General features: G+C 49.2%; 5 protein-coding genes across 18 annotated transcripts in view; 3 read left to right on the forward strand and 2 right to left on the reverse strand.

The window, feature by feature from the left end:
* The first annotated feature begins 235 nt into the window (after positions 1-235).
* MARK2 (microtubule affinity regulating kinase 2) lies at positions 236-79412 on the forward strand. 12 transcript variants are annotated; one of them, XM_039363368.1, is made up of 21 exons: positions 20481-20499; positions 20796-20878; positions 51092-51271; positions 52768-52821; positions 54634-54682; positions 55537-55602; positions 56762-56832; positions 57486-57542; positions 59809-60045; positions 60369-60488; positions 64944-65043; positions 65458-65570; positions 66365-66497; positions 67453-67631; positions 68008-68105; positions 70213-70371; positions 71328-71579; positions 71811-71885; positions 73590-73616; positions 76534-76578; positions 77344-79412. In XM_039363368.1, the coding sequence occupies exons 2-21, from the start codon at positions 20843-20845 to the stop codon at positions 77699-77701; spliced, it is 2409 nt and encodes an 802-aa protein (XP_039219302.1). In that variant the 5' UTR covers positions 20481-20499; positions 20796-20842; the 3' UTR covers positions 77702-79412. The 12 variants fall into 12 exon arrangements, with proteins under 12 accessions (XP_039219304.1, XP_039219309.1, XP_039219313.1 ...); XM_039363370.1 differs by lacking the exons at positions 20481-20499; positions 20796-20878 and adding an exon at positions 236-828; XM_039363375.1 differs by lacking the exons at positions 20481-20499; positions 20796-20878 and adding an exon at positions 2353-2780.
* Positions 79413-80577: 1165 nt separating this feature from the next.
* On the reverse strand, positions 80578-91894 carry RCOR2 (REST corepressor 2). The gene is made up of 12 exons (XM_039363282.1): positions 91736-91894; positions 88670-88726; positions 87857-87937; positions 86603-86655; positions 86235-86396; positions 84578-84702; positions 84047-84116; positions 83625-83840; positions 82474-82551; positions 81490-81547; positions 81003-81223; positions 80578-80922 (listed from the first exon to the last, which is right to left on the reverse strand). The coding sequence occupies exons 1-12, from the start codon at positions 91848-91850 to the stop codon at positions 80578-80580; spliced, it is 1581 nt and encodes a 526-aa protein (XP_039219216.1). The 5' UTR covers positions 91851-91894.
* Positions 91895-103346: 11452 nt separating this feature from the next.
* Positions 103347-112702, forward strand: NAA40 (N-alpha-acetyltransferase 40, NatD catalytic subunit). Of its 2 annotated transcripts, none has more exons than XM_039363469.1 (8): positions 103347-103504; positions 104998-105116; positions 106267-106319; positions 107264-107359; positions 108617-108775; positions 109636-109719; positions 110712-110789; positions 111174-112702. In XM_039363469.1, the coding sequence occupies exons 2-8, from the start codon at positions 105078-105080 to the stop codon at positions 111313-111315; spliced, it is 651 nt and encodes a 216-aa protein (XP_039219403.1). In that variant the 5' UTR covers positions 103347-103504; positions 104998-105077; the 3' UTR covers positions 111316-112702. The 2 variants fall into 2 exon arrangements, with proteins under 2 accessions (XP_039219403.1, XP_039219402.1); XM_039363468.1 differs by having other exon boundaries at positions 103391-103504; positions 105021-105116.
* A 2381-nt stretch (positions 112703-115083) lies between these two features.
* Positions 115084-125557, forward strand: OTUB1 (OTU deubiquitinase, ubiquitin aldehyde binding 1). The gene is made up of 7 exons (XM_039363494.1): positions 115084-115230; positions 121260-121321; positions 121974-122072; positions 122794-122912; positions 123468-123552; positions 124107-124301; positions 125052-125557. The coding sequence occupies exons 1-7, from the start codon at positions 115089-115091 to the stop codon at positions 125247-125249; spliced, it is 900 nt and encodes a 299-aa protein (XP_039219428.1). The 5' UTR covers positions 115084-115088; the 3' UTR covers positions 125250-125557.
* Positions 125558-126312: 755 nt separating this feature from the next.
* Positions 126313-138552, reverse strand: part of MACROD1 (mono-ADP ribosylhydrolase 1) — a 167993-nt gene continuing 155753 nt past the window's right edge. The window contains exons 5-11 of one of the 2 annotated variants that reach the window (XM_039363515.1): positions 138546-138552; positions 131427-131548; positions 130152-130182; positions 129999-130072; positions 127984-128065; positions 127779-127817; positions 126313-126546 (exon numbers count right to left, since the gene is read on the reverse strand). The exon at positions 138546-138552 is cut by the window's right edge and continues 110 nt beyond it. In XM_039363515.1, coding sequence (XP_039219449.1) covers positions 127813-127817; positions 127984-128065; positions 129999-130072; positions 130152-130182; positions 131427-131548; positions 138546-138552 — 321 coding nt within the window. In that variant the 3' untranslated portion in view covers positions 126313-126546; positions 127779-127812. The remainder of the gene's footprint in view (positions 126547-127778; positions 127818-127983; positions 128066-129998; positions 130073-130151; positions 130183-131426; positions 131549-138545) is intronic. The other variant, XM_039363514.1, reaches the window with a different exon arrangement.

Raw genomic sequence — 138552 nt, forward strand, 5'->3', positions numbered from 1 at the left:
TTTTCCCCTTGACTTTCTGTCCAGTCGCAAAGCAATCCAGAGCTTCGCCCCGCCCCTTTCTCCTCCCCCCTCCCTTCTATTTTTTTTCCCCACCTGCCGTCCTCGTCTTTTTTTTCTTCTTCTTCTTCTTTTCCCTCAGCCAATCAGCGCGCCGCCAGCCTCTTCGGCTTTTTCCGCCAAGCGTGGGAAGCGTCCCCGGCAGCGTCGCCGCCGCTGCGGCCGTGGTCGCCGCTCGGCTGTTTCCGAACGCTTGGCGGAAGTTGCCGAAGCCCGGCTGAGGCGGCCATATTGGGAGCCGCCGCTGTGTGAATCCGAGGGGCGGCAAGTGGCGTCCTGGCACCGGCGGCGGAGGGAAGACGGTGGCCCGAGCCCAGCGGAGGAGGCGCGGCGGGGCTTGGCCGCGTCCAGCCGGCCCGAGAGGCGCCTCAGACGGCGGGGGGTGCCCAGCGGGGTTTTTTCTTCCGGCGCGGCCTGGTCTCTAGCGCCTCATCCCCGGCCTCGCGTGATTCTGCAAGCCGGGCACCCTGCACCCTAGCCCGGCTTAGGAGGGGAGCCTTATGCCTCGTCGGTGGTCGTGCCTTCCGACCGCCCAGTGAGCCCCCGTCCCCCATGCTGGTGGCCTGGCCGCCCCCCTCGCCCTGAGGAGGAAGAGGAGAAGCGGAGGAGGAAGAGAAGGAGGACCCCGACCTCTTCCAGCTGGGTCAAGGAGCAGGAAGAGGGGGAGGCGCTGAGCAGCCGGGGGGACCCCCCCTCAGGCCTTTGCCAAGGGGAGCCATGTCGAACAGCGGCCGCAGCCCCCTGCCCACCGTGACGGAGAACCTGGAGCAGGTAAAGACGGGGGAAGGGTCGACATTTAGACGGGGGGAGGGCTGGAAGCAATTCCTGGGTGGGGGTCTTTGGGGGCCCCCCAGGGCGAATTGGAGACCTGTGGAAGAGCTGAGCCTGGGTTGCCCCTGTGTGGCTTGAAACCTCTGCCCCACCTAAGCTGGGGGGGGGGAATAAATGCCTCCCTCCCTTTAATCTTCCTGCCATGCTGGTGGGGAGGGGAGAAAGGGGGCTGGGACCCCCCACCCCACCCAATCTCCTGTTGCTGGAGCTGGAAGGAGCAGGCCCATCACAGGTGTCAGCCCTGGTGGGGGAAGAAGGATTTGGGGAAAGGGGGGGGGTCTGTTTCTTCTAAGGTTGTGCAAAAGAGGGGATGAAGCTGGGATTCTGGGGTCGCCCTCTTTGCTGTGAGCAGCCCCCCCCCCCAGCTTCCTCCTCTTTGCAAAGAGCATGGATAGGAAGGCCTGTCTGGCTGCTGGCATTGAGGTGGAGTGCTGTCCGGTGACTCTGGACCCTGGCCAGACAGGAGCTCTGCTATGTTTGGGGTGATTCAGAGGGGAAAATGGGCAAGGGGCAACTTCGCCCACCCCTGCACCACCGGGTTTTCTGAATCTGTGTGTTTGACTCGTTGGGCGAGAGGGGCGTCCCTCGGTGCCACATGAAAAGGATCCCCTTGGTGAACAGATGCCAAGGGAAGGAAGATGGTTGCTTTCTTTTCCTTTTCAACTGGTTCTGCTGCTTTTTCTGATTTTTTTTGGGTGGGTGGAAGAGTCTCTTTCCCCCTCCAAAATGTCTGCCTGTTTGAATCCGTTCAGAAGAGGCGCAGAGCAAGGCTGGCAAAACATCTGGAGGACTGGGACACCCCGAGGATGGGATTCTGCCAAGGTCTTGGGTGCCAGGATCCAGGCTGAAGGTTCTCTTCCCAAAGGTGATTTGGTGGGCTTTTAAAGGAGCCTTCTTGGAAAGGGAACAGTTCGTATTAGCAGGGCGATTTCCCTGGGGATAAATCCTTGGCGTGAATTTCTTGGCGTGAATGAGCCTTGGCGTGAATTTCTTTGCCCTCGCACCTGCTTAGGATGTGGCATGTGGAAAACGTGGCTTTGCAGGGTGCCTTGGTGAGCAACTAAGATGCAGAAGGTATGAGATACAGGTTCTTGAATCCAAGGAAGATGCAGTGGAAGGTAATTGGTAGATATCTTCTTCTCTTATTTATTTTGTCTCTAGAGGAGTAAGCAGGCTGGGAAGCAAACCAAAGCAGTCTAGCATGGCTGGTTGCAACGGATTGTGGGAGATGTGAGCTAAAGCATTAGAAAGCTGCTTAGTTGTCGTTTCTTGGGTCTGTCACAGAAAAGAGTTGTGTTAGAACAGCCCTGCCCAACCTTGGCAACTTCTAGACTTGTGGACTTCAACTCCCAGAATTCCCCAGCCAGCATGATGGTAAAGCATGGCTGGCTGGGGAATTCTGGGAAGGGAAGTCCACAAATCTTAAAAGTTGCCAAGTTGGACACCCCTGCGTTAGAAGATTCCTTCACCTTTTCAAGGTATACATTGGGTGGATTATTTGCTCATTCAAGGGAGAAGGCAGTTGAGGAACTGGACTAAAAAGGATCCAAAACCCGGAACTTTCTCTTCACGCATGGGTGTAATCTTGCATCTGGTGTACGGGTTACATTGAGCAATCTCTTCATTTTACTTTCATGTGGTATGGGGTGGATGGCTGTGGCAGGCTATGTTGAATCTACTTCCATATAAAGAGAGTGCAGGAAGTTAAAAGAAGGTGAGGTGGCGAAACCGTTGTGAGAGCTAGGCGGATTTCTCACAGGGCTTCAAAATTCAGCCGAAGTCTGCCTGAAATGAAGCAAATGGGCCCTCGAACCCAAGGCTGCGACCCCTAAACACTATGGACTAGGACAGAAGAGGCTCTCATCCCAGTGGAAGGAGCACCACCTGGGCAGGTACGTTTTTAATAGACAGAAGTTGTAAATTTTCACCAAGGGCAGGTTTGACCTATCTTGACCCCCGTCCCAGTGCACGATGGAAACTGGAACCGCCGACTTGCTGCTGGGGTCTACTCTAACGGCAATAACACTTGTTTTGTGAATAGCATGGTTCAGCAATCGAAAACACTCCGTGCGGAATCCGTACCTCGTACAGTGTCAGACAAAAATTGTATCCTTCTCCTCCTTCCAGCCGTAGGACAGGGATTGTAAGAGTAGCCAGGATTCCAAATTAAGCGAATAAATAGTTTGTTTTGCCAGGGTTTGTCAAGGTGAACCCCTGTGTCTGAGATTGTGCCTTGCTTGAGCCAAAAACAATGGTTTACAAACCACAGTGGCCAGGTTTGTATAACGTTCCAAAGCGAGACCAGAATAAGCCACTGTCGCTTTCGTGCGTCAGGTCAATCCCAGGAAGATTTTGCTTGCGTTAGCACTTGTTGCTTCTCAGCTGTTTCACAAAACATTGGATTAAAAAGTCAGCCTATAAATCACATACCTGTACGAATTGCTCCTCGCTGACTTTCCTTACCGTAGTTTTTTTAAATGAAGCATTTTAAAGACGGAATGCAAGACAGGAAGAAGACATGCCAACAGAATAGAAGGGTAAAAATACAAATAAGAATGATGCGTTTTTAATCCAGTGGCATTTACCACCGTTTTTAGCTTTCTTATATGTGTATGTGGATAGAACCGAGATCTTAATTAAGATTTGGGATTAGGGGAGGCAGAATGGTGCAGTACTGTGTTTCTCAAGCTTGGGAACTTTGGCCTGGGGAATTCTGGGAGTTGAAGTCCACATCTCTTAAAGTTCCCGAGAAACGCCGATATAGTACAGAGTATGCTGGGACTTGGGGTGAGAAGGAACCAAAGGTTCATTTCTCGCCTCCTTCACTGTGGCCTTTGCAAGACAGATTTGAGAATAGAATGATGGACGGAAATCTGGATTCTATGGAGGACAATTGAGAAATGCATGCAGACCCGCTCTCCCCCAATGAGAGACTCCTTAGTTTTATTAGTGGACAACTTCCATCTTGAACAAGCTTGGTAAAAAGTGGAGATTTATAAAAACGAGATCAGGAGAGTCAGTTGGCGGGTCCTAGTAGATATGATGGATCATCAGTTGGTTCTAAAAGGTAATTTGCTCCCATCACAAATTTCTTCTCCCAAGGGAGCTGAGTAAATTGTTGCAGGTGCTCAGATCCTCGGAACAGGCCCACCATTGCTTCCTCTTGGTGCTGCCTGCAAGCAGAAACCTTCTGGATCCATTGCGCCCTTTCCTCCTCCTCTACATCTTTCTTGGCTGCCCGCAGACCCAGCGTTAGCTGAAATCCGAGCAGAAAGGCTGCCTTCCCACCCTTTTCTTTCCTCGTTCATTCCCTGCACACAAGTCTCTCTCTTTCTCTCTCTCCATTGGCTTCCTGTTTTTGTGGGTTGCTCTACGCAGCTTCCGCAATCTGAGTTTTGCGTTAGAGGGGCAGTTGATTTGCGGATTGTCTCAGGTGGGTCCGTAGGAAAAAAAAAACAAAAAAGCAACTGCTCTGGAGACAGCAGGTTGTGGCTGTAAGCTCAAAGTTGCCTCCCCCCCTTTTAGAAAACCAAGTTGTCTTAATCCTGCCAGTGACCCCACTGGCTGTTGTTGGGTTTTGTGTTGTCTTTCAGCGGGTAGCACTCCATGACATGGTATATGCTGTTTGAGTTAGTAGAAGATACGAAATGTTAGGGGCCACTCACAAATTGGTACCAAATGGAAATAGTTCCCAAATTTCAAAGCTTGTTGTGCTCTAATTCAAAGGAATTCTCCATCACACTCCACTGCCCAGGATTCAAGAAATTCAGGTTGGTCCTGAATTTGATATCACCAATGGTCAGATCGAAAAAAGGAGGTCCCATTGTCTCATGAAAAAGCGCCTGTGGGACCACCCATGACCTGGATGGCTGAGACGATCTCCCTAGACGCGAACCATCGGAAAGGTTTAATTTTTGGTCCATTGCACAGCCAGATGTTCAGACTGGGCTTGGCATTTTTATCTGCCTGTTGAGTCCTTGCCAAGGACCTGGGAGAGGCAGATGTGGATGTTTGATGGTGTTGCAGGATGTAAGCTGTTCCCTGGCAAGCTGCCTCTTGCAATTGACCAGTGGTGAATTTGTCAATGCCTGTGGTGTCAAAGTGGTGCTCCAGTTGCTTATCCTTATTGAAGCTTGCCTTTCCTGCTTTAGATGTGGTTTTCTTTAATAAAATCATAGTTTGTGTTCTCTTACAGCACACTAAGTCATAAACCCACTCTTACAATGATACTAGGTTTGTGGAGCATGCTTTTTTAAACTAACACTACGGCTTTGTGCAAGGGTATATCTTGTCTGTATGACGTAGCTGTCAAAACCTGACAATTAGGTGAGGATGCTTTTCCTGGTGGTGATTCATCCAGATGTTGGAAGAGGGGACTAAAACGCCTCAAATGACCAGCCAGCATGGAGATTCTGGGCGTTGTGTTCATTCACCAGGCATTTAAGTTGAGAACAGCTGAGCTGCCATGATGTGGGATCCAAGTTCCCCAAATTCATCTACCTTACAGGGCTGTTGCACATAATAAGTGGGAAAAAAAAACACGTTTATCTGGAAGATCAGGTTATAAATGAATTGCCTCCCACTCGAAATGTTCTAACGCATTTGATCCATTTTGCTCTGGTTCTCCTGCTGTTTCAAATTTACTTTGTGTGATTTTTTTTTTTTTTTTGAGACAGAAATTTAAGCCACAAGGCAATTTTTATTGGCGTTCTCTCGGTCTGCTCTGCTAATGTAATTTTATTTCGTGGCCGTTAAGAGGTTAGCAAGATTCGGACTTATGCACTGGCTTTTGGGGATACCACTTGGAAGAAAGACAGCACATGCGTAATCATCAATATTTGATTGGGGGAATTAAACAGTACACAGGCACCAAGCATTGGTCATTACCCGCAAGAGAGTAATAAGGTTTGTCCTGAAGGACTCGGACGGGGCAGCCAAGAATATGTCTTTGCTCTATTAAGCCCTGTGGGATTCTCAGTTGTTGGTGATTTTAAAGGAGAGGAAAAAAAAGATAGATGATAATGGAGGACAAGACAGGGAGGTGCTTTTCCTAGTTCTTACCTTTTTAATGCACTCAGCAGATTACAGGGGCAAGGTGGCCAGACATAAGTACTGTGTTGGGGTGGTAGTGATTGGAAAACACCAACTGCAGGATGGTGCCTAGGAAGCCTTGTGTAGATAGTCCTCAGCTTACATCGCAGTTGGGACTAGATGTTCCGTTGCTAAGCAAAACACCCAATTTTATGACCTTTTCTCCCACCAATTAACCAAATCACTACAGTTGCTACACTTAGACTTATATACTGCTCCACAGTACTTTACAGCCCTCTCTAAGCAGTTTATAGGGTCAGCATTTTTGCCCCCCCCCCAAACAATCTGGGTCTTCATTTTACCGACCTCGGAAGGATGGAAGGCTGAGTCAACGTTGAGTCGGTCGGGATCGAACTGCTGGCAGTCGGCAGAGTCAGCCTGCAATATTGCACGCTAACCACTGGGAAGGAAAAGAGGGAAGGGCAATAGCAGCTGGACTTATACACCGCTTCACGCAGCTTTACAGCCCTCTCTAACCGGGTTTACAGAGTCAGCCTGTTGGCCCCCAACAATCTGGGTCCTCCCAACCTCGGAAGGATGGAAGGCCGATTCAGCCTTGAGCCGGTCAGGATCGAACTGGCTGAGGAATTCTGGGAGTTGAAGTCCACAAGTCATAAAAGGGCCAAGCTTGAAGACCCCGGCCTTATGCCATTCCAGACAGGTCCAATTTCGTCCTAAAAGCCCCCAGTGATGGAGCAGCCACAACGTCTGGTGGCAAGCCGTTCCACTGATCAATTCTCACTGTCAGGAAATTTCTCCTTAGTTTTTGGCCAGTTTTCTCCTTGATTAGTTTCCACCCGTTGCTTCTTGTCCTGCCTTTGGAGAATAGATTGACAACTCCCCCCCCCTTTCTTTGTGGCAGCCCCTCAGATATTGGGACACTGCTATCCTGTCAGCCTCAGTCCTTCTTTTCACCAGAGTAGACGTACCCATTTCCTGCAACCGTTCTTCATAAGGTTTTAGCTTCCAGCTTCGGCAGCCCCCACCTTGTTTTTCTCAGCCTGAATGCGCAGTTAACTTAGGGCCTATAGCATGTGTCTTAGCAACCAGGCCCCAAAAAGAATGGCTAACGTGGAAGTGTGACATGTACAACAGCATCCTAAATATATCTCTAGCATCCCTTATGTTAGGGGAGTCACAAAAAAAAAAAAGGAACGGGGAGAAAAAGCAAAACAAAACAAAAAAAACACCCCCCCAAAAAAAATCTCAAGTTCGGTTTTTGTTCTCGTTAATTCTGGGGCTGGGGGTGTCCCGGACTTTCTGGGTCTTCCTGGTTTTCAGGCAAAATTGCAGATTTGAAGCATCCCATCTATTTAAAAGGAAATACTTCGCCCTCGTCTCGTTTGCCATTCTCACTGGCTTCTTCAGAATAACTAAATTTGGCTGACATTTAGTCATGACTGCTTCAAAATGGGTGTTCCCCCCCTCACACACACACACCACCCTCCCCAACCTTTCCTTTGCTTGCTTCAAGTTATATTTGTCGAGGCCTGGAACAGAAACACACAATCCGGTGCAGCTGTCACAGGTAAAAACAGTCCCAAGTTTAACAGCTGGAATTTTAATGTGTCCTACACAGATAGTCCTCGACTTACAACCGCAATTGAGCCCAATGTTTCCGTTGCTAAGTAAGACAGTCGTTAAGCGGGTGTTGCTGTATGTTACGAACTGAGCAGACACCATTGGTATCACAGTTCAGATCCTGCCCCCCCCCCTCTGAAAAAGCTGAGATTTAAGATTTTGTAGTGCATTTTCCATCCGTTTGGAGAGAAATTGGATCTTTCTTCTTAGCTCTGATTCACCTGGGATTCACCATCCTGAGCTGAGCGATTGAGGCAGCCAACCACGGTTGTAAAATTCACAAGGAAAAATAGCCTTCAAATCCATGCCTAGCAGCGCCACCTCCTTTATTTACCCACCAGGTACGGCCTGTCACGTATAAAGTGCCCCATGTTTTGTGTGTTTGTGTGCTTGCTGCCATGTCTCTCTTCATTCACCCCTTTTTTTTCTGACTGTTGTAGAAAAAGAGGAGCCAGGAAACATGAGTGATTGATGGATGGCAACTAATTTTTCCAATATCTTGCCTTTCCTGGGCGAGCAGTTAGGTGGGTGGACTGTATTGATCAGTTATTCTTCTCTGGCAGGCCTTTTATTCATAAAGCGAGGAAGTGGAGGGTGGAGAAGAGAGGCAGTGCTTCTTCCATGCCAAACTGGTCTGGCCAGTTCCCTTAATGGTTGGCATGCTTTATTTTTCTTTTACTGGGGCCATATAGTACTGTGGAAGGGGGAGAGCAGCAAAACAGTCTGCAAAGTTCAGTTTATTTTGCTGGTGCAAGATGCACCTCTTTGCTTCCAAAATCGGGCCGTTTTAGTGTTTTTTAAGTGTTTTTAAATGGCTGACCTACTCCACTAGTGATCGGCACAAGGGGATTGTTGTGGAACCAGAATTCCCATCACTAAGCGAGATGAAAGCTAAGTGAGTCACACCTGATTTTCCAATCTTTTTCGCCGTGGTTGCTAAGCAAATCACTGGTTGTTAACTGAATCATAGATTGTTCAGTGGATCCAGCTTTATCCATTGACCTTCCTCCAAAGCATACAACTCAACTGAGCATCCTCCGTTTTATTCTGATAGAATAGATAGGGATAGAATCAAGATCACGTGAAGTATTAATACCACTTTACAAGGCCTTGGTAAGGTCACACTTGGAATACTGCATCCAGTTTTGGTCACCACGATGTAAAAAAGATGTTGAGACTCTGGAAAGAGTGCAGAGAAGAGCAACAAAGAGGATCAGGGGACTGGAGGCTAAAACATATAAGGAATGGTTGCTGGAATTGGGTATGTCTAGTTTGATGAAGAGAAGGATGAGGGGGGACATGATAGCAGCCTTCTAGTATCTCAGGGGCTTCCCCAAAGAAGAGGGAGTCAAGCTATTTTCCAAGGCCCCTGAAGGCAGGACAAGAAGCAACGGATGGAAACTCATCAAGGAGAGAAGCAACCTAGAACTAAGGAGAAACTTCCTGACAGTAAGAACAATTAACCAGGGGAACAACCTGCTCCAGAAGCGGTAAATGCTCCAACACTGGAAGTTTTTAAGAAGAGACTGGACAGCCATTTGTCCGAAATGGTATAGGGTTTCCTGCCTGAGCAGGGGGTTGGACTAGATGGCCTCCAAGATCCCTTCCAACTTTATTATTATTATTAAATGCCTGTTTGTAGAGCCAGCAACTCCCTATTCTATTTTATTTATATATTTGTTTGTTCAATTTCTCATCTCCCCCCATGACCCCGGGCAGTTTACGATTCAGGAAATAGATTACGATTAAAAGTGTCGCTATGGGCGGATGGATGAACCGCAATTTAAAATCATTTTTAAAAAAAACCCAATAAAAGCAGCAAACCCGTAAAAACATTTGAAACATCCAATTCAATATACGGGTCGTGCTCGCCGCGAATTGAGTCTAACGTTTCTGTTGTTAAGTGGGTCTTGCCCCCATTTTACGAACTTTCATGCCTCAGTCGTTAAGCGAGTCGCTGCTTTTGTTACGTTCGTAACACAGTTGTTAAATAAGTCTGGCCTCGCCATTGACTTTGCTTGTGGCAAAAAGGGGATTACCTGACCCCCGGGACACCCTGCGACCGTCGTAAATGTGAGTCAGTGGCCGAGCGTCTGAATTTCAGTCCCGTGACCAAGGGTCCTAAGTGTAATAAACTGTAGTCAGTCGCTTTTTTCAGCGCCGTCGTAACTTTGAACAGTCACTAAACAAAGGCTTGTCGAAGGACTAGATTTTTATTTTCAAAAGAAAAAAAAAATCAGGAACAGAAAAGGCAGATGGAGCCACCCAGGATTTAGTTCACAGTGGAAAACAACTTCTGGGTATAAATCTACTTTTAATTAAAGCTACCCGAATGTCCAGCCGTGGCTTTCTCGGAGTACTTTATTTTTTTTTGTTTCGTCTTGTTTCTCTCAGTCTCTCTTGGACATAATCCGCCTTAAAGTTCCGCCGGAGCACACAATGTTCTCTTAGCAATTTCTGCTCAGCAAATCCATATTCCCCCCCCCTTCCAAATCTACCTGGCGCCACGCTTCTGGCATCACACGGTCAGACAATCGGACTTCTTGCAGGCCCCATCGGCGCTTTATGCTTAATATTGAGAAATTGAAATAAAAGCTGCTGGCTTGGCTTTGGCTTCCCTGCACCTTGCCGGTTCTACGTTGCCCTCTGGGCCATGCCTGAGCAGCTAAATTGCTGGATTTGCTGGGCTGGGATTGTAAAGTTGATGCATAAATAAATTATCCTATGATTGCAGTGGTTTGACGTAATCTGGCCTGCAGCTCCACAATAGAATTGGAGTAAGGATTGCAGGTCATTTGTGGTGATAATAGTAGTAGTAGTAGTAGTAGTAGTAGTAGTAGTAGTAGTAGTAAAGTTGGAAGGGATCTTGGAGGTTATCTAGTCCAACCCCCTGCTCAGGCAGGAAACCCTATACCATTTCAGACCAATGGCTGTCCAGTCTCTTCTTAAAAACTTCCAGCGTTGGAGCATTCACCGCTTCTGGAGGCAAAGAGTTCCACTGGTTAATTGTTCTCACTGTCAGGAAGTTTCTCCTTAGTTCCGGGTTGCTTCTCTCCTTGATTGGTTTCCACCCGTTGCTTCTTGTCCTGCCTTCAGGAGCTTTGGAGAACAGCTTGACGACTCCCTCTTCTTTGGGGCGGCCCCTGAGATACTGGAAGGCTGCTATCCTGTCCCCCCTCGTCCTTCTCTTCGTTAAACTAGACATGCTAATTCCAGCAACCGTCCCTTGTATGTTTTAACCTCCAGTCCCTGAGTCCTTCCACGTGACTCACACAGGCAAATCCAGTTTCCCGCGTTGACTTTGCTTGTCAGAAGCTCACAAAGAGCGATCACGTGACCCCAGGACGCTGCAGCTGTCGTAAATACGAGTCAGTGGCCAAGCTTCTGAGTTTTGATCACGTGACCGCTGATGCTGCAAATGGCGGTAAGTGACAAAAATGAGGATATGTTATTTTTTTTCCACTGCTTTTGTAACTTCAAACAGTTCACCTGTTGTGTGGAATGTCCTTGTGGAAATGTTTCCCTTCAATAACTGCCTGTTTGCTAGATCAGATCATTTATTCCTCTGATCTTTTGAAATCTTGGCTAAAGAACATGTCCCGTCCCCCACCCCAATATTCTGCCTGTGTATATTCTCCCCCCCCCCTTTTTTTTTTTTAAAGTTAAGGGTCTTGGGGATGGAACCCGGGACCACTTGTGAACAAAGCCAGATAGCCGGAATTTCCTTACTTTTCCCCCCTCCCCAAATGAAATTGCTGGTGTTGAAGCTCTCTGCATGAGTCAGAGGAGATAGGGGAAAGGCTGTACAAACACTCTGTAATTAAGGCAGGAAAAACCCTTGACGAGTCTATAAATTTGGGGAGTGTGTGTTTGATGGGGTGGAAAAAGTCCTTACTTTGCACAGTAACTTTGCTTGACCTGGCTCTAAGCGGTTGGAAGGCGATTCTCGGCAGAAAAGACTTCCCAAAGACGGTTGCATACAAAGCAACAGATAAAATAGATAGATAGATAGATAGATAGATAGATAGATAGATAGATAGATAGATAGATAGATAGATAGATAGATAGAGATACAAAGATAGATAGATAGATGATAAAAGATAGATAGATAGATAGATAGATAGATAGATAGATAGATAGATAGATAGATAGATAGATAGATATGATAGAAGATAGATAGAGAGACAGACAGACAGACAGACAACCTTTATTGTCATTTTTTTTACTAGGGGCACAAGGCACACATCAAAAATGAAATTTAGTTGGCCACTCTCAAAGTGAAACATATACACGACACACACCTAAAACATACTACATACAACATATGTATAGACCCACACCCCTACATATACTGTTGTGTAGGGTCGGGGTGGGTCTCTAGCCCAGATCTGCGGATAGAAGCGAGGGAAGAATCCGCCTTGCTAGCTGACGTTGGGGAAAAACAAGATGCTAAGGCCGGTCTGATTCACCTAGATCGGAGTAGGGCAACCTTGGCTCTTTTATGACTCCTGGACTTCAACTCCCAGAATTCCTGAGAAAGGTTGGGCTCAATCGTCGTAAGTCGAGGACTACCTGTAGGCTCCTAATCCAGCTCTGTCCTTAGTCCAAAGTAACTAGAGGCTGGCAGATAATGAGAGGCAGTTTTTTAATACTAATAATTCTCTCCCCAAATAAATCAGCCTCCTTTTTCTTCCGCAAGAGCTCCTTGTCAATGGAAGGTTAGGGGTGTCATTACCCTTTCCTGAAAGAACAGTGGCATACATAAAAAAAGCATGAAAAGGGCCACAGCCCTAAATAAAGCTGACAATGTAAAGATTTAATACACTTCTCCAAGCAAACAGAGCGATGTTTCATTGCGTTGAACAGAGCCCCCAGGGCGCAAAAGCATTTGTCACACTAAAAAAAAACATGTTCGTTTCTAAGGAGCCATTAGATTTTTTTTTAAATAAAATAAAATAGTGGATCTGTAAGGTAGATTATCCTTTTCGTTGATAGATACCAGAATGGCAAATTCAAGCTGTGAAACTGATGGTTTTATTGTCTAGTTGTGAGTCCTGCTGCATTGAATGTGAGGCTTTGAGGTTATGAACATTTGTTTAGTGCCGGGGTCTTCAAGCTTGGTCCTTTTAGGACTTGTGGACTTCAACTCCCAGAATTCCTCAGCCAGGCACGTGTGCCTGGCTGAGGAATTCTGGGAGTTGAAGTCCACAAGTCCTAAAAGGGCCAAGTTTGAAGACCCCTGATTTACTTACAATTTGCTTCTCCTTTGTGTTAGATCTGAGCTTTTGTGGGTTTTTTTTTAAAGCTAATTATCTTTACAGGGATTTGATTTCATCAGGGACGGTTTAATATTTATTTTAAGTTCTGTAAAAGGGGCCTGCATAAATGTCGAAGCACACCAGCCGGTTTCTTATAAGAAGTGGTTTCCAAGTTCAAAAGATCCTAGAGCCATGAAGAAATTCGAATTCAGCGTTGACACCGGAGAAATACAGAAAGCAAAGCCACATCCTCTTTCGACATTCTGCTTCCTGCCTTGTTGCAAAATTGCTTCAAAGCAGGCTTAGGATAATAATGCAAGTTTCTTTTCCTACATCTCTGCTCCACCCGTTGGCCAGACCATGGGGAGATCATTTGCTTGGCCTTTTAAGCTCTTTAATTAATTGATTCATTAAGCTTGCTGATCTCCTTTTTTCAAAGCTCTCTGAAGCTTGGAGCAACGGTAAAAATGGAACCGAAGCGAGGCAGACTTTGGCAGATTTTTCAGCCTTATGGTGTCTGTTTCAGAGAGGGAGATAATTTTACGAGAACCTCCCGCGTCCACCAGTGGTGCAAAAAAACCGTAAGAACGAAAAAACTCTGACTCTCAAACTTTGCAGATTCCCCCGCTTGTGAATGGCTTTATTGGTGCAAGAAATAAATCCCTTCCTGACTTGGAATAATCTTAATTATCTTCATTATTGTGCAACCGATGAATTGCCCGTCATGTGCTTGCAAAGGCCAAATTGCAAAGTCCTGTGCCCGCTACTCCAAAGCTTGCTTCTTTCCAGCGCCATAAATTTTAAATGGGGTGTACTTACAGGTAGTCCTCGGCTTACAACAGTTCATTTAGTGACCGTTTGAAATTACAACGGCACTGAAAAAAAAGGGACTTGCATCCGTTTTTCACATTGCAACCGTTGCAGCATCGCCAGGGTGACGTGATCAAAATTCATGACGGTCGGAGAGTCCCGGGGGGGGGGTCATGTGATCGCATTTTGTGACTTTCCGACAAGCAAAATCATTGGAGGGATCGTGTTATTAACTTAACAACTGCAGTGATTCACTTAACAATTGTTGCAAGAAAGGTCCTAAAACAGGGCGAAATCCACTTAACAGTTGTCTCACTTCGCAACAGAAATTGTGGTTGTATGTTGAGGATTATCTGTATTTAATCATACTTGCCTGTCAGCTGCAGGCAAGAACCTGTGGCTTGAGCTGTTTTTATTTTTTCTGCTAAGGCTTCTTATAATAGTAATAACAATAACAACAACCAACAATAATAATATAGTGATGATGATGATGATGATGATAGTTGGAAGGGATCTTGGAAGTCATCTAGTCCAACCCCCTGCTCAGGCAGGAAACCCTATACCATTTCAGACAAATGGCTGTCCAGTCTCTTCTTAAAAACTTCCAGTGTTGGAGCATTCACCGCTTCTGGAGGCAGGTTGTTCCGCTGGTTAATTGTCCTCACTGTCAGGAAGTTTCTCCTTAGTTCTAGGTTGCTTCTCTCCTTGATGAGTTTCCATCCGTTGCTTCTTATCCTGCCTTCAGGGGCTTTGGAGAATAGCTTGACTCCTGCTTCTTTGGGGCAGCCCCTGAGATACTGGAAGACTGCTATCCTGTCCCCCCTGGTCCTTCTCTTCATTAAAATAGACACCCCAATTCTTCATATCTTTTATTCTCCAGTCCCCTGATCATCTTTGTTGCTCTTCCTTGCACTCTTTCCAGAGTCTCCACATCTTTTTTAAATGGCTCTGCCTTTTAACAAGCTCTAGCACAGCATGAATCCTACTGCCCCCCCCCCAGGGAGAGGTGGGGGGGGGGGAGAAAGTCTTTAGCTTAATTACTCTGATTGCTCCCTGATGCAGCCAGAATGCTAATTGATTCGAGGCCAGATCAGTCCTGGTTTTGCAAATAGATTAAAGAAACCTCTGGAGGTCCTTTTGCCGGGATGCGCGGCTGATGTCACGTTATCCTCTTGCTTTCCTCAAAGCTGACTCTGGAGTAGCGTTAAGCCCCGGGAGGAACAGCGCACGTAGTCCTCAACTTACGACTTTTCGCTTAGGGACCGTTTGGAGTTAAAACGACACTGGGGAAAAAAATGACTTAGCACCGTTTTTCACACTTACGACCGTTGCCACATCTGCCCCCTCCCGGTCATGTGATCCAAATTTGGACGCTTGGCAACTGGTTCACATTTATGACGTTGGCCATGTCCCAGAGTCACGTGATCCCCTTTTGCGGGCCTTCTGACCAGCAAAGTCAAACGGGGGAAGCCGGGTTTGCTTAACAACGGCGTGACTAACTTGAACGGCTGCAAGGATTCGCTTAACCGCCGCGGTGAAGGAAAGTCGTAAAATGTGACAAAAGCTCACTTAAATGTTTCGCTTAGTGACAAACTTTGGGCTCAGTTGTGGTGGCGGTCCTCGACTTACGACCACCACCGGAGTCAGAATTTCCACTGCTAACCAAGACGTTAAGTGAGTCGCGCCCAATTTTACGACTGGTTTTTTTGCCTCGGTTGTTAAACGAATCACTGCCGTCGTTAAGCGAAACACGACGTTAAGCGAATCCGGCTTCCCAGATTGACTTCTTGTCACGACTGTGACAAGGGAGATGACGTGACCCCGGGACATGGCCACTGTCATAAATTTTGATCCCATGATGTTGCGGGATGCTGCGACTGTGATAAACATGAGGACCCGTTGTGAGTCAGTTTTTCCAGCGTCACTGTAACTTCAAACAGGCACTAAATGAAGGGTTGTTGGTGGAACGCAACCTGCCCTTCTGCCTCTTTGCTAAGAGTCTTTTTTTTTTAATTGTTTTTAATCAGCAACTGTGCCTGACAAACACAAATAAAAACTTATTTTTGTATTCCAAAAGCAGGAAAGGACTTCAACGCAGCCTGGATTCGCGTGCTTGCTTGCCTTCTCTCCCCCCCCCCCTCATTTTTTTGGAGGGGGGGGTCCTGCTGGCTAAAATATAGATTCTAATGAGGGAAACCCCCTGTCCTGGAGCTCTTTCTCGTCCATCTGCTCAAGTAGATCCTTCTTTACTGAGTCAGCTTTGGACCCACCTAATATATTGCTGTAAAATCACAGAAGCAGCATCTCTGATGCAAAAACTCCTGGGAAGCTGACTCAGGCCTCGGATCTGTCAGGCCCAGCTTTGTTGACAATGCCTTGGTTTGCTTAATATCAGGTTATTAAACCAATTAACCGTTTTTGAGCTGGTTCGTGGTACAGATAGTCTTCGGTTTAACCACCGTTCGTTTAGTGACTGTTCGAAGTTAGGACGGCGCCAAAAGAAGGGACTTAACGACCGTTTTTCCACACTTACGACTGTTACACAAGCGTGTGCTCTCAGCTCCAGCTTATGGTCACTCACTCACATCCTCAAATGGCCACCCTCAGTCCCAAGTCAACTGAACACTGAGGCACAAATGGTTCTTTAGACTATACAGAGACCCGGTGAATTTAAAATAACAACAAACTTTTACTAATGAATGTTTGCGCTCTCTCTCTCTCTCTCTCTCTCTCTCTCTCTCTCTCTCTCTCTCTCTCTCTTTCTCTCTCTCTCTCTCTCTCTCTCTCTCAATCTCTCTCCCTCCATCTCTTCTCTCTTTTTCTCTCCTCTCTTTCTTCTTTTAATTTATTTTTTATTCATTTTTTCCATATACACAACAGTAATTTTTCAACCAACGTGCTGACTGAGTTTGCATGCTAATACATATTTTAATTCCTAATCCTTCTTTCCTCCAGCCAATGGTAAAATCAATTCCAGATTTGATAATAGCCCGTTTTTTCTTTTTCTTTCAGTTTCATAGTCAATCTGTCTCTTTCTCTCCTCTCTCTTTCTCTCTCCTCTCTTTCTTTTTCTCCTCTCTCTTTCTCTCTCTGCTCTGTCTTCTTCCTCTCTTTCTTTCTCTCCTCTCTTCTCTCTTTCTCTCTCTATCTTCCTCCCTCCTCTCCCCCTCTCTCTCTCTCATCCACACTTACCCAGCATCTACTACTACTATGCTGCCAGGCCCTAGCTGTAAGGACGGAAGCCATCATTGCGGTGGTTAAGTCAGTAACGCGGTTCTTAAGCAAAATACCGCAACGGACGTAAGTCACATTTTTCACCGCTGCTGGTCACTAAACGAACGGTTGTAACACGAGGACTCCCTGTCGTTGGATTCCTCATGGTGTGCCCCAGAAGAACTAATTGGAAAGCAGTGGTTTTTAGCATCCTCTCCAGGTGAAAGGCTGGGTAAAGGTGGGAAAGGATTTTTCTGATCTGGAGAATTTTGCTGATCCGGAGGTAGACGGGGCTCCGGGATCACCATTCCTGGCAAAGGGACTGGAAATTGTCCTTTTACGCTGTATTTGTCTAGGATTAGTCTCTGGCCTTCCTCAATCATTCTGGAAAGGTGAGCTATAAATATGTTAGATAAACGGAGCTCAGAAACAATGGATTTTGTAGTTTATCTTTGCTCCGCTTGCGGGCAACCCGGATGCAGGTGTGTCTCGGAAGGAGATAGCAAGGCCTCATGGAGGATCGGGCCCTACACAGGTATTCCTCAAGTTACGATCACAACTAGCCCAAAATTGAGGTTATGTTGCTAAGTGAAACGTTTTGCTAAGAGAGTTTTGCCCCATTTTACAACTTTTCTTGGCCCCGGTTGTTATCGCTGCGGTTGTTAAGTTAGCCACACGGTCGTTAAGCGAAACGGGCTGCCCCATTGGTTTTGTTTGTCAAAAAGTCGCAGAAGGGGGATCACATAGTCCCCGGAAACGTTTAACCAGCATAAATATGAGCCAGTCGCCAAACATCTGAATTTGGATCACGGGGACGCTGCAACCGTCGTATGAAAACGGTCCTAAGTCACTTTTTTCTTAACAACTTTGAAAACGGTCACTAAACAAGCTGTTGTAAGTTGGGGACTACCTGCCTTTTGAATGGTAAGCAGTTCCTATATAATAGGGGTCTTCAAACCTGGCCCTTTTATGACTCGTGGACTTCAACTCCCAGAATTCCTCAGCCAGGCACGCTGGCTGAGGAATTCTGGGAGTTGAAGTCCACGAGTCACAGAAGGGCCAAGTTTGAAGAGCCCTGCTATATAACCACAAGAGTTAGAACAATTAACCAGTTTGAATGGCTTGGCTCCAGAAGTTGTGGATGCCCCAACATTGGAGGCTTTTAAGAAGAAACTGGACGGCCATTTGTCTGAAATAGTGTAAGGTCTTCTGCTTGAGCAGGGGGCTGGACTAGAAGACCTCCAAGGCCCCTTCCATTATTCTGTTACCTCCTCACACCTAACCATTCTCGACTTTCAACTATTGTGGAGGGAAAAAAATGAGTTAGATGGGCTGGACATGATGCCCCCTTGCCTCTGAGTACTGGGTCTCCTCCTTTTTTTCTCTTATTCTTCTGTTTTTGTGGCTCAACAACTTCTATTCCTCCCCCCCCCCCCCCGGTTCCACAGCACACAGAAAGCAGAGCCCACGTCAAGCGAAGCGGCTTGGGACGACTCCATTGTGCACCAGGACAGAGGGACATTGTAGTGGAACTCATTAAGCAGCAACAACAAAAACAGGGCTGGATACTCATGGTTGAAAGAGATTTGGGTTCAGTGTGAGTTGAGCGGTTATTTACAAGGCCGTCCTTTGGGGAATTGGAGTCTGATTCTTTGGCTGATCTCAAAGGGGAATCGAGCTGCTTAAAATTCGCTCAAGTGCATAAGCAATTAAATTGTTAATTATGCAGTAAGGTGATGTATAGATATTTTCATATACATGTTTGCGGGTAGACAGACAGAGATATATCTATCTAGTTATCTAATCTATCTATCTATCTATCTATCTATTTATCTAGTTATCCATCCATCTCTATCTATCTATCTATCTATCTATCTATCTATCTATCTATCTATCTATCTAGTTATCCATCCATATCTATCTATCCATCTATCCATCCATCCAGTTATCCATTCATCCATATCTATCTATCTATCTATCTATCTATCTATCTATCTATCTATCCATCTATCCATCCATCCATCCATCCAGTTATCCAGTTATCCATTCATCCATGTCTGTCTGTCTGTTTGTCTATCTATCTATCTATCTATCTATCTATCTATCTATCTATCTATCTATCTATCTATCTGTCTGATCCCTATCCATCTATCTATCTAATCCCTATCTGTGCAGGTGTGGAAGGAATTGGCTTCCTGTAGAGGTAGCGATTAGAGCCTACTGATTTGAGTAGTGGGATCTGTTGCAACGTCTGGCGTTTGGAAGCAACGAGTGAAAGGGTTGGTGAAAGGCCACCACCGGACACGCAGAAGGTTGAGTCTCAACAAGGCCCAGCACTTTTTCTGAAATGTCCTCTTGGTGGGTCAGAACCAGCTTAACTTCATCCTCTCGCTTTGAGCACAGGTGTTCCTCCAGTTACGCTCAGCCCCAAATTTAGGTTAGGTTGCTAAGGGGAACGTTTGTTAAGAGGGTTTTGCCCCGTTTTACGACTTTTCGTTACGCGAATGGTTGCGTTTGTTAAAGCGAGGAACGCGGTTGTGGTGCGAATCTGGCTTGCTCCGTTGGCTTGGCTTGTCAAGAAGGGCGCAAAAGCGGATCAGGTGACCCCGGGAGACGCTGCAACCGTCATAAATATGAACCAGTTGCCGAAAGTCCGGATTTTGATCGTAGGATCCCGGGGATGCGGTCACGGTCGTACGGGTGAAAAAGTCACCTTTTTTTCAGCGTCGTTGTAACTTGAATGGTCACTAAATGAACCATTGTAAGTGGAGGATGATTTGATTCAGGGTCTTGAACACAGGGTTGATCCTCCTGTCTTCACGGGTTGACTTCCTGACCCCAAAAGGGCTTAAGTAGCCTTTGATTCAGTTCCCAGCATATTTCAGAGGTCATGTTTGCAGGTTACTCCTTAAAATCTGGGCTGCAGTGTAAACACACTCGGGATTTTTGCTGACCTGGTATCAGCCAGAGGGACAACACAAGTCACACAGGTGCTTTCTAGAGCTTGCGGACCACAATGCATATAGTTCTCGACTTACAACCGTTTGTTTAGTGACAAGTCACAACGGCAGTGAAAAAAGTGACTTATGAGGATTTTTCACGCTTAATGGCCGTCATAGCATCCTCAGGGTCTCCTCCTCTTCTTCTTCTTCCTTCTTCCTTTCCTCCTCCTCCTCCTCTTCTTCTTCTTTTCTTTTCTTTTTCTTCTTCTTCCTTCTTCCTACCCTCCTTCTCCTCTTCTTCTTCCTTCCTTCTTCCTTCCCTCCTCCTCTTCTTCTTCTTCTTCTTCTTTTTCTTCTTCTTCTTTTTCTTCTTCTTCTTTCCATCCTCCTTCTCCTTCCTCCTTCTTCCTCTTCTTCTTTCTCCTCCTCCTCCTCCTCCCCTATTCCTCTTCCTGTTTGAAAACCTTCTCCTCTCTTTAGAAAGAATAATAAAAAAGAAAAATTGCACAATCTCCTTTCTGTGGCACCCTCAAGCCCGCTCAAGGTCTCTCTCTCTCTCTCTCTCTCTCTCTCTCTCTCTCTCTCTCTCTCTCTCTCTCTCTCTCTCTCTCTCTCTCTCTCTCTCGTTTCCTGCCTGGCTGCAGAGATGCCAGCTCGTTCTTCGCTTGTTTCTTTCCCAGCTGCGGCTGTGTCTAACTGCATTATTTTGCCACAAGGTATGTTAAGTTTCTGGAGCCGGGCCAGCCTCCTGTAATGATCTGGGGCGATGGGAAGAGACGGCAGGACGCAAGCCCCCTGATCGTCTCCCTTGTAGCAACGGAGTAGAGATCCTGGCTGCCAAAACAGGGGGACGTCTTCTCTCTCTCTCTCTCTCTCTCTCTCTCTCTCTCTCTCTCTCTCACACACACACACACACACACACACACACACACACACGAGGGGGGGGAGGCTGGCAGGAAGAGGCGGTACTAGAGCCGTAGACAGGGAAGTAACCTTTTGCTTCCTTCGCAAGGAAACAGCACCCTGGTTAGAAGCCGCGGCAGCTTAACGGCTCCCCCCATGACAGCAGCAATATGGAGACGACTTAATGGGTTGGTGAGTCCTCGGGAGACAACGGGCGGGCGGGCGGGGGGCAGTGCTTTCATCCCTGCACAGGACTCCCGAGAAAACACACACACACAGTTGTGACTTTTCCTGTTGCTCGGTGGAGAGGATGGGGGCAGGCTAGGTCTCTGCTTCTTCCTCCTCCTCCTTCTCCCCCCCCCCTTGATGTTGTTTTTCTCCAGTCATCTGTCTAATCCTGTTCTGGAGGACAGCTTTTGTCCCGCGCTCGGGTAAACAAGGGAGGCCTCGGACCACAGTTCCCAGCATCCCCAGTCGGTATGGCAATTCTGACAAGAAGGAATAGAGTTGGAATTGTAATCCATCCCGTTGGGAGGAGTCAAACACCCATGGTGGTATTAGAAGTTTGTACTTAGCAATCCAGTAAATCCTCTTTTCTCTCCTTCTCTTCTCTTCTCTTCTCTTCTCTTCTCTTCCTCTCTCTTTTCTCTTCCCTCTCTCTTCTTCTCTCTCCTTCTCTTCTCTTCTCTCCCTCTCCTTCTCTTCTCTCCCTCTCCCTTTCCTCTCTTCTCTACTTCTCTCCTCTCCCTCTTCTCTCCTCTCCCTCTTCTCTTCTCCTCTCCTCTCCTCTCTTCTCTCCTCTCCCTTTCCTCTCTTCTCTCCTCTCCCTCTACTCCTCTCTTCTCCTTCTCTCCTCTCCTCTCCTTCTCTTCTCTCCCTCTCCCTTTCCTCTCTTCTCTCCCTCTTCTCTCCTCTCCCTCTTCTCTTCTCCTTCTCTCCTCTCCTCTCCTTCTCTTCTCTCCCTCTCCCTTTCCTCTCTTCTCTCCCTCTTCTCTCCTCTCCCTCTTCTCTTCTCCTTCTCTCCTCTCCTCTCCTCTCTCTCCTCTCCTCTCCCTTTCCTCTCTTCTCTCCTCTCCCTCTTCTCTTCTCCTTCTCTCCTCTCCTCTCCTCTCTCTCCTCTCCTCTCCCTTTCCTCTCTTCTCTCCTCTCCCTCTTCTCTTCTCCTCTCCTCTCCTCTCTTCTCTCCTCTCCCTTTCCTCTCTTCTCTCCTCTCCCTCTACTCCTCTCTTCTCCTTCTCTCCTCTCCTCTCCTTCTCTTCTCTCCCTCTCCCTTTCCTCTCTTCTCTCCCTCTTCTCTCCTCTCCCTCTTCTCTTCTCCTTCTCTCCTCTCCTCTCCTTCTCTTCTCTCCCTCTCCCTTTCCTCTCTTCTCTCCCTCTTCTCTCCTCTCCCTCTTCTCTTCTCCTTCTCTCCTCTCCTCTCCTCTCTCTCCTCTCCTCTCCCTTTCCTCTCTTCTCTCCTCTCCCTCTTCTCTTCTCCTTCTCTCCTCTCCTCTCCTCTCTCTCCTCTCCTCTCCCTTTCCTCTCTTCTCTCCTCTCCCTCTACTCCTCTCCTCTCTTCTCTCCCTCTTCTCTCCTTTCCTCTCCCTCTTCTCTTCTCCTCTCCTCTCCTCTCTATCCCTACCGCACCCTCCCCTCCCTTCCCCTCTTTTCTCTCTTCCCTCAGAATGCCATCCTGCCATTAGGCACCAAGAGATGGCAGGCTGATTATTCCTGTAAAATTATCCCTTCCTGTTCTCAAGGAGCAGCCATGAATAATTATATCTGGCTTGGCTTTCATTTCACCTTTGGCCCCGAGCGTGCTGGCTTTCAATAGCTCCTATGTGGAGGGGTCTCTTATGCGCCTGCGGCATGCGCTCAGGAAGTAAAACCAGGTGTTGGGATCCCGTAGACATTTTTCAGCAGGGGAAACGCACCGTGTCACCGACCTAGCAGTACATCACAGACAATCCTCAGTTTGCAGCCACGGTTTTGGGGGGGGGGTCAGAATTTCCGTCGTTGAGCGAGGCGGTTAAGCGAGCGGCGCCCTATTTTACGACCTTTTACCACTATCCCTACTCTCCCCACCTCCCCCATCCGTGGGGATGCTGCAAAGGTCATAAGCGCGAAGAGTGGTCGCAAGTCCCCTTTTCCCGTGCCGTTGTAACTTTGAACGGTCGCGAAGCAACCGGCTGTAAGTCGAGGACTGCCTGTATAGCGGCTAAGACAGCCATGTTGAAGTGAGGCCTTGTTGCCAGGAATCTCACAAGCCGCCTAGCTCCGAGGGCTGCTTGAATAAACGTGAACCAAGTCTGGCTTGAGAAGTTCCTGTTTTGTTCCCAGGATCTGTGGCTGCAGCCTGGGAAAAGTTTGAATGAACTCTTGAGATTCTGTTTGTCGGTCTTGGATGAAGAAACCGCAGTTGTGTTGTGTGTGCCTGGCCAGTCCTGCTATTAATGGTTCCTTTTATACCTCAGCTATTTTTACAGAGGGCACGCACACGTCAGCCAGCCAGAAAAAACAGAGATGCCTTAGGTTTATTTTGGTATCCGATAATGTGCAAGCATGTTGTCGCTTTTATCCTCCTCCTCCTCCTCTTCCTCAGCACGATGAACCGCAAGAAGGCAAATAACAAACATTTTCTATTTTACATGTTTTAAGCAACTTCCCTTAATTCTAGATACACACTTAGCAGGGGCTAAGTTGCTTCCCAAACTGACGGTCTCCCTCTTTATCTCACGAGGTAGATGCACCTTGACTGAAGGGAGATGCACCCAGCTGGTGTGCGGTACACTCAAAGCATCGCGATTGGTAGGAAAACACGGACAACGGCGTCAGAATGCCCAAAGTTTTGAGACTGAAGGACATCCTCTCTGCCTCCTCCCCCCCCACTTAGGATATCCGAATCTGGTAGAATTTAAGCCCCACTTTCATCACACCACCCTATTCTCTGGTGTTTTCCTTCCGTTCTGGTGCCCGTCATTCCAGATTCCACGTTTTAAGCCTTGCAGAAGACACCAGATTCCGTATCGCGACATGTCTGAAATAAAACACCCCTTAGACCAGCGTTTCTCAACCTTGACCGTTTTAAGGCATGTGGACTTCAACTCCCAGAATTCCACAGCCAGCATTGCTGGCTGTGGCATTCTGGGAGTTGAAGTCCACATGCCTTAAAATGGTCAAGGTTGAGAAACACTGCCGTGGACACCACTGGGTAAGTTTTTATATCCCATTATTTTCTGGCTGTTGCTTTCTTTGGAGGAAAAATGCCTCCCAGCTTGGTTACATCGGGAAGACGAATAAGAGTGAAGAAAGCATCCAGCATCCCAGTTGTCTGTTGCTTGCTCAGATGGCTTTGCAAATATCTTTTTGCGGTTTGTTTATGTTGTTGAATCGTTGCTTATAGGCAGTAAGAGACCCCCCCTGGGGGTCTCTTACGCAAGGCTAGGAGAGTATGCAGGGCTCTCCCCAGCGTTGTAAAATCCTCATTTTTCTACGCAGTTCATCCCAGGTGGAACGTCCAAAGACTTCTCCCGGGTGGATTTTGTTTAAGGCAGCTGTTTGTCCTCTTTGCAATTTTGCTTCTACAGCTGCCGTTTTGCCCTTTTGAGGACTGTGGTGATTTTTTTTGGCTGGGTTGCTGAGCTGTCTTCTAGAGGGATGGGGCGGGGGGAATACCATAGAGAAGAACTTTATAGAAGGAGGCCTGTGGCCTGTTTGTGTTGACTTGAGAATTGAAGGCACCACATAAAGGTCATCAAGAGACAGGAACAGAAATTCTGGGCGAACGTCAGCGGTATCCTTAACCAGGGTAATTTGACAAGAGAACTGATTTCCTGGGCATAGCCATTACAGGTAGCCCTCAATTTACGAGCACAATTGAGCCCAGAATTTCTGTTGCTAAGTAAGACGTTTGTTAAGTGAATGTTGTCCCATTTTACGACTCTTTAATTGAATCCCTGCCGTTCTTAAGCTAGTAACACGGTTGTTAAGTGAATTTGGCTTCCCCCATTGACTTTGCTGGTCAAAAGGTCGTAAAAATGGGATTACGTGACTGTGGGACGCTGCAACTGTCATAAGCACGAGTCAGTGGCCAAGAGTGTGAATTTTGATCACATGATTACAGCAATGCTGCATCAGTCATAGGAGAGGATTTATCCCATACAGTATTAACCTTGTGAACTTTAAAGCTTCCTCCTTCCATGATGTATTCAAGATGGACAGTGATTAATATTTATGTGTTACTTATATGTCAGGGTGTAGGTCTATACCTATGTTTTATATAGGATGTTTTAAATGTGTGTTATGTATGCGTAGGCTATGAGAGCAAGCAGCGGAATTTTATTTTTAATGTGTGCCGTTGTGCCCACAGGGAAAAAAAAAATGACCGTAAAGGTTATCTAATCTAAATCTTGGCTACGCCTGGACTTCATTTCCCAGAAAACCCCAGGGGGTGCTTGGAGGTGGGGGCAGGATTCTGGCATTTGAAGTCCCCACTTCGTAACGTTGCTGAGATTTGAGAAACGGCGGCTTCCATCTCTATGATTCCACGAAATCCGATTCTGCATAGCAAGGTGGACAGGTCACTCGCGACAGGCCCTGGCAACGAGGTCATTTTGAAGGCCCTTGGATGTGGACTGCGAAGTTTTGGGATTGTGAGGATTTGACGTGGATTTTGGGGACAGAATCCAGATCAGGTGAAGTGTTGATACCACTTTATAGTGCCTCGGTAAGGCCACCCTTGGATTATTGCATCTAGTTTTGGCCATCAAGATGCAAAAGATGTTGAGCCTCTATGAGTAACAGAGAAGAGCAATAGAGAAGATTAGGGGAACGAAGGCTAAAACATATGAAAAACGGTTGCAGGAATTGGTACGTCTAATGAAAAGAAGGACTAGGGATGACATGATAGCAGTTTTCCAATATCTCAGGGGTTGCCCCAAAGAAGAAGGGGTCAACCTATTCTCCAAAGCACCTGAAGGCAGGACAAGAAACAACGGATGGAAACTAATCAAGGAGAGAATCAGCCCAAAACTAAGGAGAAATATCCTGACAATAAGAACAATTAATCAGTGGAACAGTCTGCCAGCGGGTGCACCATCACTGGAAGTTTTTAAGAAGAGAATGGACAGCCGTTTGTCTGAAATGATATAGGGTTTCCTGCCTGAGCAGGGGGTTGGACTAGAAGACCTCCAAGGTCCCTTATTCTTATTCTGTCCTTGATGCTGCTCTCTGAAGCTTGGTAGTTTTCTGGCAGACCTCTCATTACCAAACTAGGTAACGACATCAGATGTTATGGCTCTGGATTCTCAGCTTGTACAAGATGAAGTAGCCAAACCGTTTCCTGTTCTCAGCGTGGTTTGCACTTTCTCACACCCAAACACTGTTGTGGTTTCCTCTCGTATTTGGCCCTGAGGCAAATATACCCTGCTCGAAGGCATACTGTATGTTTGGACCATTTGCAGGCAAATTAAGTTGAACATTCACCTGATCCTCCTCGTCCCAGATCTAATCTTGGAAGATGTTTGATGTTTTTAATTTCTGGAAAACATCAGCTTGAAGGACAACAGCGCCGAAACTAGAAGCTTGGAGATGCTGTAAATCAGAGTTTCACACCCGTGCCAGCTTTTAAGACGTCAGGACTTCAACACCCAGAATTCCCCAGCATGCGGGCTGGGGAATTCTGGGAGAAGTCCAGATCTTATTGGGAGTTGAAGTCCAGATGTCTTATTGTTGCTAAGGTTGAGAAACTCTGGCACAATTAGAGAAAGACGCAGGTGCAAAATTAAAATCCTTCCAGAAACCCCGTTGCACCAATTGCACCCAAGAAACATGAAAGATTTCTGCCATACTAGGATTAATTTCTGAGGCTTCCTAAATCTCTGCCAACAGACTTTTAGGTATTTCCTTGATGACAGAGAGCACTGCAGATTTTCTACTAAAAATCCCTCACTTTCACCCCCCCCCCCCAAGAATCAGGATTACAAGTGTGCCAACGGTAAATCCTCTCCATTTTTTTCTCTCTTCCTAGACTCATCTTCCTTTCTGCTGACTAAATTCTCTCGTGGATATATGTTTTGTTTCTCAGCAGCTTTTTCTCTCTTTCTTTTTTTCTTTTTTGCTGTTGCAGTTATCACCAAGTGCCCTTCAGCTTCGGCCTAGATGCGAAAGCTTGCGCTGCTTTGTGGGAGCTTTGTGGGAGACGGAGACGATTTGCAAAGGGGACAGAATTGGACATTTCCCAAATCTGGTCAGCTGTTGGGGCTACATTGCTTTTCCTCCCTCACTGCAAGACTTTTTTCTTCTTCTTCTCCCAGTTGTCCTGCCTTGTAAACAAGCTTCCCCATATATTCTGGCTCATAAGTGGCTCTTATCTGGACGTGAAGGGCTAGAGATAAAAGGAAACCCGTTGGCCAACTCAAAGAGGTACTGGCACAAAACTGAAGATTGCCATTGCAATGTGATTAACTAACTCTCTGGGCAGATGGCTTTGCGCCTTTGCGGAAGGTGTAGCTGGAAAACATTTCCCCACTGTGGTTCTCAGGTTCATCACATAATCGAGCTTCTGATCATTCATATATATATGTAGGTCTTTGGTTATTCGGGTTTTCTCCCGCGTAAAATTGGAAGTGTCTTGGCGACGTTTCGACAAAGTCCCATTCGTCATCTTCAGGCTGGTGTTTTCAGCTTCGTGCTTCGAGGAGCAATGCTTGTTCCACTGATTAATTGTTCTCACTGTCAGGAAGTTTCTCCTTAGTTCTAGGTTGCTTCTCTCCTTGATCAGTTTCCATCCGTTGCTTCTTGTCCTGCCTTCGGGCGCTTTGGAGAATAGCTTGACTCCCTCTTCTTTGGGGCAGCCCCTGAGATATTGAAACACTATATTCTATATTCTATACTATTCTCTTCTCTTCTCTTTTCTATTCTATTCTATTCTATTCTATTCTATTCTATTCTATTCTATTCTATTCTATTCTATTCTACTCTACTGTTACGAGTGATTGTGATCCACTGACTGCTGCTGGATCCCTTCCCTGGATCCTCCTGCTGCCCATGTCTCCACCTACCCACACACACAAAGCTTTAGCTGCTCTCTTTTTTTGAGAGGACTTGTTTTCCTGGCTGCTCTTAGCACCATCAAGAGCTCCCCAGCCTGCAGCATACACACACAAACACACACATACACACACCCCTCCACCTTGGCTCTATTTCACAGGAAGAAGGATGAGCGGGCGAGAGATGCTTTCAAAACTGCCCCGAGGTGGCTGCTCTCTGCAGTGCACCAAGATGCTTCTGTCTGCAGGATCCGGAGAGGAAGGAATAACAAGGCGTGGAAACTCAGATGGACGTTTGCTTTGCCTCCTCCGTGCCCAGTTCCAGCTTCTGTCTGGATATAAGAAGCAGCCCCTCTCCCCAAATCAAGCTGGCTGCTCCTGTAGCCCTGGGGAAACACTCGGGAAAGCACCAAGCTCAGAGAACACAAAGGACCCCACGGTGGTCCTCCTCAACCTCAATCCCCCCTCCCTTCTAGCACTGATGATGTTACCTAGTTGGGTCATGTAAGAAAACCAGCGAGCTCAGAGAGCACCAAGGAGCACTCCTCCTCCCTTCTAGCACTGATGATGTTACCTAGTTGGGTCATGAAACGTCTGCAAGAAAACCACCAAGCTCCGAGAGCACCAGGGACCCCACAGTCGTCATCGTCGTCGTCGTCCTCCTCCTCCTCCTCCTCCTCCTTCTGCTCCCTTCTAGCATTGATGATGTTACCTAGTTGGGTCATGAAACATCTGCAAGAAAACAGCCAAGCTCAGAGAGCACCCAGGACCACACAGTCCTCCTTCCTCCTCCTCCTCCCTTCTAGCATTGATGATGTTACCTGGTTGGGTCATGAAACGTCTGTAATAAAACCACCAAGCTGAGAGAGCGTCAAGCACGGTTGAGCTACAAATATTCTCCATTATTGAAAACACCGAATTGAATATGGGCAGCTTTGGACTTGGAAGTTCTTTTTCTTTTCTTTTTCTAATTGTTTGCTAATTGATTTTTGTCATTGCTGTTTTCTTTTTCTCCCAAGCGGCCGAATCTCTGACTTTTTCCATGCCAAAAAAAAAAAAAAAAAGTCTGGAGAACCCCAGCATTTATTTAAGGGGGTTTCTCACTTCTCAAAAGTCAGTAAGGAAGCTGTGGAAAAGGGATGAACTCGGGCATAACGTTTCTCCCAGCCCTGTAAACCACACTTTGTTTAAGTGCAACTGGTTTAACCAGCCCTAATTGGCTGGCCTTTCAGCACAGTGCAGAAAAACGAAACCCTTCTGTGGCTTAACTGTGTGATATGTGGCTTGGTGTGGTGTGTCCTATTATTTGGAAGGCCGTTGCAGCCCCCTTTCTTTGCAAGCCTCAGATCACCCGCCCCTAACCCTTTGCCCCGTTTCCTCTTTACAGAATCATAGAATTGGAAGGGTTGCTAAAGACCATCCAGTCTAACCCTTCGCCCAAAAGTTGCTATTAGTGGAAGCTCCCCTTACAGACCCGTTAACCTTGGTAAGGCCACACTTGGAATACGGCATCCAGTTTTGGTCACCGCGATGTAAAAAAAGATGTTGAGCCTCTAGAAAGAGTACAGAGAAGAGCAACAAAGATGATCAGGGGACTGGAGGCTAAAGCATATAAGGAACGGCTGCTGGAATGGGGCATGTCTAGTTTAATAAAGAGAAGGACGAGGGGGGACATGATAGCAGGGTTCCAGTATCTCAGGGGCTGCCCCAAAGAAGAGGGAGTCAAGCTATTCTCCAAAGCGCTGGAAGGCAGGACAAGAAGCAACGGATGGAAACTAATCAAGGAGAGAAGCAACCTAGAACTAAGGAGAAACTTCCTGACTGTGAGAACAATTAACCAGTGGAACAACCTGCCTCCAGAAGCAGTAAATGCTCCAACACTGGACGTTTTTAAGAAGAGTCTGGACAGCCATTTGTCCGAAATGGTGTAGGGTTTCCTGCCTGAGCAGGGGGTTGGACTAGATAACCTCCAAGGTCCCTTCCAACTTTACTACTATTACTATTACCTCCAAGGTCCCTTCCAACTTGATGATGATGATGATGATGATTACCACCTTTTCTCCAACAAAGCTTTTCAATCTGCGTGGGTGGGCATGCGTGTAACTTGGAACAAGTGAATTTATAGCCCCCTTCACCATCCTAGCTGAACTCTGACCCCAAAGCCTTTGGGGAAAGCAAAGATTAAAAAAATAATCTGGTTGCATTTTATAAATAGCCCCTTCCTGGTTCCCCTTCAGAAGAACCCTTTGCAGACAAGCCCTACATGTTCTAGCAGAAACCCTTTTGGGGAGGGGGTGCAAAACGACAAAAAGGGGGGGCTCTTTGCAGCCGTGGGCACAGAAGATTAAGCCCCTCCTTTTTTAAAACACAAGCGGACTTTTTTTTTTTCCTTTTTTTAAAGACCGTTTGAGCTTCCGATCTGGATGCAGATCGCCACTCCAGACAGACCTAGCCAGCTTCGGGTTGCTGTTCCTCCTTCTGTGCCGGCGTCTCTCCCAGGGAGATCCGCAGAGTTGGCACGCTTCCTGGTGTGCAGTTGATCTTGTGGCGCATACAAAGCTTTCCCCCCCCTCCTCTCCTCCTTTTTTCCCTCCTTCTCCCATGGCAGTTTCTACATTACCGAGGTCCTGCCCAGGGTAGAGGCAGAATTGCTGGACAACGCCAGGATGGTGGGCTGTAAACAAGGATCAGCACTGGGGTGGTTTCAAGCCGTGCCGGGTCCGACGAAAAAGCCTCCAATGCTTGCTTCCAGCTTGGGTGCAAACACCAGAGGCCTCTGGCCGGCTTCCCACACGGGTTGGGCCCTCTTTGGCCGCCCGCCAGCGGGTTGGCAGGAGCAGAGAGAGTCACAAGGGCAGCGGCTTTTGAATGGCAAAGGACAGGGAGGGAAGTCCTGGTGGGAAGAGCGGAGAGCAGAGCACAGCAAGGACTACAGGTGAGCACAGCCACCACATCCTGGCACGAGGTTTCCCTGTTGCCCATAACAATGCTCCCTCCTGGTTCCTGGACATTTTCCCCAGCAAACTTTTTAGCAGTGCATTTAGTCCAGTGCTTTTCAACCTTTTTAATGCCGCGACCCCCAACCGGTCGTAAGTCGAGGACGACTCAACCGGTCGTAAGTCGAGGACTACTCAACTGGTGCAGCACCGTTTGCAGACTGGGACTTTTGGCGGGCTCAGCAGGGCAGAGACAGCCTGGACAATTCCTATTGGCTTTTGAAAGCCAATAGAATTAGACTCTATTCAAGAGAGTCTATTCTATTGGCTTTCAAAAGCCAATAGAATAAAAGGGAGTAGCACAGCTAAGGAAAAGGGGGAAAAAATGGCGGACTGCGTTGTTTGGCGACCCCCGTGAAATGGTCGTTCGACCCCAAATGGGGTCCCGACCCACAGGTTGAGAACCACTGGTTTAGTCGGCATTCAAGACATCTGACTGATGTCCGTGTTTTCTAAAGCAGGGAACTCTCCTCTTCAGTCCTTCACCATTTAAACAAAAGTCTTGAATTTTCCGTTGCTGTGTGGAAAAGGCCCTTGCCTGGCTGAACTCTTCCAAGCATGTGTGTGTACACGCCTGTGTGTAACGTGTCCCGTGCCGGAGACGCTTATTCACCGAACGCAGGAGAAGGGGAGAGAATTTTGTACAAACGGGAGCTTTTCTATCTCCTGTCCTGGCAAGGCTTTGGGCGAAGACGTGCTGATTAGACAGGATGAGTCAAGAACGATTGCAGACAGTTGTCTCTGCTTAAATTCCTCTCCTGAAAGTAACTGATGAATTTTTCTGTGTCTTGCAGCCATCTTTCACCACCGGTGGCCCAAAGTTGCTTTCTGCCCGTCTTTCTTCTTAAATTTTGCTCACCTGGCTTCTCACCCCCAGCAGGATATGCATCTTAAATGCACGCATGGATAGGCCGTGGAATAGATCACGGGCGGGGAACGACGGCCCTTTTGTGACTTTGTGGACTTCAACTCCCAGAATTCCTCAGCCGGCCACGCTGAGGGGAAAGGAAGAGGTTTCCAAGGTGAGGCATGCTGGCTAAGGAATTCTGGGAGTTGAAGTCCGCAAGTCATGAAGAGGCCATAATTCCCCCATGCTGGCTCAGGAATTATGGGAGATGAAGTCCACAAGTCATGAAGGAGCCATAATTCCCCTCATGCTGGCTCAGGAATTCTGGGAGTTGAAGTCCGCAAGTCATGAAGGGGCCATAGTTCCCCCATGCTGGCTCAGGAATTCTGGGAGTTGAAGTCCGCAAGTCATGAAGGGGCCATAATTCCCCTCATGCTGGCTCAGGAATTCTGGGAGTTGAAGTCCGCAAGTCATGAAGGGGCCATAGTTCCCCCATGCTGGCTCAGGAATTCTGGGAGTTGAAGTCCGCAAGTCATGAAGGGGCCATAATTCCCCTCATGCTGGCTCAGGAATTCTGGGAGTTGAAGTCCGCAAGTCATGGTTCCCCACCTCTGCCCTGGATGCTCAGATCTGAGTATATACAGGTAGTCCTCAACTTACAACAATTTATTTAGTGACCGAATTTCCAATGGCATTGAAAAAAGTGACTTTTTCATACTTGGTTGTTAAGTGAAATGCAGTGCTTAAGCAAATCCAGCGGATTGCCATGTTTTCACTCTTACGACCGTTTGCTGCATCCCCGTGGTCAGGTGATCAAAATTTGGACACTCGGTTACTGTTTCATATTTATGACGGTCACAGCATCCTGGGGTCTCGTGATCCCCTTTTGCAACCTTCCGACAAGCAAAATCAATGCGGGATCCAGATTCACTTAACGACGGTGTCACTAACCGAACAACTGCAGGGATTCGCTTAACCAAAGGGCGCAAAAACCGGGGCAAAATTCACTTAACAAATGACTCCCTTAGCGACAGAAATGTTGGGCCCAGTGGCTTAGGGGCTGTCCCGTTTAGCAACAGAAACATTGGGCTCAATTTGCGGTCGTAAGCCGGGGACTCCCTGTGGCGTTTAGACCTGTTTGAAACTGTAACCCATTTCTTATCCTGTCCTTAAAATTGTAAAAAGGTAGAGGGTAAAGGTTTTCCATATTCCATATTCATACCTTGCTGGCTGGGGGATTCTGGGAGTTGAAGTCTGCCAATCTGGAGGGGGTTTGGGCAAGGCAGCCGTAGCAGGAAGCAAGGCCTTCGTCCCTGCTGCGATTGCAAGTACAGCGAGGTGCTTAAAGAGCGTTAAACTAATAAATAACTAATCCATAGAAAAGCCGGTCTTGAACAGACACGCACACGGCAGCATGGAGCTAGGGCATAATTAGATTACATCCCTCCCCCCCAGCTCTCAAAATTCTCTGAGTATTTTAAATGCCTTTTCGGGCTTGAATACCTGAGTGTGTGGTGCAAACTTTGTTCCTAAACGTTTGCCTGAACTTTTTACTGCGCACGCACACAGCCTGGTTTTTTTAAAAAAAAAAAAAAAATCAGTCCAGCCATGTAACCGAACTAAAAGACATGTTCTTGCTTGTTCCTTAAAGAGATTATCTCTTTTTACTCCATCCATCCACCCACACGCCATCCATTTTTATTGAACGTTTTAGACTATAAGCTCCTGGGGACAGATCACTCTTTCCCCCCCCCCGGATTAGAGAAGCGTGAAGCATGAATGTGCCAAAATTATGCCCCTTTTGGGCAGGAAGAGCAGAAAATGGAAAGCCTATCTATCCCATCTACTTTTTATATATATATATATAAGGCACCTCTGGGTGGCTTTAAGAAGTGAAACTGGTGATAAAGTATCTTGCCTTGTTGGGCCTGCAGGGTTTTTGCTCTTAGCCACTTAACCAATGCAGGGTTTTAATTCCCCGGGAACCAATATTTATTACAGGTGGTCCTCAACTTACAACATTTCATTTAGTGACCGTTCCAAGTTACAACGGCACTGAAAAAAAGTGACCGAGGACCGTTTTTCACATGACAGTTGCAGCCTCCCCACGGTCCCGCGATCAAAATTCAGGCACTCGGCAACCGACTTGCATTTATGGCGCTTGCCGTGTCTCCCAGGATCAGCTGATCCCCTTTTAGTGACCGTCCTACAAGTCAAGTCCGTGGGGAGGCCAAATTCACTTCACAACCATGTTATTTACTTCATAATTGCCACTCAACAACTGCGGCAAGAAAAGTCGTAAAACGGGGCGAAGCTCACTCGAGAAATGTTTCACGTAGCAACAGAGGTTGTGGTCGTAAGATGAGGACCGCCTATATCATGTCTGGTGAAGTTTTTAACAGTGAATACAAAGGGCCTTTTCCATCTGCGGGGATTCTCAATGCAACAGCCCCTCAAAATATTGGAAGACCGCTATCATGTCACCCCTAGTAAGTGAGAACAATTAACCTTGCCTTCAGGCGTTGTAGGTGCTCCATCATTGGAAGTGTTGAAGAAGAGATTGGATAGTATAGGTATAGGCCAGGGCTAGGCAACCGTGGCTCATTTATGACTCGTGGACTTCAACTCCCAGAATTCCTGAGCCAGCATGGCTCAGCTTGGAAACCTCTCCCTTTTCCTTCAGCATGGCTGGCTCAGGAATTCTGAGAGTTGAAGTCCACAAGTCATAAAAGGGCCAAGGTTGCCCATCCCTGGTATAGGCTGTTCTGCTTGAGCACGGGGTTAGACTAGAAGACCTCCAAGGTCCCTTCCAAGTCTGTTATTCCTCTATCTGCTGTTTCGAAAGCAAGACCAACTCAAAACAAAGGAGGAACATGGTGTCCAGCCTGGACAACGTCCACGTGTCCGAAGCCTCAGCGGTGGGATTCCTGAGAGTTCCTACCTCTAGCAAGTCTGCCACAGAGATTCCCACGAAGATGTTCTTATATTATGGAGGATCCTTCTCTTGTCTTCTGCTTATCGGAGGATAAGCATCTCCTGACACCTTCCGTGAAATTCGGTGGTGGAAAGTCGACAAAAGCTGTGCCTTCCGTGGTTCTGAAAAGGGGAGAGATGGTTTGTTGGAACACGTTCAGCCAGAAGTACAGCTCCCAACGAGGGTTAGAGACGGAGGTGTGAGAGAAAGCTGCAGTTCTGAACAGGCTTGTAGTTTGTGTGTGTGTGCGCGCGCGCGCGCGCGCCCCTGCAAACAGAAACCAGGCAACTGATTTGCCTCACCCATGGGCTGTCTGCAACGAAACCTGAATTGCCTTTGTCTGGGAGGGGAAAAAAACATGCTGAGCATTTGGAAAAAAAGCCATTTTTTTTGTTTTTGTACTTTAGGCCTTTTGAACTGCTCTGTATATCACAATTCCAGAAACCTCTTTTCTTTTGGTCTAGCGGTGACGCTGCCAAGCCAGTCACCAGGAGGCTGTGAATTCTAGTCCTGCCTGAGGCATGAAATCTGGCTGGGCGACTTTGGGCCGGGTGGTGAATTCTAGTCCTGCCTTCTGCATGAAACCATTTGGGTGACTCTGGGCCAGTCCTTCTCTCCCAGCCCAACCCATCTCACAATTGTTGTGGGGAGAATAAGAGGAGGAGGAGGGAGAGAAGGAAGGAAGGAAGGAAGGAAGGAAGGAAGGAAGGAAGGAAGGAAGGAAGGAAGGAAGGAAGGAAGGAAGGAGCATTAGGTATGTTCGCCACCTTGACTTATTTATAAAAAATATTGAGATTTTTCTTTGAAAACAAAAAAACTAAAAAAGATGGAGCAGCAAGGAACCAAGGCTCCTTTTTTCATTCATTAAACAATCAAACCTGGATTGGTGCAATATCCGTGGCTGCTTTCTAAGAGACCAAAATACTAGAGAAAAGTGAGAGTCGGAGGTGTATTCTCCGGAAGACTGAGTCATCCTCGTGTTGCTCATTCAGATAGATTTACAGTATCATCATCATCATCATCATCGTTAACAGCACGAGTTCCCAATCCGTCCTCCGTTAAAGCGGCGGCTTTCTCAATATCCTTTCTCTGGGGGAGTCGTCTTGCAAGCTTGAAATGGATTTGTCCTCTTGGCTGGATTATTATCGCTATTAATTGATCTCACTAATTGCTTCGCCAGATTTCTCATTTGGGCTGGACGGTGGGAGGCTTTCTGGGTTAAATTGTCGGATGCTTTCTTATAATTAGCAACGCGTCTAAAACGTTGCTGGGCTGGGACAGTCGCATGCTCGGTGATTTAATGGCTGTCCTAATAGAGCATCGCTCCCATGTACAGGATTGATTTTAATAGGCCAGGGGTTTTTAATGGGAAAACCCCAGGATCTCCTTATTAATATTACCGAAACTGGATTTATTTTTATTTTATTTTTTCCCATCGCATTTTTGGCTCAAGATGTGTGTGCGACATTGGGAAAAGGAATGGGAGATTTCAGGATAGTCAAGTGTTTTCATCCCGCAATTCCCGCCTTCGAAAAATGGCTCAGATTCGGTAAAGAGGCAGGCTTGCCAATTAAAAAAAAAAGACAAAGGACATCCAAAACCCAGGAAAAGAAAGAGAGTTTTGCCTGAGATGGTGGTAATAATAATAATAATAACAACAATAATAATAATAATAAAGTTGGAAGGGACCTTGGAGGTCATCGAGTCCAACCCCCTGTTCAGACAGGAAACCCTACACCATTTTGGACAGATGGCTGTCCAGTCTCTTCTTTAAAACTTCCAGTGTTGGAGCATTCACCACTTTTTGAGGCAGGTTGTTCCACTGGTTAATTGTTCTCACTGTCAGAAAGTTTCTCCTTAGTTCTAGGTTGCTTCTCTCCTTGGTTAGTTTCCACCCGTTGCTTCTTATCCTGCCTTCAGGGGCTTTAGAGAATAGCTTGACTCCCTCTTCTTTGGGGCAGCCCCTGAGATATTGGAAGACTGCTATCATGTCCCCCCTCGTCCTTCTCTTCGTTAAACTAGACAGACCCAATTCCAGCAACCGTTCCTTATATGCTTTTAGCCTCCAGTCCCCTAATCATCTCTGTTGCTCTTCTCTGCACTCTTTCTAGAGTCTCAGCATCTTTTTTACATCGTGGTGAGGTGGATCCCCTTAAGTTGTGTTGTGGCTTGCATTGCAAAGCTTTGATTTTGTGGCGGATGGACAGTGGATAGAAGCTGGCTGGGTCTTTCTTCAACTCCCAGAATTGCCTCTTGAAAAAGCACCCTTGGGACAACTGAGGACACAGGCAAAGCTCCAAGTGGCCTCAATGACTCTCTCGAAGGATGCAAAAGACCAGCGGTCTGCAAGGAGTATAAATCCTTCCCTTCCTCACCATCCAGTCAGAGCCGAAGAAGCTTCTGGGGATGAGAAGCGAAACGCCTTCAAAGACAAACAAACCCACAAACAAGGAAGTCCAGTTGCCTCGTGTAAACAACACAGCTTTGGAACAACCAGGATCTGGATGACGGGGAACCTTCACAGACATTTTAGCTTCCGTGTGTTCAGCACTGCAAGGAAATAACCGCGTCCCTGAATTACGGCAATCCGGTCAGCTCTGTCACAGGAGATTCCCTGCTTTGGCAGTCTGGGATTTCCAGGGCTGGAGATTCACACGACCTGGTCCCGTTTGCCAGCTTCTCCAAATAACTAGCCTCACCGGCAAAGAGGCAGAACGTGCCCGCTGGAATTTATCTGCAGAAAAAGAGGCTTTGGGGGCCGGTTTGACGGCAGACCCCGAGTAGGCGGTGTATCAAAGAGAATGGCCCCCGTCTATCCTATGAGTAACCTTCCTCAGATTTCACCAGCGTAGGTAGTCCTGGACTTACGACCGTTCATTTAGCGACCGTTCAGAGCTGGAAAAAAGTGACTTAGGACTGTTTTTTCACCCCTGCGAACGTGGCAGCATCATGTGATTAAAATCCAAACAATTGGCAACTGACTCTGCTTTACGACCCAGGAGTCACGTGATCCCCTTTTTGAGACCTCCCGACAAGCCAACTCAACACAGAAGCCAGATTCACTTAAAGCCGTGTTGCTAACTTAACAAGACAAGTCGTAAAATGGGGCAAAACTCGCTTTAACCAAGATCTGAGTGGAGCAACATACATTTGTAGCCGCAACTGGGGGACTGCCTGTGTTTTGGCTCCTGTTCAGGTGCACGGGGGGGGGGGTTGTTGTGGATAATAGCAGGGTTAGGAAAGAGCCCCAGCGGGGGCTGTACCAGTTTTTTTTTTTCACTCTGCTCTGCAAATGATATATTGAAGAAAAGGGGGGGGGACCGTGGAAACCTCCCAATTTTGGACAGTCGTGAACGTTGCGACGTTTGCAAAAATTTCCTCCCCCCCACCACCACTCCCAATTCTCTCTCACACAGCTTCCCCCCCTCCCTAAATTTCCTGTTTATCATTTTGCTGAGGTTGGCAAAGGGATTGGAAATGGCGCGTAACCCTTAACATCCGAATCAAGAGGGGCTTCTGGTTCCGCCCTGGACGGAAAGCCCGGTTCATAGTTCTCGGTTCAGGTTGTCGGGGCCGACTCGGGTCAGGCACAAAAGAGAGAGAAGCACGCGGGAAAAGAGGAAGGCGGGTGGAGGGGTATATACAGGCAGCCCTCAACTTACGACGGCAGCCGAGCCCCCTAGTTAAAGCGAGACATTGGTTACTTGGGTTTTGCCCCGTTTTACGACCTGGCTTGCCACAGCTGCCCTGTAGTTGTTCAGTTAGGAACACGGTTACAAAGTGAATCCGGCTTCTCCATTGACTTTGGAAAGCCAATAGAATTAGACTCTATTCAAGAGAGTCTATTCTATTGGCTTTCAAAAGCCAATAGAATGAAAGGGAGGAGCACAGCTAAGTAAAAGGGGGGAAAAAATGGCGGACTGCGTGGTTTGGCGACCCCCTTGAAATGGTCGTTCGACCCCAAATGGGGTCCCGACCCACAGGTGGAGAACCACTGAATTAAGGTTTGGGTATTAGCGAGAAGGCTGCAGTAGTGAGCCAGTTCATCAGGGTTTCTCCCCCCCCCCCCGGCCCTTCTTTTCTCTCCATTTTTTTTCCCCCTTCCAGAGGAGGAACTGTTTTGTGAAAGATTTCAACAGACTTGCCAACAACAACCAAAGAAACCCACCCAAAGCCACAATGTGTGTGGAAGAGCAGTGTGGTGAAACATACTTTCCCGTTTCATTGCTTTAGAGCAGGTTTGTCCATCTGTGCCATCTGTGGACTGCAACTCCCAGGATTCCCCAGAGAGCCTTGCTGGCTGGGGAATTCTGGGAGTGGAAGTCCATGCATCTGAAAAGCGGTCTAGATTGAAAAAAAAAACTCTGGAGTACCAATAGAACGGAATATTTGTAACTCAGGGGGTTGAACGGTGAGGTCCTTGGTGTTCTTTGAGCCTGGCGGCTTTCTCGTTTTGTTACCCAACTAGGTAACATCAGCAGTGTTAAAAGGGAGTGGAAATGAGCAAAACCCCACCACCTTCTAGCATTGATGATGTTAGCTAGTTGGGTCGTGAAACGTCTACAAGAAAACAACCCAGCTCAGAAAACACTAAAGACCCCGCAGTGTAGATTTGTTTCTGGGGAAAAACACCTTTGTGCATGAAAATCAAGGTCTTTCAGTGCTCCATCACTGGAGATTATTAAGACATTGATGTTGTAGGTTCTCCTGCTTGAGCAGGGGGCTGGACTAGAAGACCTCCAAGGTCCCTTCCAACTCTTGTTATTCTATTATTTCTGTGCCTTCCCCAACCTCTTTACAAGATTGACCTGGAGGAAATCAGAATTTCCTGCTCCTGTGGCCTCCTTTGGTGAAAATTAAATAGCCTTATCTCCTTTGGTTAGTTCTTCAGCGGGTGTTTATTCAGATCACAACAACCTTAACTGCTGAGAAAGAGAGAGGCAAACAAACATAACTGGAATCAGGGTTTGGAGTAACCGGACTAACAAGTTGTGGCAAGAGACCAGAAGATTTCCACTAAAGGAGTGTGTGGGGAGGTGGAACTTTCTCCAGAGCTCAATTTGTTTTGAGCTTTAGTCCCAAAAACAGGGGGGTCTTCAAACGTGGCCCTTTGATGACTTGGGGACTTCAACTCCCAGAATGCCTCGTGCCCGGCTGAGGCATTCTGGGAGTTGAAGTCCCCAAGTCATCAAAGGGCCACGTTTGAAGACCCCCTGCTGTAGTGTAACTAACACAACCCAGAAACCTAGTAACTGCAGGCCCTCCTAGGCAATGAAAATAATATCACGTCAGCCTTTTTTTTGTTTTGCTTTGTTTTGTTTTGTTGGCGCTGGGAGCAAATACACACAAATGCAGATTATTGACTTAGAACAATAAGTGCAACTGTGTGCTGGGGGCCGGAACGATGTCCAGCGGTTTACAGCTGCAGCTTGGTGGTGGAGCTACAAGCATGTTGGGTCACTGCCACAAGGTTTTATGCCTTCCCAGCCAGTTCGAAAGGCTGATCTCCAAAAATGGTGCCGCTGGAATAATGTCAGTAATACGGATTGGTTTGTTCCTCTTTCCTTTTGCTTCTGTGCCCTGTGGCACTCCGGAAAGCGAACGAGCGAACAAGAAAGGGGCAAGTCCTTGTGTGCTGTAGCGGAGTACCAGAAGGGACCTTAGAGGTCTTCTAGACCAACCCCCACCCTTTTGCGACCTTAGAATAGAATAGAGCTGGAAGGGACCTTGGAGGTCTTCTAGTCCAGCCCCCCCCCCCGCCCGCTTAAGCAGGAGAACCTACACCATCTCAGACAGGTCTCTTCTTAAAGATCTCCCGTGATGGAGCGCCCATGATTTCTGGTGGCATGTTGTTCCACTGGCTAATTGTCCTCACTGTCAGGAAGTTTCTCCTTAATTCCAGGTTGCTTCTGTCTTTGGTCAGTTTCCAACCATTGTTTCTCGTCCAGCCCTCTGGTGCTCTGGTGAACAACCTGACCCCTTCTGCCCTGGGGCAGCCCCTCAAGCAAAATCAGTGGGGAAGGTAGATTCGCTTCATGGCCGTCTGACAATACTAATGATGATGATGGAAGGGACCTTGGAGGTCATCTAGTCCAACCCCCTGCTCAGGCAGGAAACCCTGTACCATTTCAGACAAATGGCTGTCCAATCTCTTCTTTAAAACTTCCAGTGTTGGAGCATTCACCGCTTCTGGAGGCAGGTGGTTCCACTGGTTAATTGTTCTCATTGTCAGGAAGTTTCTCCTTAGTTCCAGGTTGCTTCTCTCCTTGGTTAGTTTCCATCCGTTGCTTCTTCTCCCGCCTTCAGGCGCTTTCCAACTCTGTTATTCTGCTATTTTTCCTTCCTTCCTTCCTTCCTTCCTTCCTTCCTTCCTTCCTTCCTTCCTTCCTTCCTTCCTTCCTTCCTTCCTTCCTTCCCCTCCTCCCTCACTGAACGGCTGTAAATCAAGAACTGCCTCTTATTATTTTTTTTAATATTAAGAACTGATGCTAAAAGGCAGACGTGTATCCACAGCTGAGTATTTTCATTGTTGGCTTTACAACAGAGATGCCCTATCTGTGCTCCTGAGGGCAAATAAAGTGATTTGAAATTAGACGGCCTCCAAACTTGGAATTTTCCAGAAATTGTTTGCTAAAGCTTTTAGTGGGGTTTTTTTTTCCCCTTGCTTTTTGTTTTAATATTGTGGGTACCGTTGCAATCTTGATTTCTTTTTTTTTTTAACCTTCTATCGATCCCGGTTAAATACGAAACGCCTTAATTATTCATTGTCTCTGTTTCGGATCAATTTTTGTCTTTTTAAGTAGCTTGAGATATTAATTTCAAACGGAGGGCGGGGGAAAACAAACCTTAAAACGTTTCTGCCTGGAAATAGCCGCATTACCGTCATTAATCCCCCCTGTCAATGTAGGAATTTTGGGACATTCAATCGGTGCCTGAGTTTGTTGATTTTTCGTGCAAGGTCTCTCTGGATTTTAAGTCAGAGATCAGGGTCTGTCCTTTTTTATTATTAATCAGTACATTGCTCTGGGAATCTTCGTGCTTGAAAAGCAAGGTATAAATATTTCAAACCCGGGGTGGTTGGGAGGAGGGGGAAGAGTACCTACGTTTGAAAAGAACATTTTTTTAGATGGACGTTTTAGAAATGGAATTTGCAGAAAGATGATCTTGGTATTTTCCTTCGGGGAACTTCTTCAGGGGAAAGGGAAAAAAAAAAGTGAAAATAGGTTTCTAAAAATGGAGCCTTTTCAACAAAAGAACACAGGAAGTTCTAAGGAACTCAGCTACCTCTTAAGAAGCCTCCATGGGACCTCAAGGCATCTACCTCTATCATTTAATCCACCAGTTTGCAAGTCAAACAGAACAAGGAAGTAGCAATGGAGCGTTTCAGTCTGAGAAGGGATGGCCCTTGTCAGTCCTTCTGCAGCCTTGCAAGCAAGCTGGAGGGCCGCACAGCTGGCAGGGTGGTGGTGTTGCTAAACAACCCAAATGGGATAAGGAGGGGGGGTAGAAACAACAGCAAAAAGAGAGAGAGAGAGAGATTTGAACTCAGGGTAATGCCTCTCTCTGTAATAAAATATTTTAAAAATATCCGGTGTTGAGTGGGCGAATCGCATGCAAACCCTCAGAGCCTACTTGTCAGGAGTTTACACTCTGAGTGTTGAGAACAGAGGAAGGAAGGACGGAAGGACGGAAGGAGGGAGGGAGGGGAGGGAGGGAGGAAGGAAGGAAGGAAGGAAGGAGGAAGGAAGGAGAAGGAGAGGGAGGGAGGGAGGGGGAGGGAGGGAGGGAGGGGGAAGGAGGAAGGAGAAAGAGGGAAGGATAATAATTCTCAATCTTCCCAAGTCCCTGACTGAGCAAAGCTCGTCTGTCATAGCCTTGCTCTAAACCAGGGGTCTTCAAACTCGGCCCTTTGATGACTTGTGGATTTCAACTCCCAGAATCCCTTGCCTGGCTGAGGAATTCTGGGAGTTGAAGTCCGCAAGTCATCAAAGGGCCGAGTTTGAAGACCCCTCATATAGATTTTAAGAGGAGTGAACTTCAACTCCCAGAATTCCTCAGTCAGTGTGCCTGGCTGAGGAATTCTGGGAGTTGAAGTCTGCAAGTCATCAAAGGGCCGAGTTTGAAGACCCCTGCTCTAAACTCACATGCCCTAGGCTTCTTTACGTACCTAAAGGCTGCTTCTGCTCACCAGATCTGCGAGATTTGCTCTTAAGCAAAAAAAGGAAGGGGGAAAAAAAAGTGTTTCAGAATACTGGATATTTATTATTCAGCACGTTTGGGTCTCCGGGATCCTATTAACCGTGGGAAGAGATGACCCACAGCACGCTAGTTCATCTGCGAGAATATTTGAAAGAGCGCCAGCCGGATGAGATACTCGCTGCAAGCTTTGGCTGAACGACTAGGAAGCAGTATGTGTGTGTGTGTCTGTGTCTGTGTGTGTGTGTGTTGCCTTTTGGTGTATCTTGTCCGTGAGGAGGTGGTGGCAATGCCTAAGAAAGTCTCTGAAACCAGAATGGAAAAAAAAAGAAATATCAGGAGTACAGACAGCCCTCGATTTACGATCAAACTCGGAAAGCACCAAGAACCCCACAGTCCTCCTCCTCTTCCTCTTTCTCCACCACCACCACATACCCCGGTCCCTACTAGCACTGATGATGTTACCTAGCTGGATAGTGAAATGTCTGCAAAAAACAAACCAGCTCAAGAGCACAAAGGATCCCCACACTTCAACCCTGAGCTGCAAATATTCTCCTTTATGGGCAAAAGTCTGTCCCTCCCTCCCTCCCTCCCTCTCTCTCTCTGCCTCCCTCTCTCCCTCTCCCTTCCTGTTTCCCTCCCTCTCTCTTTCTCTCTCTCCCCTCCCTCCCCCTCCCTCCCTCTCTCTTTCTCCCTCTATCTCTTTCCGTCTCTCTCTCCCTCTCTCTCTTTGTCTCTCCCTCTCTCTCCCTCCCTCTTTCACTCTCCCTCTCTCTTTCTCCTTCCCTCTCTTTCTCTCCCTCCCTCTCTCTCTCTCCCATTCTCTCTCTTCCCCCCCCCGTGTATGCCCACCGAGCCTTTGAAGTAGCTTACTCCACTCCATCCTTCCCAAAAGGGAGCGAGCCTCCTTCCCCCCCCTCCCTCCTTGGCGTTCCCTTATCTCAAAAAAACAAACTCAAATCTCACATTCAGCAGGTTGCTGCCCGGGCTCAGCAGCGCAACTGGCTTGTCAGCGCTGCGGATCACCTGATGGCAGGTCAAAGGGGTAACGTCACTCTTCCTCTCTCTCTCTCTCTCTCTCTCTCTCTCTCTCTCTCCCTCCCCTTCGCAAAGGCCTGCCTGCTGTTTGCCTGGGTGGGGCAGGCTCCTTCCGGTGTGGGAGAACCTGACACCCTCCCCAGCTCCATCTTTCTCCTCCCGCCCCCCCCCCCCGAAAAGCAGGTTTTGCCTCCATTTCCCTTTCTCCTCCAGGGCGGGGGAGGAGGAGGAAGAGGAGGAGGAACCCATGTCGTCCCCCATCCAGGTTTCTCCTGGATGCACATCTCCCCCCCCCCCCCCCAGGGACTCCTGCCCGTTCCTCTTTTTAGCCAGCTTCAAGGGGAAAGGATCGCCCCGTCTGGGCGGCTTGCAAAGTTGCCCATAAAAAAAAAAAAAAAAAAAGCTCAGGTATCGGAGGTGGAGTCTCCTCACCGGTTGGATGAGGAAGACCAGCACTTCCTCCCTCCGGGCTGGGGCTGCGGGTTGTACTTTGCTCCTTTGGCGAAGGCGGTGCTGCGGGGCCAGCAGCCCACAAAGTGTGGTAATGCCTCGGCCAAGGCCGTTCCCACGGGGCAGCCTGTCCGTTTGAGCCCACGTTTGGACATTTCGGCGTGGCTTCACCGCCTGGACGTGCCGAGGAATCTGGCGTCAGACTGCCTGGGTCTCCCCCCCCCCCAAAAAAAGGCCTGCATGGATCAGTGAGGGACAGCCCCTATCCCTCACCCTCCTCCCAGCCAGCTGGCAACGGGCACCACGGAGTAAAAGAGGCGGTGGCAGGCCGAGAGGCCGCCGGGCGAAGGGCAGAAGAGACGGTCTTTAATGAGCACAGAAAACGGATACCGAGTGACCATGGGAGTAGTAAGTCTCAAATTCCTTGCGAGGCTTCTGGGTTGCTGGGGGGTACCTGTTCTGGGATTTGGGGTGGGGTCCCAAGCCTTCGTGTGCATCTGTCTTTGATTGCTTTCTTAAATGCCTCTGGCTGGTTGACTTAGAGGGTCTGGCATTATGCGGTGTTTGGGGAGGGGGCTTGAAAGACCCGCCAATCTTAAAAAAGTTCTTTCAGGGTGTTAGAGGTGCCGTCTGGAATGGTTTGGGCAGACTTTGAGCATGGGGGAGAGTTGTTTTGTTTTATTTTTATTTTATTTGTCTGGTGTTTCTTCTCTTCTCCCACGGTGGAAGAAGGGAAAGAAAAGTGTCCTGTTTCTTTGAGGAACTTTATACGATCCCTAGTCTGCGTCCCTTCCAGGGAATTGTGATTTGGGAAGGGGCTATGGGAAGACCCGTTCGTTTTGAAACAGAGCTCTCTTGTGTAAAAAATGAAAAATGTCCTGCTGAAAATTGCCTTTCGGTCACTTAGCCATAGGACTTCAGCTCTGTGAGGGTTTTTTTTAAAAAAATAAAAAATTCCGGTGGATTAATTTGTTAGCTAATCACTCGACGGACCTTTTTCTATTACCAAATCCCCAGTTGGATTTAAAAAAAAAAGAATTATCTTTTAATGCCGGAAGTATGAAGCCGAAATTCACCATTTGTAAGGGGAAACGGAAAAAAAAAAATCTCTTTATTCCGAGGGCCTCGTGTTCTTTTACCCGGAAAAAGAGACACCATGAAAGTATAGTAGCCAGATCCATGGTCCAAAAAAAAGGGGTGGGGGTGGGGGAGATCACCAAGATCCTTGTTGCCGATTTCAAGAAATTCTTGACAAATTGGGAGAGGCGGGTGCTTTAAAAAGCAACCGATGCAAGCCAGTCATTGGCGTATCGTAAAATGGCATAAAACCTCGGGGGGGGGACAGGTCCCCAGCTTGTCGAACCCAAGGCCCTGATAGCCCTTGTGGGAGACCCAAGCCCAACAGATCGGGAGCTGTAGAGTTGTCGTAAAAAAAAAGTTGGGAATCTCTTTGCCAGGCCTAAGCCGGCCTCGCCCTGCTCTCGCAGGTGTACGTAAGTTGAGCTTTCAAAGCGGTGAAACAGAAGATCCGTGGGCTTTTCACGGATACGTTTCCTGCTTGAAGGCCAGCCCTTGCCTTTCTGGCTTGTTCTCTTCAAGTGGAAGGGAGTCATTTCCCAAGAAATCCTGCTTTTGGGACTACGTCTGAATCACCCTGACAAAAGAGGCCGCTTTTGACATCATCCAAAGGAGTGGCTGCTTTGAAAAGCCAAACGCTTCTGTACAAATGGAATCGTTTCTCTGCTCCCAGCCGGAAAGTTGCCATCGCAGAACAAAGAGAGCCTTGGTGAATACAGGTCGTCCTCAGCTTAGGACCAGAAATTGAGTGAGACATTTGTTAATGGAGTTTTGCCCCCATGTTACGACCGTCATTGCCACCGTTCTTCAGTGCATTTGTTAAGTTACTCACACGGTTGTTAAGTGGATCTGGCTTCCCACTGGATTGGTTTGTCACGGGACCCCGGGACACGGCCGCCGTCGTAACTATGAGTCAGTCTGAATTTTGATCACGTTGACCCCGGGGAAGCTGCAACGGCTGTGTCGTAATGGTCATAAGTCACCTCTTTCAGCGCCGTCATAACTTTGAACGGTCCCTAAACGAACCGTTTTCAAGTTGAGGATTACCCGTAAAGGCTGATGATAGTCCTCAGCTTACGACCACAACTGGACCACGGTTTCCATTGCTAAGCAAGATGGTTGTGAAGTGAGTACTGCCCGGCTTTGCAACTTTGGACACAGTTTTTAAGCCAGTCGCCACCGTTGTTAAGTGAACCTCATGGCCGTTAAGCGAAACCGGCTTCCCCCATTGATTTTAAAGTCGCAAACGGTGGTCTCGTGAGCTCAGGTTTCTTTGCACGGGAACATTGAATGAATACAGCTGAACAAATGGTTGTAAGTTGAGGACTTCCTGTGACAGGGTGGCTTTGAAAGATGGGAAAGAGCAAAGAGGCCTTCGCCATCCACCAGGGGTCTTCAAACTTGGCCCTTTTATGACCTGTGGACTTCAACTCCCAGAATTCCTCAGCCAGGCATACTGACTGAGGAATTCTGGGAGTTGAAGTTCACTCCTCTTAAAGTCTATATGAGGGGTCTTCAAACTTGGCCCTTTTATGACTTGTGGACTTCAACTCCCAGAATTCCTCAGCCAGGCACACCTGGCTGAGGAATTCTGGGAGTTGAAGTCCACAGGTCATAAAAGGGCCAAGTTTGAACACCCCTGCCCATCCGCTGTGTGTATGCTGGCTGAGGAATTCTGGGAGTTGAAGTCCACAAGTCTTCAGGTTGCCAAGTTTGAAGACCCCTGCTTTAGCCATTTCCCCTTTGCTGGATGAGCCCACAGGCAAGAATTGCGTTGACGCTAATTGCACTGTGCGGTAACACAATTTCCGCCTCTGCTCTTGCTGCCGGCTGTGTGGCATGTTCCAGCCCTTTGCCTTGCCATAAAACAGCCCAGCCATTTTAGCTTTGTGTTTGCTGTCGTTGTAACCCCAGTGTGCTTGACTTACTTAAGATCTGTGGCTTTGCACTCCCGTTTTTGTTTTTTTAATGATCTTCGAACTCTACAGTTTATTGACCTGGTTACCCGTCCTTCATCTATTCCCACATTAGCTGCCTTTTGTGATGGTCTTCCCTTTGATTATTTTAAAACTGGTGTTTTTTTCCCCCTTAAGCTATAAGCCCCCCTCCCACACACACGAAGAGCTTGTTTCAAGGATGGTGCGTGCACAATGTATGTTAGCAAAATATTGAGGCCTCCAAGGTCACTTCCAACTCTTATTCTGCTTTCTTTTCTTCCTTCCTTCCTTCCTCCCTCCCTCCCTCCCTCCCTCCCTCCCTCCCTCATCACTGGAGGTTTTCAAGAAGACCACCATTTGTCTGAAATGGTATAGGGTCTCCTGCTTGAGCAGGGGGTTGGACTAGATGACCTCCAAGGTCTCTTCCCACTGTTATTCTGCTATTCTTTTTTTTCCTCCCTCCCTCCCTTTCTTTCTTTTCTTTCTTTCCCTTCCTCCTCCTCTTCCTTCCTCCCTCCCTCCCACCCTCCCTCCTTTTCTCTTTCTTTTCTTTCTTTCCCTCCCTCCTCCCATTCATTCATTCCTTCCTCCCTCCCTCCCTCCCTCCCTCCCTTTCTTTCTTTTCTTTCTTTCCCTTCCTCCTCCTCTTCCTTCCTCCCTCCCTCCCTCCCTCCCTCCTTTTCTCTTTCTTTTCTTTCTTTTTTTCCCTCCCTCCTCTCCTTCCTTCCTTCCTTCCTTCCTTTCTTCCTTCCTCCCTCTCTCCCTCCCTCCCTCCCTCATCACTGGAGGTTTTCAAGAAGAGATTAGACCGCCATTTGTCTGAAATGGTATAGGGTTTCCTGCCTGAGCAGGGGGTTGGTCTAGAAGACCTCCGGGATCCCTCCCCGCTCTGTTCTTCTGTTAAGCTCCTGTCTCTCTAACGTGGTTTTTCCGGAAGAGCCGGAGAGAAAGATGCTGTTATACTAGGAACATCCGGAAACAAGTCGTGTTGCTCACATCTTAACAGCCTATCCAGGCACTGGATGGGCCAAAGTTTTGCAGAGATAATGGATTTCATGTTTTATTCATCGATGAAAGCATTTGTGCTAGGGCGGAAACGTTTTTTAAATGTGTTATCTCTGTAGAAGTGACTCTTAGGGAGAAAGTGGTACCGTCTCTTTCAAAGGGGCATGTATTAGGCTTTCGTGGTTATTCAGGAAGTGTGTCGTTTTAAGAACAGAAAGCCCAGTTGTGTCTCTGCCCACACAGACACACACACACACACACACACACACACACACACACACACACCCCACCTCTGTGGGTTTTCTCAACCTGGTGAGCAGCCCAAGCCTAACTTCTTGGCCAACGAATGCAGTTTGTCCTCGACTTACGAGCACAGTGGATGTGCCCAAAACTCCTGTGGCTAAGGGAGACCTTTGTTGAGTGAATCTTGCCCCGTTTTACGACCTTTCTCGCCACGGTTGTTACGTGAATCACTGCAGCTGATAAGCGAGTCACCCGGTTGTTAAGTGAAGCTGGCTTTAGTTGCCCAATTCGTTTGTGGTGGTGGCGGTGGATTGTTTTTCCACTAGATGTTCCCCCCCCCCAAAAAAAAAAACCTTGGCGGTCCCTGCCCGTGAACAGAATTCCTCCATCGTCAGAAGGTGATTAAAGGTCTGTTGAGATCTTGCTTGGGTGCTTCGCTGATCCAAAATGGCTGCTTATGGAGAGCAACGGAATTGCAGATGTTTAACTTAAGAGCAGCCTCCACTGTTTGTTTAGCCTCCGGGACTGTCTTTGTGGGCTCATGTGGCCTTTTTTTGTGATCCTACTGGATCCCCCACTGGTTCATTCTCAGTCAGGGTCAGGCCATTTGTCTGTTTCTCAGGGGTTGGACTAGAAGACCTCTAAGGTCCCTTCCAATCTAGTCTAGTCTAGGCTATTCTATTCCTATTTTCATCTATTCTATTCTATATTCTATTCCCATTTCATTCTATTCTATATTCTATTCTATCCTATTTTCTATTCTATCTTATTTTCTATTCTTTCTATTCTATTCCATTCTATTCTATTCCTATTTCCTTCTCTTCTCTTCTACTCTACTCTACTCTACTCTACTCTACTCTACTCTACTCTACTCTACTCTACTCTACTCTACTCTATTCTGTTCCATTCCGTTCCATTCTATTCTATTCTGTCCTGTCCCGTCCCATCCCATCCCATCCCATCTCGTCCCATATTTTCTATTCTGTTCTATTCTATTCCATTCCATTCCATTCTATTCATTCATATTCTATTCTATTCCTCATCCATGCATAAACTCACCCCCCCCCCAGAAAAAAAATCTTTGCTCTTCTTAGTTTAACAATTGTAGAACCTGTCCACAGTGTGCAGATTGTCTTCAGGAACTGTTACAACCAACACTGGTCAGGCAATTATAACCTGGTTTAAATATATATATATATTTATATATATATACCGATTGTCAAATCTGTTGTGCGGTCATCATCCTCCCCTTTAGCGGTTGCATCTGTTATCTCTTACCCACCCCCCCTCAAATAATCCTTCATTAGGCCTGCTCGGCAGGGTGTTGACACAGCGCAGTCTCCCCTGGAGAAGAGCAGGCCAACAGTCGCAGCCAGGGGTGTAGAGCGCAATCAAAGTGGGAAAAATATGATTTATTCCCATCTTCTAATTGCGAGGGCTGCCCGCCCACCCTCCAGCTCTGATTCCCGTTGACTTTAATCAATTAGCTCGTTAAGCCTGAGAAACGTGAATAGCAGCGGTGTGGAGATCATGTGGGGGAGTCCGAAGCACATTTTTGGAACTGTTTCTGAAGAAGGGCGCATGGAGCTACTAACTGCCTGGCGGATCATCGCTGGGGAACATCTCAGCAGCGGGGTGGAGAGTTGCAGAGCTGAGGATGGATTTGGGGGTGGAAATGGTCAAAAAATAGTATTTTGAGTATCTCAGGGGCTGCCACTAAAATTGGGGGGGGGGTCAACCTATTCTCCAAAGTACCAGAAGGCAGGACAAGAAGCACTGGGAGAGTTTCCGAGCTTTGCAGGATAGCAAAAATAAGGAGAGAAACCTTCTTTCTGGGAATCTACAGGTAGTCCTACACACCTGGCAGGTATTTATGACGGGCGCAGCGTCCCGGACTCACGTGATCCCCTTTGGCAAACTTTTGACAGGCAAAAGTCAGTGGAGAAGCCAGATTCACTTAACACAGTGGTTCTCAACCTGTGGGTCGGGACCCCATTTGGGGTCGAACGACCATTTCACGGGGGTCACCAAACAAGGCTGTCCACCATTTCCCCCCCCCCCTTTTCTTTGGCCATACTCCTGGCACCCGGTGATGTATAAGTGGTTGGGGGTCACCACAACATGGGGAACTGTATTATGGGGTCGCAGCATTAGAAAGGTTGAGAACCACTGACTTAACAGCTGTGTGACTGACTTAACCATCTGCAGGGATTCACTGAAGAACTGGGCAAGCCAGGTCGTAAAATGGGGCAAAAGTTACTGAACAACTGTCTTGTTTAACAACAGAAATGTTGGGCTCAATTGCAGCCGTAAGGCGAGGATTCTCTGTTTTGCAGACAGAGCGGAGTTCCATAAAAAAGTAATTCACCTCATTTCTTTCTTTCTTTCTTTCTTTCTTTCTTTCTTTCTTTCTTTCTTTCTTTCTTTCTTTCTTTCTTTCTTTCTTTCTTTCTTTCTTTCTTTCTTTCTTTCTTTCTTTCCTTCCTTTCCTTCTTTCTTCCTTCCTTCCTTCCTTCCTTCTTTCCTTCCTTCCTTCCTCTCTCTCTCTCTCTCTCTCTCTCTCTCTCTCTCTCTCTCTCTCTCTCCTTCCCCTTTTCCTTTTCCATCTCTCCAGCCGGCCTTGGGACACCCAGACTCCAAGCCCAGCACCAAGTCCAACATGCTGCGAGGCCGCATCCCTGCAACCGCCACCGACGAGCAGCCCCACATTGGGAACTACCGCCTGCTGAAGACCATCGGCAAGGGCAATTTTGCCAAGGTCAAGTTGGCGCGCCACGTCTTGACAGGGAAAGAGGTGAGAGCAACAGACCTAAGTTGCCTGGGTGGAATCCGGGCCCGTGAATCCTTCGTGTGAGTTTAGGCTCGAACCTGGTGGCCCCCAGTTTATCGGACACCAGGGACCAGTTGCATGGAAAACAATTCTTCCATAGACCAAGGGGAGGGGGGGAGCACGCAACCTAGGTCTTTTGCAGTAGGATTTGCGCTCCTGTGACAGTCTACTGCAGGGCTCTTCAAACTCGGTGATTGGCCCAAAGTCACCCAGCTGGCTTTCATGCCTAAAGCAGGACTAGAACTCACGGTCTCCTAGTGATTGAATCAAAGTCACCCAGTTGACTTTCATGTCTAAGGCAGGACTAGAACTCACCATCTCCTCGTAATTGGCCCAAAGTCACCCAGTCAGTTTTCATGCCTAAGGCAGGACTAGAACTCACGGTCTCCTAGTGACTGGATCAAAGTCACCCGGTTGGCTTTCATGTCTAATGTGAGACTAGAACTCATTGTCTCCTAGTGATCGGTCCAAAGTCACCCAGCTGGCTTTCATGCCTAAGGCGGAACTCTCTATCTCCTGGGTCTCTACCTTGGTGCCTTCGCCACTAGACCAGACTGGCTCACTTATTAGTTCCAATATCCCCAATGGCAGACCTCTTTACGTCCAAATGCATAACTCTTCAGCTACGGGGCTTCAAATTCACACACACACACACACCCAAACCCTTTAGTGCAAACTCCGATGAACAAGTTAAGCTGCCTTCAAAAAATGCCCCATCTTTTTCTTTTAAACCTTGCCAAGAGTCTGCGTGCAATTCCTGGCCCTCTTCCTCCGATTTCTCCCTTTGGAGCAGATGGTGGCTGATGGCACTGCCACCCCAGCCCAGCTTCTTCAGAAGCTGTCTGCCTTCTCTCCCCCACCCCCGTCTGGGGCGGGAGAAGGAATCGGCAAACCTTATCACCAAATCCACAAATCTCTAATAATCCCCGTTTTCTGGACCCTGGAGTTGACTGCAATAGCCCGTGTAGCTCTACTAAGCTGGTGTAGGTGAAGTGGTTGCACGTAGACGGGAGCGCTGTAGAGGACCAGGCTGAGCCCGAGAGAAGGAGGGGTCAAGCCTGTCATCAGCCTGGAGTCCCTTCGTGCCCACGAGAGAGCAAAGAGTCAATTCCTTGACTCTTTATCTACTGCCAATTTGCTTTTGACCATTTAGGAGTTCAGATTCTTGTTTAAACCTGGATCTTCCGATTTCCCTGGCTGCTTGAGAAGCACCAGGAGATCCTGCGAACTTTGGGACTGTGTTTAATTGGGGAGGGGAGAAAAATAAATATTTAAACTGAAGAAACTGGGCTTTCCTATAACCTTCCTTTTTTTTTTTTAAAGAGTGCTCCGTTGTTTTGCGGAACCCCGGAGGCACCCAAGAAGGGACAAACCACTGTTTAGCTCGCAAGCCTCCCTTTTTTTTTTTGGCTGCCATTCAGACAGGCCTGTGACTTTGTTTGCGTTGGCTTCTCTTCCAGGTGGCTGTGAAAATCATCGACAAGACGCAGTTGAATTCCTCCAGCTTACAGAAGGTAAAGATGGGTTCCGGCTTGATGAATTGGCGGGCCCGCATTCTCTTTGGTCGGCCGAGTGTGAAATTGCTGGCTTTTTAATCTCGCTTTGTTTCCAAACTCAGTGTGGGTTTTTGGTTTTTTTTTTTAATGGCGGCGGCAGTGTGAAGCCTTTAGCGGCGATTGGCTGAGAGTCCCCGATGTCACAGAAGTACAAGTGGGGGGGGGGTTCTGCCATTGGTGGAGAAGCTGAGGCCTGAAAGATGCCCTGGAGTAGAATAATTGGAAGAAAAATGCAAAGGAAAACTTTCGCTTTTGTCTATAAAGCAGTCCCAAATGTACAGGATTGTGGGGGGTTTTGTGGTATATGTAGCTGGAGGCCTGCTCCTCTATCTTTCCTGATGAGGTTTCAGGACTGAGCAAAAAAATGAGACCTTCCTCAAGTTCTCGTGAGCCTCAGCTACTGGAGGATGCTGGGATTTGCAGGTCCACATCCAGACAATCTTCCCTTCGCTTCCCCCTCCTCCTTGAGTGAAATCATAGGGGAATAATAATAGCAGAATAGAAGAGAAAGAGCTGGAGAAGATAACAAAATACGAAGACCTACAAATAGAAATAGAAAGACTGTGGCAAAAGAAAGCAAGGGTAGTACCAATAATCATAGGCTCCTCGGGTGCAATCCCAAAACAACTGGAGCACCACTTGAACACCATCATCGGCATTGACAAATTCGCCATTAGTCAATTGCAAAAGGCAGCCTTACTAGGAACTGCTTCCATCCTGCAACGATACCTGTAATACCATCAAACATCCACATCTGCCTATCCCAGGTCCTGGATAAGGACTCGATAGGTAGACAAAATGCCAAATCCAGTCTGAACATCTGGCTGACTGTGTGATGATCGATAATAATAATAATAATAATAATAATGAGGAGGAGGAGGAAGAGGAGAAGTAGTTGTAGTTGGAAGGGACCTTGGAGGTCATCTAGTCCAACCCCCTTGTCAGGCAGGAAACTCTATACCATTTCAGACAAATGGCTGTCCAGTCTCTTCTTGAAAACTTCCAGTGTTGGAGCATTCACCACTCCTGGAGGCAAGGAATTCCACTGGTTAATTGTCCTCACTGTCAGGAAGTTTCTCCTTAGTTCTAGGTTGCTTCTCTCCCTGATTAGTTTCCATCCGTTGCTTCTTATCCTGCTTTCAGTGCTTTGGAGAATAGCTTGGCTCCCTCTTCTTTGGGGGCAGCCCCTGAGATATTGGAACACTGCTTCTTACTCTGCCTCTTTGCAGCACAGTCAGCTTCTCTTTGGGGCCTTTGCAGATTAATATGTTATTCTTGAAAAGGCTTAATCCAGTGAGAACAACAGTCTCGTTCAGTGTTTCTCAAACTTAGTAACTTTTAAGATCTGTGGACTTCGATTCCCAGAATCCCCTGACCGGCATGCTTTAAGAAGGGTGGATTTCAACTCCCAGAATTCCCTGGCCAGCCATGATTTAAGATGGGTGGACTTCAGTTCCCAGAAACACATACACACACACATACCAGGCAGCATACTTTAAGAGAGGTGGACTTCAACTCCCAGAATTCCCCATCCAGCATGTTTTAAGATGGGTGGACTTCAATCCCCAGAATTCCCCAGCCAGCATTCTGCAGAATCCCTCCTTCCCGTGAGCTTTGGTGTCAACGGGGATTCTGGGAATTGCAGTTCCAGCTCACCCAGAAGGCCCCATGGTAGGAAGGGGGGGGGGAAAGCTGCTTCCAGACAGGGAAGTACAACCATTGAAGGCTTGGAAGTAACCGTCTCTTTCTTTTCCCCTTCTTTTCCTCCAGCTCTTCCGGGAAGTACGAATAATGAAGGTTCTGAATCACCCGAATATAGGTGAGTCCTTCCTCATTTCCTCCCGTCTAGATGTTGCTGTTCTTTCTCTGCCGGACGGGAAGCAGCAGATGGGCCTTGCCTGTCAAGCATCATCCCCCCCAGCCTTTCCTTGCTCTCAACATCTGGCTTTGCCGGCTGGAGTTTGAGCAAGTTCCTCCCCAGCACATCTGGGAAGTGCTTGTCCTCTTTGGCACCATCCCGCTCCTGATCCTGGAAGCCATCGAATTCTGCAACATGGCCGCAGAAAGCCCCCACGTCCTTGTGGCTTCAAGTTGGGGGCTGCCCCTCCTCCTCCTCCTCCTCCTCCTGTGGCAATGGCATCCACCAAGCCCAGCCAGTCCTCGACTTAACAACCGTTCATTTAGTGACCGTCGGAAGTTACAACGGCCCTTAGCGTTTTTCACCCTTAACCACCGTCGCAGCCTCCCCAGCGGTCGCGCGATCAAAATTTGGACGCTGGGCAACCGGCTTCGTCTTTACGACGGTGGCAGCGCCCCGGGATCCGCTGATCCCCTTTGGTGACCTTCTGGCCAGCAAAAGTCCAGTGGGGGAGGGGGGGAGAAGCCAGATCCACTTAACAACCAAGTTGCCAACTTGACACACTGCAGCGAACTGCGGCAAGAAACATTGCGCGAAAGGGGGCAAAATTCCCTTAACGGCTGTCTGGCTTAGCAACGGAAATTTGGGGGGGGGCTCCGTTGCGGTCGTAAGACGAGGACTTCCTGTAAGGGCTTCCTCTTCACCCTTGCAGCCCTGTTTCCCTCTTCCTTCCTGATCCAGCTGCGTCCGGTTTCTTTGTTTGGCCAGGTGTTTGTCTAATCTCACCTCACCGTTCTGCCCGGTTTATCTTTCAGTTAAATTATTTGAAGTCATAGAGACGGATAAGACGCTGTACCTCGTCATGGAGTATGCCAGCGGAGGTGAGTGGGTGTCGTTTCCCCCCCCCCCCTCGCCCTCCCTCTGTTCCAAATTCCAGGAATCTGATGGGAATTGCAGCTCACGCTTTAAGCCAGGGGGTCTTCCAACTTGGCCCTTTGATGACTTGTGGACTTCAATTCCCAGAATTCCTCAGCCAGGCACGCTAGTTGAGGAATTCTGGGAGTTGAAGTCCACAAGTCATTAAAGGGCCAAGTTGGAAGACCCCTGACCTAGACTGAATGCATCCTTCCCAATGGCTTGGGGTCCCTATTGTGATCGTAAGTCAAGGACTATCTATATTTAACCGGTTTCCTTTAACAACCCCTGCATTTGTTTAACAACAGCCGTAAAAAGAGGTCATAAAATCGGTCATGGTCACTGGTGACCCACTTAATGACCGCAACAACTAATGGCCATAATTATGGTTGTAAACTGAGGACCGCCTACAAATAAATAACCTGGCAGCCAGAGGCACAATCCAACTGCTTATCATCATCATCATCATCATCATCATCATCATCATTATTATTATTATTATTATTATTATTATTATTATTATTATTATTATTATGAGAGCTTCTTATCTTCAAGGCACTCCTTAACCAGAAACTCCTCCTCCTCGAAACTTGAGATTCTAAACCAGGGGTCTTCAAACTTGGCCCTTTTCTGACTTGTGGACTTCAGCTCCCAGAATTCCATGTACCTGGCTGAGGAATTCTGGGAGTTGAAGTCCACAAGTCATAAAAGGACCAAGTTTGAAGACCCCTGGTCTAGTCTGATGAAAAAAAAAAATCTTAAAGCATGCTTTAAGACGGGTGGACTTCCATTCCCAGAATTCCCCAGCCAGCATGCATCAAGATGGGTGGATTTCAACTCCCAGAATTCCTTATGGCTGGACTTTTGGCTGGGGAATTCTGGGAGCTGAAGTCCACACATCTTAACTTAGCCAAGCTTGAGAAATACTTGTTGCAGGCCAAACGTCCTCAGGTGTCTAGGTTTGGTTGCGTCACCTTTGCTCCCTGCCTCTTCTCCCCTCCCTCACCCCTTTTCCTGATTTATGTGCCATATTTCTGTTCCAAATGAAAAAGCAGCTTCATTGCTCTCTCTCTCTCTCTCTCTCTCTCTCTCTCTCTCTGTGTCTCTCTCTCTTTCTTCCTCCAGGGGAAGTGTTTGACTACTTAGTGGCTCATGGAAGAATGAAAGAGAAGGAAGCGCGGGCAAAATTCCGACAGGTTGGTGCTGCCCCTCCTTCTATTAACTTGTGAAAAGGCAGAACCAGGAAGGGCATCTCTGCCACCATCATCAGCTGCCCGGCAAAGAGGACAGTGGAGTCGGATGTCCGCGGTGCTGTGGGAAAGAAACAGCCGCCCAAATTTGGCTCCTGATCAAATTGGGCTTTCTTGACCAAAACTCACCCTTTAGGGCCCTCAGGTTGATCAGCACAGCTTTTGAGTTTTTAAAAGCTTGGCTGTTCAAAGATAGCGAACTGAATTCTGGGGGGAAATCTTCTCCTTTGATGACCTCCCCGGTTGTGTGTTGCGTGTTGCTGAACGGTGAACGAAAAGAGACAGCCGGAAACCCTTTCTCAACCACATCAAACCACCATTTTTAGTCCAACGTTTTGCCCAGTCAATTGGGGCTTGTGGGTGACGGTTTTCCTTCCCTTTGGCACGCAAAGGGGTTTGTCACAGTCCTTCCATTCATCCAGATGTTGACCACATGAGTTTTTTAAAACCTTTTTTTAAAAAAACAAAAGTCCCTTCTCCTCCCAGACCAGGAAGCAAAACTCTCACAGTTGCGAAGCAGGGTTGATTTAATACGGAGGGAGGCTGCTTTCCTTCTTGCAGGAATGCTGTTTTTCACCCTTCTTCCCCTTCCCTTCCAGATAGTGTCTGCTGTGCAGTACTGTCACCAAAAGTTCATTGTACATAGAGACTTGAAGGTGAGTGGAAAAAGCGAAAAGGCCTCAGTTTACCCACAGAGTTTCACCGGGGGGGGGGGAGTTGCCATAAGTCACCCTTTTGCTGAAGTGGAGCTTAGAATCGGAAGCCGGTTTCCGCTCTTGTTTTAACAGGGGAGCACTTAGATTGGAACAAGGGTCTAGTTCTCAAGATCAGAATAGAACCTGGAGGGCTCTCAGATTGAGAATGAAGTGGACCCCCCCCGGCGCTCCCCCAAAGGGGGCTCTTGACCCCACCGGCATTGTCTTCTCCCTGCAGAAGGGGCTTGGGGCTTTAAGGGTACCACCTAAGCTGCAGCAGAAGATTGAGTCAACTGAATTGCCAAGGATGAGGTATGGCCTCTTCTATCCAAACCCCAAAAGAGGGGCTCTTTCTAGTCTTCTAGAGCCAGGGGGTCTTCAAACGTGGCCCGCCTGGCTGAGGAATTCTGGGAGTTGAAGTCCACAAGTCATCAAAGGGCCCAGTTTGAAGACCCCTGTTCTAAACCAAAGAGTTGCTGAGACTCTAGAAAGAGTGCAGAGAAGAGCAACAAAGATGATAGAGGCTAAAGCCTATGATGAAGAATTGTGGGAACTGGGTGTGTCTTGTCTAATGAAGAGAAGGATGAAGGGGTGACATACAGTAGCTGTCTTCCAATACTTGAGGGGCTTACACAGAGAAGAGGGGGGGGTGTCAACCTAGTCTCCAAAGCACCTGAAGGCAGGACAAGAAGCAACGGATGAAAATTAAGGAGAGAAACAACCTAGCAATGGGGGTGCCACAAGGCAGAGGGGGCTGGGTTGTTCACCAAGCACCAGAGGGCAGGACGAGAAACCATGGTTGGAAACTGATCAGAAGAGAAAAGCAACCTGGAATTAAGGAGAAATTTCCTGGCAGTGAGGACGATCAACCAGTGGAACAGCTGGCCTCAAGAAATCGTGGGCGCTCCATCTCTGGAGATTTTAAAGAAGAGATTAGACATTCACCTGTCTGAGATGGTATAGGTTGAGCAGGGGGCTGGACTAGAAGACCTCCAAGGTCCCTTCCAGCTTCTATTCTATTCTATTTATTCCATTCCATATTTCCTTGTTCTGTTCTGTTCTGTTCTATTCTATTCTATTCTTTCCATTCCATTCCATATTTCCTTATTCTACTCTACTCTACTCTACTCTACTCTACTCTACTCTTTCCATTCCATATTTCCTTATTCTGTTCTATTCTACTCTACTCTACTCTACTCTACTCTACTCTACTCTACTCTACTCTATTCTATTCTATTCTATTCTTTCCATTCCATATTTCCTTATTCTGTTCTGTTCTATTCTATTCTATTCTATTCTATTCTATTCTATTCTATTCTATTCTATTCTATTCTATTCTACTCTACTCTACTCTACTCTACTCTACTTTATTCTATTCTTTCCATTCCATATTTCCTTATTCTGTTCTATTCTACTCTACTCTACTCTACTCTACTCTACTCTACTCTACTCTGCAATTAGCTTGAAATGCAGGCTTCCCCTCCAGTTCTCCAGCCCGCCAATTCTTACCATCTCTTATTTCATTAACCTTGGTTCTCACACTAGGTCCAGTATTGTTGTGTCTAGCTAAACTCTCATGCACATTCTTCCCCCCCTCCCAGCATCATTTAACTCTAAAAGTAAAACGTAAGAAGAAAGTGGTTGCATCTCCAACTATTGTCAAAGCAAAAACATCCGATGTTAGCAGCGTTGACACAACGAGTCGCTAAATTAATGCTGTAAGTTGAGGACTATCTTTAGTGGTAAAAACAAACTGACCGTGGTTCTTAAAGACAATCAGGACTTACAATCAGGATGGAACTGGAAGGGATTTTGGAGGTCTTCTAGTCTAGCCCCTTGTCCAGGCGGGAGAACCTGTATCGTTTCAGACAAATGGCTGTCCAATCTCTTCTTAAAAAAACTCCAGTGATGGAGCATCCACAGCTTGTGAAGGTACTTGTGAAACCTGGGGAAAATTGCAGATCGCCTATCTTTGTGCGGGCCAGTCTCGCCCTCTTTGCTTCATCCCCCCCTACCAGCTGGACCCCTCAAGTCTCCCCAAAAGTTGCTGTGATTCCTGATTCCCCCCCCCCCAAATCAAAGCCCTCGCCTCTTTGATTTAACCTCAACTTTCCCACCTTTGATTTAATCTGCTGTGGCTTCCAGCCCAAACTCACAAGAGTCCTCCTTGTGGATCGGCCCCTTCTGAATATCTCCCCCCCCTTCTCCCATTTCTCCCCCCCCCCAGGCAGAAAACCTGCTCTTAGATGCCGACATGAACATCAAGATTGCAGACTTTGGTTTCAGCAACGAGTTCACATTCGGCAACAAGCTTGACACGTTCTGCGGGAGCCCCCCGTACGCCGCTCCCGAATTGTTCCAGGGCAAGAAGTACGACGGGCCCGAAGTGGACGTCTGGAGCCTCGGGGTCATCCTCTACACACTGGTCAGCGGTTCCCTGCCCTTTGATGGGCAAAACCTCAAGGTAAAGAGGGAGACCAGCTGACCCCGTCAACCGGTCGTTAGGTGCCCAGGTTTTGATTGAACGGCACCTGGAACGATACCCGCCTCTCTCCTCCCGTATTTTTTTTAATTTGATTTTGATGTGATTTCTCTACAGCCGCCCATCTCCACAAACGATTCTGGGCGGCTCACCAGTCGGATAGTAGATTGCAAATTAGAATCTTTAAAACATTTTAAGAGAAGACTTCTAGTTCTCTTGAAGGAGAGTGTGTGCACCTGCAGGGAGCCTCTTTCTGCTTAAAATTAATGTTTTGTCTTCCCCATCACATCTTCTCCATTTTGCAGGAGCTGCGAGAACGGGTTTTGAGGGGGAAGTATCGTATCCCCTTCTACATGTCCACGGACTGCGAGAATCTGCTGAAAAAATTCCTTATCCTGAACCCTAGCAAAAGAGGCACTTTAGAGGTGAGTGTCGTTGTTCCAACAGATGAAACTCTCCCAAGAACTTTGAGGCATTGTTTACCTTAAAGAATCTTTATTTTGAGTAGCATAGCATCGGTTCCCTATTTGGCTCATGAAACGTCTGCAAGAAAACCACCCAGCTCAGAGAGCACCAAGGACCTCACACTCCTCTCTGCACATCCCACTCCCTTCTAGCACTGATGATGCTACCTAGCTGGGTCATGAAATGAGTCAGTTGCCAACTCTCTGGATTTTGATCACCTGACCATGGGGATGTTGCAACGTGGGTCAAAAACGGTCCTAGGTCCCTTTTTTTCAGTGCCGTCATAACTTTAAATGGTCGCTAAACGAACTGCTGTAAGTCAAGGACAGCCTGTAGTTGGGGGGAAGCCACTAACTAGCCTGGCTGTCTTGTACAAACATGACCAGCAGGTGGTGTTCACACAACACAGATGACCGGGTCAGTGGTTGGTGGTGTTAACCTTGGCTAATCTTTCTGGGACTTCAGAGCTTATGAAGTCAGCCTGTTTGGTGAATCGTGGCTCCGTGCATTGTGTGAACACAGGCGGTGAGTTAATGCTGTCAAACCCTGTGTGTGAACCCCTTCTGGTATTTTTTTTTTTTTTTTTTTTAATCCCCAAAGTGAGCAGCTCCCAGGCTAAATACCAATCTCAGGCCACGTGGAACGGCACGGCCAAAATTCGTCAACAAATTGTCCAGATTGTGGCGTGGCCCAAGATTGACCGTTTCGTCACCGGCCTGCTGTTCTCGAGGTGGTGTTGTTGCAGTTAAGCAAAGTTGGCTTTGGAGAAGCGCAGGATTAATCTAATAACAATAGTCATAAAGTTGGAAGGGGCCTTGGAGGTCATCTAGCCTGACCCCCTGCTCAGGCAGGAAACCCTGTACCATTTCAGACAAATGGCTGTCCAGTCCCTTCTTCTTTTCTAAAGTTCTACATTTAGGCAAGAAAAACCAAAATGTACAGGTATAGTATAAGTGGTACAGGTATAGTATAAATAGTAAATGTGAGAGCGATCTCGGAGTCCTAGTGGACGATCCCTTAAATAGGAGCCAGCCATGTGCTGCAGCTGCCAAAAAAGCCAATGCAGTCCTAGGCTGCATTAACAGAGGGATAGAATCAGGATCTCGCGAAGTGTTAATACCACTTTACAAGGCCTTGGTAAGGCCACACTTGGAATATGGCATCCAGTTTTGGTCACCGCGATGTAAAAAAGATGCTGAGACTCTAGAAAGAGTACAGAGAAGAGCAGCAAAGATGATCAGGGGACTGGAGGCTAAAACACACAAGGAACGGCTGCTGGAATTGGGTATGTCTAGTTTAACGAAGAGAAGGATGAGGGGGGACATGATAGCAGTGTTGCAATCTCTCAGGAGCTGCCCCAAAGAAGAGGGAGTCAAGCTATTCTCCAAAGCACCTGAAGGCAGGACAAGAAGCAACGGGTAGAAACTAATCAAGGAGAGAAGCAACCTAGAACTAAGGAGAAACTTCCTGACCGTGAGAAGAATTAACCAGTGGAACCACCTGCCTCCAGAAGCGGTGAATGCTCCAACACTGGAAGTTTTTAAGAAAAGACTGGACAGCCATTTGTCCGAAATGGTATAGGGTTTCCTGCCTGAGCAGGGGGTTGGACTAGATGACCTCCAAGGTCCTTTCCAACTTTATTATGATGATTATTATTAATCTTGAGCATTCACCAGTGGGAAGCACAGCCTTTCCACTGTTGCCATGGCCTTGGATGGTCTCCTCTGGGCAAAAATCCATCCTCTCCTCTCCTTCCACCTTTATGACGGTTTCAGGGTCTCCCAAAGTCCCGTGATCCCCTTTTGGCAATGGGGGAAGACGGATTCCCATAACAACCAGGTTCCTAAATGAACAGCTGCAGTGATTTGCTTAGTAACGGTGGCAAGAAGGGTCGTACAGCGGGGCAAAAAGTCGCTTGGCAACCGTCTCATTTAGCAACATAAATTTTGGGCTCCATTGTGGTCGTAAGCCGAGGACTGCCTATCCTGGCCCAGAGTCCCGGGCCAGAAGTCAAAAGCTCCCCCCATTGCCGGATGGCTCGCTCATTTCACCAGGATGCATCGATCTTGGCGCCACGCGTCGTTAATCACAAGTCTGTCGTGATCTTGCAAAAATTTAATTTCGTAACTGGCGGTTTGACAAACAGACGCCGGCTTCTCCCTTTGTTACAAGGGGCGATCCACCACGGCTGCAAAGAGCTGTTGATTTCAGGATCAGAAAAGGCGTTTTCACACTTCAGAAAAGACAGAAAATGGAAAGGGGGGGTTGTTAATTCAGCATATGTCTTCGCAGAAAGCCACGGGAACTCATGTTCTTGCTCTGATGCAGCCTTTTGCAGATAGATTTTGCTCTGAGGCTCCGTTTTTTTTCTTTTGTTACCCTTTTAAAGCACTCTGGAGAGCATCGTTTTTTAAAAACCACACGGTGATTGGGAATAACCCAGAGGTCCAGCTGTAGTGGTTGATCAACAATAGCTTGTTGTTCATCCTGGGTAAACATAGCCAGTTAACTGAACAGTGTAACAGAATAACAGAGGTAGAAGGGACCTTGGAGGTCATCCAATCCAACCCCCTGCTCAGGCAGGAAACCCTATACCAGGGGTAGGCCACCTTGGCTCTTTTAAGACTCGTGGACTTCAACTCCCAGAATTCCTGAGCCAGCATGAGGGAAACTTTGGCCCCTTCATGACTCGTGGACTTCAACTCCCAGAATTCCTGAGCCAGCATGAGGGAAACTTTGGCCCCTTCATGACTCGTGGACTTCAACTCCCAGAATTCCTGAGCCAGCCTGGCTCAGCTTGGAAACCTCTCCCTTTCCCCTCAGCATGGCTGGCTTAGGAATTCTGGGAGTTGAAGTCCACGAGTCATAACAGAGCCAAGGTTGCCTACCCCTGCCCTATACCATTTCACGCAAATGGGTGTTCAATCTCTTCTTAAAAACTTCCAGTGTTGAAGCATCCATAACTTCTGGTGACAAGCTGTCCCACTGATTCATTGTTCCCACCGCCAGGAAATTTCTCCTTCTAGGTTGCTTCTCTCCTTGATCAGTTTCCACCCGTTGCTTCTTGTCCTGCCTTCTGGTGCTTTGGAGAAGAGGTGGACCCCCTTTTCTTCGTGGCAGCCCCTTAAATTTTGGAGCCCTTCTATCCTGTCCCCCCTGGTCCTTCTCTTCATTAAACTAGACATCCCCGACTCTTCATATGTTTTAGCCTCCAGCCCCCTGATCCTCTTTGTTGCTCTTCTCTGCACTCTTTCCAGAGTCTCAGCTTCTTTTTTACATTGGGGCGACCAAAATGGTTTTAGCCTGGTTTATTCTGGCTTAGCCTAATGTGCTAAGCAACCATGGTGATTTTTAAGGAGCGTCTCCATTTTCAGAGCGTTTTTGCCTGGCAAAAAAAAAAAAAAAAACGTTTCTTATTGTTATTATGGGACTTATTTTTTATTTTTTAAACCCCTTTGCTGGTTCAGCGAAGGCCCCAGTCCTTTCTCTGTCCTCCACCGCCCTCTTTGTCTGGCTTGAAGGGCCCAAATTACTTCTCTGCGTGACGGAGGTAATTTTCCAAGCCCCTTCGGCCGCCTGCGTAAGCTTTCCCAACAGGGAGGCTGTTTTACATTGGCCGCTTGCTGACCACGAGCAATCATTCTGTTTCTCCAGGGTGAACAGTTTTCAGGTGGATTTGAAAGTGGAAAGGAAAGAAGCAGCTGGCCAGCCAGCTTTTCTATGGGTGGATTTGGGGGGGGGGATATTACCAAAGACTCCCCCAGTTTTCCTGGAAAACGGGAGTGAGGCTGCTGAGACCATGTCCTTGGGGAAATTGCCGTCTCTTTCCTATTGTTAGTAGAGTTGATTTTGTGGTCAAGCAGCCTGGAGTGGGGCTTGCCAAGGGGGGGGGGAGGAGGAGGAGGAGGCATCTTTGGTGCTCTCTGAGTTTGCTTACTTCAGAGAAACTGTCTGGAGTAGTATCAGGTCTCTCCTTGTGGAGTAGAAGACCTTCAAGATACCTTCCAACTTGGTTCTTTGGTCCCGTTCTTTTGTTTTCTCGAGCTGGGTTGTTCACCTACAACAGTGGTTCTCAACCTTTCTAATGCCGCGACCCCATAATACAGTTCCCCATGTTTTGGTGACCCCCAACCACTTATACACCACTGGGTGCCAGGGGCATGGCCAAAGAAAAGGGGGAAAAAATGGCGGACAGCCTTGTTTGGTGACCCCCATGAAATGGTCATTCGACCCCAAATGGGTCCCGACCCACAGGTTGAGAACCACTGACCTACAAGCAACTTACTTGTATTTCAACGGAGAGCAGCTCCTCTCCCTTCCAGCACTGATGACGTTACCTAGTTGGGTAATGAAACGCCTGCAGGAAAACCATCCTCTCTGTGGGGTTCTAATGCCTGCCTCTCCTTCCCCCTTAGCAAATCATGAAAGACCGCTGGATGAATGTGGGTCACGAGGACGATGAGTTGAAGCCTTATGTGGAACCTCTGCCAGACTACAAGGACCCTCGGCGGACAGGTACAACAGTTAGGAAGGGCTGACGGGCTGGAGCAGGGGTCCTCAAACACTTGGCGACTTGAAGGCGGGTGGACTTCAACTCCCAGAATTCCTCAGCCAGCGTTCAAACTTGGCAACTTTGAGACTTGTGGACTTCAACTCCCAGAATTCCTCAGCCAGCGTTCAAACTTGGCAACTTTGAGACTTGTGGACTTCAACTCCCAGAATTCCTCAGCCAGCCCAGGAATTCTGGGAGTTGAAGTCCACAGGTCTTCACGTTGCCACGTTTGAAGACCCCTGGGCTAGAGACCATCCCCATTTGATGGCCAGGTGGGACGTTCCACATTCTGAGCAGCTGGGGGGGGGTTGTCTTTCCTACGAGTGGATGGTGACTCTTTTCCTCCTCTTCCTCTCCTCCTTCTCCTTCCTCCTCAGAACTCATGATTTCTATGGGCTACACCCGGGAAGAAATTCAAGAGTCCTTAGTCAGCCAGAAGTATAATGAAGTGATGGCGACGTATCTGTTGCTAGGTTATAAAAACTCAGAGGTGAGTGTTTTGGAGGGAGTATAACTTGTTTAACTAAACGTATTCAGATTTGTTTATTCATATTAGATTTTATATTGTAGGTATAGATGTTCAAAGAAAGTAGTGTTTAAAATTGTGTTTTGGAAGGAATTTATATAGAATGATGGATAATATTATAAGTATGATTAGAAGATGTTTAGAATATATTATAATGTGTTTAATGATTCCAATTATTATTTTTTTAGAGAAGATAATTTATCTAATTTAATTAAACTTGTTCAGGATTTATATGTGTTTTAAGTTTTTCTTTTTTTTCTTTTTTTTTGGAAACATTTAGGACAAGCCTGTAATCAACTCTGGGAGGTCCAGGGGAGGGTTAGGGAGGTTTGGGGAGCTGGGGGAGGGTATGGGAGGGGGGGGTTTGGGGAGGGGATTTGTTTTGTAAAATTTAAAAATTTTCAATTAAAAAAAAAAAACTCAGAGGTGAGTGCGAGGGGTGGTGGTGGCCGGGTGCGTTGAACTTCGGAACGGCAGCCCCGCAGGGCCGGTGTGCAGCCCTGAAGCACGTGTGGCTTTTCTCCTCTTAAGCCAGCTTTTGACGCCGAGACTCTGGAAAGAGTCCAGGGAAGAGCAGCGAAGACGATTAGGGGGCTGGAGGATAAAACATTACTAAGAACGGTTGTAGGAAAGGGGGAAAAAAAAACCTTTTTGCTTTTCTGGAGCCGGCATCTAAGGATCCGCCTGATGGGCTGGGAGCAAAGGCCTCCGTGGGGGTCCGGGGCCTTTCCTGATTCCTTTTTTCCTGCTTTTTCCAGCTCGACAACGATAGCATTACCCTGAAACCTCGTCCCCAGCCTGAGCTCGCCAACAGCACGGTTCCCTCCCCTTCGCACAAGGTGCAGCGCAGCGTCTCGGCCAACCCCAAGCAACGCCGCTTAAGTGACCAGGGTGAGCATCTTCCTCTCCTATCTCCTCCTCCTCCATCCTCTTGGGCAAACCAGGGAGGCTGGGATTCTCATAAAGGGATTTTGTTTTATTTATTGACGATCCCACCTTTATCATTTGTATAAATAACTCAAGGGGACGAAGATAACTCTCTTTTGTGCCTAAGGCGGGACTAGAACCCACAGTCCCCTGGTGATTGGCCCAAAGTCACCCAGTTGGCTATCATGCCTAAGGCGGGACTAGAACCCACAGTCCCCTGGTGATTGGCCCAAAGTCGCCCAGCTGGCTATCATGCCTAAGGCGGGACTAGGACTCACAGTCCTCTGGTGATTGGCCCAAAGTCACCCAGCCATCTTTTTGTACCCAAGGAGGGACTAGAACTCACCCTCTCCTGGCGATTGCCCCCCAAGTCGCCCAGCTGTTTCATGCCTAAGTTGGGACTCGAACTTGCCATCTCACAGCATTATAGGCAGCTGGCTTGGTTGTTCGGGTGAATGGGGTGGCCTAGAAACCAGAGGTGGTGAGTTTGAGGGTTCTTGGGCATGAAAGACGTCTGGGTGACTTTGGGCCAATCGCCAGGAGACGGTGAGTTCTAGTCCCGCCTTAGGCATGAAAGTTGGATGGGTGACTTAGGGCCAATCGCCAGGAGACGGTGAGTTCTAGTCCCGCCTTAGGCATGAAAGCCAGCTGGTGACTTTTCTCCCGCGTCAAATTGGAAGTGTCTTGGCGACGTTTCGACGAAGTCTCATTCGTCATCTTCAGGCTGGTGTTTTCGGCTTCGTGCTTCTAGAAGCATGAAGCTGAAAACACCAGCCTGAAGATGACGAATGAGACTTCGTCGAAACGTTGCCAAGACACTTCCAATTTGACGCGGGAGAAAACCCAAATAACCAAAGACCTACATACAAACACCCGTGAAAACCTCAGAAAACATATATTTGTTTCCATCTCCCCACAGTACCCACCATCCCAACCTCCACGTCTTACTCCAAGAAAACGCAGGCTGCCAACGCTGAGAACAAGAGGCCCGAAGAGGAGAGGGAGGCCGGGCGCAGCAAGACCGGGAGCACCGTCAAAGTGCCCGCCAGCCCCTTGCCTAGCCTGGAGAGGAAAAAAAGCACCCCTATGCCCTCCACGGTCAGTGTCCCAGGCCCCTGCCACCGTCATAAATACGAGCCAACCGCCTGAATTTTGATCCCCGTAACCGTGGGAATGCCGCCAATGGTCGTAAGAGCGAAAAACCGGTCCTAAGTCCATTTTGTTCCGGTGCCGTTGTAACTTTGAACAGTTGCTAAAGGAATGGCTGTAAGTTGAGGACTGCTTATTAGCGGACCTGTTTTTTAGAGGCTCTTTCTGGAGGTGGGGGAGGCAGCCTGCCCTCTTTCTGCCTACCCCACCCCGCCCCGTCCTGCAGAAACATTAGAAACCTGTTGCTAGGGTCTCTCCCCCCCCCAGACCCTTCTGCCCCAGCGCCCCTCCCTCACTTGGCGTTGGCGTTTCTCCTCCTTTGCAGAACAGTGTCCTCTCCACCACCACAAACCGAAGCCGCAATTCCCCCATGCTGGACCGTGCCAGCTTGGGCCAGAACTCCATACAGAACGGCAAAGATAGGTAAGGAGGAGGGACCTCGCCCAAGAACAAAAGTCTTTCTTTAAAGCGGGGGGGGGGGTCTCCAAGCTCAGCAACCTTTTAAGATTGACTCAGGGGTCTTCAAACTGGGCCCTTTTATGACTTGTGGACTTCAACTCCCAGAATTCCTCAGCCAGGCATGAGGAATTCTGGGAGTTGAAGTCCACAGCCCATGAAGGGGCCATCGTTCCTCCATGCTGGCTGAGGAATTCTGGGAGTTGAAGTCCACCAGTCGTCAAAGGGCCACGTTTGAAACCTCCAAGTGGCCTCAATGACCCTCTAAAACAGGGATCTTCCAACTTGGCCCTTTGGTGACTTGTGGACATCAACTCCCAGAATTCCTCAGCCAGCGTGCCTGGCTAAGGAATTCTGGGAGTTGACGTCCACAAGTCATTAAAGGGCCACGTTGGAAGACCCCTGGATTAGGCTAATGTATAAGGGGTGGGTGACTAGGGCAGCTTTACGCCCTGCGGATTTCAACTCCCAGAATTCCACGCTGGCTGAGGAATTCTGGGAGTTGAAGTCCGCAGGTCGTAAAGTGGCGTGTTTGCCCCCCTCCCAGGCTAATGCATGCCTGGAGGAGGGAAACAAGACAGTTTAAAAAAAAATATTTTTTTAATTCTCATTTAAAGTGGTACAGTTTCCCTCCGCACACACACACGCACACACACACACCCTCCTGCAACCACTTTTCAAACGAGTTGGATATAAGCCGCCCTGTTTAAAAATCCAATTCGTGGCCTGAATCAAGCCAGCCCCCCCCCCCCCCCAGGCAGGAATGACACCTGCAGAAAGTATATCTCTTGGGTTGCTCAAAAGACCCACACCTTCCCTCCCCCCCCCAGTCTCTTCCCCCCCCTCCCCTGCGCTTAGCTTCAGAGCATCCATTGATGCTATCCCCTGGACTGATGGGGTGGGGGGGGGTTGAGCGAGGGAGGAGAGAATGGAGAGGTCTGTTCCTTCTCTACCCAGAATTCCTTTCCAAGAACCCTTTCCCACATTCTCAGAACCCGTTTTCTTAATTAGCAAGGAGCAGGCCTCATCCTATGACGTGCACACATTCACACACACATGCTTTCATGCCTCTGTCTTTGGACCCACCCCCCTGGCTCCTTCAAAGCCTCTAACAGTCATGCACCCATCCCTCATCGCCCTTGTTTCTCCCCCTCCCCCCTGTCCCTCCCCCCATCTGGAGAGCCTCCATTCGCATCCATCTCCCCCTGTTGCGTCTGGGGGGGGGTGTGTGTGCTTGACTCCTATACAAATATACTGGGTTGTGTATTGTATATTTGCTTTCCCCAGAATGCCTGTGGACCTGCTGGTGGCTCTGTCTGTGGCGTGGCACGGTTGATTGAGGGCACACACACACACACACACACACACACACACACACGTTGCCCTGTTTAGCTGATGAAGCAAGGGATAGGTTGAGAAGGAGGGAAGAAAAGAAGATTGGGAGGAAGATGAAAGGAAAGGAAAGGAAGATAGGAAAAGAAAGGAAAGGAAGATAAGACGAAGGAAAAGAAAGGAAGATAGAAGAAGGGAAGGGAAAGAAGATAGAAGAAGGAAAGGAAGATAGATGAAGGAAAAGAAAGGAAGATAGATGAAAGGAAAGAAGGAAAGGAAAGGAAGATAGAAGAAGGAAAGAAAGATAGATGAAGGAAAAGAAAGGAAAGGAAGATAGATGAAGGGAGGGAAAGAAGGAAAGGAAGATAGATGAAGGAAAAGAAAGGAAAGGAAGATAGACAGAGGGAAGGAAAGGAAGACAAAAGAGGGAAAGGTAAGATAAGAAAAGGAAGATAGACAAAGGAAAGGAAGATAGAAAAAGGAAAGGAAAGGAAGATAGACGAAGGGAAGATAAGGAAAGGAAGGCAAAGGTGCCTTTTGGGGACTGGGCAGAGGAGCAGTTGGGCGTAGCCCCCAAGACTACCATCTGCATCCTCAGAGAATCTGGGGGGGGGGCGCTGCAGATATCACCCACCGGCCCGCTTCACCCCGTTTCCCCCCCTTTTTTTAACCCTACCCTTTCCTTGGTTTGGACTTCGGCTTCTCCCCGGCTTGATTTTTTTTTTCTCCACCTCCCCCCCAGCCTAACCACTCCGGGCTCCAGGGCCTCTACCGCCTCCGCTTCCGCCGCCGTGAGCTCCGCGCGCCCGCGCCAGCACCAGAAATCCATGTCAGCCTCGGTGCACCCCTCCAGGCCCACCCTGCCCCCCACCGATAATCACTGCGAGGCCCAGCGACCTAGGCAAGTGGGCAGCTGCGTGTGCCTGGAGTCTTCCTTCCTTTCCTTCCTTCCTTCCTTTCCTTCCTTCCTTCCTTCCTTCCTTCCTTCCTTCCTTCCTTCCTTCCTTCCTTCCTTCCTTCCTTCCTTCCGTCCTTCTTTGCATTCTCATCTCTCTCCTTCCTTCTTTCCTTCCTTCCTCCCTCCCTCCAATTTTCCTTCCTTCCTTCTTCGCATTCTCATCTTCCTTCCTTCCTCCCTCCCTCCAATCTTCCTTTCCTTCCTTCTTCCCTCCCTCGCCCTTCTTCTTTTCTTCCTTCCTTCCTTCCTCCCTTCCCCCTCTCCCTTCCTACCTTCTTCCCGCCCTCCAGCTCTCTCCAGCCTCCTCTCAACTTGTTCTGCCTCGCGGCCTGGCCCCAGAGCCAGGACCCTCACACAGGGGCTGCCCTAGAGGGGATCGGAGCAAAACAACTGGGAGCTTTGGGGGTTCTCTCCTGAAACCTGGAAGGGGGACCCCCAGAGGTAGCCCTGTTCTGGGTGCCACGCAACCTCAGGCAGAGTCGTAAGGGAGCCAGAATGTTGCTCAAGAGGGGCGGGTTCCCCATTCTCTTTAGGGGATCTCCCCTCCTTCCTTGAACACAGCAGCTGCGGAAGGCAGCCCTCGTTCTTCGGCGGGGCTGCCTTCCGCTTCTACCCCGATGCTCATTCCTACCTGCCAGCAGACTTGGGAAAAACTGGCCCTGGATTCTCACCTCCCCTTAAGCCTGGAATCTGGCTTTGCGAAAGTCTATCCTGAATCGGTGGGCTTTTCCGAAGAGCGTCAGAGCACAAAGTCTGGTAGGGGGCAACATGGTTCCAGGGCTCCCTTCCTCAAATCGGTGCCCTCAGACTCTTAAGAGGGCGTGGCTTCCCCCCCCCCCGCCTGGAGGGTCCCTCAGCCCGGCCCCCTTTGGTGACCTTCCTCTCCTCCTCCCTCACAGCACGGCCCCCCAGCGGGCTCCCGTGGCCTCCCCCTCCGCCCACAACATCAGCAGCGCCCTCCCCGAGCGCACCAACTTCCCCCGAGGCATCCAGAGCCGCAGCACCTTCCACGCCGGGCAGCTCCGGCCGGTCCGGGACCAGCAAAATCTCTCCTACGGCCTCACGCCCGCCTCGCCTTCCGGCAACAGCCAGGGACGCAGGGGGGCTTCCGGGAGCCTCTTCAGCAAGTTCACCTCCAAGTTCGTACGCAGGTGAGCCGGGGAAAGGGGGTGGGCACCGAAGTGGGGGGGGGAGTCCCAGTGCCATCCTGGGTGGCGTGGCTGCATGGAGGGGAGGGCAGGACGGGGGTGAGACGGGGGACAGCCCTCCCCTGTTTCTGTCCCCCTATTCGGTGGCTCCGAGGGGCGCATGCTGGCTGATTCTTGTGTGTGTCGGACCCCGCTGCCCCTCCCTCTCCCCTTTCCCCTCTCCCTCCCTCCCAGAGCCCCCACCACGATGCCACAGCACCCCGCAGCCCATCGTCTGCCATCTGTCCACACTCGAATCACATTGGCCAGGTGAGGCCAGGAATCCAAGCTATTGGGGGAGGGGGAATGAGCCTACCCAGCTTTCAAATGCCCCCCTCCCAGACCTCCACCGGGTGGGGGCACAAGCTCTCTCTTGGAAGGCCAGCCAACCCCATCCCCAAGTAGGCCTGGGATGCAAGGACAGCCAAGGGATTTCCCCCCCTCTCCCCCCCCCAAAACAGGAGATTTTCTTTGGAGTAACTCAGTTGGAGAGTGACAAGCCATCATTCAAGATGGCTTAGCCATAATTGCCACTGCAGAGGCCAGGACCAGGCGGGTGGGATGGCTCTTGAGAACAGGGCCCTGCAGTAAGAACTGGAAGGGACCTTGCAAGATCTTCTAGTCCAGCCCGCCTACTCAGTCTTCCAACTTGGCCCTTTGATGACTTGTGGACTTCAACTCCCAGAATTCCTCAGCCAGGCATGCTGGGAGTTGAAGTCCACAAGTCATCAAAGGGCCAAGTTTGAAGCCCCCTGGTTTAGACAAACGGCTGTCCGATGCCTTTGGTTCTTCCGGGGAACTGCACTTCAGCATGCCCATCGCCCCAAAGGCTGCAGTTAGTTCCCGGATCTCAGCATGCAGCGAAGTTCAAGTCCAAGTTCCCCACCCCTCCTTCAATGTGGGGGTGGGGTACCCCAGTCCTCGCTGCCCACCTGCCACGTTAGCTAAGACAGCCCAGGGTGTCTCAACCTTGGGCCCTTTTAAGAGGGGTGGACTTCAACTCCCAGAATTCCTCTGCCCGCTCCGCTCTCTTCTGCTGCTTCTGATCTCCGCTCTGCCCGCTGGGGAATTCTGGGAGTTGGAAGTCCACCCCTCTCAAAGCGCCCACGGAGGTCGCTTGTTCAGTATTGACGGAAGGCCCGGAATCAGTTGAAACACACACAGTCTAGATTTGACTTTTGCGGGTTTGGGGGGGGGGGATTCAGCTCACAGGCATCCAGCTTCCCAATCCCACCACTTTCCACCCTCCGGCCTTGCAAGCAGGGCTGAAGGCAACCCAGGCTGGCAGGCCCTGATCCTGTTGGAGGGTCCAGGCAGGGCAGCCTAGCGAGCCCAAAACCGCAACCTCGAGCGTGTGTGTGTATATGTGAATCTAAGACGCTGTTTTGTAAACCTTGCTTCTTTTTCTTCCAAGAGGGAGGGAGGGTGTTTGGGAAGGAAGGGGGGAGAGTCACTCTGTGCAGTCACTCTGTGCAGTCCAGCGCCTCCTGTCTCCAGCCCCCCCCCCATTTTCTTTTGCTGTGTGTTTTACCTCCTTTCCTGCCCCCCCCCCAACCCAGCCTGTCCTTCTGCAGGTCCTTTTCCGGGCAGCTTCCAGCCAGAGGGGGCTGTGGGGTGGGAGAGAGGAGGGGGGTGACCCCAGCAACCCTGGGTTCCCCACTCCCTTTCCAAGAGGTGATCAGGGCTTTGGGGGAGCCCCCACCCAGCCAGCCCCAGACAGTCCCAGTTTTGGGGCAGAGGGAGGCTGTTCATCTTCCTGCTTTGGACGGAAGGAACGAAAAAAGTGGGGGGGCGGCAGCTTCCCTTTCCCCAAATTCACCCCCTCCCCCTCCAACCTGGGGAGGGAAGATGGGGAGGCCGGCCTATTCCGGGACCCACGGCTTGTTCATTTCACACTTTCACGCTTGCTCATCCACCCACCACCGTGTTTTTTTTCCTCCCCCCCCCTCCCCTGTTTACCCCCTCCCCTTCTAGAAATCTGTCTTTCAGGTTTGCCAAAAGGTAGGCGTGCATCACTCTGGAATTTGTTCTCTTTCTTCCTCCTCCTCCTCTTCTCCTTCTTCCTCTTGTGCAACACTCACCTCCCTCCTTGCTAGCTTCTCGCGCTCTCTCTCTCTTTCTCTTTCTCTTTCTCCCTCTCCCCCTCCCAACCTGTGGTGGCCAAGGGCGGCTGTGTGTGAATGTAGAGGGCACCCTTCAAGGGACAGTTGGGGTCTCATTAGCTCTCGGCCTGCAGGAAGGGAAGCCCACCGGGATGTGGGGAGGGGCTGTTTCCACTCCGTCCCATCCGGGTCGCCAAAAACGTTGGTCGGCCCGGGATTGAGAGAACGATGCTGTCTCTTTAAAGGTGACCTCCATCTTTGTGGTTTGCCTTGGCTGGGCCTCTGCTCTTTCTAACCAGAATCTCCCCTCACTCCTTCCCCACTCCAGTCCTCCTTTTTTCTCCCCCGCATGGTGGCTGTTAGGAGGAGCTGGGCTCTCCTGTAGCTCTCGGGCTGGATGCTGCCTGGAAGGTGCAGGCGCAGCTTGAGGGTGAACGGAGAACTGCATGGCCCTCCTCGGGGATGAAAATTGAGGGCCGGGGGGGGGGTGGGTGAGTTGCACCCACATCGGAAGATGCTAGCCATAGGGCAGGTTTCCCGTGAAGGGGGGGGAAGAACAAGGAGATCACAAAAGATAAATTTATGAGAGCCTAGTGGTTAAGGAATCGAGCAATTGTGAGTTCTAGTTTATGCCGTAGACATGAAGAACCAGCCGGGTGACTTTGGGCCAGTCTCTCAATCTCTCTCCCTCCCTCTGCCCCCCGTCTTTCTCCTTCTCTCTCTCCCTCCCTCTCTCTCTCTCTCTCCCTCTGCCCCCCATCTTTCTCCTCTCTCTCCCTCCCTCCCTCTCTCTCCCTCCCTCTCTCTCTCTCTCTCTCCCTCTGCCCCCCATCTTTCTCCTCTCTCTCCCTCCCTCCCTCTCTCTCCCTCCCTCTCTCTCTCTCTCTCTCTCTCTGCCCCCCATCTTTCTCCTCTCTCTCCCTCCCTCCCTCCCTCCATCTCTCTCCCTCCCTCCCTCTCTCTCTCTCTCTCTGCCCCCCATCTTTCTCCTTCTCTCTCTCCCTCCCTCTCTCTCTCTCCTCTCCTCTGCCCCCCATCTTTCCCTCTCTCTCCCTCCCTCATCTCTCTCTCTGCCCCCATCTTTCTCCTCTCTCTCCCCCTCCCTCTCTCTCTCTCTCTCTGCCCCCCATCTTTCTCCTTCTCTCTCTCCCTCCATCTCTCTCTCTCTGCCCCCATCTTTCTCCTCTCTCTCCCTCCCTCCCTCCATCTCTCTCTCTGCCCCCCATCTTTCTCCTTCTCTCTCTCCCTCCATCTCTCTCTCTCTCTCTCTCTCTCTCTCTCTCTCTGCCTTACCCACCTCACAGGGTTGTTGTTGTGAGGAAGATAGGAGAAGGAAGGATTAGGTATGTTCACCAACTCCAGTAAACAGTCATAAAGCTGGGATAAAAATAAAGAAATCTGGGGAAACTTTGGGGGCTGTATAGGGTTAGGGTTACGGCCACAATTGAGCCCAAACTTTCTGTTGCTACGTGAGACCTTTGTTAAGTGAGCCCTATTTTACAGCCTCACTTGCCACTGTCGTTAAGTGAATAAATTGCAATTGCTAAATTAGTAACCCGGTTGTTAAGTGAATCTGGCTCCCCCCCTTGACTTTGTCCGAAGGTCGCAACAGGGGATCATTGCCCCCCCCCCGGGATGCTGCGACCATCATAAATATGAATCAGTTGCCAAGTGTCTGAATTTTGATCACCTGACCCTGGGGGATGCTGCAACGGTCATAAGTGTGAAAAACGGTCATAAGTCACTTTTTCAGTGCTGTAACTTTGTAACTTTGAGCGGTCACTAAGCGAACCCTTGTAAGTCGAGGACTGCCTGTATAGTGCACCGTACATAAATTAGGTCTCCCGCTGTCGTTTCCATAAGTTTCCTCTCTCAGATGACGGAGGAAATTACGCTGTCAGTTTTTCAGCCGTCTGCGCTACAGAGTCGTGTCTGAAAAATGGAATCAGGGCAGCTTCATCCACTGGGTGTTCTTCAAACACCCAGCCTTTGCTGGAGCAGTGTCTGCTTACTGACAGAAAAAAAAACAAAATTGCCTGGTTTATTCAACCTTCAGCATCGCAACCTGGTACAGCAACAGGGTTGACCTATAAAATTGACGCAGAGACATTCAGTTGGGGCAGAACAGAGTGCATGTATGTATTCCAAACAAAAAAAGGGGGGAGGGGGTTTACAAGATAGCCTTCCTCCCCTCCTCAACCTGCATCTCTGCTGGGATAAATTGGCTGGCTGTGACAGGACTTAAATCATTCATTGTCCTGGCAGGTAGAGTCTCACGCTACAAGCAACTACCAAAGCACTCTTGCGTTGTCTCGCTTTACCTTTTGCACAGGAGAGTGCCTCGCGAGAGTAATATGTAGGGCAGGGGTCTTCCAACTTGGCCCTTTGATGACTTCTGGACTTCAAGTCCCAGAATTCCTCAGCCAGGAGTCCCCTCCTTCTGTGGCTCAGCCGGTTCCCCTGCTCCACATAGCTCCATCTCCTCCTCTTCCTCCTTTCTTCCTTGCTTGTCCGTGGCTTCTGTTCTTGGGGAAGGATTAGAGAAACGGTGCTTGTGCCCAGACAAACAAAGAACCCAAGGCTGATTGTGTAGCTTTTTCCCACCCCCCAAAGGCTGCTTTGGCTGATCCCAGCATGCCGAGCAAGAACCGAGAGGGGTTGCCTGCTCTGCCTGGGGCCCCGCCACACCTTAGCCCCCCCTTCCACCTTCGAATGCCCCCCTCCCCATGGCTTGGGGGGGAAAGAAAACAAAAACCAGGGGCAGGAAGGGCTAACTGGAGGGTGCTGATGGCTTGTCTCCTGCTCTGTTTTTTGAGGAACCTGCATGAGCCCGAAAGCAAAGACCGCGTGGAGACGCTCAGGTGAGACTCAGCCAGGGCGGGGAGGGGCTTCCCACCCGTGGTCCCCGCGGTCTGTTTCTCCAGCAGGGCCAGGCTGCTCCTTGGCACCTACCTCCATCCTCTTCGTTTCCCTGATCTCTTTCTTTCTCTTTCTCTTCCTCCTCCTCTTCGCAAACCCCACTCCCTTCTAGCACTGATGAGGTTACCTAGTTGGGTAATGAGATGTCGGCAAGAAAACAGCCAAGCTCAGAGAACACCAAGGACCCTACAGTTGCTCCTCCTCCTCCTCCTCCTCCTCAAACATCCCTCCCTTACAGCACTGATGATGTTACCTAGTTGGTTCACGAAATGTCTGCAAGAAAACAACCAGGCTCAGACAGAACCAAGAACCCCACAGTTCCTCCTCCTCCTCCTCACAAACCCCACTCCCTTTTAGCACTGATGATGATACCTAGTTGGTTCACGAAATGTCTGCAAGAAAACAACCAGGCTCAGACAGAACCAAGAACCCCACAGTTCCTCCTCCTCCTCCTCACAAACCCCACTCCCTTTTAGCACTGATGATGATACCTAGTTGGTTCACGAAATGTCTGCAAGAAAACAACCAGGCTCAGACAGAACCAAGAACCCCACAGTTCCTCCTCCTCCATTTCTTTCTCTTTCCATCCTCCCCCATCCTCCAGCTCTTCTGGATCACGGATCAGGCTGAGCAGCGTGGTGGTGCCAGCCAGAGGGGTGGGGGGACCTCCTCCTCACCTTTTCCCTTTCTCCTCCCTCCCCCCGCAGGCCTCACATGATGGGCGGCAGCGGGGAGAAAGACCGGGACGAGAACCGGGAGGCCAAGCCGCGATCGCTGCGCTTCACCTGGAGCATGAAGACCACCAGCTCCATGGAGCCCAACGAGATGATGAAGGAGATCCGGAAGGTGCTGGATGCGAACAGTTGCCAGTGCGAATTGCAGGAGAAGTACATGCTCCTGTGCATGCACGGGGCGCCCGGCCACGAGGCCTTCGTGCAGTGGGAGATGGAAGTTTGCAAACTGCCCCGCCTCTCGCTCAACGGCGTCCGCTTCAAGCGGATATCCGGCACTTCCATGGCCTTCAAGAACATTGCCTCCAAAATCGCCAACGAACTCAAGCTTTAACGGCCACCCCGGGAGAAGGGGGGGGGTGGGGCGCCTGGCCTGCACACGCAACAGAGGAGGAAGAGGGGGTGTTCAGCTGGAAGAGAGCCGCAACTTCACTTGGAGAGGGGCCCGGGTGCCAGTGCCGGGCCATGCAGGTGGGGGGGGCAGGGCAAGGGGGTGGAGGTGGGGTATCCCCGCCGCCTCTCCATCTCCCCCTTCCTCACCCTCCCCCCCCCCACTGATGCATCTCCATGGAGACAGGGTGCCTGGGATTGTGGTTGGCAGCCACCTAGCTGGTCTCCGTGGCAACAGTAATGGGAGGGTACCAAGGGCTGAGGAAGCATCCCTTTTGGTCTCCGTGGCGACCGTGGTACTTTTTCTTCCTTTTTTTTTCCACTTCTTCCTCCCCCTTCCCTTTCTCTCTCTCTCTCTCTCCCCCTCCCCTTTCCTTCTTGTAAATGAGACAGGGTTTGACCATTTTTACCAAACTGCAACAGGGACTCTCCCCTCCGGAGCAGGAGTGGGGGTATCCTTTCCCACAAAACCGGAGTGGGCAGCCCGGGTCAGCGGAGGAGACCACATCTGGCAGGAGGCTGTTGGGATGGAGTGGGGGGGCAGCAGCTGGCCCCTTCCGCCGGTTGGGAAACGGAGAGCCCAGGGTCTGGCTGGGCATTGACACAGCGCGCGGGGGTCCGTGTGTCCACCGGCCAGCACTAGAAGCCACGTGCCTCTTGCCAAGGGACGCCTCTGAGGCGCCCCCTCTGCCTGGTCCCTGCAGATGACCCCCCCACACACAAACACGTGTGCACACACACACACACACTCCCCAAAGACCCCCAATTCTCCCAAGGTTTTTTTTTTTTTTTTTTTTTTTTTGCTTTCCCCGTGCAACATTTTTCCTTGCTAATTGGGGAGCTGCTGGTGGGGTTGAACGGAGGGAGAGTTGGGGGCTGCCGAGGTCGCACAGCAACCCGGACCATCACTCCTTGGTTTCCACACACACACACACACCCTTTATACAGACATGGCGTTAAGAGACTTGGTTTACACACACACAACGTATAATGGAACCCCTCCCCGGGTCCACAAAGGGGTTCGTTTCCGGTCTTGAATGCTGCACAACCCCATTCTGGGGTTTCACCTTCTCTTCCTCCCCTTCCCAGCACGTATGCTGGGGGGGGGCACAGCAAGGCTTTTCACCCCTCCCTGCTCTTCTCCGGTGATTCTCACAAAAGCCTTTGGATGTTCAGGATGGGTGGAAGAGTTTTGGGCCCGCCGTTTCACAGGTACGCTGCCCCTGGCTTTTCTGGAGAGCTCGGGTCGATTTCTGCTGGAAAAAAAAGTGTGTGTGTGGGGCTCCTGTTTCCCCCCCCCCCAAAAAAAATCTTTATTTCCCTTTCCAAAGCACAAGAGCAACAACAACAAAAAAGAGACAGACAGACTTGGGCTTGGTTGCAGTCCCTTGCCTTCTCTTCGGCCTGGCTCTCTGGATATCTTTTCGTTGTCACATTGCCCCCACCTCCCCCTCTTGAGAATGTATTTTTGGTCCTGGGGAGGGGGCTGTGCAGTCCCTTCCCCTTCTCCAACACAAACACACACACACACACACAAGTACGTATGTACGTACATGCCTGGTTTGTATATAACTGTACTGATACCTCGGTTTTTGTGAGTGGTTATAATTTTTTTTTGTTGGTTTAATTTCTCATCACAACATTGCCTTTTTTTTAAAAAAAAGAAAGAAAATCATGTCCCTTTGGGGAGGGGGGGGTCAGCTCCCCTCTCCCCTCCCTCCCCTTTCTCTCTCTAAGGATGCTGCCGTTTGATGTAGTTTTACAGGTTCTAGATTAAAACTTTCCAGAAAGCACCTACTTAGCGTCGGATTCCTGTTTTTGGCTCCACGTTTGCTCCCATTACAGACACAAGGGACAGAAGCTGGGCACCCCCCCCTCCCCACGCCCCCCCAGGACTCGGGACCAGCAGCCTTTCCTGTGTGGGGGGGGGACACTCCTTTATGCTCCGGTTCCAACGCCCTGTGGCATCTCTGGGAGACTCTGGCTAGTTTCTTATTAAAGCCAAAGAAATAAAAAAGCATGTGCTCCAAGACTGTTTTTCCAAAATGATGGGGAGCGGGGGGGGCTCTTCCTTGGAAAATATCCCAAGCTGTGGATTGGCCAAGGTGGAGGGGGGGGCTGGTCCCTCGGTCCCTCTTCCATTCAAGCACCACCCCGAAGCTTGTACCAAAATATCTTTATTGAAAATGCTGCATGAACTCTAAAAAGACCAAAGGGAAATGGGGGGGGCAGGTCCTCAGAAAATTGGGGGGGGGGGTGTAAGTGGTCCTGTTCTTCCCCTTAAGGTGACCCACAGCTGGCCTCGGATGCCCGGGCACTGTTTGGAGGAGGAGAAGGATGAGTAAGTACAGAGCAGATCTGGCTCCGATCCTCTTCTTCCTCATCTTTGTAGATTGTAGACATTCCAAGTCCTCGGTTCTTCGGAATAGGGACTTCTGGGTTCTGGAGCAAGTCAGCCTCTTCTCCCTCCCCAAACTTGGACAGACACCCCCCCCCCTCGCCGCCTTTCTCCCTCCCCCCCTCAATTCATCCTCGCCCCCCCTTCTTTTCACCCAAGCAGTGGAAACGTACTCGTCCAGTCCTATTCCAAGCTACATCTACTATTTTCTCGTCAACTCACAAAGCCCCCCCCCCGCCCCAATTCCAGCATTCCCCCCCCCCAATCAAGGGCTGTCAGCTTTCCAAAGCTAGAGATGGAGGGGAGGGCAGGAGTGGAAAGGCACCCCCCCTCTTCTTCCTGCCCACCCCACCTCTTTCCTTCCCAGCGGCTCGTACCGTTCTGAGCTGGACCCCACCAGCCAGGGCAGAGGGGGTCCCCCTTCAAAGGGACCCCAAGGAGGGCAGAGGGGGTGGGTCTCCCGTCCCACTGAGCAGCGATGGGGGGTGCTGGGACCCCCGCGGCAGGGCCTGCCGGGACCCCACCGGTCGGATGAGTGGGGGCGGCAGCTGGTTGACGGAAAGTCTGGGCTGGAGGAAGCGCCCTTGTTGCAGGGGGGGCGGCTGGCGGTGCAGCATGGGTGCTGTGGGCAGGGTGGGCCTCAGCAAGGGGGGAGGCTGGGAGAGCGCGACGGGGGGAGGCCGGGGGGAGGCGGGAAGCGTGGGGGGAGGCTGCGGCGGCTGGGCAGGGGGCGGCTGCGCCGATCGCGATACAGCGGTGATCTGGACCTGCAAGGAACAAAGGGACCAAATCAGCACCCCGCCGTGCACCCCCATCGTGCCCGGTGCCCCAAAGCCTTCCCCTTCACCTCGTCCTCTTCCTCGCTGCCGCTCTTCTGCTCCCGGGGGGGCGAGCTGCCTTGCGGGGGGGCCGGAGCCAGGCCCTCCTGTTCGGCCTCCCACTCCTGCAGCACCTCCTCCAGGTTGAAGCGCCGGCGGTAGCTGACGAAGAAGGTCTTCACTTGCGCCACCGTCTTGTTACTGATCACCTCGGCAATGGCTTGGAAGTCCTTGCCGTATTTCCGGATGGCTGCCTCGGGAGCGCGGGAGGAGAAAAGCCACGGTCGGGAACGGGGCGCCCTGCCTGGCACCACGGGGGCCCCCGCCCCGGCCAGCAAAGCGTGGCTTTCCGCCTCTGGTGTTGAAAGGGGCAGCGTCCGCCATCCAAACCCGGGACAAAGGCGCCCTGGTGCCCCCAGGGAGCAAATAAGCAGTGCTTATTTCTCCTACTGGGGAGGGGGTCCCCCACCTGTTCCTCCCCCCTGCTCTTCTCCCGAGGCCAGTCGGAAAACTCACCCTGCACCGCCAGCAGCTGCTCGTCCGTGGTCCAGCGGGAATTAAACTTGATGTTAGTCTACAAAATTACAGGTTGGAGTTGAATCTTAAGGGCGCCTCTTTCTGACCCGCTCTGCTCCCCTCGCCCCGAGCACTTTGGAACCCCAAAACTAGGACTGCCCCCCCCTCCCCGAAATCCTTCAGTGGATCTCCCAGCTCCTCTCTCCAACAGTTGCCACGAATTCTGTTACACAAATGGTAGCGAACGAACAGAATTTCTGTCAGCTCTGAATGTCTTTTTTTTTTCTTTCTTATTTTTATAAATAACTGAAGATGGTGAACAGGTCTAATACTCCCTCCTCCTACGTTTCTCCACAACAACCTTGCAAAGTGGGCTGGGTTGACCGAGAGGAGAGAGAGAGAGGGAGGGAGGAGAGAGGAGAGAGAGAGATTGATTGGCCCAAAGTCAGCCCATTGTCTCTTGGTGATTGGCCAAAGTCACCCAGACAGTTTCCAAGCTTAAGGCGGGACTAGAACTCACAGTCTCCTAGTGATTGGGCCAAAGTTACTCAGCCAGCTTTCAGGCTTAAGGCAGGACTAGAACTCACAGTCTCCTAGTGATTGGGCCAAAGTCCCCCAGACAGGTTTCAGGCCGAAGGCAGGACTAGAACTCACTGTCTCCTGGTGATTGGCCCAAAATCACCCAGACAACTTTCAGGCCCAAGGCAGGACTAGAACTCACTGTCTTCTGGTGATTGGCCCAAAGTCACCCAATCAGCTTTCATGCCTAAGGTGGGACTAGAACTCACCATCTCCTAGTTTCTAGCCTGGGGCCTTAACCAGGCCAGACCAAAATGGCTCTCTTAAATAAATTAAACCTAACCTTTCGCCTGTCCCCCTACTCCTTTTTTGGGGGGCACAAAGGTGGACCTCTCATCCTTGCCCTGAATGAGTCGAGGCCGTCCTTCCTGGGGTCCAAGCATGGGCCCACAGGTGAGCACTCACCTCAGGGGGGCGCAGTTTGTGTATCCCTTCGCCCAGCGCCTGCTTCATGCTGCTGTTGATCTGTTTGATGCTCTGCACCTAGCATGGAAGGGATGGGGAGTCTCAGTATGGGGTTTCCAAGTTTGGGGGGGGGGAAGGCAAAAAGAGTCAGCAGCAGCAGCACCCCACAAGCTTAAAAAGATGGAGGAGGAGGAGGAGGAGGAGGAGGAGGAGGAGGAGGAGGAGGAGGAGGAGGAGGAGGAGACAAAAGAGGAACTGGTAACCAAACTACCGACCTGAAAATTAAAGAGAAGTCCTCAACGTACAGCAACAAACCTTGGAAAATTGGTCATTAAGCCCTCCACGATCCGATTTGGCGGCCTTTTTTGGCCACAGTCCTTAAGCAAATCCCTATTGCCATTAAGTGAGACTTGCAACTTTCCCCACTGTCCTGAAGGCAGGGCAAGAAGCAAGGGATGGAAACTAATCGAGGAGAGAAACTGGAGTGAAACCTCATCCCAGAAGTGTAGACCAAGACGCTGGAATCAGAATAACAGAATCTTAACAGAATAACAGAATCTCCCATCAACCAACTGTAGATAATGGAGGAGCAACTTAAATGCCAGTTTTTCGGTAATTTGCACGTTTTTAGTGATTGCCATCAGTACCTCTAGGTGTGGTTGACTACGATCAAGAGGCAACCTAAGGGAAGGTGAGATGCCAGAAACCTGGACGGGGCCACCACTTCATCCAGTTGGACTGGGCAATTTTTGCTCACTCTCCCAATTTCACTTTTGGAATGAATTAAGGAGGAATTTCCTGACCGCGAGAACAATTAACCAGTACAACAACTTGCCACCAGAAATCGTGGGTGCTCCATCACTGGAAGTTTTCAAACAGAGATTGGGCATCCATTTGTCTGGAACAGCATAGGGTCTCCTGCCTGAGCAGGGGGTTGGACTAGATGACCTCCAAGGTCCCTTCCGGCTCTCATTCCATTCCAATCCCCACTTCTTAAACAAACGGAAGCATGTCAGTGATTAAAACGCAGCTTTGATGCTCTGCCGCTGTGACTTTAGCCCTCCTCAGCTGCCGAAAATACCTTTAAAATCAGGACCAAATGCAAAAAAAATAATAATAAAAGAAAATGAAAGATTTTGGACTTTTTTTACCTGGCGTTTTAGCGAAACTAGCTGGGAGTCCAGATGGCGCAACGTGAGCACGGCCATGTCAGGACTGGCGGAGAGGCCCGTGATGCCTTCCTGGCTCAGATACATGCCCTTCGGAGGGCGCCGGCGAGCGCGGAGAGGGTGGTGCCGATATTGAGGCAGCTGGACCTCCTTTTTCATTGGCCCAGGTTTGCTGTTGGGGGCCTTCGGATAACTAGGCTGGGGGGAAAGAGGGGAGAGGGATGAAATCTGGGGGGGAAAAACCCCCAAGGCATTCCTGCTTCAAGGTACCGTATTTCTGGAGGTTTATCAAGAAGAGATTGGACAACCATTTTGTCTGAAATGAAATAGGTCTTCTTGCTGGCTTGAGCAGGGGGTTGGGCTGGATGACCTCCAAGGTCCCTTCCGACTCTGATATCCCTTACCTCCTTCTTGGGATCCATGGCGTCAAATTCGCCTTCGCTGGCCTGGCGGGCCTCTTCCAGTTCATCGCTGCTGTGGGTATAAAATAACGGCAACTTTGAGTGCGGTCTTCTCCAGCCACCCCACACCTGCCTATCCTACAAATGATTTTAGATGTTTCCATCATACTCCAGAGGTCTTCAGACTTGGCCCTCTGATGACTGGTGGACTTCAACTCCCAGAATTCCTCAGCCAGGCACGAGGAATTCTGGGAGCTGAAGTCCACCAGTCATCAAAGTTGCCAAGTTTGAAGACCCCTGATCTACTCGGTGGTTTATCCTAGTTTCTTCCCTAGATGTCAGAAACAACTTCAAGCAAAAACCATCTGTGTGGTTTGCCTCTATTTCTACATCACACACATACACACAAACACAAAGCTGCATTTGGCCTCAAACATGTTCAGAAGGCCTTTTGGGTGGTAGGAGAACCTGCTGCAAAGTCCTCTCCATCACCCCAAAACCAACACCTTCCTTTGCCTCCCTTTGCTGGATCACCTGTCATCCTTCTCCTTCTTGCTGAGCAACTTGCGGGCTTGCCGGTCCATCACACTTGTCCGACTTCTCGTCTTTTTCCATGAGTAGTAATATTTCACCAAGCTGGGGATTAACTTGTCAGGAAGCTACATTGAGTTGGAGGGAGGGAGAGGAAGAGAGAGAAATGTCGGTGGGTCAAGAAATCCAGCCTCTACTACGCTTTCCTATAATGATCAACCCTCCGTATAAGGCTGACCGGATCAATACCTTGTGCCGGCCTGGTTGCAGAACACGACACAATTAAAACTGGGCCTGCGAAAGACCCAGCACACTTTACACAGAGGTCAAACTCACTCAAGGGGAGCTGGATATGACTTGTAGGGTCCTTGGTGCTCTTCGGACTGGGTGGTTTTCCTGCAGGCATTTCCTTACTCAACCAGGTAATATTTTTTGGTGCTAAAAGATCATGAGAGTCAACTCTCTTTTAGCTCTCTCGATGTTACCGTTGGGTCATGAAACGTCGACCAAGAAAAAAACAATCTTAGGTTCAGAGAGCACCAAGGACCCCACAGCTACGAATATTCCCTTCCATGTGCAAATCCAGCTTGATTCAAAAGCATGGAGATGGGGGGTTTTTTTGCTAGAAATTGGAAAACCTAATACTTCTCTTGCTTAGAAATGGAGGCCAATAAGGTATACCAGAAGCCCTGCCCTTTTCTTTTTCTTTCTTTTCTTTTCGTTTTCTCTTTTCTTTTTCTTCCTTTCCCTTTTTTCTCCTTCCTTTTTCCTTTTTCCTCTTTCCCTTCTTATTCTTTTTTTTCTGTTTGTTTTCCTTTTTTCTCCTTTCTTCCTTTTTCCTCCCTCCCTCCCTTCCTTCCTTCTTCCATTTCCCTCCCTCCATAATTCCTTCCTTCCTTTTCTTCCTCTTTCCTTTCTTTTTTCTCCTTCCTTCTTCCTTTTCCCTCCCTCCCTTCTTATTCTTTCTTTTTTCTTTCTTTTTCTTTTCCTTTTTCTCCTTCCCTTCTTTTCCTCCCTCCTTCCCTCTCTTCCTTCTTTCATTTCCCTCCCTCCGTAATTCATTCATTCATTCATCCATTCATTCATTCCCCTCTGTCTGTGTCTCTGTGTCTCTTTCTTTCTTTCTTTCTTTCTTTCTTTCTTTCTTTCTTTCTTTCTTTCTTTCTCTTTCTCTCTCTCCCTCCCTCCCTCCCTCCCCCCCCCTCTCTCTCTCTCTTGCATACAACAAGGTATGACCCAGGATTGCGACACCACAATTGACCCAGGCTTGCATAGTGACATTGCTTCTCAATAGGACAAAAACATATTTTCTTGCTTGCTTACCAGCAAAAGAACGGGCTGGCTGGTTGGTTTTCAGCCAGCAAATGCAATTGCTGACTGTCTACACAGCCAGCTGCTGCTAACCTGCTTTTTGCTGGGAAGTTATAATTTAAACATCTCATTCATTCATTCATTCATTCATTCATTCATTCATTTTGGCCACTAATTTTTTTTTTCTTTTTCTTTTTTAAGACTTTAAGAAGATGTCAATCAACTTCATTGGCTCTAGTGCGGGCGGATTAAAAAAAGAGCAGAGTAACCTGGTTTAAATCCAGTGCCCCCCCCCTCCCACAGCAGCACCCTAACCACGGGGGCCACGGAGAAGGAAGCCTTTATGTACCATCTGCTGGATCCGAGCAAAGCTTTTCCCATGGAAGCTGAAGGCTTGTTCGAACAGGACTTTGTCTTCCACCGTCCATTCATCGGGGAACGGCGTGAAATTGGCTAAATCGGCCAGCGACTTCTCCACATCGTGTTTATGCCACAAGAGCATCCCCAAAGCCTGTTTTTTTGGGGGGGGGGAGAGGAGAAGAAAAAGAGATGGAGACTGTGGATGGAGAAGCCTGTTTCTTCCAAACCTGGAAAGGTGAGAGTCCCTTTAAACATAAGTTTCTAGTGCCTGTTGGGAAGCTGACCCCGAAAAAAGACGAGTGACCAGATTGAGATGGGAGGTTTGGCTGGGCTTTTAATGCTATTTTGTCCCTTTACCTGTTCAATGTTGTAGCCGTGCTTCTCCTTGGCCATGGCGATGTATTTGTCCACTAGGGGGAGACAGAGAGAAATGTCAGACTCTGGGAAAGGGGGCGGGGCCATCGCCAGAATGAATAGGGTTACACAGGTAGTCCTCGCTTTACCACCGTTCGTTTAGCGACCGTTCGAAGTTACAACGGCACTGGGGGGGGGGAAGTCATTTTTTTTTTTCCATGCCCTTGTAAAGCAATCCAGATTTTCTGGCAATGTGCAAACTGATCAGAGCAGGGCTCTTCAAACTTGGCCCTTTTATGACTTGTGGAAGAGCCCTGGCTTAGAGAGAGCAGTAAAGCGGGGTTTGAAGCCATGTAGAAGTATGTGTATTAGAATTAGAATAACAAGAATTGGAAGGGACCTTGCAGGTCATCTAGTCCAACCCCCTATTGTCAGAAGGTTGCAAAAGGGAATCATGTCTCTCTCTCTCTCTCTCTCTCTCTCTCTCTCTCTCACACACACACACACACACACACACACACACACACAGAGGGACATTGCAACCATCATAAACACGAGTCAGTTGCCCAGTGTCTAAATTTGGATGAGGATGCTGCGAAAACGGTCATTTTTCCAGGGCTGTTGTAACTTCCAACCGTCACTAAACGAGCGGCTGTAAGTCAAGGACTACCTGTTTTTGACACACGCGCATACACACACACACACACACCCTTCATTTCCACCCGCAAATCTCACAAGGATGCAGTTGCAGCCCATCATAAAAGCCATCGTGCTTTTAGCGGGTACCCCTTGAAAGCGCCCCGTGGGAGCGCCGCACCCCAACACTGAGGACCCCCCCCCCGGTTTCAGCAAAGGCTGGACTCCCCCTCCTGCTTCCGCCCCCACCCCCAGCTTCTTATACCAGCCAGATTAAAAACCTGGGAACACATCAACCGCATAGTAATGGCTTCTAGAGGGAGGGGAGGGAAGAGCTGTCAATCAAAGGCTCTGCTACCAGCTGTGGAATATATGCTTCCCCCCCCCAGTAGAAAATCTAGCGCAAGGTTGCTTCTTGAGGTGGGGTGGGCTCAAAGTAGGAGGGAAAAGAGAGGGGGTGAAAAAAACACCACTCAGTGCATGCAAAGATCAAAATAGCTTGGAGGAATCAGCTGGGGGGGCGGGGTAGGGAGAGCAGGGGGGGCTGGGGAGGGGGTCCTGGAAGGCAAAGGCCATCGATCTGGTGCTGTCTTCACCATGGAGGGGGGGGGTTCCACTCACATTTGGCGTTGGAAACGCAGTGGTTGGGTGACCAGACCAGCATGCCTTTCAACTCTTTATTGCTGTATCGAGCCGGGCTCTCTGGGTAAAAAAAAGAGCAGAGGGGCCATGAGGACACACACGGGGGCCAGCAGGCCACGTCCCCCTCCCCCAAAGGAGGGGGAGAGTTGAATGGAGGGGGGGGGATGAAGAAAGCAAGGGAGGGAGGCAAGGAAGGCACAGCCCCCTTATCCCCACCCCAGTTGCCTTTGCTTGCCCACCCTTCCTTGCACCATTAGCGTGGCCCAACTGACATGCCTACTTCTTTTTTTTTTAAATTAGACAATGGGCACTCCTCCCAACACACACAAACACACACATACAAACACACACTCAGCCAGCACAGCAAGAAAGGTCTTGACCTCCACCACAGCCCCCCTAACTAAGAGCAAAGGCTGAAATGGGCAGGCAGGATGGCATGGGTGGGGAGGCCAGGCGTTTTTTTTTTTTTTTTTTTTTTTTTGAGCTTTCAAATTGGGGAGGGGGGGAGTGGAGAGGAAAGAAGGTGGGAGAAATGGCCAGGAAGGGGCCAAGGGGCAGGCTAGAGAGGTCAAGCCCCCCACCCCACCCCAATCCCCCTTTCTGGCTGGCTGGCTTCTTCCAGAAGGATTTTATATATTTTTAGTTAGGGACGTCCCGCAATCACCCCTATACAAATTGGGTTTAAATAAAGAGGGAGAAAACCGCTTTCCCATTTGCCTGCAGACTGGCAAAAGGAGAGGGGGGGTGTTCCTCCATTCCCTCCCCCTTTTCCCCCTCCCCCCCTTTTTTTACCTGGTTTGCACTCTGGAATGACTGCCTGGTAATCTGCTCCCACCCGGATCATACTATCTGCAAAGGAACAAGAGAGGCTAAAAACTCAGGCCAGCTTCTCAAGTTAACAGGGGGGGGGGGGAGAGAAGGAGCTGGGGGGGGGGCTTCTCAAGGGTGCTGAGTTGTCAGGCTGGAGCCAAGGACCCCGCTTCAGCGGCCCAGCACGCTTCCCAACCCCCTTTGGGATTCACCCTCTGCCAGCATCTTCAGGCACCCTAAGGGGGGGAAAAAAAAAAAGCTTTGGCTGAAATTGGATTTGCCGATCTGGTAAAACAATGGCAGCGCACGCTCACACACACACACAGAGAGACACCACTGCACCCCCCCCATTTCACCTGAACGACCCCCCTCCCCCCCACCAATGGAAAGTGGAAGGTATGTTTGGCCTGCCGAGATAATTGGGAGGTGGCAGGAGGGCACGGCTGCCCCCCCCCCCCAGGGCTGAGCAGAGGCAACTTTTGGGCCCAAGGGAGATTTCTCCCTCCTCCCCCCAGCCCCCCCCCCTCGAGCTAGCCACCGCTCTGATCCTCTCCAGAGTGAAGCCAGAGAGTTGGGGAGAAGCCCCTGAGGATGGAGAAGCCCCCCCCTCCTTCCTGGTCCTTGCTGGCTGTGTTAGCATTCCAGACACATCATCCCTGAAGCACAGACCTTTGGGTACTGGAGAATCAAGGCCCCTTGGGGGACACACAGACACACACACACACCAGAAAACAACAAGCCAAGGCACCTCCTGCAATTAAAGTTTTGAGTGGCTTTGTACAAGCCTGTCTTCCCCCATCAGCTGCTGTCCCTTTGCTTTCTTTGTTTTTCCTTCCTTCCTTCCTTCCCCTTTGTTGCTCCTTCCTTCCCTTCCTTTTTCCTCATCCTTTCCTTCCTTTTCGCTCCCCTTCATTACTCCTTCTCCTTCCTTCCTCTCTTTTCCTTCCTTCCCTTTCCCTCCCTTTTGTTATTCCCTGCTTCCTTCCTTCTCTTTCTCTTTTTTTCCTTCCTTCCCCTCCATTACTATCCCTCTCCCTGCTTCCTTCCTTTCTTCCCTTTACCTCCCCTTTGTTACTACTTCCTTCCTTCCTTCCCTTTCGCTCCCTTTTGTTATTCCCTCCTTCCTTCTCTTCATCTTTCCTTCCTACCTTCCTTCCCTCCATTACTCTCCCTCTCCCCTTCCTTCCTTCCCTTCCCCTTCATTACTGTCTCCTTCTCCTTCCTTCCTTCCTTCACCTCCTCTTTGTTACTCCTTTCTTCTTTCCTCTTCCTTTCCTTCCCTTTCGCTCCCCTTCATTACTCTGTCTTCTTCTCCTTCTTTCCTCTCTCCTTCCTTCCCTCCCTCTCTGTTTTGTTACTCCTTCCTTCCTTCCCTTCCTCTCCCCTTCATTACTCCCTCTCCTTCCTTCCTTCCTTCCTTCCTTCCTTCCTTCCTTCCTTCCTTCCTTCCTTCCTTCCTTCCTTCCTTCCTTCCCCCCCTCGCTCTTTTGATATTCTTAAACAGCTGCTAAGCAGCAGCTAGATCTGGAAACATTTAGCCAATCACATGCCAAGGAACAGCCAAGCTTCCTGGCACAAGGTCTCAGGAACACTTGGGGGGGGGGGCAGCTGAGAACGTTCTGGGGAGTCCTGCTATTCAGGACTTGGGGTAACACCCACCACCAGCCTCTTTCTCCAGGATGGGGGGGACGGAGTGGGCCCTTTCAGGTTTCCAAACAGGTAGAGCTCCCTTGTAGGGGGCATCATGGGACTTGTGCCCCTCCTCTCAAACACCTCCTGTATTTCATGGGTGTGTGTGGGGGGGGGAAATCAAGGTAGCTTTGGGCCCAGTGCTGGTGGGCAATTTTAGTGGCGTGGGGATGACTTGGCAGAGACAGATGGCTTTGAAACAGCTTGAGCTGCGCTTCCCCGCCCCTCCACCACCACCACCACGGAAGTAATAATGGGGGGGGGGGTTGTAATTAGCAAAGCTTGTCCAGAGAATCATGGTCTGCTGGCTTGACCAGCCATGGATGCTCCATCCAGCCAACAAAACACACGTCCCAGGAATTCACACTGCAAAGGAATAAGTCACAGGGAGCCTGTTGGGGGTCTTTCTCTGGCCAGTGGGCTTCCTGCCCCCCCTTCTCCCAGCGGTAGTCTTGTAAGCAGCCCCCCCCAACCAAGAAGCTTGGCTGCGGGAGGAAAAGACCCTCCCCCCCTCCTCAGCCATGGGGAGGCTCCTTCCACATCTCATCCCCTAGAGAGGCTAAACAAAGCCGGCGGAGGGGGGGGCGGTGCAGGAAGACCCCCGCGCCATGCCTAAAGGGGAGCACGAGCTGAGACGGGAGGGGGGTACGAAATGGAGTGCTTCCAAAGCGAACTTCCCAATTTTAAGCTGGGGGGGGGTGAGGAGAGGATGGAGCAGCCAGCAGACCCTAAGCATCCTTCATCATCTTCCTCCTCCTCCTCGCCCAACTGGCGGAGAGGATGGGGGCCAGGAGATCGCCCCCAAAGGGCACCCCCGGTGGGGGGGGGCAGTGCATTGTCTCACCCTGGCAGCCCCAACCCCGGGAGCGAGGTGGAGAGTGGGGGGGGGCTTCTCCAAGGCTACCACCTCGACCCAGACCTCTGGCCTCCCCTTCTCCCACCCGCCCACCCCCCCCATAAACTCCGGGCCCATCTTCCTCCCCCAAGTCCCGCGCTGCCCATCCCCTTCGCCCACCCGCCTTATTGTTATTGTTGTGCTAGCAAGTTGTGGGCCATCTGCACGCTTCCAGCGACGGGTGGGGGGGGTCCCAGATCAGCCCCCGGTGTGTCCCCCCCCCACTCGTGTCCCCCCACATCACCTCGCGGGGGAAGAAGAGCGCAGAGCAGGGCGGCGAGGGTCTTATGTCGCTCCGCTCCCCCGCCCGGGGGAGACTGTTGGGGAGGGGGCGCCTGGGCCCCGGGCCCGATCCTGGCTGCCTTCCCGTTGGGGAGGGGGCGGCTGGGCCCCGGGCCCGATCCTGGCTGCCTTCCCTCCCTCCGACGACCCCCAAGCCCCCCCCACCCCCCCACTCGTCTCACCGTGCGAGTGTTCCTCCTCGCTGCTCTCATCCTCGGAATTGGGGTGGGGGCCGTAGGTGGCCGACTTGGCCCGGCTCCTGGAGAGGATCCCCGATTTTTCCATGACGGAAGGCATCGTCGCTCCGGCTGCCTCTGGGGGAGACGGAGCTGGGCGCCCGCCACTCCCACCGCCCCCCTGGCCCCGACCCCCCAATTCAAAGCCGTTGAACCATCAGGAGGAAGAGGAGGAGGAAGAAGGAAGAGGCCAAGGTGGAGGACTCCCGGACCCAGAAGCCCCGGCCGAGCCGGGCCAGGTTGCGACGCGCTTCGGCTTCTCCTGGACCCCGAGCGCCGCTTCCTTCTCGCCTGGGGTCCTCCCCCCGCGCCGCCGCCGCCTTGCAAAGTTACGGTAAACTTCCCCGGACGGGGCGCAGGCGGAGTGAGAGGGGGGGGAAGTCTCCCGGGGGGGGGGAGGGCGCTGAGCCCCTGGGGGAGGGGAGATCAAAAGAGGAGGGGGACCCCCCGGGGAAGAGGGGGTGTCGCCAGAAGGAGCCCCCCGGATCCTGCCCCTAAAAGCCCTGGCCAGACAGAAGGGGGGGCTGGAAAAAAAAAGAACTTCAAAAAACTGGGGAAGGGGCTTTCCTTTGCTCCCCTGGAAGTCTCCTTAAGCGACCCCCCCCCAGCCCTAAATCAGCTTGGTTCCCCCCCCTTTTTTTTTCAAGAGATGCCCTAACTTGTGCAAAGGAGGGGGGGTTGCAAGGGGAAAAAGCCCCCCACCCCGTTTCCAGGCGGGCGGGGCCCTTGAAGTGCAAAAAAGAAAAAAAAAAAAGTTGCGGGCGAGGGCTACTCGCGAGCGCTGCCCCCTTCTTCCTCCTCCTCCTCTTCTCCTCCTCCTCCTCTTCTTCCTCCTCCTCTTCTCCTCCTCCTCCTCCCGCCGCGGCCACCAGCTCCTTTCCCCTCCCGCTCGCACAATGAGTCGCAGCCCGGCGCTCTCCCCCGCTTTCCCTCCTCCCTCTCCTCCTTCCTCCTCCTCGCTCCCCCCCCCCAGATTCCCCCCCCCAGCCCTGGCTCTCCGGCTGCTGGTTGGGAGAAAGTAGATCCAGCCCCCCGCCTGCCTTCGCACCTCCTCTTCTTCCCCCAGACCCTTCCGCCGGCTCCTGCCTCTGCACATCTGGCCAGAGGCGCGCGGAGGCGCCGGCGCGGGAAGGAGGGAGAGAAAGGCAAGGAGGAGGGGGGGGAGCGCGCGCTCCAGATGTGCGCGGCTCGGGAGCGAGCCAGGCAGAGGGGGGGGCGCGCCCCAAGGCAAGGTCAAGCCGAGGGACCCCCCCCCAGCTCTGGCAGACCGCCCCCTCCCGTGTGTGTGCGTGTGTGTGTGCGGGGGGGGGCAGCCCCGTTGCAGCGAGGCTGGGGTCCCCTTCCCGGCCAAAGGCACGTGGGAGTCGCGCTCCGGCCCTTTCCCGCCGCCGCCCCCCCTCCTCCTGCCTTTTCGGGGGGGGGGAGTGTCGACAAATGGACAAAAGCTGGCCCGTCCCTTCCCTTCTTCCCCGTTGCGGACCCCTCGCGCTGTAGACCCGGGGCAGGGGTCCTCCCTCCTCTTCCTCTCCTCCCTTGCTTCCCCCCCCCCAAGAATCCAAGCTTCTCTCCCTGCAGCCCCATGGGATGCCTTTTCTCCCCCCCTCCCCAACCTGCGTGGGCATCACCCCCCCCCATTGTAAGAAAGACCCCTCCCATCTGGCTGCGGGGCCAGGGGTGGTTTTTCTCCTGCCCAACGTTTGGATTGGGGGGGGGGAGATTGTAGAGGGACTGGTCAGCACCGCATTCCCCACCCCCTCCCCTCAAAAGCATCTCTGGGCAATGGCTAAACCAGCTTCTCCCTTTTATGCTGTGGGGGGGGGCATCTCAGAGGCTGAAATGCCCCCTAGCAAAGTTTCCCAAATTATGGGGCGAAGGCAATTTTTTTTTTCTCTTTTAGAAGACTTTGCAGAGGGAAAGAAAAAGACTAGGGACTAGGCACTTTATCTGGGATCAGCAACACAAGGATCTGTTGGGGGAGAATATTCCCAGAGTATATTCATTGGGCGTGTGAATTTGGGAGAAGGAATTGTTGAGGGACAGTTCACATATTGGCAGAGTTTGCCCAATATGTTTAAGCAGGTTAGCTGAAGATGGGGCAGAAGCGTTCGCACATTACCCTGGGTTTGGGTGCTTTCAATGTGGGTTTGAATTCTGAGCGTGGCTTAGCGTGTTGCGAGAATTGCATGAAGCTCGAAAACAGATCAGTTCTTCAACGGAATTCTCTTGTGCATCCTTAGCCCATCTTGACCCAGTCCGGTCTGATAAAATTACTTCTCTATCCCTCCGGTATTAAATTTGGGATATTCTTAGACAGCAATCTCTTCCCTTTGATTCCTCAAGACGTAAACAGAGGTCCTAGCTAGGAATATCTAGGACAGTGGCTGATTTACTGGTCTATTGGCAGTGTTTTTCAACTTTGGCAATTTTTAAATTGGGTGGACTTCAACTCCCACAATTGAAGTGGCTGGCGGATTCTGGGAGTTGAAGATCACCCATCTTAAAGCATGCTGGCTGGGGGATTCTGGGAGTTGAAGCCCTTCCATCTCAAAGCATGCTGGCTGGGGGATTCTGGGAGTTGAAGTCCTTCCATCTCAAAGCATGCTGGCTGGGGGATTCTGGGAGTTGGTTCAATCATCTCCCTGTGCCTTCCCCTCCATCCAAACCCGAAAACACCGTGCAAATTTTCTCTCTCCCCCCCCCCACCTCCCTACACGCCCCTGCCCTCAACTGGAGGGAGAACGGCCCACCCCCCCCCCCAGAAAGAAAGGAAACAATAGCTGCAGAAGAGAAGCAGAGAAGAAGATTGAAAGAGAGAAGGAGGGAGGGGAAAAAAAACCCTGCCCCTTCCCTAATGTTTTGGAAAAACACTTTGATGTCAAGGGACCAGTGCCCTGAAAGTGGGGAAGGGGCTGCATCCAGGAGCTCTAGCCAATCACCAGGTCCTGGATGAGAATTCTGTTTGTTTCCAAGGTCAATTAGTTGGAAGGGCAAAAGCTTAGTGGGGGTTTGGCCCTCCAAACAGGTCTCCCCATCTGCAAATCCGCCCCGGTGCTCAGCTTTCATTTTTCCACGGAGGGGGCAACCATGTGCCCTGGGGAGAAGAGGACAAATGTCGCCCAATTGGAAGGAGAGCAGGAAGAAGCAAGATCTGGGCTGGAAAGGACTGGGGAACACACGTTACTGGAGGAATACAGAATGACAAGAGTTGGAAGGGACCTTGTAGGCCATCTAGTCCACCCCCCTGCTCCACCAAGAGACCCTCAAACCAAGAGATTCTCTCCCTCTTTTTGGGGACAGCCCCTCAAATATATAGAATACTGCTTTTGTGTCCCCCCCCCCGGTCCTTTTGTTCATTAAACTAGACATACAGAATTCCTGCAACCGTTCTTTATAGGGTTTGGCCTGCAGCCCCCTGATCATCTTTGTTGCTCTTCTTTGCACTCTTTCTAGAGTCTCGGCATCTTTTTATGGTGGGGGGACCAAAACTGGAGGCAGTGTGTTCTAGTTGTAAGTGAGACCAGTCGGTTCTTGAAGTCTGCAATCGTCGGATCGCAGGGAAAAAACCACCCATGGGAAAGGAGCCTCTTGAATTACCCAGGGCGAATTCCAGATGAATACAACCGAAAGCCAAATCAAACACATTTTATTTTTGCCCTGGCCTTGCTTCATTTTTTTTTTTTTTAGCGAGGGCTCCCGCCCTCCTTTACACGCTGTTCGAAAGAGCAGAGCCGGTCCGAGAATCAAACAAAACAACCGATCCTAGATTTAGACAATGTCAGGGAAAAAAGGAAGTGTGTTACACACCAAACACCAAATGAGGAGGTACCTGTCCCCCCCAAAAATATGTGGGGAAAAAAAAATAAAATAAGGTGAGATTGGAGAAGCGAATCTCTGCAAGTCCTCTTCTCCAGAGATGTGATCCGTGCCGTTCCCAAATCCAGGAGATTATGTCTTTTAATAATAAAAGAATAAAAAAATTCTCTTCTCTGGGATTAGGAGAACGACTTGCTAACTCAGCCCCTAACAAAAGCTGGAAAAGGAAGCCTTCCTTCCATGCATACCCCAGCCTCATTTCTCAGATCCACCCTCTCTAGACCAGGACCCAGTGTGTGAACTGGTTCCCTTTTTCCGTTCCCCCCCCCTTCAACCTTGATTTTTTCCTTCTTTTTCCACTTTTCCTACCCCCCCAACCCCCCCCCTTCCATTTGCCCTCCCACTGGAGCAGGAAAAAGCAACGGCATTGTCTAAAGAGACACCTGCTCACTTGCCGCTCGCCTTCTGTGCGTGCAATATTTCAACCCCCCCTCTCTCTCTCACACACACAGACACACACACACCATAGCAACAGGCCTGGGAGTGTAGCTGCTGTAGGAGAAAAGGCCTTCAAATAAGACTCCCTTGCTGGGTGCTTTTTGCAAAATGAAGCCAACCGAGTTAGCAGCGCGACTGAGCGAGGACGCCGGATCCTGGCTGCTACAAAATCAGAAGCAAAGGCCGGTTTACCAGCCTGCAACTTAGGCAAATCCCAACCCCCCCCCCTTGTTGATTTCTGACTGCCCTCTTGTTTTTAACCACCTTTTGATTTTCTCCAAGCACCAGCCTGGGGAGGGGGCGAGTTGAGTCCAAGAGCTAGGCAAATGTCCGGAGGGTGGGGTGGGGGGAAGCAAGCAGCCACACCGGTGAAGATATATATAGGTGTTTTCCTCCCACGAGAGAAGCAGTTTGGGACAGCCCAAAGGTGCTTTTTTTTTCTTCCAAGAGGCAACTGGACTCTCTTGTTTTGCTTTGAAGAGGTTTTGCTTCTGCTTCCAGAAGCTTCCTCAGCTCTGACTGGATGGTGGGGAAATGGAAGGATTTATACTCCTTGCAGGCAGCTGGTCATTTGCATCCTTTTTAGAGAGACGTTGAGGCCACTTGGTGGTCTGTCTGTTTCCTCAAGGTCACCTGAGTGGTGCAAACGGGTGTGGAGCCTTCTTGGAACTGGAGAAAGGACTCATTTGCACAACTTTCTGCTGGCTGGGGAATGCTGGGAGTCGAAGTCCATCCATCTTAAAGCCTGCCGGCTGGAGAATTCTGGGAGTTGAGGTCTTAAAGGATGCTGGCTGGGGGATTCTAGGAGTTGAAGTCCACCCATCTTAAAACCTGCTGATTGGGGAATTCTGGGAGTGTAAGCCCCTCCCTCTTAAAGCCTGCTGGCTGGGGCATTTTGGGAGTCGAAGTCCACCCAGCCTTCAAGTTGCCAAATCTGGAGACCCGCGCTTTAGGATGGGGCTGCAGGGATGGGGGGGGACAGGACCACCCTCCTTGTTTCTCAACTTTGCTGACTTGAAGACGGATGGACTTCCAGAATTGTGAAAGAAAGACTTCTGGGAGTTGAAGTCCACCCATCTTTAAGCCGACAAGAGAAACCCTTCCTTGGGCACCAGACCATCTGGCTGTCCTTGGGCCATCACACTCTTTGAGCCCTACAAAGGGGGACCTCTTCTGAAACCTTGCCAAGAAACACGCAGGAACTTCCAAACCGTCACGGGAAGTCAACAAGGACTCCAAGGTGTGTTTTGTGCAAACACAAAAGCCTGATTCGTGGGCGTATAAGCTTTCCCAGCTAGATGGAAACTTTGAACCCGCTTCTTTCTCCCTGTGGCTTCTTAGGAGAGATTTAAATTCATCGGTGTGACACACACACACACACACCCAGTCATCCTCAGGGTGAACTATAGTTACAACCATTTCTTTAGCCTCCATTCCCAAATTACAACAGCCCTGAAAAAAAGTGGCTTAGGACCCAGTCCTCACGCTTACGACCACTGCAGCATCCCCATGCTTTTTCGGATCAAGATTCGGGTGCTTGCCACCTGGCACGTATTTACGACGGTGGAAGCATCCCGGGGGTCACGTGACCGCCACCTGCGACTTTCCCAGCCGGCTTCCGACCAGCAGATCCAATGGAGGGAGTCTGACTCGATTAACGACCGCCTTGTTCTCTTAACGAATGCAGCGATTCGCTGAACAATCGCGGCAAAAAAAAACAAACCCAAAAACAGCCAGGCACGATTCATTTAATGACCACCTGGTTTTGCCAGGGAAATTCTGGGTCCCAATTGTGGTCTGCATTTCTCCAGGTTGAGGGAAAGCTGGAAGTTGCCTCCTTCCAAAGACACACACACAAACACACAAACACCCCATCTTCTCCAAATGCAAGTTTACTTTTGCAAAACATGTCAGCCCCTGTTCTCCTTCTCTCCAAGGTGCTTCGTTCCCTTCTTCCACCCAGGCCTTATGGCTGCATTCTCCAGCAGGGCCTGTGGGGGGGGGGGGAATAAATTCAGGAGAGACAGGCTCCCTCTTTTGTGCAGCTACACAAAGAACAAGGCTCTGGAGGGAGATGCCATCTGCTCCTTGCAACCTGACGGTCTTAAAGAGACAGGCCCCCCTTTTTTTCTTCCTTCCCCCCCCTCCCTGGCTGCTCCAAGCAAAAGGAAATTATAGCTATTATAATTATTATGGGGAGAGGTGCCGGGAAAAGGGGGGGGAGGAGGAAGCGAAGATGGAGATGGAGAGGAACAAGATTTTCCTGCTCCAAATTCAAAGGGTGGGGGTTTTTTGGGGGGAGGGGGAGATCTCTTTGTCTTTCTCTTTTAACCAGGGTGGGGGAAAGCACCCTGGAACAGCTGCTAAGATTAGCTTTCCTGGCACCACCACCTGACCCCCCCATAAGCTATGGGGAGCTTGCCAAATCAGGAGGGGCAGGACCAGCCAGATCGCCCGCCTGGGGCAAAGGGGCATGGAGGGGGGGGTGTCACCCAGCTGGCTGCAGGGATGGGGGGGGACGGGACCGCCCTCCTTGTGATTTCCAGGAGACACAGCTATTGATTAGGGTCCCTTCCATCTCCTCCCTCGGGGCTGGGAAGAAGCCCTCCCAGTGCTGGAGGAGTTAAGCATTTCCAAGTGGCAGCTGTGCCTCCGGTCAAATGGTGCCAAGCCATCTCGTGCCTTGGACGGTTGGGGGGGGGAAGGAGGAGGAGGAGGTGGAGGAGGAAGGCTTCAGAGAGGCTCCTGGCCTGCCTGCCTGCCTGGCCAAGAAGGGAGGTTTGCATTCAAGCTCTCAGCCAGGAAATATCTGATGGAGGCTGCATCCAGGATGTAAGATGAAAGCAGCGAGCGGAAAGGAAGGAGAACCAAGCGCTGAAGCCAAAAGGCATCAGGAAAGAGAGAAGCTCGGCATAGTTTGAGGATCAGGCTCCCCCCCCCCTCCCGCCTCCTGGCCATTTTCCTTTTGTTGCGGGAAGCCAAGAGGCAGGTCTGGCCCCTTCACCGGAAGACGGACACGGGAGTTGGTCAGCCTGGGAAGGCAGCCAAGCTGGTGAAGTGAGCTTTAAGCCTTCTCTTGCAGTCACCTTGGCTTTTCCCTGGAGACGGGTTACATGAGCTGGCTGTGCAAGGAGCCTCTGTCAGACATAAACACAGAGAGAGGGAGAGGGAAAGAGAGAGAGAGGAAGAGAGAGAAATAAAGAGACAGTGAGAGAGGAGAGAGAGTTGAGAGAGGGAGGAGAGAGAAAGAGGAAGGAAGAGAGAGGAAAGAGTGAGAGAAGAGAGAAAGAGTGGAGGGGGGAGAGAGAAAGAGTGGGAAAAGAGAGAAAGAAAGGGGGAAGAGAGAGAGAGAAAGAAAGAAAGACAAAGAGAGAGAAGAGAGAAATAGATGAAGAAAGAGACAGACACAAAGAGAGTGAGACGAGAGAGGGGGGGAGAGAGAAATAGTGGGAAAAAGAGAAAGAAAAAGAAAGGGAGAAGAGAGAGAGAGAAAGAGAGACAGAGAAATGGCTGTCTAGACTCTTCTTAAAAACTTCCACTGATGAGGGAGGGAGGGAGGAAGGAAGGAAGGAAGGAAGGAAGGAAAAAAAGTAGCAGAACAATAGAGTTGGAAGGGACCTTGGAGGTCATCCAGTCCAACCCCCTGCTCAGGCAGGAGACCCACCATTTCAGAGAAATGGCTGTCTAGACTTTTCTTAAAAACTTCCAGTGATGAATGAGGAAGGAAGGAAGGAAGGAACAAAATAACAGAGTTGGAAGGGATCTTGGAGGTCATCTAGTCCAACCCCTTGCCCAGGCAGGAAACCCTAGAGTAGAGCATTTCAGACAATTGTTTATCCAATCTTCCACTGTTGGAGCATCTACAACTTCTGGAGGCCAGGCGTTCCACTGGTTAATTGTTCTCAATGTCGGCTCATTGTTCTCAGGGTCTCGCCCTGAGATGCTACAACCCTTGTAAATCCTTATCGGTTGCCAAGTGCCCAAATTTTGATCCACACAATCACCAGGATGTTGCAATGGTCGTAAAGTGTGACTTGTGAGGACCGATCACAAGTCCTTCCCCCCCCCCCGTGTCGTCTGTAACTTCAAACGGTCACAAAACAAACAGTTGTAAGTCCAGGACTACCTGTCTTGTTTTTTTTTTTTCTGGGACTTACCCAGAAAAGAGTCAGAAAAATTTTAATCAAAGAACGCGCAAGAGGCCAGCCTGAACGTTTGAATCCTTCCAAGGAGGCCAAAATGAGAATTAGAACTGGAGTTAAGAGGGGGGGGAAAAAAACCAAAAAACCACCCAAATGGCGCAAGTACATAAAATGTCTGTTTTATTCACAAGTCAAAAGCCTTTGATCATCTCCATTTGTGCAGAAAAACAAGGGAGGGTGACATTCTTTTCATGTTTAGAAGGACTTCAGCCTTCTGAGTTTTGTTTTGTTTTAATGGTGGGAAGAAAGATTGGATATTTCCCCCCCCCCCTGTATTTTTGGAGGGGTTTGACAGTTTACCAGAGAGCTTACGAGCAGAAGAAAAAATATTGTTGTTTTTAATTGCTTGCTTGAGATAGGCTCTCTGCATAAGCTAAATTCCTTTAGCTTTGATCTCTTGCTGCTTCCCCCCCCTTTCTCTCTCCCTCAGTTTCCCTTTTTGAGCAGCTTTGATTGGGCAACTGCCTCCTAACATGGATGCACTGGGCTGTGTAGCTCTTTTTTTGATTATCTGCTATCAAGGTGTTCTTAACTCCGAGTGACCACTTAGTCCTAGGCAGATTTTTAAAAAAATCCATGAAGATTTGTTCCCAGCTTGGTCTTTTAGCTTTTCAAGGTTATCCCCATCACTCCGTAATTTGTTCCTGTTTTTTTTTTCTATCTCTTTCTTTCCAATCTTTCTCAATATTAGTACGTGGCTCTTAGAACAGAGAAAAACTGAGATTTCTCCATCCATCTCGGCTAACCTAGATTGGTTAAAAATTTCAGAGTAATCGTTGCTTTGCTATCAATAAAAAGGGGTCGGTTGGGGATGGAAGGAAAAATTTGGTCTGGGCTGTTTATGGCTCCCTCGGTTAGAGAATAAACTCATGTTTGGGATTTGTGCCATGCTTTTTGCATCATAACATAATCGAGGAGGCTGGGTCCACCAGCATGCTAAGCAGTGGCGGAATTCAAATATGTGAATAACCGGTTTTTCTGTTTGGATGCTGCTTCCGGAAGTCCATTCTGGGCCTGGGCAACAAAAAAAACAGCTACCGTTTCTGCCGAACTGGTGCGAACTGGCTGAATCCCACCACTGAGGCTAAGGCATTAGCTTGGTTGGTTAAAACTAGCCATGCTTAGCTATTTGTGCAACAGTGGGGAGGGAGGAAGAAAAGAAGAGACAGATGGAGGGAGAAAGCGGGAGTGGGAAGGAAGGAGGGAGGGAGGGAGGGAGGGAGGAAGAAGGGAAGGAAGGAAGGAGTGTCGATGGAAGGGAAGAAGGGAGAGAGGAAGGAAGGAGTGGATGGAGGGGAAGAAGGGAGAGAGGAAGGAGTGTGGATGGAAGGGAAGAAGGGAGAGAGAAAGGAAGGAAGGAGTGTGGATGGAGGGGAAGAAAGAAGGAAGGGAGGGAAGGAAGGAAGGAAGGAAGGAAGAAGAGAAGGAAGGAAGGAGTGTGGATGGAAGGGAAGAAGGGAGTGAGGAAGGAAGAAGGGAAGGAAAGAGTGTGGGTGGAAGGGAAGGAGGGAGGGAGGGAGGAAGGGATGACCGTGGGGATAAGTCACATTTTTCAACTTCGAACAGTCACTAAATGAACTGTTGTAAGTTGGGGACTACCTTTATTTGAGTCTTTAGCAGAGGCATAGCACCCTGTAAAAAAATACCTGGGGGTGGGCAAACTGCCATTTCTGGGAGGCGCCTGGCACCCTACCCCAGAGGCCAGCCTGTGCCATCTGCCATTTTAATTCAGGGTCTGCCATCCCAGCCTCCCCCCCCCCACCTCCTGGCTGGGAGGAATGGCAGGAAGGAGTCAAGGGTCAACCCTTAAAGGTTTTCTACTAGTTGGTTTTTTATTTGGGGGTGGAGGGTGGGGGGAGATTATCTTCAACACGAGCTCCCTCTGGTGCCTGCTTTAGATTCCTCTTTTATCTTCTGATCATTTATCTTATTCCAGAAGGCATTGGAAGGAAATTGACCACTCTAATCTTACTCTTCCATTAAAAAAAAAAAAAATCAGATTTTTTTTTTGGAAGTGGGAGGGATTGCAAAGGAAAGGATTTTGAAGAAGCTTTTTATCTTGGAAAATAAAGGAAGTTTCCTGGATTAACTTCCCTTTCAGGAGCTTTATAAGGGCGCAAAGGATAACGGCAGTACATTCCTAAAATTTGCCTTGATTAGTTTATCCAGATTTTTTTTTGGGGGGGGCAGCGCTGATTTAAAACAAGAGATTTAAAGATTTAAAAGGAGGGGAAGGAAGGAATTACCCACGGAGAAGGGCAAGGGGGGGAAATGAGGGAAGGAAGACACAGGTGTAGGTTAAATAAGAACGATGCCTTCACTGGCCACAGCAAAGTAGTATTTATATTATTTTATTTTAATTTATTTATAGTAGTATTTATTTATTTTATTTTTTATTTTTATTTATTTATAGCAGTATTTATTTTATTTTATTTTTTATTTTATTTATTTATAGTAACATTTATTTTATTTTTTATTTTTTTATTTATAGTCGTTTTTATTTATTTATTTACAGCAGTATTTATTTTATTTTATTTATTTATTTACAGCAGTATTTATTTTATTTTTTATTTTATTTATTTATAGTAGTATTTTATTTATTTATTTATTTGTAGTAGTTTTTACTTTATTTTTTATTTTATTTTTATTTATAGAGGAAATCTTTCATTCATATTATTAATCAATATTGAATTAATAATCAAGGTTTAAAATGTCATATTTTTTCCTTTCTTCGCTCTAGCCAATCAGCGGCTCAGAAATTCAATTTTTTTTTTTCCCCTCCCGCCCCCCTCGCCGGCGGAACTAGAGTTAAAGGGCGGGGCTTAGGGAAAGGGGCGGAACGAGGCCAAGAACACGAGCGCGCATGCGCGCGCCTCCGCTCCCTCTACTACCTGTTTGTGTCCGGGCTAACCCTCCGCGCTTTCCCGCTCTTTTCGCCTTCCCTTTCCCCGCCCCTCGCCCCGTTCTCCTCCCGTCTGTTATCGCCTCCGCGCACGCGTTCGAGGAGAGGCGCCGCCTGCTCTTCCGCCCTCTCCTTTGCCCTTACGCCGCGCTGCGCAGGCGCGGGCGGCCTCGCGCTTGCCGTCGCGTCACGTTCCCCGCCCTTGGGGGTCATTGCGCAGGCGCGGTAGCTTCGTAGCCCTCTCGGGTCACGCATCATTGGGGAGGCTGTGGGGGGCTCGCGGTCGCCGTCACCATGGGGGTAAGGGGGGGTGAGAGAGGGAGAGAGCAGGGTTGGAGCCGGAGAGAGGGGAGGAATGGCGAGGGGGACAAAATTTGGGGAGGGGGCCACCAAGGGGGGAACTCGGTAACGGTGAGGGGCTTGAGAAGGGTCAGCATTGGGGGGGGGATTTGAGGTCATGGGGTTAAGAAGCCTGGCCTGGGGGCGAGAAAGGAGGGAGGCCCAGGCTGTAAATTGGGGAGGGGGCTGGGGGGGAAGAAAATGAAAAACGGGGGAGGGTTTCAGTGTATCCATTCATGGATGGGGGAGGGAACTAACGTGTAAACAGCAGCAGAAGAGACGCGTGTCTGCATTTATTCGTCTGATTTACCTGGCTGCCCACCACGTACATAGGACCCCGTATCGGTTAGGAGTGGAAACGGGTGTGGGGGGGAGGCTTTGGGTCTTAACGTTTTTAAATATCCAGCAGAGTTTGAGAGGGGAAAAAAAAACGTTTAAAAGTCTTTGGAGTGACTTCTCCCACTTCCTGGCTTCCAGGGGGTGCTAGACTACAGTTCCCATCCTCCACAGCCAAAGGGGGGCATCTCACAAAGTCAAGGGATTGGTATGGGGTGAGCTGGAAGGGATGGTCATGAAAAGAGGATATTGGAGATTTTACTTACACAAATACACATACATACATATCTGTAAAAATACGACTCCCGGGCATAATTATGAATAGAATAAATAATATGCGATCACCAGGAGAGTTTAAGTAAGAAAAATACTTTACTAAATGCAGCTTTTAGTAAAGTATTTTTCTTACCTAAACTCTCCTGGTGATCGCATATTATTTATTCTATTCATACATACATATATATGTACATATAAATGTACATGTATATACATATATACACACACACATATATATACATATACACACACATATATACATACATATAAATATGCATGTATATGCATATACACAGACACACACACACGTTAAATTTGGATTGCTGACAGTTAAAGGGAAGCTGATACAGCTATTTCTTCCTCCCATATAGCTATTTCTTCCTCCCATATTTGGGCTGACCGGGTGCATCATAAAACACACACGCGTATAAATATATATGAATATACATACACACACACATATATATACTTACACATACATATACACATACACTGCATGTATATATGTGAAGTCCATATTTGTTTTATCTTTACCCTGCCTTTAGTAACTTTACAAATCACTCAAGGCAGAGAACATGCTAATACTCCTTCCTCCTCGTATTTTCCCCACCACAAGAACCCTGTGAGGTGGGGTGGGCTGAGAGAGAGATGGGGGAACCGACCCAAAGTCACCCAGCCAGTTTTTATGCCTAAGGCAGGAGTAGAACTCACTGTATCCTCGTTTCTAGCCTTATGCCTTAACTCCTAGACCAAACTGCCTTTGTAAAACTTGGAATCTGTACTGTGGAAGAAGTCTTCATAGATGGGGAACTGTTCAGTTCTGTTTGTGTGTTGTGTCTTAGCATTTCAACCCTCCTGGTTGCAGAGGAAATCCAGCAAAGGGAAGGAGAAGAAGCAGAAACGGTTGGAGGAACGGGCAGCCATGGACGCTGTCTGTGCCAAGGTTGAAGCAGCAAATAAAGTGAGTATTTTTCCCCTCTTTATTATTTTATGATGCCAATTATGTCTCATCTTTCAGCTTCTCCCAACACCCTTGCGGCTGCAAAAAAAAAAATACCACGTGTAAAACTAAATTAATAAAAGTTAAAATCTGCAGAACGATGGAGTGCAGAGGTGTCCAACTTGGGGCAGCTTTAAGCCTTGTAGACTTCAACTCCCAGAATTCCACAGCTAGCTGGGGAATTCTGGGAACTGAAGCCCACAAGTCTGAAAGTTTGCCCAAGTTGGACACCCTTGATGTAGTGATTGGAAAGAAAACTCAGCTTCCAGTTCTTGAAACTTACCACCTCTATCCTGAAACTTACTGAACGGCTTTACCCCAAGAATTGCATAATATAGAAATTGCACAAAGTGTGTGTGGGGGGGAAACTTCCCTTATAGCAGGGGTGTCAAACTCAATTTCATTGAGGGCCGCATCAGCATTGTGGTTGCCCTCGGGGGGGGGGGCAGGGTGGGTGTGGATGGAGTGGGTGTGGCCTACTGGGTGGGCATGGCCAGCTCTACATCGTTCACGTCAAGGTTGCCTGTGGGGACCTGGGCAGGAGTGGGACAGATCTGAGGGTCTCTGGCAGAAGGGGATGGGACCGGGGCAAGCGCCAAGACATGATCCTCAAAGGGTGACCCCTCCCCAGCATGCACCCAGGGGGCAGGGGCCACACAGCAGGGGCTGGTTCCTTGCTGTTTCTAGATAGCCTTGTGGAGCGAAGACTGAATGCGTTTCAGCATAGATGGCCACCACAAAATTGTACATTGGTTCCCAGCCGGTCTGGGCCAGGGCCAAGGCAGCGGGGGCCGTTCCCTCACTGTTTCCAGGATGGCTTTGCGGGCCACATGAAACCACTTTGCGGGCCTTATGTTTGACGTGTCTGCCTTATAGGCTTCCACAACTTTTGGAGACAAGCCATTCCGCAGATTAATTGTTCCCATTGTCAGAAAATCTCTCCTTATTTCTTAGATCTCTCCTTGATTAGGTTTCCATCCCTTGCTTCTTGTTGGTTTGGAGAAGACCCACCTCTTCCTTGTGGCAGCCCCTCAGATACAGGACAAGTGCTTGATCGCTCTTCCGACACCAACTTTTTAGTTTGTCTTAATGCCTTTCTTTCTTTCTACAGCTCGGAGACCCTTTAGAAGCTTTTCCCGTGTTCAAGAAATACGACAGAAACGGGTCAGTAAAAAAGCCCGATGTCCTTTTTTTTTTGGAGGCGAGAGATTCGAACTCGGGCCTCTCCCTCTGCGACAAATAATTGCAAAGCGTCGCTCTTGTCCTTTACCTGTCATCGCAGTTTGACAGGATTTAACTGGGCAATGCTTCATTTCCACAAATTATTTATTTTTATATTTATTTCTTTTAGAAAAATGTATATAGCCGCCTACTCGCTCACAGCGGCTTTGGGGGGGGGCATGCAAACAATAAGAAGCAGTGTATTGAAAAAATTAAAATTAAAAAAGCCCCAGTATAAATAAAAAAAATGATAACCCCACCCACCTCCTGATAATAATAATAATAATGATAAAGTTGGAAGGCACCTTGGAGGTCATCTAGTCCAACCCCCTGCCCAGAAAGGAAACACTATAGTACCATTTCAGACAAAGGGCTGTCCAGTCTCTTCTTAAAAACTTCCAGGGTTGGAGCATTCACCGCTTCTGAAGGCAGGTTGTTCCACTGGTTAATTGTTCTCACTGTCAGGAAGTTTCTCCTTAGTTCTAGGTTGCTTCTCTCCTTGGTTAGTTTCCACCCGTTGCTTCTTGTCCTGCCTTCAGGGGCTTTAGAGAATAGCTTGACTCCCTCTTCTTTGGGGCAGCCCTTGAGATACTGGAACGCTGCTATCATGTCCCCCCTCATCCTTCTCTTCGTTAAACTAGACATACCCAATTCCAGCAACCGTTCTTTATATATTTTATTATCCAGCCCCCTGATCATCTTTGTTGCTCTTCTTTGTCCTCTTTCTAGAGTCTCAGCATCTTTTTTACATTGTGGTGACCAAAACTGGATGCAGTATTCCAAGTGTGGCCTTACCAAGGCAATGTAAAGTGGTATTAATATTCCAATTAATAAATAATCCTGATTATGTCTTGTTTTTTTTTCTTCCTTTCGCTCTTTTGTAACAGGCTGAATGTTTCCATCGAGTGCAAACGGGTCTCCAGCTTGGAACCGGCTACTCTGGACTGGGCCTTTGAGCTGACTAAAACGAACATGCAGACCTTGTAAGGGCCCTAAAGATACCCAGGAATAATAATGGGAGGCCGTTGGGCAGCCATGACCAACAATTGCGGCATGAGCAAAAGCTGGTTCAATCTCGCCCTCTCTGCTTCAGGAGCCCAAATGTTCAGTTGGCAAGAGGGGGAAAAAAAAATTTCTCAGTAGTACAGGTGGTCCTTCACTTACAATGCTTTGCTTAGTGACCGTTTTAAGTTACAGCAGCGCTGAAAAAGTGACTTTTGACTCCTTTTCACACTTAGGACCGTCGCAGCATCCCTGGAGTCATGTGATCAAAATTCGGACGCTTGGCAACTGACTCGTATTTATGACGGTCGTGGCATTCGCCTGGGTCACGCGATCCCTTTTGGTTCACTTAACTACTGTGGCAAGAAAAGTTATAAACTTTTCGCTTAATAGCTGTCTCGCTTATTAGTTGCGAAGTCGTGTCCGACCCATCGCGACCCCATGGACAACGTTCCTCCAAGCCTTCCTGTCCTCTACCATCTTCTGGAGTCCATTGAAGCTCACGCCTCCTGCTTCAGGGACTCCATCCAGCCCCCTCCTTCTCTGTCGTCTCCTTCTATTGCCCTCAATCTTTCCCAGCATCAGGCCCTTCTCCAGTGAGTCCTTCCTTCTCATTAGGTGGCCAAAGGATTTGAGTTTCAACTTCAGGATCTGGCCTTCTAAAGAGCAGTCAGGGTTGATCTCCTCTAGGACTGACCGGTTGGATCGCCTTGCAGTCCAGGGGACTCGCAGGAGTCTTCTCCAGCACCAGAGTTCAAAGGCCTCCATTCTTTGGCGCTCGGCCTTTCTTACGGTCCAACTTTCACAGCCGTACATTGCAACTGGGAAAACCATGACCTTGACTATACCCACTTTTGTTGGCAGGGTGACGTCTCTGCTTTTGTGTAGGCTGTCTAGATTTGGCATAGCGTTCCTCCCCAGGAGCAGGCATCTTTTAATTTCTTGGCTCACTTAGCAACAGAAATTTTGGGCTCAGTTGCGGTTGTAAGTCGAGGACTACCTGTACAAGGATCAGTTGTAAGTCATTTTTCATCGTTGTAACTTGCAACGGTCAGTAAATGAACGATTGCTGGTCAGGGATTATCTGCAGTGACTATATGGAGAACCTGGGCACAGAGACCCTTCTGAAAAAGATCATTACAGAAGGATTCCCAATCTCCCTGGACAGAAGGTTGTTGATCCTACCCTGAAGGACGTTCTCATTTCTTTTTTTTTTTTTTCCCTGTCCTCCTTCAAAGGTACGAGCAGAGCGAGTGGGGGTGGAAAGACCGGGAAAAACGGGACGAAATGACCGATGACCGGGCTTGGTACTTAATCGCTTTGGAAAACGGTTCCCTTCCGGTGGCGTTCTCGCACTTCCGCTTTGATGTCGAATACGGAGAGGAAGTTCTCTATTGGTAGGGCTTCCCACTTTCAATTTTGGCCACTGGATTGCCGGCTTGGTCAGGCAGGAAGGCCCGATAAACAAGAGCAGAATAGCAATAGCATTTAGACTCATATACAGCCCCATAAGACTTTACAACGCTCTCTGGGCCGTTTCCAATGTCAGCATTATTTGCATCTCCCCCCCCCCCCAACAATCTGAGTCCTCATTTTACCAACCTGGGAAGGATGGAAGACTGAGTCAACCTTGAGCCCAATGAGAATCAAACTGCTGGCAGTCGGCAAAGTTAGCCTGCAGTACTGCATTCTAAGCACTGCGCCACCACACCAGAAGAATAGAATAAGAAATAAAATAAGACTAGAATAGAATAAAATTAGAATAGAATAGAAATAGAATAAGAAGAGAAGATAAGAAAATAAAATTAGAATTAGAATAAAATAGAATAAGAATAGAATAAAGAATAGAATAGAAATAGAATAGAATAATATAGAATAGAATAGAATAAAAATAGAATAGAATTAGAATTAGAATAGAATTGAATAGGAGTAAAATAGAATAGAATAAGAATAGAATAGAATAAAGAATAGAAGAAAAATAGTATCGAATAGAATAGGAGTAAAATAGAATAGAATAAGAATAAAATAGAATAAAGAATAGAATAGAAAAATAATAGAGCAGAAGAAAAATAGTATCGAATCAAATAGAATAGGAATAGAATAAGAATAGAATAGAATAAAGAATAGAATAGAAGAATATAGAATAGAATAGAAGAATAGAATAGCAAGTACTGGTGTCAAATTAAAACAAAAAATTGTTGATGACTCTGCTAGGATGTTGGTATTTGCCTGCTTATTTCTCTCTTTCTTCTCCTAGCTATGAAATACAGCTGGAGAGCAAAGCAAGAAGGAAAGGTCTCGGCAAGTTCCTCATTCAGATCCTGCAGCTTGTGGCAAACAGGTAGGGCTGTGCTGCCCCATCCTTTCTGAGCTAGAAACCGCCCTGATCTCACTGGAGGAGTCCTTGCGGATTTTACTCCGCTAGGCGTGGTCCGACTATAACGAGCCGGCGCTGTCCGAAGACATTTTCCGCCGTCACGTGGCCAGCAGGATGTCAGGGAGCGCTCTGACCTTCCCACTGAAGTGGTACCTATTTATCTGCTTGCATTTGCATGCTTTCAAGCTGGTAGCTTGGCAGGAGCTGAAGCAAGGACGGGAGCGTACCCCGTCACATGACTCTGGTCTCAAATCTGGGCTGCTGGCTTTCCAGCCGGCAAGCCCAGAGTCTTAATTGCTGAGCCACCCACTGGGGCAAACTTTATTGATGTTTAACAAAACTAACTCTCAACATTAAAATCTGATATTCCAGCCTGAATGTTACGGTTATTAACGTAGCCAGGGCAGGCTCAATATATTTCTCGTTTATTCTTTACTAAACAGACATCTCCACGGTTGACGTACTGATGAGGACATACAGTCCTGCATTTTTTACAGTCCTGCAGTCATAAGGACTAGAGCCACGATCCACAAGCAAAAGCAAGCACACTTAACACAGGGCAGACATATCAGAACACAAGATAATCACTCCCAGGCACGGATGCAGCCTTTGACACAAAAGCTTTGTTCCTGGTTTCTTATTGGAGCCTTCAAAATGCTTGGATTTTAAAACTTCTGCTTAAGCAATTAGTACCGGATTAGATTCGTTAAGATTTATAGTGCTGTGGGAATTAAAATTCAGTGGCAATAAGGTTTCATGTGCCAGATGAAAAGGGAATAGGATCATTCTTGGTTAAATACACTGAAGCGCGTTTAGTTTCTCCTTTCGTGTAGAACTAGACATTAATTCAAAAGGTGGAGTTTCTTAGGAACTCTGCTGAATTTTTTTTTTCTTGTTTTCCCGTCCTGTTTTCCTCTCAACCCGTTCTGAATTTGACTCTCCCTGACTTTTCTCAGCACACAGATGAAGAAAGTCATGTTGACGGTCTTCAAACACAATCACGGAGCCAACCAGTTCTTCAGAGACGCTTTGCAGTAAGTAAAAGATTTAATTCTTCTCTCTCGGCGAGGCAGAAAGAAGAAGGGGATGGCTGTATAATTGGGGTTTTAAACAAAATAGGGCATCGCCTCTTTGCTTAGATTAATTAGTTAAAATTACTTTGGCCAACAACTAGACCAGGGGTAGGCAACCTCGGCTCTTTTATGACGCATGGACTTCAGCTCCCAGAATCCCTGAGTCGGCTATGCTATGCTGACTCAGGAATTCTGGGAGTTGAAGTCCATGCGTCATAAAAGAGCCGAGGTGGCCTACCCCTGGACTAGACCATTTCCCCAGATACGATCCAACTTCTGTTGATAAAACACCAGCTGGAAGGTCCTGCTTTTTTTTTTTTTTTTAAATTTGTCCTGACCCTTTAGATTTGAAATAGACGATACCTCACCGAACGTGTCTGGCTGCTGTGGGGAAGACTGCTCCTACGAAATTCTCAGCCGAAGAACAAAATTTGGGGAGGGCCAGCAGGCCCACTTGGGCACTCCGTGTGGGGGCTGTTGCCACTGAGGGGCTCCGTGGCTCTCCGACAGACTGCGCCACTCTCCAGGTAGGCGTGCCTTCCTCGTGGCTTCTCTTGACCTGTCTCAATTCTGGCTGCGCTCCTGAGTCAAGAGGGACAGAACTCCTGTGTGTCGGGATTTGAGGTTTTCCTCCCATCGGAGATCCTTTAAATCGAAGCCGAGTCATACCTTTAGGGCTGATCTTGCTTACCTGCAGCCTCGAACCGAAGTGGGAATCTGCCAGATTTTCTTTCTTTCTTTCTTTCTTTCTTTCTTTCTTTCTTTCTTTCTTTCTTTCTTTCTTTCTTTCTTTCTTTCTTTCTCTCTCTCTCTCTCTCTCTCTCTCTCTCTCTCTCTCTCTCTCTCACTTTTTTTTTCCCCATGGAAAATTTATGAGGTTCCTGCCTAAAGCCGCTGATGAGAATAGTGGATGAAGGATAGACTTTGGGGATGGCAGATCAAGGCCACTGGTGACAGTTCTGTATTAATTTGGTTCCGGCTTCCCACTTTTGTTTTTGAATAGCTGCAAGACGTGCGTTCATAATTTTGCCAGATGACTCCGGTGGGTTTTAACAAGAACGCTTGCTTCCTTTAAACCAGTCCCTTGGCTGTGTGTTTCAAAGCAACTCTGGCTGTGTGGGCTGATAGGAGGAGGAGGAGGGATCCACAACAGATTTTTAGAACGGGATCCTAAGTAACCTGGTGCATCTGGTTAGACCTCCCTCCTTGTTCATTGGGGACAATATCGGCGTGAATGGATTACTCCGTGCAACCTGCTTTTGGTCAAGTCCTCAAATCTGGACCTTCAGCCTAACTAAGATTGTTTGATTTCCTCTTGGCCTACTGCATCGGAAACAACTCAAGAGTGGTTTTGTTGTCCCAAAGTCCCAGTAGAAGCAATTGTGCACGCGCAAAAAAAAAAAAAAATCAATTTCACCTGGGAGTTGTGTGTTGCTATTGTTCAGGAGACCCTATGGTCATTGGTTTTGGAATTAAAAACTGCAAGCATTACATTCCCCCATCAAAAGATACATTGGTTTCTTCACATCTTGATTTTCCTCAGATTTTTCCATTGATGGATTTCTCCCTCAAAAAAAAGGGGAAGGGGGTTGGTTGAGCATGTTGCGTGTGACCTGCAAAATGCTTTCCAATTTGAAGCTGAAATGACACTGTTGTATTTCTTGGTGTATCTAGTGGGTGTTTTGTTATCTCTTTTTTTTTTTTTTTTTTTTTTGCATTTTGGGGAAGTTTTGTTCCACGGAGCAAATTTTGAGATAACGACTCTTTTTAGCCAGTAACTTTTGCTGGAATCAAAGGGAACAACTCGGTTTATTTTTAAATGAAAAGATTCACTTTTTGTCTGTTTTCAAAATAAAGGCTCTGTTTGATCTCCAGCAGGTTGCAAGTGTATCTGTGTTCTCAAGGATAGCTTCCTTTGTAATGTATTTTGGGCCTCTTAGAGTGCTGGAATGCTCTGCTTTTTTAAAAAAACATAATAGAACATCTTCTATGTTGCATAATCGGAGATGTTTTTTCTCTCCTGTCTGAGTACTTATGTACGCACCACTTTATAAAAGTGGGGTCTGAGTACTTATGTACGCACCACTTTATAAAAGTGGGGTCTGAGTACTTATGTACACACCACTTTATAAAAAGTCACAGTTCCAAATGAAGAACCACAAATTCTGTTCTTTGTCGCCCTCCCAAGATGGTCAGGCCTGTTAAAAATGGGCATTTGAGTCTGCAAATGAGATGCAAGTAAAAAGATTTTTTTTTTAAGAGGTCCCTTTGTATGTTGAAAATAAGCTGTCTGTTGTGACTAAACATTTTCTTTTAAAAGTGCCTCCTGTAGCCACTGGTCATGCTTTTGTATTTTAAAATATTTTCCTGCCTTCATTAATGGGGAGCCTCTTTTTGTGTTGATTTCTGGCCAATTGAGGATTATAATAGTTAATAGAGTTTAAGAGGAAAATAGGGTTTTGGCCTGGAAATTGCATCTCTCTTTTCTACCTGTGGCCATTCCATTAGCTGTGGAAAGGAACTACAAAGTCCATGCTGGCTAGAGAATTCTGGGAGTAGGTCCACCCCTCTTAAAGCCTTCAGGTTGAGGAATTCTGGGAGTTGAAGTCCACTCATCTTAAAGCAGGCTGGCTGGGGAATTCTGGGAATTGAAGTTCACCCCTCTTAAAGCATGCTAGCTGGAGAATTCTGGGAATTGAAGTCCACCCCTCTTAAAGCAGGCTGGCTGGGAAATTCTGGGAGCTGAAGTCCACCCCTCTTCAAACGGGTCACGGTTGAGAGACATTGGCTTAGGTGATACGGTTGTGGCGAGCAGGGGCCTAGTCAAATCAATCGGTTACATCCAAACACAGTTTACTTTCTGGCAGAGTTGTTTAGAAAGCACTGCTGCTGTTGCTACCTGAGATATTGGAGAGGCCTTCTGGAATAAGCTAAAAACAAATGTTGAGCTAAGCAGAAGTTGACAAGTAGCCAAGCCGATTTTTGCCTGGTGATTGGGCTAGCCAGCCCTATGATTAGGTCATGACTCACTGTGTGGTCGGAGCCCAGGAAATTGGCTTAATTGAATAAACAGTGATTAGTTTCACTAGGGGCAGATGTATCAGGCAAACACAGCCGTAGCCTTATCTCCTGCACTGGCAGCTTCCTTTGTCTGGAAGCTGGAATATATCTGCCAGGGGTCCCGTTTTGCGGCTTAGCTGACAAAAAGTTAGGCTCTTGGTACCTCTAAGGCTGCCAGTAACGGGACTTAACATTTCGCCATCTTGCTCTTTGCCCCGGCTGTCTTTTTTTTTTTTAATTTTTAATACAGCCTCTGAATACTTTCATCAATGACATTGTCTCATCCCAGCAAGGGACGAACAGCCTTCATAAAGGTAATACTTGAAAACCGATGTCAGCTGTAAAAAGCCAAAGATTAGGGATCAGTTGTCAAGGTTGAGAAACACTGAGTTAGCAGAAATAAATGTCAGTTATCTGAGTATTCTGCTGAGACTTCCATTCAAAGATGCGCACACACACAAAGGCTGGACACAGCCAGGGTATTGCTAAGGCGGCTTGGCAAAGGAGCCTTTTATGGGTCTGATAGCCTGTGTGCCTGGCTGAGGGATTCTGGGAATTGAAGTCCACAGGTTATAAAGGAGCCACGGTTCCCCCCATCTCTGCTTTAAGACATGCCATGTGAAGAAACAGGGACCCTGGTGCAAGGCTCTTCAAACTCGGCCCTTGGATGACTTGCGGACTTCAACTCCCAGCGTGCCTGGCTGAGGAATTCTGGGAGTTGAAGTCCGCAAGTCATCCAAGGGCCAGGTTTGAAGAGCCCCGCCCCCAGGTGTTATTATTACTCAATTGTTTGCAGCTTTTTTGAGGGTTGGACTTAATCAAAAAGCAACTTTATTAAGGGGTTCCTGGGAGGGTTGGTGCAGGGGGGGGAACGCTTTAAAAAAGACACGCCCCCTCTTCCACACCCCCCCCCCCCCCAAAAAAAGGACCCCCAGCAGCTTTGCAAAAGCAGCCTCGGCGTCCCTGGCTGGGCAAGGGCGCACGTGGCGGAGGGGGCGTGTCCGGGGAAGTGACGTCAGCGCCCGAGAGCACGTGCGGCCCGTGTTGTGATGGCCTCACAACCGCCGGCATGGCGACGTCCCCCCCCCATTGTGGAGCCGGTGGGGGGGGGGCAGAGCCCTTTCCTCCTTCCTTCAACCCCCCCTCCCACCCCAGCGCTTAATTATCATCCGGGATGTTGCGGAGGGGGCGGCGGTTGCCATGGAAAGAGAAGGCGGCCTAAGCGCTTCCGGGGCGCCCGCCTCCGACCCGGAAGCGCCTCCTCCCTGCAGGGTTGCCAGCGCGAAGATGGCGGCGGAGGAGCCTCAACAACAGCCGGAGCCCGTCGGGGGGGACACGGACGGTGAGGACGGGTGGGGGGGGCGCCGTGGGCGTCGTAAACTCGGGAGAAGGCCCCTCCCGGCTTGGGGGGGGCATCGCTCTGGAGGGGGGGGCTTCTTCTGGAGCCCCCCCCAGCAGGAGCGCCGTCGCGCCCCCTCCTCTTTCTTCCTCCCCCCCCCCGCCCGTTCAGCTCGGTCTCCTTGGCAACGGGGGGAGGCTCGGTCTCCTTGGGAACGCCCCCCCCAAGGCCTTCCTCTTTCTCTCCCCCCCCCCGGTCCCCGTCGCCATGGAAACCGGCGCACCTGGCCAGGAGGGGCTCGCGCCCAGGGCGTCCCGCCGAGGTAAAACTGCAGCTCCCATCCGCCCCGGCGGGTCCCCTGTGGATGATGGGCGCTGGAGGCCGGCCTGCCTCCCTTTTCCCGGAAGCCCCGCGGAGGCGATGGCGGCGCCCCCTTCCCCGGCTGCCCCGGGCGGGGTCGGGCTTGACCCCGGGGGTCGTGAGGATGCTCCCTCGTTGGGCCACGAGACGCCCGCAAGGAAACGGTCACAGCCCAGAGAGTCCCGGGGATCCCCCTCATTTGCACCCTCGGCTATAAATAGCTCCTCCACTCTGCATGCATGCATGGATATAAACAGAGGGAGCAAACCCCACACTGCACACAAACACACACACAAACTCCCCCCCCCCCAGCACGGATGATGTTCCCTAGCAAGGAAAGGGCGCCCGGCTCAGAGGGCACCAAGCATCCCTCAGCTCAGCCCTGAGCTACAAATATTCTCTTTTATCAGTACTCCTATTTACACATTTTAGAAAGGTGGGGAAAGGTGGGATGCAGTCATGCATATTCCTAGGTAAACAAGCCCTCATTTCAACCCCAAGCTGCCAATATTCTCCTTTATAGGCTTAACCTTGGCTCAGGGGGCGCTTCTGGTTGAAGTGACTTCTCCCAGCCTTTCCTTATGGGATGAGTCTACAGCAGTGTTTCCCAAACTTGACAATTTTAAGGCATGTGGACTTAAAATTGGTCTACAGAATAACAGAGCTGGAGGGGACCTTGGAGGTCTTCTAGTCCAACCCCCTGCTTGAGCAGGAGACCCTAGGCCACTTTGGACAAATGGCTGCCCAGTCTTTTCTTGAAAACCTCCAGTGATGGAGCACCCACAACTCCAGGAGTCTGGGGTTCGTGCACCTTGCTTGAAAACCCTGTTGTCTGCATTTAGACTATTTCCTCAAGTTGGCTCCTTTTAACCTTGGCTTGTTCCTTTTGGCATTATTCTCCCTTGCTCTTTTTTATCCCCAAATATTAGGAGATAAAACAGCCCCTTTGTTCGATGTTGCTCTCTTGAATTAGCTTGCAAACTAATGGTCCTGTTCTTCTGATTCTAACTCCTCTAAAACTGTGACACTCGTTCACTGTCTGTTATATTGCATGATTATGTGAGAACTGTGCTTAACAGGGTCTCTGTTTGGGCCACCGCTTTATGCCATGATCCGCTTTTTAAAATTTTGAATGTGTTAAATGAATGTGTTTCGTGGACCGTGTGTTTTGCGCTTAACTCTCGGTGTTGAAAAACATGGTTGTGGGTTAATAAAAGTCAAATTTATTTCAGGTTTTAGGCAGTCTGATTAAATCAGGATTTATTTGCTCAGGTATATAGCACGTTACCTGAATACAGCCATGGTTTCTAGCTAACTGAGGATTAGTGTGTTGTGTGAAAACACCCAGGAATAATCTTTCCTTTTTATCATGCTTTCTCCTTATACTCCTCGTACATCAATTCATGATTTTTCCTCCATACTCTGGTTTTTGTTAAAGTGTTTTTTTTAATGTAATTTTCTATTCAAAGTGTGTATAAATGATCCCTTTTCTCTAATGTTGCCTTATAAGACAATCTCTGTGTTATAGATGGAAGTTTGTGCAGAATAATAGGAGTGGGCTCGATGTGAAACTGAAGTTTATTGCATCTGTAACATCCTGGCCAAAATGTGGCATGTGGTACATAGTCTGTTTCTATTTTTGTTATTAATGCATGATTAAACTGGTCACCTACTGTTTTCAATATTTATAACATTTATATTATAAGTTATAAATATTTCAATATTTCTATTTCAGTATTTATAAAAAGCATTCTGTGAAAACCTTAAGTCAAGGGGTCACTGTGGACATGAATATGGTTCTAACTGTGCTAAGTAGAACATTGTGACTTGAAATATAAGAGGAATAAAAGATAAAAAGCATGAAATAATACAGACTAACACAGTTGGAAGGGACCTTGGAGGTCTTCTAGTCCAACCCCCTTGCTCAGGCAGGAGAACCTATACTATAATATATAATGAAATGGAAGAAATAAAAATAGGCAAAAATATAATAGATCTGAATGACTGATTTAAGTCTTGTGTGGAGTTGATGAATACATGTTAGCGAAGCAGGCGTTGACGTAATTACAAATGAAAGTGCTGTTAAAAAAAAGAGATGAATTGATGTCACTTACTAGAGATGCTCGGGAAAATTCTACAACATTCTGATTGATTGTGATCCAGGGAAAATTATTAAGTAAAATTAATGGGTGGATGTGGGATAAACGTATAAGAAATTGTGGTCTTGAATACCGCTGATTGGGATGTGAACACATGTTCTTTGGTGTGCAGACAATGTTGTGTTATTGGCTGCGAACCCAGATGATTTGCAGCAAACGTAAGATTTGTGAAACGAAACAAGAAATGTGAAACTGCAAATTAATGTGACAAAGAACAAAGTAGTTATGTCTGAAGGGAAAAATGGAGTGAACAGTTGCACATTCTACACAACTGGTGAAAAGCTAGAAGAAATTAATTTGGTGATCGTGGACGTTTTATGAAAGAGAAATAGAGAAATTTTCAAGGATTGTTTATGATTGTTTGCTGTCCAGAGTTAGTGGTTAGATGGGCAGTTATACAAATTGAATGAATGAATGAATGAATGAATGAAAAACAGAGAGAGAAAGCTAGTGGTTATTGTTGTTTATTCAGAGGATTAATGCAGGATTTCCCAACCTTAGCAACTTTAAGATGCATGGACTTAAAGACCTACTGGCTGGGGAATTCTGGGAGTTGAAGTTCACACATCTTAAAATCACCAGGTTGGGAAACCCTGACTTGGTCTTTGTCGAAGGATACAAAGGTATTCTCAATGTGTGTCTTTGCTGACTTTCTTTCTGGAAATCAAAGTTGATTTGTGTCAGGAGTAACATCAAGAGCAGTTGAACACAAGGAAGGCACTTAGAAAAACTTGCGTTAAAATAAAAAGGGGCCTGGAATTAATGGATATCAAATATTTGTCGGTTGAATAAAAGCAAGCAGCTAGTGGTTTGACTGTATAGAGAGAATATGGATTGAATTGTGAAAAAGAAATATGTAGGTGGGTGTGTAAATGTACGGCAGGGAGGGATGTTCAGCAAAGCATGTTCAGCTGGAGTGCATGAGATCCCCACAATCCCCACAGACAGTATCATTAAAGCACAAAAGACACATTATAACCACAATATTTGGTAAGAACAGAAAAGTATGGGCCAATACAGGAGATGCTACTGGTTTAAACTTGATCTGCTGTTTCCTTTTCTTTACCTCAATTCCTTTACTTTCAATTCCTCTTCTTTTACTACTATGTGCAGGGCGGGGGGGGGGGGTTGTGTGCTTTGCACAAAGTTACTTAGCCCCGGAGTGTGATGAGCATGTATTCGATTAGAATTTTATGTTTCTGATAATTTGCCAATCGTGTTGTTAAGTCTGCCGTGAGTCCGGATGACCTCATGTAGTTTTCTTGGCACTAGGATAAAAGTGGCCTGCTACTGGGGTGTTTTTTTTCCCCTTCTCTCTCATTTAAGGACTAATCTGAGCCCAGACAAGGTCAGACGGTCCCATCCGCCCTGTGTTTTTAAGTGATCTAATCAATAGAAATTAAGTAATTTTTCTGCAAATGTCCCTGTTAAAAGAAGCTCTACGAACGGGAGTCAAGCTTTTTGGTAGAAAGGAGCCCAAGACTCCCTGGGGTTGCATGGCTGGCTGCCGGCTTCTGTTCCAGCTTGTCTGGAACAAACCTGGTTTCCTTCAGAATGATTTATAGAAAGTGGGAGCTAATCACCTGGAAGACTCCCTTACGTTTGCTTCCTTAAGCCCTCTGGTTTGGCTCATTAGCGGCCAGGCGCATTTTTCAGACAGATGAGAAGCGAGATGCCTTCAAGGAAAAACAAAATAAAATCCAGCTGCTTTTGGGAAAAGCACCTTGCGGGCATTTTTCAGACACTTTATATTCTCCTCTTCTCCTCTCTCTCTCCTCTCCTGTCCTCTCCTCCTCTCCTCTTCTCCTTTCTCTCTCCTCTCCTCTCTTCTCCTCTCCTCTCTCTTCTCTCCTCTCCTCTCTCCTCTTCTCTCTCTCTCCTCTTCTCCTCTCTTCTCTCCTCTCCTCTCCTCTCCTCTCCTCTCTCTTCTCTCCTCTCCTCTTCTCCTCTCTCCTCTTCTCTCTCTCTCCTCTTCTCCTCTCTTCTCTCCTCTCCTCTCCTCTCTTCTCCTCTCCTCTCCTCTCTCTTCTCTTCTCTCCTCTCCTCTTCTCCTCTCTCCTCTTCTCTCTCTCTCCTCTTCTCCTCTCTTCTCTCCTCTCCTCTTCTCCTCTCTTCTCTCCTCTCCTCTTCTCCTCTCCTCTCCTCTCTCTTCTCTCCTCTCCTCTTCTCCTCTCTCCTCTTCTCTCTCTCTCCTCTTCTCCTCTCTTCTCTCCTCTCCTCTTCTCCTTTCCTCTCCTCTCCTCTCTCCTCTCCTCTCCTCTCTTCTCCTCTCTCCTCTCTCCTTTCCTCTCCTCTCCTCTCTCCTGTCTCTCCTCTCCTAGTTTGTTTCAGGAGTAGATAGTGCCTCTCCTTCTTAACTGACTCTTGCCCGTTCCTCTTTGTCCTTGGAGAATAGATTTATATAAAAAGACTCTTAATTGAAGGATTTGGATGGAGCATCCTCTGGTCCAAAGTCTTGGCGGCAAAGCCAGCCGGCTGTAATCTGGGGAGGGACCCCAGGGCTGTTCTGCAGGTTGCAGTCGCCATCACAGGAGGAAAGAGAGATGCAGTTGTCTGTCGTTGCCTCCTCACTGCAGTAGCATCCCAGCAAGCTGGGCGCTCGCAACACGGGATGGCCCCAGATCAGGTTTCCTGCTTTTCTGCAGCCTTGGCAGCTGCTGCGCGTAAACGGTGCCAGGGGAAGAAAACCTCTCTTCTCTGGCTGGCTTGCACAGCAGATAATCTCCCGAGTGGGCTGCTCTTTGTGCGAGAGAGAGTAGCGTCAGAGGAGCTTTTGGGGGGGGGGACAGCTGAGTTCAGGGTTTCCGATGGAGCCCACCCCGGGGGCTGCGAGGAGGTCTTTTTACCCCAGGCAACTCCTCCTCTTTGCGATGGGATGGGCCCCTTGTGCATCGCTGGGCGCTCAATGTCGCCCGCTGGGCGCTCAATGTCGCCGAGGGGCTCGCGGCCTCAAGAGCTGTAGAAAAGGTGGGGGTTACGAGCTGCTGGTGGATTGTCCCTCAGAGGGGTTGTTGAGTTTGGGGGAGCCAAGCTCGGCCTCGGAAGCCGACCTGCGTTCCTCGAAATAACATTCTCTTAAACTTTAATTGAAGGAAGACACAGCGGTAGACCTAACGACAGAGGGAAATAAAAGCCTGCTGTCTCTTCCAGCAGTTCTTTTTGCAAACTTCCATAGAGGGGAATTCTGTGAAGGAAATGCGTTGATTTCTTTTTTTGCAAAAGAGAGAGGGGGGGGGATTGCCTTGCTTCTTGTCTTTTGACATGTTTTGCTGTGTGAATTTCTTAATTTTGTTGACCGCTCCATTTTTTAGCGTAGGCCTTTCCAGACCTGTTCGACCCCTGGTTTTCCTTTCCTCTTGAGAAGTTGGCCTTGCAAGCTGGCACATCTGGAAGGGCCAAGATTAGAGTTTCTGGAACAACATCTGTTCTTTTTTTCCCCGTTCACCTTGATTGTAAATCACCCAAAGCTGGATTTTGTTTTTTCCTCAGTTGCTTTCTTCTCTTCCATTTTAGGAGTGAATTGTTTGGCCTACGATGAAGCCATAATGGCCCAACAGGACCGCATCCAGCAGGAGGTGAGTACTTGCGCACGTGGGGAGGGCCCTGCTTGGGTCCACCCACTTTATCTTCTCTTTCACGGCTCCGGCAGGAACCCACCCAAATTATACGTATTTGTAGACCTGCTCAAGCTTTATTCTGCCTTGCGTTCTCCCCACTGCTGCTTCTTTGAACCTCTCTGAGGTCCTACATAATTTCCTAAGAGTATCCCATTCTCCTACCCCCACCCCCAAATCACCCAAGGGAGAAGACTGTGCACACAGGTCGTCCTTGAGTTAGGATAGCCCCCCTCCCAAAATATTCATGACCTGGTTCCAAAGTTACGAGTCCCCCCCCCCACAAATTTACAGTCATTTGCAGTACTCTGTGTTTGGCAAAAATGCTGAACGATGGCTTCATTTAACGAGCACGGCGATCACTTAGCTGTGGTGATTCGCTTTTCTGGGGGGGGGGGAAATCCCCACAGGGGTAAGTTGAGAACTGCCTGGTGTGTTTCTCGATGTTGATGATTGACAGTGAATTTAGACGCTCTCCGTTTGCAGCGAGCACGTCAACAAAGTGTCTGTGGCATTTGGGTGGAATTGCTCATCAGAGAGGCTGGATCCATTTCGGCTGCCGCGTTGGGTGGCCGCATTGATTCAATCTGATTTGATCTGATTCAATCTGCAGATTGCTGTCCAGAATCCTTTAGTCTCGGAGCGGATGGAGTTGACTGTCCTGTACAAGGAGTATGCCGACGATGACCATATATACCAGCAGAAGATCAAGGTGAGAGAGTCACCTGTAGCCGACTCCGTGTGTGATCAAGTTTAAAGGAGCCAGGGCATCTTCTGTGGGAGAAAAACACCAGTTTTTCTCTTTTACAATTTCCTGAAAAGGAGGGTGATTCTGAAATGAAGACAGCCCTGATCTTCAATACAAGAAAGGGGGGGGGGAAATCCTTTTGCATCCCTTGCTTTATTCTTGGCAATTTAAAACTCAAAGGTGAATTGAATGTTTCTTTCAGGCAGGGCACGTTTTACTGGGCCTCCAGACTTGGCGACTGTAAGACTTGTGGACTTCAACTCCCAGAATTCCGCAGCCAGCAAGTCCCCAAACTTGGCTACTAGAATGTCCTGGTTCCGACAGATGAAACTCTTCGAAAGAACTTCACGGCATTGTTTAACTTAAAGAATCTTTATTCGAGTAGCACAGCATCGGCACGTACATAGGCAAAGCCAAAATCTGAATTCCCCTCCCCTGAGCACATAGTAGCAAACACAATTCCCTCCTCCAATGAACCGTCATAAATCCCATTCCCCAATTAGTTTGAAATGCATCGAATGTTCTTGCTTTGACGTATCCCTAGTCTGGCTGGCTGAGGAATTCTGGGAGTTGAAGTCCACAAGTCTTACAGTTGCTAAGTTTGGGCTGTGTAGACCTAAGGCAGCTTAACTGGGCCTTCGACCAGGGTGTGCTGAGTTCCCTCTCCGCTCTTCTCCCGGGCCAGGATCTGCTGAAGAAGTATTCGTTCATTCGGAAAACGAGGCCGGACGGGAACTGCTTCTACCGAGCGTTTGGCTTTTCCCACCTGGAGGCGCTACTGGAGGACGGCAAGGAGCTGCAGCGGTAGGCTTGGGGGGTCTCACGGCCGGGGAAGAGGGGAAGGGGAACCCCAATGCCTCCCTAGGCCAGCGGGGTTGAAGACGCCGGTCATACTGATACGCAGATTCTGAGGTTTTGCTTGATAAAGAAAATACAGAAGTTGCCTTCAAGCTTTACGTTTTTATTCAGCTGAACAAAGACGGGCTCCTCTAGAAGAGAGAAAAAAGCCCCAAATATCAGAAAAGCCTTTATTTTTATACCGTCTTTGATTACATAAGCAACCCACCCAGCAAAGCTGACACACATAAGATAAAGACTTTGCTCTTTTAAGGCTGGCACTCTAGATGAGAAGGAAGAAAGCAGAACTAGCTAAAATTGTTCTCTTTGGCGTGTTTCCCATATGTTCCCAGGTGGGTTAGGCTATGGGGTGTTTCCTTTGCTGTCCTGTTATGCCCTTGCACGCATGATTCTGCAAGTGGCCAGAGACAGCGGGGCCATCTGCACGTATCCACAATTGCTACTGTCCCCTAAGTCCAAGTCAACAGAACGCAGACATTCACGCCGGCGGTCTCATTTCAGCTTCAAAGAAGTGGCGGCCAAAAGCAAAGAAGTGCTGGTTGCTCAGGGCTTCACGGAATTCACCATTGAGGACTTCCACAACACGGTAAGGCCTGGTCCTGCCCCCCCGGGCATTTGAAGGCCCCCCAAGGCCAGGCCAGCCGGGGGCGATGGGAGTTGCGGTCTAACCCAGGGGTTTCCGGACTTGGCAACTTTTAAGACTTGCGGGCTTTAATCTCCTTGTGTGATCCGAAGCCAGGTGCTCAGCAACCGACTCCTCTTTACGACGGTCGCAGCGTCCCAGTGGGGTTACAGGCTCCCCTTTTGGGGACCTTCTGACGGGCAAAGTCGGCGGGGGGAAGCCAAAAGGGTGCGACTCGTTTAACGACTGCCACGATTCGCTTCCTAAGGGTGGCCAGAAAAGTCGCAAAACTCACTTAACCATTAGCAGCAAATGAGCAGCCGGGCTCCATTGCGGTCTTAAATGGAGGACTACCTGTTCAGAGGGGATTTTAAAAATGGCGGAGTTTTTGGGGGGAGTGGGGGGAACTGGGAACGGGTAGATGAGAGGCGGGAAAGAGAAAGTCTGGGAGTTGTGGGGTGTCCCTTCATTGGGAACCCCCCCCCCCTCTGCAAATTTCTCCTCTTGACTCCCTCCAGTTCATGGACCTGATAGAACAAGTGCAGAAGCAGACCACCCTGAGTGAGCTGTTGGCCTCCTTCAACGACCAGAGCACCTCCGATTACCTTGTCGTCTACCTACGGCTGCTGACGTCCGGCTACTTGCAACGAGAGAACAAGTTCTTTGAGCACTTCATTGAGGGAGGACGGAGCATAAAGGAGTTCTGCCAGCAGGTCAGGCAGGGCCCGGCGTGGGGTGGGGGGGCTCGAAAGGGAAATGAATAATTTGGGACCGGGGGGGGGGGGGGAATGCCTGGAAGGCCAGCCCTTTCTCTGCGTTTGGAGATGCACCGCTCTCTCTCTCTCTCTCCGATTTAACCTATAAATCTTCATTGTGCTGGCGTTTCTAGTCCTCATGATAGAGAGGAAGGAAGGGCCGTGTTTGCTCGTGGGCTTTGAGCAGCCTGGGAGGGAGTAACGGTTTCAAGCAACGTCCGGGCAACTATTGGTTGGCCTGGAGCCGCCTGTGTCTCAACCTCGGCAGGGCTTTAAGATGGGTGGACTTCAACTCCCAGGGTTCCCCAGACAACCTCCCCAGAACCCCCGAGAGGGGATGATGGGAGGTGGGGGGCACCATGTCATTTAATCACGGTGGGGTCCAAGGTCAGGACTCTCAGACACTTTGTCCACTTAGCTCCGAGGCAGGACGATGAACAGCTGGTATCCAAAGCCTCCACAGATCCAGCAAGCTTTGATCACATTTAAAGGCCCCCCATCTTACCTTAAGGCAACTCAGGCCTGTGTTTCTAGTCCTCCTGAAGGCAAAAGAGCTCGCCTGCAGGCCTGGGTGGGGGCATCCTTCTGCCAGCAGATTGGGTATGTGTGTGTGTGTCAACTTCTCAGTGCCTGGTGCCCCTCTGGTTGTGGACTCAAACCGCCTCTCTTCTCCCACCCCGGCCCTCCCTCTCTCTCTCTCTTTTCCAGGAGGTGGAACCCATGTGTAAGGAGAGCGACCACATCCACATCATTGCCCTGGCCCAGGCCCTCAACGTCTCCATCCTGGTGGAGTACATGGACCGGGGCGAGGGCGGGACCACCAACCCCCACGTCTTCCCCGAAGGCTCGGAGCCCAGAGTGTATCTACTGTACAGACCGGGACACTATGACATCCTGTATAAATAGAGGGGGTGGGAGCGAGGCAGGGGGCTGGCCAGCCAGCCCCCCCCCTTCCTGCCTTCTTACTCTCTCTCTCCCCCTTTCCCCTCCCCTTCCTCCGCTGCCCCTCGCCCTCCCCCCCGGCGTTCCCCATCTCGCCCGTGTTTTCCCACCACCCACTCCCCAGGGAGCCTCGTCTGTGCTTGTAAATGGTGACCGTCCTTGCTGCCCGTCTCGCTCACTTGGTTTGTTTATTATTATATATTTTTCCCTGCTTCCGTTGTTACACTCACACACTTCCGTGTTTTATTAAAGGGGATGCCGGTGAAACTAAATTTTTTCCCGCTTGAGGCTTCTCTCTCGTTTCTGCGATAGGAAGCTGCTGGCCCCTGCCAGTGATGGAAGGCACAGACTTTAAGAGCAGGGGTCCCCAACCGTGGCCACTTTAAGACCCGTGGACTTCAACTCCCAGAATTCCCCAGCCGGCTGGCTGGGGAATTCTGGGAGTTGAAGTCCACGGGTCTTAAAGTGGCCACGGTTGGGGACCCCTGACTTAGAGCACACTGGCAATCTTCCTTGACAAATTCATCCTCGGCAGGCTGCACGCAGCAAGAGCCTAGTCCTCAGGGTTGCTGTTGAACCATCCCCTGGCCAGGTACCTGCAGCTGGGGTTTTTTTTGTGTCACATCCCTGGGGCCATCCCTTGGCCACTGGCCAACGGCGTCTTAACAGGCTGGTTTTTTGTTTTTTTTGCGATGCCAAAGGGAGCAGAAAAGTCTTTTGCTTCAGATATTTTGTTCCGGTTCTCTTAGGAGAGGCAGAACAACGGCGCTCCGTTTTCTCTGGCCTTTTTTTTTTTCCCCCCCAGCCACCCTAAGCAGAAAATTGCTAAGCACGGCAGATTGTCTGCCAGAAGGGGTTTCATTTTTAAGGGGGGGGGGTAAACGCTCCGCAGTTTAAATATAGTCAGGCTAGCCCTCTTCCATTATCTGCCAAATGTGGGTCAAGTAGTAGGCGGATGTAATTCGCTGTATTTGTGTCTGTGTGTGTGTGTTTCACACACAATTCCAGCCCTGCGTCCACTCGCTCGCCCCCATCCCTCTACCAGGCTTTACGAACTGGATTCGTCTTTGCATTTTTATTTTTTTTTTATTTTCATTTTTATTCCGGAATTGCGGCCGTTGGCGCTTGGGGAAGGGGGTGGGTGTTTTCTTCCAGCTTTCCCCCCCCTTGGAAAGGACCCGGCGACGTCTCCTGCAGAGAAGCAGCGGGATCGTCGGGAAGCGGCTTCAGAGCTTGGCGGACGGCGTTTCCTCATGAGGATCTGCGGGGAAGAAGAGCCAAGGGTAAGATCTGGCCCGCTGCAGTTGCCTCCCATTTCCCAACAAAGCATCGCCTCCATTTGAGCCTCAGTTGCCCCAAACAACTGCTGTGGGTCTGTGTTGCACCTTCTGGGGAAGGCAGGCAAGGTGTGAACACGTCCTGTCTTCAGTGGTAGAGAAAAACAACGTGTGAAGAGTCCATTTTCGGAGTGAAATGTGCACGTGCAGAAGTGAATAAATTTAAGCCAGCATTAAACTTGACCTGTGTTTGCACAGTGCAGAGAGAAATATAACCAACTCTTGATCATTTCTCTCCTCCTCCTCCTCCTCCTCCTCCTCCAATTTGTTGTTGTCTGCCTGTTTTCTGCTAATTCTAGGCCTGTTACTTATTTCACCCAAGCGTGGGAATGTTATGCCCTTTATAAGCCATATTCTGATTTATTCATTCCTGTTCTTTGCCTCTCCTTGTTGCTTGCCATTCTTTTAACCATTCCTGGCGGGGCGGGGTGGGGTGAGCTGGTTGCACAGTGGTATGACGTGTGAAAGCAGCATGGGACAAATTCTGCATCGTTCTGGGAAGGGGGGACGAGGGTCCGAGGCAGAAATGCTAAAATGCTGGGTGCTTTTCATAAAACGGTGATGTCAGGACGGTGACCGCCAAAGTGCTGGGAGCTTTACTCCGCTCCCGCAGAATCTGTAAGTGCTTATGTATAAAAGGAAAGAAGAAGAGCAGGCAATCCTCTTACTTACGACTGGAGTCGGGACCCGAATTTCCATTCCGTTGTTAAGTGAGCCGCGCCCAATTTTACAGCCCTTTTTTTTTGTCACGTTAAGCAAGTCCACTTGGTTGTTAAGCGAAACTGACTTCCTCCATTGACTTTGCTTGTCGGAAGGGGATCGGCTGACCCCGGGACAAGGCAACCGTCGTCAATATGAATCAGTTGCCAAGAGGCCCACATTTTGATCGCTTGCCCGTGGGCTAAATGCTACCCTGGTCATAAGTGCGAGGACCAATTGTAAGTCCCTTTTTTTTTCAGGGTCGTAACTTTGGTCACTAAAGCTAGCAGTGGGTAAGTCAAGAATGATCTGTGCAAAGCCTCCGTGGGTCTTCCCTATCTCTGCCACCGGGCCGGAGGGAACAAGAGTTTTAGTGAGCAAAAAACAGGCTAAGAAACGGTTAGGGCAAGCATGCGTTTCCCACGATGCACTGCACACGATGCTGGGAAATGCTTACCCCTTTAGGAGCAGGGAAAGGCTGGGGGGGGGGGTCAGGCTGGAAACGAGAGGAGGGAAAGAGAAGTTTCCAGAATGCCATTGATCGTCCCTTGACATCCCCTTCTTGCCACTTAGACCTGCGTTTCTCAACCTGGTCGGCTTTTAAGAGGCCTGGACTTCCAACTCCCAGAATTCCCCAGCCAGCATCTGAGGCAGGGACTCACCGATAGGGAAAAACTTGGGCAGCTTCTCCTTATAAATTTCATCATCCTTTTCCAGGAAAACACACAGGACCAGCCGCTCGACCTGCCCAAGATAACCACCACAGTTAGCAGGAGAAGGAAGGGGTGTGTGTGTGTCTGTCTCTGTGTGTGTGATATTTGAATTTTGTGTGACCCTCCCCACCTTCATGCATTGCTTGCAACTGGCTCCATGGAAGGTTGAAGGTCCTGCCTCAAGTTAATTGTCCAGGTGGACTTAACAATTTTTCCTTTGGGGGTCAGGGATTGCTCTACTTCAACGCCAAGCAATTTTATTTTATTTTTTAAATTTCTCATGAGTTGTGTCTGGACACCCCTGGTTACCGTCTTTGGGGTGATTTCTAACACAAGGGAGTTGTGTCTTTCACTGCCGCTTTATCTTCAAATGGCCACTGGGAGCTGCAAAACTTGCGTGCGCACACAAGGGGTGGAGAGCTTGATTGAAGAGTTTAATTAAAAAGAAATAGAGGCTGCTGTACACGAGTTCTCTCTCTCTTTCTCTTTCCTTCTTTCTTTCCTCTTTCTCGCTCTTCCCTCTCCCTTTCTTTCTCTTTCTTTCCTCTCTCTCCCTCCCTTTCCTCTCCCTTTTTCTTTCTCCTTTCCCTCCCTTTTCCTCTTCCTCCCTTTCCTCTCTCCATCTTTCCTCTCCCTTTTTCTTTCTCTCCCTCTTTCCTTTCCCTTTCTTTTTCTCTTTCCTCTTTCTCTTTCCTTTCTCTCACTTTCCACTCCCCCCTTTCCTTTGTCCTTCTCGCTCTTTCCTCTCTCCCTTTTCTCTCTTCCCTCCCTTTTTCTTTCTGTTTCTCTTTCCTCTCTTCCCTTCCTCTCTCCGTCTTTCTCTTTCCTCTCTCCCCTTTTCTTTCTCTCCCTCTCCCTTCTCCCTCTTCTTTCTTTTCTCTTTCCACTCCCCCTTTCCCCTCTTTCTCTTTCCCTCTCTCCTTTTTTTCTCTTTCCTCTCCCCTTCTCCCTCCCTCTCTCTTGTCCCTTTCCTCTTTCTCTCCCTCTTGTTCTGTCTCTTTCCTCTTTCTCTTTCCTCTCCTTTTTCTTTCCTCCCTCTCCCTTTTTCTACCTCTATCCCTCTCGTTCTGTCTCTCCCTTTCCCCTCCCTTTCCTTTTTTCTTTCTTTCCTCTCCCTTTCTTTTCTTTCCTCTATCCCCTTCTCTTTTCTCTCTTTCCTCTCTCCGTCTCTTTCCTCTCCTTTTCTTTCTCTCTCTTTCTCTTTCCTCTCCCTCTCTCCCTTTCCTCTTTTTCTCTTTCCTTTCTCTTTTCTTTCTTTTCTTTCCTCTCCCTTTCTTTTTCCTCTCCCTCTCCTCTTTCTCTTTCCTTTCTCCCCTTCTCTCCCTCCGTCTTTCCCTCTTGTTCTGCCTCTTTCCTCTCTTTTTTCTCTTTCCTCTCTCTCTCTTTCCTCTCTTCCTTTCTCTCCCTTTTTCCCTGTTTTCCTCTCTCTTTCCTTTTTCTCTTTCTCTCCCTCTCTCCCCCCCCCCTTCCTCTCTGATCTTCTGCTCACCTGACAAGTTGGTTTCAAGCTGTTCTCCAACAAGCTGACAGAGATTCTTATTGGGCTGGCTTTCTCCTGCCCTTCCTGCTTCCTGCAGAGACGCAGCCAAGGCAGGAGCTGACAATAAGCTTGTCAGCTCGTCGGATAGGGTGAGGCCACTCTCTTTTTTACACAGAGAGAGAGAGAGAGAGAAGTGCAAGTGCCTCTGTCTCTCTCTGCAAATGGCAGAGCCGCGGGTTACCGACCCATGGTCTAGTCTCTTCTTAAAAGTCACCAGCGATGGAGCGCTCACAATTTCTGGTGGCAGGCTGTTCCACTGGTTGATTGTCCTCACTGTCGGGAAGTTTCTCCTTAATTCCAGGTTTGCTTCTCTCTTGAGAAGCTAATATTAGGTGTTTGGTCAGAAAGGAGACACCAGGGAGAGCCAAATTGCTGGTCTTTCAGATGCAACCAGACGCCTCCCCCCCCCCCTCCACACACACACCTTGTCCTTGTTGTCCTCTAGCCAATTGTGCAAGGTGTTCAGAACCACCTCCGCAGCAGCATCATTGGGATAGCCTGGGGAGAACATTGGAAGTGGCTGAGTACCTGGGCAGTTATCCTGTCCCCCTCTCTCTTCCCTGCCTTAGGTACTTACCAAAGACCCCCGTGGAAATGCAGGGGAAGGCCTGTGGGCAGAGAGGAGTATTAAGAGGGTGGGTTAAGGATGGCTTTCGGCCTTGAGTCGGACACGAAAGGCTTCTAGGTTTTAGCTAAAGGTTTTCTCTCCCGTACAAAGGTAAGAAAAAGTAAAAAAAAGGTAACATTCCCTCCCCTTCCCCCCCCCCATCTTGGGAAGCCTCAGCTTCCAAAAGGGTGATGTGGGTAAAACGAGTCTTGTGTGTGCAGCAGGAGGGACAATAAACGGATACGTACCCAGAAATCCTTTGAGTCAAAACCGCAGCGAAGTTGAACTAGTCTCGATCAGCTGAAAGTGTAAGCTCTTTCGTCCTTCCCTCATCATCTACACACACACACACAAACACACACACACCCCAGCCCCGTGTTTTGGATGGTGTTTTCCTCAGGGTCTCCTGCCCGAGCAGGGGGTTGGACTAGAAGACCTCCAAGGTCCCTTCCAACTCTGTTAGTTACTCTGCAAATGCGTTGGACTCCAGTATCCAAAGTCGGTGCCTCTGACCGGGGGTGGGGGGGGTGGGGGGGAGAGGCAAGGCCTGCTCAGACCTTTGCTGAAAAGCCCTGGCCTTCCTCTCCTCCGTCCACGGTGCTACGTCGACTGAGGTTTAAGCTGATTATCTGAAAAGTCTTAGGAGGGTCTTTGTGTTGCGGGCTGGGATCGATATTTCAGAAACGGTATACAGACCCCAGTTGGACCTTTAGCTGTGGCTGGAGAGCCTATCTCCTCTCTTGTAGGAATTTCCCTTTCCTGCCTTCCGGTCTTTCCCAACACCCCTTGAGTTGGAGGCTGTCGTTGTCGTTTTAGCCCGTGGCTTGATGGAGTTTCTGCCACAGGCCTGAACAGAGCAGGAGACCAAGACTGGGCAAAATAAAATGGGCAGCTTAACTGCCAAGGTAAGTTCCTTAGCAGTCCTGAGAAATGGATGGATTAGGTCAGCCCTTTGCTACTTTTAAGAGGTGTGGACTTCAATTCCCAGGAGCCCCCTCCTGGCTGGGGAATTCTGGGAGTTGAAGTCCACGCCCCTTAATGCAGCCAAGAATGCTGATCATCTTCATCCTTTTCTAAGTAGCGTCCAATGAGGCGGGCAGCCTCGTGACCTCCACGCATTAGGGACTCTCAGTTCCCATCATCTCCAGCTTGAGGGACCTGATGCGCTGGCTTCTGCTGCCGAGGGGAGAAGGGGACCACCAGGTGATCCCCTTAACGCTTCCAGTCCCTGCTTGGCGTACTCACCACCGTTTGCAGCTTATTCTCCAGGGCGAGTTTCAAGCTGTTCTTGTAGCAGTCGCCGAGTTCGGTCTGCTGGGAGGGACTGGGCTCCCCCTGGGCGATGGGCCCCACCGTGTGAATAACAACTGGAAGGCAAACGTGGGGTGCTGTTGGAAGCAGCCCCGAAGCCCCCTCCCCAGGTTCCTCAGAGACCTGGGTGAGAGAAGCAAGCTGGCTCTCTTTCGGCCTCAGGCCAACTTCGTGATATACTTGAAATACTTTTACAAATTAGCAAATGAGAGCTTTAAAATAATTCGCTCCATATCCTATGGGGGTCCCCCTCCCTCCCCCCGGTATGGTGCCCCCCCCTCTCTAATCCACAACCATTTATCCTGCTTTAATGTAGCCGTCTTGGACCTGTTCCACTTTGCTTTTCTTCGGCCTGCACTTAGCCACCCACTTACCCGTGCAACAATATATATATATATATATATATATATATATATATATATATATATATATATATATATATATATTAATGGCCCCTTTTGTGAAAATGAAGTTTACACACTCGCGCAAAGACAGCCTCGGAATGATTGTCACTCGCTTTTGGCTCGGCCAGATGGAACCCGAACGGGGAACTGATCATTACGGACTTGGCTCGCCTCCTGTCACCCTGTCCTTTTCCCCACGTTTGCTTTTTTCCCCCAAGAGTTTCTGGAAAGTCCCCTTTTCTGATTCGAAGTTGCAATCCTTTCTCGCTTTACTTTGGTCCTCCGAGGATCAAAATAGCCCCCCCCCCAATGCTCTTTTGGATTAAATAGATTAAAAAAAAATAGCAAAGCTCTCTCGCAATCTGTTATGACTCATTTGAAACCTCTCCTGCCAGCTGCTGTGTGTGTCTTTGAGCATCGGTCATGCACGCATCCTGCTCGGCGTCCTGTACGTGGGAAGGCAGAGTTACTTGCCTTTCCTAATTCTACAAGGGGGGGCTGTGTAATTAAAGAGAACATCTGCAATTAGAAACAAAAAAACCCCTATTTTATTGGCATGTTCCTCTCCTGTCAATAGGTGAAGAGCAGAGAGAGAAAGTGGCCTCAGAAATGGCGAAGAAGATTAACAAGGGAATATTAGGGGGGGGGAAGGGGGAGAAAGACATCAAGCCTCCCCCCCCCAAAGCTGGGTATTCCTGATGCCTTGTTGCTGATAAATGCTCAGGTGCAAAGGCCGGCTGGGGTCACCAGGGGGTGCTATTGAGCTAGCAAACAGAATACTGCACAGAATTGGAAGGAAAGTGAGCATGTTGTGGCTTTCTGCACATGTTCTGCTTGTGACTGGGCTTGATTGGGGGGCTACAGGTGCCCCCCTTTGCTGTGGGGAGCAGGGCAGGGCCATCCAGGCCTGTTTCAAGCCTGATTGGGCAATCTGGCAGGGTTGCCCCCCCTCCGGGTGTCTGTTGGAGCTGCCGGTGTTTGCCCACTGACGTGGTTGCCCACCTGCTCCTGAGCCAGGGGTGGCAGAATAGGGGTGGGGGAGCCCTCTCCCAGGATTGGGCCAGGGAAGAAGGGGGAGCCCCCGCTAAAGGCAGTGCTGGCAGCCTTGTCCCACCTGAGAGGGGGACGCCCTTGGCCTGGGTTTGGAAGAAAAAAGATTGAGCTGTGCTGGAGAAGGCTCCATCCCTGGAGATTTTCAACAAGAGACTGGACAATCTGAGATGGTATAGGTTCTCCTGTTTGAGCAGGGGCTGGACTAGAAGACCTCCAAGGTCCCTTCCAGTTTCTCTTCTCTTCTATTCTATTCTATCCCGTTATTCTCTTCTATTCTATCCTGTTATTCTATTCTATTCTATTCCTTTATTCTATTCCAGTGATGGCAAACCTTTTACAGACCGAGTGCCCAAACTGCAACCCAAAACCCACTTATGTATCATCGGGTGCCGGGTGGGTGTGGCCCATTGGCTGGCCGTGGCTGCGGTGGTAACGGCAGACTGGATGGGACTAAAAAGTTCAATCAATTCCAACTTTGCAAGAGATCTTTTTTTTTCCGTGAGAAGTTGAAATTGATTGATTGAACCTTTTTTTTTTGTACACAGCGGCAGAGGCCTAAAGCGAAAAGGTTTTATAAAACCCAGCTGAAGGCCTAGGACTGGGGCGACGGCGCGCGTGCCCACAGAGAGGGCTCTGCGTGCCACCTGTGGCATGCGTGCCATAGTTTCGCCACCATGGTTCTATTCCTTTTCTATATTCTATTCTATTCTATTCTATTCTATTCTATTCTATTCTATTCTAATTTCCTTATTCTATTCTATTCTGCTCTGCTCTGCTCTGCTCTGCTCTGCTCTACTCTACTCTATTCTATTTCTATTCTATTCTATTCTATTCTATTCTATTCTATTCTATTTCTATTTCTATTTCTATTCTATTCTAATCTTGCCGGTTTGGTGCTTCAGCGTGTCTTAACCCTGGTGCATAATAAATGCCCGGCATGTGTAATGCTCGAAGCCATAAAACCTAATTTATAAACTGAAGCCTCTGGCTTCCATTTGCGTATTGCGACAACAGGTTAAGTATGTAAATCAAGCCACTGTGATTGATAAATAGAGTTGAGCCCAACTGTTGAGTTCGCCTGAACCAACAATGTGCCACGTGGGCTGGATTCCCGCAAAGCGCCAACTTGAAAAGAGAGTGGCCGAGCTCCTACTTCGGCATCCTTGCAAAAATGCCAACACTCAAAAAGTTGTGCCTGTAGCTCTTTCCTGATTTGGGGAGGGAGGGGAAATGGGGGCTTTGAGCATTCAGTATGGGGAAAATTAGACCTTCGAGGCAGTGGCCGGGCAGAGAAACTTTCAGAATGAGTCTGAGTCTGATGTTCTTTCAAAGCAACTTATTTCTACAGAGAGCGGGGGGAGGGGGTTTAAAAAATCCCAATAAAGAAAAAAATCGGTTAGTCCGCTGTTTGCAAGCAAATCGATTTAATCTCATAGAGGGCTGTTGCTGGTGCAAAGGAGGGTGTGGGGAGAAACCCCTTCACTCTCTTGTCAAAAGAGACGGGGGGGGGGAATTAGCAGCCCAAACTGTCATGGGAGGGGTGGGCGGGCAGGCAGCCTGGCGTGAAATTCAATTACAAGGAAGGGAGGTGGGCAAGGAAGCCGGGAGGCAGCAGTTGAAAAAAAAAAAAAAAATCCAGCAAGGAGTTAAAATGAAGAGGCTTCTCAAAAAAACGGCTTTAAACCACAAAAGTTTTCACTGCCAGCACATTTTCACATTACCCCTCCTCCCCCCAAAAAGCTGGCAACCTTTAAATTGGATGGCTGTGCTCCTGAGCAAGTGCAGAGTGCATTTTCTGCCCATCAGAGAAAAGGGGGCTGGGGTCCTCCCCCCCCTTTAAAGCATCTGCATGTTTTTAACCAGTTGTGTGAACTGAGCTGCTGTGGTTTCTAAACAAGAGTTTGTGACTTAGCGTGTTGGCTCTATCTAGAGAATTGTGGTTTATTTGATAAACCAAACCACAGCTTAGCGATATGTGGATATTAACAAGAGTCCAATTTCCCCCCCCTCCCCCGTGAGCTCTTTGGGGTGACTGGCAGCCCATCATCGGATTTCTCAACCCTTTTTCTGGCCACAATCTTCCTCTTCGCCAAGGTCCCAAAATCCTGGCCTAAGATTAAAACTAACCAATTTTAAGCTGGGGGGGGGTCACATCTGCTGGCCTTCCTGGGGCCTGCTGAAGCCGGTTGGATAAAAGTGGGTGTTTCCTGGAAGCAGGTGTAAAAAGAGGGGACAGAAAAAGGGAAAGAAGGAGAGAAGGAAGGGAAAGATCAATAGGTGAGGAAGGAAGGAGGGAGGGAGGGAAGGAAGGAAGGAAGGAAGGAAGGAAGGAAGGAAGGAAGGAAGGAAGGAAGGAAGGAAGGAAGGAAGGGCACTTAGACTTACATACCGCTTCCCAGTGCTTTACAGCCCTCTCTAAGTGGTTTACAGAGTCTGCATATTTGCCCCCAACAGTCTGGGTCCTCGTTTTTACCGACCTTGGAAGGATGGAAGGCTGAGTCATCCTTGAGCCGGTCACGATCGAACCCCTGTCTGTGGGCAGAGCCAGCCTGCAATACTGCATCCTAACCACTGTGCCACCAGGGCTCCTGGGACCCCCAACCTCTCAAGCACCCCCCACCTTAAAGAGCAAAGAGAGGGTCTCTCTTTGGCGCCTGGTCCTCTGCCTGGTCCTTCAATCCCTTTCTGATTTCTCGGGGGCGCCCTTTGGCCCCTGCCCACCCCCTGCCAAAAGAGAAAGACAGATACCCAATCCCCCAAGATGCCCCCCTCTCCTGCCTCCTCCTCCAGCCTCCCCCCCCCACCATCTCTCTCCCTGGCAAGGCGAGAGGGCAGAAGCCGCTGTCAGAGGAAATGGTGCCTGCCTCCGTTGCATGTTAAGCTCCTTCGGCGACGTGCCTGGAATGTGGAGGCAACCAGAGAGGCTGGCACGGAGCTCCCACTGAGGGGGCAGAGAAGAACCTTGGCTGGCGGGGGGGGGGGATGAGCAGGGGCCGGGCAGGTCCTTGCAAAATCAGGCCTATTTTAGGCTTGGCAGGAGCCCTCCTTCCCATCCAGATGGCATCCCGTTCCCGTTTTTTTGGGGTGGAGGGCAGAAAAGTTCCCAAATGTTGCAAAGGCAAACACAGGCAGGACCTGCCCCGTTGCATTTGGGGGGGGGCTGTAAAAAAGGCTGTTTCTACCCACATCATTTTCCTTCTGTTCTGTTTTTTTTTTTTTAATTTATTTCTGTACAAATTACTCCACTGAAAAGTGCAGCCCCGGACCGGTTTTTTTAAACAACCCAATTAAACCTTAAGACCGCCATCTCTGTGCGAAATCACAGCTTTCAGTGTTACGCATGTCCAAATTCGTTGTGCGGCTCGGATGAAGGGTCTCCGAATCCAGCAAAATCCCTGCACGAGCAAGGGGGTGGCCTAGAGGATCTCCGAAGCCCCCCTCAACCCTCCCCATTTGACGTCCCTGGGTGTCTGAAAAGGCCCATCCGGAGGCGCCTTGTGTCCGCATCCAGCCGCTTGGCAAAGGCAACACACACAAAACCCGAAGCAGATCCAGCCTTTTCCTTTTCCTTCATGCTCCTCCGTCCACAAGGCTGCCCCAAATTCCTTGTTTCTCCAACAAGTGGGCTCTCCTTTGCTCACTTAGCGGCTGATGAACTCCGCGCCGTATTTACAAGCCTCTGATTAATACGCAGCCGCCTCATTTGCTTAATTCCTTTTTATTAAGAATTAAGCAAATGACTTTGAACACGGAGGAGAAGGCCAAGTTCCCCCCACCCCCACCCGCTCTTCCGGAGGCGGAAATAGTAATAGCACTCTAGTAATAGTAGTAAAGTTGGAAGGGACCTTGGAGGTCATCTAGTCCAACCCCCTGCTCGGGCAGGAAACCCTACACCATTTCGGACAAATGGCTGTCCAGTCTCTTCTTAAAAACTTCCAGTGTTGGAGCATTTACTGCTTCTGGAGGCAGGTTGTTCCACTGATTAATTGTTCTCACTGTCAGAAGTTTCTCCTTAGTTCTAGGTTGCTTCTCTCCTTGATTAGTTTCCACCCGTTGCTTCTTGTCCTGCCTTCAGGTGCTTTGGAAAATAGCTTAATTCCCTCTTCTTTATGGCAGCCCCTGAGATATTGGAATACTGCTATCATGTCCCCCCTTGTCCTTCTCTTCGTTAAACTAGACATACCCAATTCTCGCAACCGTTCCTTATATGTTTTAGCCTCCTATTTTCTTTGCCTTTTTAAAAATATATCCTTTGGCCCCCGGTGGGCTTGCAAGACACAATTCCACTTTCGGGGGTGGTGGGTGGGATTGTTTTGATCCCGTTACGATTCGCCCCCAGGCGCAAGGATATTTTAACTTGAGAAAAGATGGCACGGGGCCAAATCTGACTGCTGGAGCCCCTTTCCAAGACGGTCCTCGAATTATGACCGTAAGGGAGCCTGACCCATCGCGGTCGTAAAATGAGCCACCCAATTTCATGACCTTTTTTCACAATGTTTGCTAGGGGGCGTTTTTGCTGAAAACTGGAAATGCCCCACCCCTGCTGACAATGTTCCACCCTCTATAGCTGATGCCCCGCCCCCACTGATGCCAGCCTGCCACCCCCCCCCCAAGGTTGCCGTTGTGGGCTAGACAAAGACACCCAAAGGCTTGGATGTGGCCAGCGGGCCGTATAATGCCCAGGTCTGGATTATATTAATGGAGTGTAAAACAATCTTTTGCAGCTTATTCTATGCTGCTTTAGAAGGAAGCTGGGAAACTGACATGAATCCTGATATTGCACATCAGCATATCTATCCAGCGAAACTGACAAGGCCACGCGCCTGCACGGTCAGCGGCATCGGAGAGCTGACAAAAGAGAGGGAAAAAATGGACAGCGACATGAAGACATGTACGTCTCTCTGAGCCTAACCTTGCCAATTTCACCGTTGGGCAGGCAGGGCAGGGCCAGGAAGCAAAGTGGGAAAAGAAGGAGGCAACAGGAACACTTTCCCGGTTCCGGTCAGTTTCACTGCAACTATTCTCAAGTCTGCCTGATTCAGCAAATTGGGTATGTGATCTGCCTTGCTGCTTGGCTGTCAATCAAAGCGTATTTGACGTCTTTTTCTGAGCTTTAAGATCCAAATCTGATTCTAAGGGTCTCTTTGCAGTCAAACTATTCTAGGAGCTGCAGGTGGTCCTCGGTTTATGACCATAATGGACACCGCCCAGCAAGTCATGAATGGTTGTAAAGAGGGCCATCTAGTGGCCAACCTGATTTCATGACCTCTTTTTGTGGCAGTCATTAAGCAAACGTCGCAGTCATGAAATGGATGCCATGGTTGTTCAGCAAATCAATTGTTCGTGATGGGGGCCCTTTTGCTGAAAACTGGAAATGTCTTTTTTTTTTGGGAAAAATGTAAAATATGGTCACATGACCCTGGGATCCTGCAAATAGCTGTAAATGTTTTCAGTTTCTAGATTCCCTCCTTGTGCAGATCTGCTTCAACACTCCTGGTTTTTTTCATGCCCTTCCATGAAGCACTTTTTCTCCCCTTGGACAGAATTCAGGGAATCAACTACTTGTCCCGTCAACTTGCAAGTTGCATTTACTTACATCTAGC

The sequence above is a fragment of the Crotalus tigris genome, unplaced genomic scaffold, assembly GCF_016545835.1.
Source record: "Crotalus tigris isolate CLP2741 ecotype Arizona unplaced genomic scaffold, ASM1654583v1 scf7180000019553.37968852642:3898890, whole genome shotgun sequence".
NCBI lineage: Eukaryota > Metazoa > Chordata > Lepidosauria > Squamata > Viperidae > Crotalus > Crotalus tigris.

Excerpts from the sequence above, each read along its gene's own strand:
- MARK2 (XM_039363370.1), top strand. The coding sequence starts at position 775 with ATGTCGAACAGCGGCCGCAGCCCCCTGCCCACCGTGACGGAGAACCTG. Across the intron at positions 65,044-65,457 it reads CAAGGACCCTCGGCGGACAG|AACTCATGATTTCTATGGGC; the intron begins GTACAACAGTTA and ends CTTCCTCCTCAG. Across the intron at positions 65,571-66,364 it reads TAGGTTATAAAAACTCAGAG|CTCGACAACGATAGCATTAC; the intron begins GTGAGTGTTTTG and ends TGCTTTTTCCAG.
- RCOR2 (XM_039363282.1), bottom strand. The coding sequence starts at position 91,850 with ATGCCTTCCGTCATGGAAAAATCGGGGATCCTCTCCAGGAGCCGGGCC. Across the intron at positions 81,548-82,473 it reads ACAAACTGCGCCCCCCTGAG|ACTAACATCAAGTTTAATTC; the intron begins GTGAGTGCTCAC and ends GTAATTTTGTAG. Across the intron at positions 81,224-81,489 it reads GCAGCTGCTGGCGGTGCAGG|CCATCCGGAAATACGGCAAG; the intron begins GTGAGTTTTCCG and ends CTCCCGAGGCAG.
- NAA40 (XM_039363468.1), top strand. Across the intron at positions 105,117-106,266 it reads AGGTTGAAGCAGCAAATAAA|CTCGGAGACCCTTTAGAAGC; the intron begins GTGAGTATTTTT and ends TTCTTTCTACAG. Across the intron at positions 109,720-110,711 it reads CTGCAGCTTGTGGCAAACAG|CACACAGATGAAGAAAGTCA; the intron begins GTAGGGCTGTGC and ends GACTTTTCTCAG.
- OTUB1 (XM_039363494.1), top strand. The coding sequence starts at position 115,089 with ATGGAAAGAGAAGGCGGCCTAAGCGCTTCCGGGGCGCCCGCCTCCGAC. Across the intron at positions 122,913-123,467 it reads GACGGCAAGGAGCTGCAGCG|CTTCAAAGAAGTGGCGGCCA; the intron begins GTAGGCTTGGGG and ends GTCTCATTTCAG. Across the intron at positions 124,302-125,051 it reads TAAAGGAGTTCTGCCAGCAG|GAGGTGGAACCCATGTGTAA; the intron begins GTCAGGCAGGGC and ends TCTCTTTTCCAG.